The 137849-nt window shown below is 43.9% G+C and overlaps 1 protein-coding gene across 2 annotated transcripts; it reads right to left on the bottom strand.

Annotated features, from left to right (window-relative positions):
* Positions 1–20943: 20943 nt before the first annotated feature.
* Positions 20944–122862, bottom strand: FXN (frataxin). 2 transcript variants are annotated; one of them, XM_085632988.1, is made up of 5 exons: positions 122611–122853; positions 79798–79880; positions 53976–54096; positions 37613–37710; positions 20944–21332 (listed from the first exon to the last, which is right to left on the bottom strand). In XM_085632988.1, the coding sequence occupies exons 1-5, from the start codon at positions 122734–122736 to the stop codon at positions 21179–21181; spliced, it is 582 nt and encodes a 193-aa protein (XP_085489114.1). In that variant the 5' UTR covers positions 122737–122853; the 3' UTR covers positions 20944–21178. The 2 variants fall into 2 exon arrangements, with proteins under 2 accessions (XP_085489114.1, XP_085489113.1); XM_085632987.1 differs by lacking the exon at positions 20944–21332 and adding an exon at positions 23241–23457 and having other exon boundaries at positions 122611–122862.
* Between the last annotated feature and the right edge of the window lie 14987 nt (positions 122863–137849).

Raw genomic sequence — 137849 nt, 5'->3', positions numbered from 1 at the left:
CTGCCCTTCAGGATGGTGGACCTGCCCGCACTATCTCCCCTCAAGAAATTCAAGCGCGCTTCACTACGTTTTATACACAACTATATACGGCCGGATTGGTACCACCGTGCGAGGTTCTCGACCAATATTTCAATATTCTTCAACTCCTCTGGCTTGGCAATCCACATCAGGAATTCCTGGATGAGCCCTTCTCCAAGGAGGAGATTCTAGCGGCAATCAATAGTATGTCCGGTGACAAGGCCCTCGGCTCTGACGGCCTGCCTGCCTCCTTCTATAAGGCTTTCCCCCCGCTTTTGATCCGTCATTTAGCTGCCATGTATAACGAGTCCTTCGAAACATGTCAGTTCCCCCCATCGCTGCATGAGGCATTGTTGACTTTACTTCAACAAGTCACCCGAGCAGCGTGATTCCTACCGTCCCCTATCCCTCATCAACACAGACAATAAACTTTTCGCTAAGTTGCTTGTTTTCCATCTCCTTCCTCTAATGCCGCTCATTGCCCGCCCAGACCAGTCCAGTTTTATCCCCGGTCGCGCGACCTCCCACAACCTCCGGACCATTTTCTCCGTTCTTCATCAAATTAACCCGTCGCTTCCGGCAGTGGCAGCTCTGCTCGATGCCACCAAGGCCTTTGGCTCCTTGGAGTGGCCCTTCCTGTTTTATCTTCTTCCCCGCTTGGACTTCAGTCAGGTCTTTATACGCAAGGTGCTACTCCTGTACACTCTTCCTACCGCCCGTCTCCGCATCAACTAACAGATCTCTGAGCCCATTCCTATCGGGCGCAGCACTCGGCAGGGCTGCCCGCTGTCCCCTATGCTTTTCGCTGTCGCAATGGAAACTCTCGCAGCTAGTCTTCGTCAACATCATACCCAGAGAGGCATTGGTTTCGCGGCTCGTGCTCTGCTAGTCTCCATGTACGCGGACGACATCACTCTTTAAGTCCGTCATCCCCAGGAGAATCTCAGTCCACTGGTCCGTGAGGTGATATGTTTTGGTGGCTACTCCGGCATTCAGGTCAATTGGAATAAGTCTGTACTATTTCTCCTTACGGACGCCACGACCTTTGATCCCGATTATCCCTTTGTGTGGGCTTCGGAACCCACTAGATACTTGGGCATCTGACTGAGCAGGGACATGGATGAACTTTGGAAAGTTAACTTTGGCCGCGCAGTGGACTGGTTTGAGTCCAAGCTCCCTCTTTGGAACCGGCTGCCCCTCTCCTTAGCGGGTGCATAGCCATCGCCAAAATGGTGGTACTTCCGAAGTTCTTATATCTATTCATTAATATCCCCATCCTCCTCACCGCTCATTTTTTTCGTAAGGTTCGCTCTCTGCTAATCACCCTGATCTTGGCCGGACGGCAACCCAGGATTGCATAGAACATCCTTACTCTCCCGATGTTGCATGGCGGGCTTGGCGCCCCGGACTTCAAGCTCTATGCTCTCAGCGCTCAGGCCAGTTTCCTTCATTTCTGGCTCCACCCCACTTCATTCCAACCTCCCGTCGCCGTGGAGGCCGACCTCGCCGCCGCGTGGCCGCTCATGACTGCTTTATTCACCCCGACGAAACTCCTACGCTCTGAAATCGACACGGTCGAAACCTTGCGCTGGGCTTGGGACGGGCTTCGCAAAATTTCTGGCCCTGATATACTCTCCGCGAACATGATGCCAATCGCTCACCACCCTGCCTTTCCTCCTCTCCAGTCGCCTGGGATGGTTAAACACGCTGCTCGTCTGGGCCTCTCCACTGTATCGGACCTGTACCCAGGGGACACCTTCTTCTCGCTTACCACCGATTCTGGCCCCATGGACACCCTGTCATATTACCAACTCCGGGCTGTTTGCAGGAAGCTTCACTCCACCTTTCCTCAGCCCCCTCCTTCGATGGCCTCTCTAGATCTTCTCTATGCCTCCTCCTCTCCTAAGAAATTGGTTTCTAAAATCTATGCTTACACACTAGCAGCATCTCCCACCTCCACTGACCGGGTGCGCGTCGCATGGGGAGAAGACCTGGGAGTTGAGATTTCTCAAGCCGATTGGCTGTATTGTTGTACTCAGATCAAACGCCTCGCCCTAAACTATCGTTTGCGCCTTATACATTTCAAGTACATACACAGGCGGCATCGAACTCCTGCCCAACTTCATAAGTTAGGTCTTATAACAAGTGACAGATGCCTGCGCTGCTCTGCGCCCGTGGCTGATTTCTCTCATCTCGCTTGGCTATGCCCCCGGGTTTCGGCATACTGGCATGAGGTTTGCGCTATAATCTTGGAAATCACTTTGTCACCGCTTTAACCTAATCCCGTGCTCTGCCTCTCAGGCTTTGTTAAATTTTGCCCGGACGCCTCCTGTCGTTTGACTGCCATGCTGCTGGTCCTCGCGCGACGTAGGGTCTCTATGTGCTGGGGCCTAAGGTTGCCCTCTGGCTCGAGGACGCGTCCCGCTGCCAAACCCTCCTGTCTGAGTTCTGGGACCTTTTACCAGCCAAATCCCTCCCAATTGACATATGGGGCCCACTTGTTACCTACCTTTCAAGCCATGATTCCCAGCATCCTGCGACTTCTCCCGCCTCCCCGCCGGCACACCGCCCACGGCGGCTGCCGATGTAGGTCCATGAGCTGCTTCCCCTCTGCTCACGCTCCCCTCCACCCCCCCTGCCTCTCTCCTTTACTCATGGTGCCTCTCTGTCGTATGTTCTCACCTCTCTAGTGGTTATATGACAACTCTCCCTGATGTTGTCCCCAAGTGTCACAAGTTTGTGATTGCCCAAGCTCAAACTTAGTGATCATAGAATTTAATAAGTTACCATATTCATTATGAGGGAAATGTGAGTAACCAAGCCCAGCTTCATCGGTCATCCCACATACCCGTTTAGAAGAATGAGGGCATGTGTGACTGTTAAAATCTCTGAGCTATAGTAGTATAAAGCTGTTTGTAATCGTCTGGACAAGGGTCTCCAAGCCTCCTTCGAGTGCCAAGGCTACCCTCCCCCGGGTGTGGTTTACAGTCACTTCAAGGTGGAAATTATTGTCCATCTCAGAGATTCCTTACTTACATGACTGAATGGCCAGCTGGACCTTCAGGAGTCGATCTATACATATCATTCTTCCAGATCACAGAAAATTCCTTAAATTCCAATAGCAGGGACAAACCTATCATTTTTCCTCTCTCCCTTTCTGTTTCTCGTCAGCCCCATGTTTTACCAAACTGATGAAACCGGTCGTAGCTTTCCTCAGAGGTCAAGGTATCAGGTTGATAATATACCTAGATGAGATCATCCTAATGTGTCAATGTATTTGCTCTCTCAAATTCAAATTACGTGTTCTTTTCTTTCAGACCTAGGTTTTTTCTTATCAACACAGAAAGGTCTATGCTAATCCCACCAAAACAAATAGAATTGTTGGGTTTTCTAATAAATTCTTCTTCCGCCACTCTTCATCTTCCTTCTGCAAAAAATAAAAACCATAAAATCAGAAATTATGCAAACTGTTCGCAAGTCTACAATCTCTCTCAGAACTCTATCAAGAATAGTGAGGCTTCTTCCCTCTTCCCTTTACATGATATTTCCAGGCATTATCGTGCCCTTCAAAGACTAGAGATCCAACACTTATGCAGAGGCCTAGCATATTCGAATTCCGTGAGTAGCTGTGGAGTGCCAACTAGAATTTCAATGGTGGATCGACCATTTAGATGCCTGAAATGGCAGTACAATCTTTGCATCAGCCCCAGCTCTTATGTTAGAATCAGATGCAAGCCTGACAGGTTAGGGTGCTTGTTGTAGACAAATCTCGACTGGTAAGTACAATGTCCCTAGAGGAGTCCAGATTGCACATCAATTGTTTAGAGATGCTTACAGACTCCGATCAAAAGCCGTGCAAAAACCTTTGGTGGAACTAGCAAAAAGTCTCTGGAAATTTTGCATTCTCAACAAAATCTCTTTACATGCAGAATACTTAGCAAGAGCCTAAAATTCGGTGGCAGACTGACACTCTCCTTACCTTCGGGATTTAAGGGTCTGGAAACTTAATCCGTCAGTCCTCAAGTCTTTACTTCGCAGGTGGGGCCCATTCCACATAGACCTTTTCGCCTTTGGACACAATCATCAACTTTCTCTATTCATCAATTGGCACCCAGATCCATGAGCATTGGCTTCAGATGCCTTTTTAAAGGACTGGTCCAAGCTAGTGAATTACGCCTTTCCTCCGTTCATCATGATAAACAGAGTATTGGCTCATGTCAGATGCCAGAAAGCAACGCTTGTCCTAGTGGCTCCCTTTTGACAATCTCAAGTTTGGTTCACTTCTCTTCTAGAACTGAAAATAAATTTCGAAGTCCTACTTCCATCCTTTCCCGCCCTCCTTCTTGACTCTAGGCAATCCACACAATCACGTTCTATGCAATTCCCTGGCTCTGTCAGCATGGAAGATATCAGGTCATCCACACCTTTACCTTTGATTTTGCCAGAAGCTTCACAATATATTGGCAAATCATGGGCTCCAGGAAAAACCAAGGCTTATAAATCAGCCTAGGCCCTTTGGTCAAGCTGGTGTTTGGGAAAACACATTAATCCCCTTGCAGCATGTATGGTATCTATAGTGTTCATTGTCTCACAGCTGAAGTCAGCAATGGGAAACCATACTGTACCATAAAGCTCTACAGATCTGCCATTTCTATCAACCATCCATATGTCAACGGGAAACCAGTATGAGAACATCCGCTCGTGTGTCGTCTGTTAAAGGGAGTAACATTGTGTAATCCTCCTATTCTGAAATACAGTACATTATGGGATGTCAGTGTTGGTTTAAATTTTATTCTGTCATGGCCTGATAATGAGGCACTATCTCTGAAAATGTGATCTGCAAAACTTTCCATGCTATTGTGCTTTATTTCCTTTAAACGTCTCTAACATGCTAGAGCATTGGATATCACCTATAGGCAGTTTACTCCTACAGGTGTTCTCTTTACCATACACAAACATACGAAGATTAACTTAGCCTCTGTATTTTATCCATATTTTCCAGATCATCCCAAACTCTGAGTAGCACAATGTCTCAAAGTATATGAACATCATACGGTTGATCTCAGAACCATCTCTGATACTCATCTTCTCATTTACTTCAAGAAATCCCACAAACATGTTTCTTCTTCTACTCTCGCTCGCTGGGTTAAGTGGGTTATGTCCCTTGCAGGTATTGATACCTTCCTCTTTGGTGCCCACTCGGCCAGAGGAGCTGTGGCGTCCAAGGCATTTTGGGCTGGCTCCCGTCTGGAGGATATTCTGAGATCGACTGATAGGTCTAATGAGTCTGTTTTTTACACTTTCTATTGTAAAGCATAATACGAGCCTCCAGTCTTGCCATAAAATTGATTTTATTCCTAGAAATTTATGAAGGAAATTCCTAATTTTATTAAAGACACAGAGGCAAGTCAATTAGTATCCCACCTCAACATGCTATTAAAATGTTTTAATTTCCTACCCGAACAGCAACTACAACGCAAACTCCTTCTACCTAAGACTCCATCTTCCAGTCATGGATCTTCAAGACCTTCTTCTACAGCTCATCTTTTAGTAGTTTATTGTTTTATCTCAACTGCTGCTATTCGATTAAAGCAACATAAGAAAAGGAAAATGCTACTTACCAGTATACATCTGTTCTTGGCATGTAGAGCTGTAGATTCGTATACTTGTGCATAGATCGCCATCTGGTGTTGGGCTCGAATGTTTGCACTTTGTTTTTGTCTTGGAAGAAGTTCTTTGTAGCCATGAGATAGGGGCTCCTCCTTGGGATCATAGTGCACATGGGCATCGACTCCACCCTTAGATTGTTTTTCGCCATAGAGGGTGATAGTGGAGTTTGTGAGAAACAGAAAAGATGTCCATGTGTGATGTATCGAAGTAAGATAGTACTGGAACAGATAGAGGTATCCGGGGAGGCGGGTGGACGTATATGAATCTACAGCTCTACATGCCAAGAACAGATGCTTACTGGTAAGTAGCATTTTCCGTTCGAGGCATATGAGCTGTAGTTCGTATACATGTGCATAGACTATACAGCAGTTACCTCCTTAGCGGTGGCTACCTGTATCTATTGCAGTGGTTTAAAAAAGTGTTCTTAATACAGCCTGGCCCACGCTAGCTTGTTGTTTTGCTTGCACATCTACACAATAGTGTTTTGTGAAAGTGTGTGGTGTAGCCCAAGTTGCTGCTTTGCAGATGTCATCTAGGGGAATGTTTCCTAAGAATGCCATAGAAGCTCCCAGTTTGCGTGTAGAATGTGCTCTAGGGGGAATGGATAACGTACGCTTTGCTTTTTGATAGCATATCTGAATGCATTTAACAATCCACCTGGCAATTCCAGCTTTTAATATAGGATTGTCTTTATGTGGTGGTGAAAAAGATACAAAAAGTTGTTTAGTTTTCCTAAAAGTTTTTGTCCTTTCAATGTAGTAAAGGATAGCTCTTTTGACTTCAAGTGTATGAAGAGCCTGTTCTGCTACTGAGTCTGGTTGAGGGAAAAAGACTGGCAGCTCAACAGACTGGTTAAGGTGGAAAGCAGAAAGTACTTTTAGTAGCAATTTGGTGTTTGTCCTAAGAATCACTTTATTGTGATGTATTTGCAAAAATGGTTCTTGTATGGTTAATGCCCAGAGTTCACTAACTCTCCCGAGAAATGTGATCGCTATAAGAAAAGCTACTTTCCATGTGAGAAATTGTAATTCACATTGATGCAAAGGTTCAAATGGGGGACCCATGAGCCAGGTAAGGACAATGTTGAGGTTCCACTGAGAAGAAGGTGGAACTCTGGGAGGAATTATCCTTTTAACCCCTTCGCTGCTGCGGACATTCCGCTGCAGCGCTGGGGGGGGGCAGGGGGCAGCACGGCGGGCCTGTGCTCATGACGGAGCCGCTCCGTCATGAGCCACAGTTGAGCTGTGCTCATGACGGAACGGTTCCGTCATGACTCCGCCCATTTGCGTTGTCCCCCCGCACAGGCGGGGAAACAGCGCCGCGTAGGCGGAGCGGCCGCCAACGGGAGTGTCATGACGGAACCGTTCCGTCATGAGCACACGCCAACCGTGGCTCATGACGGAACGGTTCCGTCATGAGCAGGGAAGGGGTTAAGGCATTCCATGAATGCTTTGATGATAGGTACCCTAAAGAGTGACAAGTGTGTTTTGTTTTGAAGTTAAGTGGCTATGGCGGTAAGATGTAATCGTATAGATGTATTTGCTAGATTACAATTTTGTAGACAGATGCAAGAGATAACAAATAATGTTTTGGATTGAGGCCTCTAGCGGATTGATTATGTTATTATTGCAGTAAATAACAAACCTTTTCCATTTAGCTGCATAGCACGCTCTAGTGGTAGGACGTCTAGCTTCTTTAATGATATTCATGCAGTCTGGCGGGAGGTTGAGGTAACCAAACTCTAAGACTTCAGGAGCCAGATCGCTAGGTTCAATTGAGCTGGATCTGGATGCCTTATTTCTCCATGGTTCTATGTGAGAAGCTTTGGAGAAAGGTGTAACTTTTGATGTGGAACTACTGAGAGTTCCAGCTGGGTTGTGAACCATTGTTGTCGTGCCCATGTGGAAGCAACTAGGTTCATTGTGAGAGACTGTTGTTTGAGCTTGCGCACCAGTAAGGGAATGAGCGGGAGAGGCGGAAAAGCGTACGCAAATCTGCCTGACTAGTTTATCCATATCGCATTGCCTTTGGACAATGGGTGTGGATATCTGGAGGCGAAGCTTGGGCATTTTGCCTTTAACTGTGTGGCGAACAGGTCTATATCTGGTTGGCCCTACATATAAAAAAAACGGATGAATTACTTGCGGATATAGTTCCCATTCGTGGATCTGCTGTCTCTGACGACTGAGCAAATCCACAATCTGATTGTGTTGTCCTGGAAGATGTTCTGTAGGAGGTATATCTTGTGAGGAATGGCCCATCTCCATATGCTTTGCGCTAGGCGCGAAAGCTGCAGAGTGTGTCCTCCCCTGTTTTTATATTTAGTACATTGCTGTCATATTGTCCGTGCTTATGAGGACAGCTTTGCGTACGAGGTGTACTTGGAATGATTTTAGTGCAAGAAAAATCACCATTAATTCGAGATGATTGATCTGGAGCATTTTTTGCTGATGGGTCCAAATACCCTGAATGGTGTAGTTTAGGAGATGAGCTCCCCAGCCGGTGAGCGATGCGTCTGTTGTGAGCACTATCTGTGAAACCAGATCTAGGAACGGCCGCACTTTGAAAAGGTTTTGTGTGTTCCACCACTGCAGAGAGCGATGTGTGCGGCTGGCTACCAACACCAGATCTGTAAGCTGACCTTGAGCCTGGTTCCACTGGCGTGCTAGACACTCCTGTAAAGGAGGCATTTGGAGTCTTGCATAAGGTACGATTAAAATGCAAGAAGCCATCATTCCTATTAGTTGCATAAACACTCGAGCTGGTAGTGAGTGTTGCGGTTAAAACCTTGCTATGAGAGTTTCATGGTTGCCATCCTGACTGGATTGGGGTATGCAAGGGCTTTGGAAGTATCTATTGTGTAGCCTAAATACTGGTTGGTATGTGACGGTTGAAGATGTGACTTGGTGAGGTTTATTGTGAATCCTAAACGGTGGAGCAGTTGGATTGTTTGGTGTGTGTGGTGCACACAATCGCTGCATGACTTGGCTTTTATAAGTCAGTCGTCGAGGTAAGGAAAAACATGAATGTGTTGTCTTCGCAAGTGAGCTGCTACTACTGCGAGACATTTTGTGAAGACCCTGGGTGCTGTAGTTAACCCGAAGGGGAGCACTTTGAATTGATAGTGCTGACCGTCTACTACAAACCTTAGATATTTCCTGTGAGCAGGGTGAATAGGAATGTGAAAGTAGGCGTCTTTGAGATCTAAGGTGGCAAGGAAATCGCCTTGTTGGAGTAATGGGAGGACCTGTTGGAGAGTGACCATGTGAAAGTGGTCAGATTGTATGTACAGGTTTAACGGTCTGAGGTCAAATATTGGCCTGAGAGTACCGTCCTTTTTTGGGATGAGAAAATAAAGGGAGTAAACCCCTGTGCCTTGATGGTGTATGGGAACAGGTTATATTGCATGCTTTTGCAATAGAGAGAGAACCTCCTGTTTGAGAAGCGTGAGATGTTCCGTGGACATGGGACGCTGTCTGGGTGGTATGTGTGGAGGAGTAGAGGCGAGTTCCAGGCAGTAGCCATACTGGATAATTTGTCTCACCCACCTGCCTGTGGTGATGGAATTCCAGATAGGTAGGAACTGTGATAGTCTTCCCCCGACTAGGGTTGAATGTTCGGGGGGGTGGGGTGGTGGGAAGTCACTGTTTTGTGGTAGGGGAGGAGCGGGTGTTATTACCGTGGCCTCTTCCTTTGGAGTTATTGCCTCTGTACCCCCCTCTAAAATATCCTTTGCTAGAGGAAGTTTGAGTGGGATTTTTGTATGACGAAGAGTTGTCTGTACCAATGCTTTTGGAGGCGCCCCTATAAAAGGAGCGACAAAAGGAGCCTCTAGCTGTTGGTAACTGTAGGGCCCCCACAGATTTAGCTGTCTCGTGGCCTTCTTCATCTTTTCTAAAAAGGTGTCTACAGTAGGGCCGAATAGGTGTTCCTGATCAAAAGGCTAATTAAGAATTTGAGACTGCACCTCCTGTTTAAAACCACATATGTGTAGCCATGCGTGCCTGCGCAGTAAAAGACTTGTGTTAATGGCACGAGATGCTGTGTCCCCTGCGTCAAGAACACATTTAATGGAGGTGTTGGTAATGAGCTTTCCCTCCTCTAGATCATTAGCTTTTGCCTTATATTGCTCTGGAAGATGTTGCATTAATGCTTCCAGTTGATCGTAATGCCCCCTATCATACCTGGCTAGTAAAGCTTGGGCGTTAGCAATGCACCAGTAATTTGCGGCCTGTGACGCAACCCGTTAACCAGATGCATCCAGTAATTTAGATTCTTCATCTGGCAGAGGGCCATCACCTGTTGTCTGGGAGTTTGCCCGTTTACGGGCATTTGTAACCACTAGAGAATCTAGAGGGAGCTGCCCCTTGATATAAGCTGGATCATTTGGAGCTGCTTTATATTTTTTATCAACCCTGCGGTTGAGAACTCTAGCCCTGACAGGGTCTTTAAATATATCAGGGGAATGTTTAATCATACCCTTGAGCATAGGTAAAGTACTTGTTGCCCTTTGTGTCTGGGTGAAAGTCTCTAGCAAAAAATCTTCGTCAGAAGGGGGTGAGTGTAATTCTACCCCATGGTATTTGGCTGCTCTATCTATGAGTTGTGCAAAGCCTAGGTAGTCATCTGGAGGGGATGGCTTAGATGGGTATGAGTCTGGCTCAGGTATATCTGGGGCCTCAATCATAATACACCCAGGGGTCAGGTGGTGGAATACTGTGGATTTCATCCTTGTTGTCATCCCCTTGTGGGTCTCCCCCCCATCCCCATACCTCAAGGCATCTTCATCATCCTGTGGTGGAGGTGTAGAAGGAGGTAGTCGAGAGTGTGCTGGAAAAAGTGGCACAGTTGGAAGTGCTGGAGGGGTGAGGAGGGTCTATAAGGTGAAGTTGCCATGTCCTTTCTCTTTAAAGGTAGCTCAGGTACTTCTGAGGTGTCCAGTTTCCTCTTCCTAGATGGCAATGCTGTTACATGACCTGTAACAGGGTTACTGTGTAGAGTCTTTTGTTTCGGACCCGGTGAATCTGGGTGAAACGGTTCTTCGGAACCCTTGTCTTTCTTTGGCACCGAGGATTTCGTTTCCGAGTGGTGCTTTGACTTAGTCTGTGTAGCTTTAGGAGGGGTCTTGGTCTCCTTATGCTCAGTGGAGTTTACGACTCCGAAATTTTCTTCGGTTCCGAAGTTCTATGGGATTTCTTCGGGTCCGAGGGCTTGTTTTGGCGTGTTTCGGTGCCGAAAGGCTCGGCGTCGAAGCCGTCTTCGGTGCTGATGTGTCAGGGCGTGGCCCTGTGTCTATTTTGGACCTTTGTTTCAGTGCCTGGGATTGTTTGTCGGTACCGGTAAGCAGCTGGCTCGGTTCAGAGTTGCCGGAAGGCTTTATTTTGGGCTTTGGAGCAGGGCCCGAGTGTGTGGAATCGGAAGCTTTGTCCCAGTGTGAACCTGAGCCCGAAGGTGAAGGTGTTACCGGAGACTTATGTTGAGTTTTAGTTGGGGCAGGGGTGTCAAGGTCAGTACTAACGGTCCGTTGCCCTGGAGTAATCTCTTGGTCTTTGGCATCTGAGTGGTCTTCTTCGGAGACACTGATGTCCTCATCTCCTGGTTGCTGTTGTTGTGGAGCCTCGGGCCTACATCGAAGATGTCGTCCGGTGCCGAAGCCGTTGGTCGAGACATTGTGTGACATCGAGCCCGGCAATCACGTATGGTCTTTTTCGATCGGAAGGAAGCACATGCCTCTCAGTCTTTATCCTCGTGTTCTGGAGAGGCAAAGGTTACAGACCTCGTGGAGATCAGTGTGTGGGAATTTCGCACCATAACATTTTTTAAATGGAGTTCTTTCCATTGACTGCAGGGCCTGATGGCGCTGATGGGCCCAACGGCCGGCGTGAACGACTGGAATCTAAGTTGTGATGAATACTTTGGATGTCTGTCAAAAGGTAACGAGATCGAAACACTACCATTGAGCGGTGAGGGGTTGCGCGTCGAAGGTGTATCAAGTACGACACCGACCCGGTCCGCAGCAATTTACATCCAAACCCGATGGCGGAAAAAAACAGTCTGAGGGTGGAGTCGATGCCCATGTGCACTATGGTCCCAAGGAACAGTCACCTATCTCGTGACTACAAGAACTTCTTCCAAGACAAAAACGATGTGCAAACATCCGAGCCCAACACCAGATGGCGATCTATGCACAAGTATACGATCTACAGCTCATATGCCTCGAACGCATAATACTCGCCTCTGCGTCTTCAATAAAAATTAAGACTTTTCTTCATAAATTACTAGGAAAATCTACATTCATCAAAGGTCGGTGTCTAGTGCTCCATTTGGGTCAAGTATCACTGGAAATCATCCCTGAGTCCTCTAGAAAATTAAGGTCTTTTTACGGTGCAGCTGTTCTTCCTCCAACCCTAACCTGCTATAATTTGCTAAAAATACTTTTAAAATCCTTTAAAAGTCTAGTACACCATTACTGGTGGTTGTGTCAGGGTGCACTGGTCAAATTTTTGTTAGATCATCCTTTAAAGGACTGCCTATGAGAACGTCATTTTTTGTAGAGCCGGTTGTCAGCAATTACATTAGTGATTTTGATTTTATACCAGGTTACAGCATTACAAGAGCCTTGGCATTATTGCAAATTTCCGCAAATTTTAAATGCAGGGCCACATTGTTGTACATTGCACATTTAGTCCCATAATTCAAATAAGCCCTTCGTTCTGATGTTGGCAGAACAAAGCAGGAACAAAAGAATTACTGTAGTGTGTTGTATCTTTGGTCAAGGCCTTCTCACATGTTTCCCATGCGAAGAGCCTGGCACCTGCTTGCCAGTGTTTATCTGTAGTTTCCCTTTGATCACGAGATGTGTCCTCCGCTTACTGCTTTGAGTAGAAGGTTTGGGTTAAAATGTATAGAATTTAACTCCAATTGATCAGACGGTGGAACACAGGTCCACTGAAATGGCAAATTGCACTTAGAATATTGTTGATGCTTGCTTGCTATTTTGCATTAAATATGTGTTAGCTTTCTGTGATCTTTCCTGAGTAGCTGACTTCCAGTGTTTATGGTAAACACCAAACAGGAAGGGCTGCTATAGGAGCTGACATGGGGCTAACTGCAAAGTAGTTGTTTGTCTGTAACACGGATGTCTCCTGAAGAGAGGAAACAACCCGGACAGTTATGGATTCCAACACTTTAGCCTGGTAAGTCAGTGTTTCGTTGGAAGGGTCCATGTTATTTATATGGGAAAGTCAATGGGCTTCCCAAACAGTCATTGTTGACAGCAAGCATAGCGTACACTTTGGATCCCGGCTAGCTCTGGGTCCAAAATATCTGGGTGTTGATGGCATACCCCAGGAAACAGGAAATCGGGAAGGGAATGGAGGGAGTCATACCAAAGAAAAGGGGAACGAAGAGGCTCTGTTATTCTCTACAGAAACTACCTTTTCCATTCCTTTAGCTGTTTCGCTGCAGGTCCTCACCGTAAAGGAAGACTGTGAAAATATGCCTGCTACTGATGTACTAAAAGGTAGAACCTAATCTTCTAGGATTTTGCAGGAAAGAAGTTTTTTTTATATCTTCAATTGCAACCCACTCAATAATCAGTAAAGTTCTCTAGCTATCAGGCTCTATAGCCTAATTCCTCCTCATGGAAGCCATGAAATAGTGGATTGCTACACCTAGCCCCTGAACACTACTTCCTGAATAAGACAGCATGCTATAGGCATTCAGGGGTAAGGAGAATGGGAAAGAGAAAGCATGTGCAGGTGTTTACCACAGGAGACCTACGACTGAATAATTTGGGCTATCTTATTATGCTCTGGTGTGGTCTGAGCTGTTAGAATCTGTGAATGAGCATGTTAAATTAAATCACAGCTCTATTCCTGAGAACCCAGAGCACAAGACGAAGGTACACGCGGGTAGACAGCATTTACCCACTATTTTCACAGGGTGGATGCGGTCTACGCTACCAAGAAGTTGGGCCCCACAGAAATACGCTGAACTCCTCCAGGTGTAATTTTCAAACACCGAGACACATTCAGCAGCACCTGCACAAAGTCTGCTTTCATTCCGAGCAGCAACGTGCAGGCGAGGGGGCTTTGTTATTTTTAATTCCAGCTGAGCCCAATACAAAGGATGAAGATGAGGGATCATCAGGCCGTCTTATGAAACACTCAAAGAATAAATCTGAGACCAAATTAGAAAAATAATACTTCTTTTTGTGTATGTTTCAAAACCAAGAACTTTGTTCAAAGGTAAGTACTGTTTCTAATATCAATGCATACAGGTAAGTAAAGCTTTTAATGTTGTGTGCCTTTACGCACAATGCAATAATATGGAAAGAAAAGTCAGAGAGGCATAAAGGTAGGTACAATAGGTTTCAGGGGTTAACATTCTGGGTTCGAAGTTGCAGTGGGCCAAGGTCCAAAGTACTACCAGTTGTTCTTCAGGAACCACCCTGGTTCTACCTGGAGCAGGGTTCTGGGGAGGTTGGTAGCTGGCGCTTTGGAAAAGACATGCTGCACAGGGGAACTTGGGGACAAATCTGAGAGCTCCTAAACAGGGGTTTGGGTCGTAAGGGGTCTTGGAGCAAGGGGGCACAGCCGGTTCATCAGGACCTGGGATGGGTGGCTTGGGTGCAGAGTGCCTGAGCTGGATGCGGAAAGATGCTCCTCGAGGTCAGGGACAAACAGATGGCAGGGGCCAAATCAAGGCAGCTGGGCCAGTCACAAAGTGGGTCTCAGTAGTCTTGAACTCCCTGGACGGCTGCTTGTTCCTAGTACTGTGGGACTACAGAGTGGACTCTCACTGTTGGTGTTTGGTGTAAGGCGTCCGGTATCCTGGGGATTGGTGTTGAACAGCTCCGGTTGGTCCTGGTGTCTTCACACTCAGTGGGGAGACAGATCTGACCTTCCAGAAGACAGGTACCTTCTCCTGGTCATCTGCGGCATAGTTTGGACCGGGGAGCTGCAAGGCGGTGGACTGGACTCTGCTTGTCGGTGCCTGCGGACTGCAGGGGAGTAGCTCCTCTACTCCAAGGGAGAGTGTAGGTGATTTTTGAAGTGCTTCCAGGCTACCTATGGCTTTGGTAGTTCTTCAGCTCGCAGGATGAGTCACTCTGTCGCAACTGTCGAGAGAGTGCTGGGGACGGACAGGGTTTCGCGCTAAAAGTCCACAGTTCTGCTGCAGTTCTCACCAGGCAGTGACTCTTCTTCTTCTCTTGATCCTTCGAATCTGAGTTCTTGGGTTCAGGAGAGCCACCTAAATACTCAATTTAGGGGAGCTTAAGGGGAGTGAGAGGTAGTAGCCAAAGGGCTACCTACCTTTAGGGTGTCACCATCCTCTATATGACCACTTCCTCTGGGAAGTGGGCAAAGACCTGACCCTAGAATGCTAATTAGGTCCAAAACAAGATGGAGGATTATGAAAAGTGGGGTCCACATAAGCTGGCCCGCCCTAGGGAATGTGCTGGCTCAATGTGGGCACACCTAATCTTACTAATTTTCATGCCAAAAGTGGGAGCAGGATGGGAGGGGGCATTTCCACTATCTGGAGAGGCCTGGGTCGCATAACAAAGGTGGCAGGGCCTTTGAAGCTTCCCGTCCTGGAATGCATATCCTGCATGGAGGAGGTGTGAACACCTCCACCCAGAGCAGGTTTTGTTCCCGGCCTCCGAGAGCAAAGGCTCTCACCTCAGGAGGTCAGAAACCGGTCTATGGTGGCTGGCTGGTCGAGAACAGTCAGTCAATACACTAGTAGTCGGTAGTTTTTCAGGGGGCATCTCTAAGGTGCCCTCTGAGTGCATGGCTTAATAAATCCGTCACTGGCATCAGTGTGGGTTTATCAAGACGAGGCATTTGGTACCAAACACCTTCGGGTACAGTAAAGCTATCATCAATCAATCAGGGGTTTGTAAAGCGCGCTACTCACCCGTGAGGGTCTCAAGGCACGGGGGGGGGGGGGGGGGGAGAGACGGCTCCGGATCAGTCGAAGAGCCAGGTCTTGAGGTCCTTCCTGAACATGCGCAAGGTCGGGGAGCGCCTGATGTTCACCGGGAGCTAGTTCCAGGTCTTGGCTGCGATGTAGGAGAAGGCTCTTCCTCCGGTTTTGTTTCTGCGGATGTGGGGGACCTGTGCCAGGGCAAGGTCGGCGGAGCGGAGGTTTCTCTTGGGTGCATGGAAGGAGACTTTCTCCTTAGGTATTTGGGTCCGATGTTGTTGAGGGCTTTGTAGGCGTGGGTGAGGAGTTTGAAAGTGACTCTCTTCTCTACGGGGAGCCAGTGGAGGCCGCATAGGTGTTGTGTCATGTGTTCGCGCCGCGGAGTTTCGAGGACGAGTCTGGCTGCGGCGTTCAGGATGGTTTGGAGTCTGTGTAGAAGAGTTCTGTTGATTCCGGCGTAGAGGGCGTTGCCGTAGTCAATTCTGTTGGTTATGAGTGCGTGGGTAACGGTCCTTCTGCAGTCAGAGGGGATCCATTTGAAGGTCTTACGGAGGATGCGAAGGCAGTTGAAATTGGTGGAGGCGACGGCGTTGATCTGGCGGTTCATGGAGAGGGAGGAGTTGAGGATGATACTGAGGTTCCGGGCGTGGTTGGTGGGTGTGGGTGGGCTCCCGAGGGCGGACGGCCACCAGGTGCTGTCCCAGGAGGTGGAGCAGGGTCCGAGGATGAGGACCTTGGTCTTCTCTGAGTTGAGCTTCAGACAGCTGTCCTTCATTCAGGCTGCCACATTTTTAATTCCTTCCTGGAAGCAGAGTCTGGTGTCCTCGAGATTCTTCGTGAGGGAGAGGAAGAGCTGAGTGTCGTCGGCGTAGGATACAATGCTGAGCCCGTGCTGTCTGACAATGGTGGCGAGGGGGGCCATGTAGATGTTGAAGAGTGTAGGGCTGAGAGATGATCCCTGTGTTACTCCGCAGTTGACATCGGTGGGTTCGGAGAGGAAGGGGTGTGTCTGATCCTCTGGGTTCAGCCGGAGAGGAAGAATTGAATCCAGTCGAGGGCGGTTCCTTGTATCCCTGCGTCGTGGAGTCTGGCTGTGAGTGTGCGATGAGAGACGGTGTCGAAAGCCACGGAGAGGTCTAGCAGGATGAGGGCCGTCGTGTGTCTCTGGTCCAGTAGCATGGGGATTTCATCCGTGGCGGCTAGGAGGGCGGTCTCGGTGCTGTGGTTGCTGCGGAATCCCTACTGAGAGGAGTCTAGGATGGAGTTCTCTTCGACCAAGGCGGTCAGCTGGGTGTTTATAAGTCTGGGGAACTTGTAATCCAGAGTGTACAGCCCATGTACTCGTCATGGCTTCCCTGTGCACTTATAATATCTAAAGTTTTGCTTAGATGTCACAGGGACACATCCTCTCACACAGATATGCCCACACATGGGGTATAGTGCACCCAGCCTTAGAACTGTAAGAACTGCTGTAGGGGTGACTTACCTATACCATATGCAGTGTTTGGCTGGCATGGCACATGGGGGTGTGCCATGTCAACTCTTAGTTTTTCTCTGCACCAAGACATGCATGCTGTGAAAGCAGTTTGCATTAGCTTGGTGGGGGGCCCCTTAAGGTGGCACAATTCGTGCTGCTGCACTTAGGGACCCACTTTAGTTCCAAGGCCCTAGGTGCCAGAGGTACCACTTACTAGGGACTTAAAGGGATCCTAAAGGGGTGCCAATTGTGGAAAAATTGTACAGTTTAAGGAAAGAACATTGGTACTTGGAACCTGGTTAGCAGGAACCCAGTATACTTTCAGTCAAAGTCACACAAGATCCCAGGCAAAAAATGAGGGATTTATCCATGTCAAAAGATGCACTTTCCTAGACCACTATTTTGTTGTAAATCCAGGGTATTTTAGTGCTTTACATCACACGTACTCATTATACGTTGATAATAAATCATGTGTGTGTAACTCAATGTACACGATGTGTTACATAAGACAGTGAGGTTTAAAGGTGTAGAAGTCACATGCTTCATAGCTCACTGTGCTGTTTTAAAAAAAATACAATTTATGAACTGCAAGTAACAAAAGGATCTCAGTGTTAAAAGCATTAACCCACTTACCATCTTCATAAAATAAAATTCTGTCATCTGTGTCACATAATGTACTTTGTAGACGACATATTAACCCACTGTGCTACTTTAATTCAAAACTGGGACTAGACTAAAACACAGATCTCTCCAGCCTGTGCATTAACCTCCAGGGTTATTTTACCATTATTATTATTCCCTGAGATTTACTGGGCACACAAAGATCTATGCAGCATTAATGCCATAAGATATTTAAGAATGCAGACTTTGCAACCAATTAAGCAGAACCGATTTACTACCACATTTCTCCTTGTTGCAAATTTCTTTGTGGCAGCGTTTTGAAAAATAAATGTATAGTTGAGGCTCTGATTTTGCGTCTGGTTTGTGCCACTTTTTTAGCACAACTCTGACTCAGAATCTCATTTGTTAAATATTCTAATGCACTCAAATGTACTCATGATAGACCTGCTAAACATATGTGTGAGGTTTAAGATCTGAAGTCACTTCTTGTGATGTCACTTCCTGTGTGGTCATGGCTTGTGATGCCATTCCTGTGATGCCACGTTCAATGTCACACTCCGTGATGTCACGCTCCATATCACTTGCTTACTGCCTAACTTGGTTAGTATGCCCTGTGAGGACACACTTCTCTCACCAACTATTTCTCCTGTTCTGACCTTCCCTGATCTTCAGTGGTTCCTTGGCTTTAATGTTTTCCCTGTTAAATTGTACATTTTCTTCGGGGTGTCACGTGCACTGGCACCACTTTCTAAGTTGCCTATAGACGAAAACGAGTAGGAAAGGTGTATCTCCAAGTAGACTCTCATTAAATCTGTGTTGCTATCACCTGCTTTAATTATCTCAGTAGTAAGCTTGAAACATGGTTTAAAGAGCTGACTTCACTCAATTCTTTTAATCTAATTGGCCATGCTGTTACTCTCACAGAACAAGTATGGCGCCGACTAGACTTCTACTCACTTTTGTGTAATAAACACTGTAGTTTAAACACAGTTTTCTGAAGTTTTCAAAAGGGTTTATTGTAAATAATATATCCCATAGGATGTGTGAAGTCAAGTCAGGTTTGCTTAACATCTCTGGTTCTCAGAGACTTCACGGAGTATGCTGATAAATGAGCAAAGCCTCCAGCCCAAATCCTGCTGTCCAAAGGAATCTTGAACCTGTCAGTGATGTCCACCAGTGCCTTCTACTGCTTGGGCAGAAGGTGGCTGCTGGTTCTTCGATGAAGCAAACCCCAGTCATAGGACCAGCCTGACCCAGAACAGGAGCTCAATCCACCTTTATCAAAGATTATCAGTGTAGTGTGTGCCTTCGACGGTAGGTGGAGCTTTTAAGTTGCCCACCCCCCACTCCATCCAAATTCTCTCCACAGCCCTTGCAAGAGAACAAACTCTCATGGGTTGTCAGTGGAACTCAAAGTAGTTTTCTTGTGTGGCTACGCTGATTGTTCTGCCCAGATGACTGCAGCGAATCCGGATCTCCCCGTTTTTGTTGTGCGTGGCATCACATCTTGTGAGTTTGTGAAGGAAGCTAACTTTCATGAGTCGAATTACACTACCGACCATATCATTATGGGTGCTCCCAGCACCATCTCCACTGCCTCTATGCATGCAACCCGAGTTTCCCTGACGTTAATCTCCTGTCAAGCCCCTAACTCAGGGATTGGTTTAGTTAGGTTCAGCTGGTAGAACTCATGTAACAGGTGGGTGGAGTAAACATGCTCAGTGGACTCCCAAGTCCTGTCCTCTGGGTTGTATCCCTTCCAGTCCAAGAAATATTGGAGCAGACAATGGATTAAACGTGAGTCTAAGATTCTTCATACCTCATATTGACCGTCAATTTCAACCTGCAATGATACTGGAACCTGTTTGATTTGTGTTCCGGGATGTATAGGCTTTACTAGCGAGACATGAAAGGTTGGCTGAATATTTATTTTTACTATGAATGAAAAGCAAAAGGAGTTTATCTCCATGAGGCAGTCAATGGGAAAGGGTACTTCATTTGTGGGCTAGAGAATTCTATGACCTATGAGACGTGTTTGTTTGCTAGCCAGCTTTTGTCTCCAACCTTACACTCAGGTGCTTTGCACCCTTCCTTCTCAGCTTGACATTTACACTGTAATCTTGCTTTCTGGAGAGGATTCTAGGATTTCTCACATATCTTTAAGCAAAGACAGTCTTTTGCCTCCTGTAGGATATGGTGAATCTTGATTAGAGAGAGTAGGCAGAAAGCAATAGAAAGAGGAAAAGCAAATAGATCTGTGGTCAGCATTATTGTAGCTAAACTCCAACAGCCAGCGATGTCTAAATAAATCTTCTATACCCAAATGCGAAGGTTGTCTCGAGTGCGCTCTTGTGCATGGGCACAACGTTTTTCAAAGTTTCACGCGGCCGCCCAGCCGCGAAGAGCAGCACCACCCCGATGATTGAAAAAAGGGGGCCGTGAGGCTTCGAATTTGTGGAGTCTTCTGGAGCAGCGTGGGGGTTGATTTTGAGCTGCTAAAATTCAGAGGGGCCCATCCAGGGTTGTATGCTTTAAGATGCGCAGTAAATAGATTGTGGCCATAGACATTGTGACACACTGCAAGTCCCAGAATGCAGTTGGGACTGACCTTACAGCGGATTGGCCCATTGGAGGGCGTGTTAGGTCAAATGGATGCAGGTGTGTTGGACTGCAAGCTGCGGTGGTGTACCAGGAAGAAGGGAGCCATTCCTGAAACGCGTCATATTTTAATCACTGCAACTATGCTGTATTTACCCTCTTGATGGCAGCGGTTCTACCTGAATAAAGATGTGCCACCATCAGCGCTGTCTCGAGTGCGCTCTTGTGCATGGGCACAACGTTTAAAAAAAAAATATATATATATATATATATATATCTACCACGCACTTCCCATATGTAAAGACACATTGTTTTTTTAGAATGGCTCTGCCTTGACTGTATTTTTATTGAGGGTTATTATTATGTAATACTGTATCGGAGTCCAAAACATACTTCCATCTACATGGATCAAGTACTGAGTGCTCAAACTATCCAGTGACTGAAAGGAGAACCTGGTTATTCAATTAGACCACAATAGTACCAGCGGCTGGGGAACGCCATATTGCTATGTAACCACTCTCTGCACCAGGGTCCAAAGAGAAGAGCTCACAGGTAGTTCTTCTTTTAAGGCAACAATATCAATCCTACAATTTGCAGTATATAAATAAATAATGGTACATATGTGGTACAAGAAACAAATACTTTATTAACAGAAAACAGTATTCAGCCTTGTAACCACAAGCCAAAAATGAGATAACAGTCATAGTTCAGAACCAAATCTTCTTAACATTATGGTACCACCAGGCAAGCCAACTTAACAGCTTAGGAAGGACATCCGTTGGTCTGCATCACAGAGTTCCTAAAGAAGAGCAATGTCACATGTCAAGGGAATTAAAAAGGAATCTTCAATAAGGGGCTTCTTCAAGTCTTCTCTTTACCCGAATAAACCAAAGATGACAGGTCTATGTGGCGTTTCATAGCTTTTGATAGTTCTTCAGCTAACAAGTCATGGAGGGGAACCCCATCATGTGCATAGACCCAGCTCTTTCCAGTCCAGTCATAGCGCTTTGGTCCGCTAAAACAAAAATAGCACATGCAGAGTGTGAGCAACAAAACACGTCTCCTTATCACAGTCATATATTTCAGAGAACTTCAAGTTCTGGAGCTTGAAAACATTTGTTAAAGCTTCAAAAGTTGAAAAATAAGGACATCAGGTATCTGCAGGTCAACCTTTACTACCGGTAGCAAATAACTGAAAGACCATGCTACATGTGAGTTCTCAGTCCTATTATAATCATTAACAGGGACATACAAACTGAATAAGCACCCCAGGCAAGGAATGCTCAGCTAATCAGGGGGCACAGAAGGCAGTAATTACTTGAGTCATGAAAGTAAGAGGAGGTGGCTGAGGTGAAATAAAGGGAGTGGGAGGGGGGGAACAGCAGCCTGGGTAGGATGATAGTTGCAGCAAGTTAGTGCAAGGCAGAGGAAAAAAGATGAAAGGAGAGAACCAGAAGCATGCCCACAGGAAAGCTGGAGAGAGGGCAAGAAGCAATGATGTAGAGAAGGTCATGGATGAACTGCTGGATGTGGAAGTAGATAAGGGGTGTAAACACCTAGTGCGGCAGGGGGTGCAGTACAGGGATGAAGAGAGGTGCACAAAAGTGTGGGGGTGCTTAGGAATAGTGGTCCACAAACTGCTTTACTGCCGTCCTGCTGCAGGGCATTAATGGCTGCTGAGTGCCACTGACATCAGCATGTGCCCTTGCTTTCAGCTTGCATCTGTAATTTGGGGAAGGCAACTAATAGACTTCAGCAGCAGGCAATAATGCATAGAGAATTCATAGTCTCAGCAGCAGAGGCTCCTCCGCTATGAGAGGATCATCGCCCCCTCCCCTGCTGAGAGCCAGCTGAGGGAAATGGGAAACATAACATGATAAATTTGATTTATTATCAAATTTTTTTTCTTCCCATTTCCCTCTGTAGCGAGCCAAGTCTAGGCGGGGCAGGGCTTGGCCGTCATCACAGCCAGCAGAGGGGGAGTAGTGCACACTGTAAGTGCGCATGTTGGTTTGGCCGGCCTAAGACAGACGGCCAAACCGTCATGAGCACTTAGGTTCTCCAACCCAGCTGAGTTGCACAGCTGGGTTGCAGAAACAGCACAGACTCTGGGGCACTGTCTGAGCGGCCAACCAAGCCACTCAGACCTTCCTGCCGCTGCTCTCATGTTATTGAGAGCAACAACGGTATTGGGTGGGAGCCAGTGCTGGTGTCCCAGGGACTGCTGTGACACCATCAGGAGAGAAGAGGAGCACTGATGCGGCCAGCAGCGTCGGAACAGGTATTTTAAAAAAATATATATTTATTTCCCTAATCACCCGTCCTGCCCCAACCCTCCCACTTGAGTTTTGCGGCAGCCACCACTGATCCTCAGGCACTAAAATGACAAACTATAGCTTTAGTTTTCAGAATTAGTTACTTTGAAGCTTAGAGATGAATTGCATAGACACCAATGGTATGTCATAAGCACTACGAAGAGCAGGTGATGATAAACAGTATTATTTAACTACGTGTTGATAAACTAGGGGATGGAAGATGAAAGCACCAACAAATGTGAAAACTAAACACTGCCACTGAAGTGTTATCATACACTGCATTTGCCATAATGCATTGTGGCGAACTGAGTGCTGGGATGTAAGGCAGTGTGCTCCCTTCCTCCTTTTGCTTGAAATAGGTAAAAGCCATGCAAGCTCAAGTGCTATTCACAAAAGAAGCATTGTCAAAAGCATGGCTAAAGACATTGGCTTTGCCAATGTCTTTAGCCATGCTGCACAGCATCTATAATAGCATATGGGAGTGACAATATAGCCAACCAATGGTAAGCAATGGGTGGGCTATGAGCCCACTGTAAGGCAACAATATGTCTCACAGTGGACAGCGCATGCGCCGCATGTAGGCTTTGACCTTAAAAGGCAGTAGTAGGACCACTTTAAAATGCTTAAGTTTGATTTATAACGGTTTTTCCATAGGCACAAAGCCCCTCATTTGTGATGTATTGGAAAATGGCAAATCTGGCACAAAGGCTGTGAGCCCCCAGTTTGACATTCCAAGTTATGCCATAATTTTTCACTGACCTGCGATTTTCTCCCATGTAAATTTCAATACATAATACCAGGGGATATCTGCATGAAGAAAACAGGCTGGAAAGAAGAAAAACATTTTCTTTTTGTGTTAAAAGCAAAAACGCAAATGCATTCCTCATTCCAATGTGAAGAATTTAGAATCTGGAGGTAAAACGAAAAGTCTAGTAAGAGAATTTACTCGGGCAGTTTTACCTCCCATTATTACCAGAATGAGCCCATTGGGAATGAGCAACCAAGTAAGGCTGGCCTTCACCCACAAATAGCGACTTATGTCTGCTCCTGAGTTTAACTATCAGAAATATAAGAACACCAATATACAAAATTGATGCCCGTGACTACTATTCGCCATAAGCCTCCTCTTCAGCCACCTGTGCATCCAGGCAGATTTCCATCAAGCTGCTCCACAGGTCCTTGTGGTGGAGTTTTGCCGTCTCAGTCCCAGAGTTCAGGCTTAAGCGGCCATGTTTCGCGCTCAGCCTAGACGTTAGAGTTCTCATTACGATATTAAACCTACATTTTGTCTGTAACAACGCAATTTCAGCAATATTGCACACACAACGATATCATAAAATGATGTAAAACAAATGGAAGAGCTGGTCATTTCTTGCAATTTGCATGGCTTATTTTCCAGAGGCAGTCCAATTTTTTTTCTTGCCATTTCTCTGGGTTTCTAGCCAAAAAGATTAATAGTCTGTAGTCTGCCACACAGCCCAGAGCATCAACTAACACTGACAATTCAGCTCGATAGATTGTCCAATATGCTAAATTCCCAAAATCAAAACTGTTAGAAACTTAGTGGTGCTGATGGAAGGCAGTTTGATAGAGCGTGGCGAAGATGCATTGCTGGCATCACACACTCAATGCGCTCTGAGCACAGCGCCGTAGCTTGGTCAGTAAGATGGGGGGACTTAAGATTTCCCAACAATCACGCTGGAGTATCTTATAAAAATACACTAGATGAGAAGTAGGTGTGTGCGTTAGAAGTACTTAAAACACTATTTTTCAAACTAAGCAACATTTTTAAGACCTGGAAAACAGAGATAGGAGTGTATGTGTGCGTTTTTGTCTGTGTGCATGTGAAAATCCCAGGTAAAACACCTCACCATACCCGACTAAAAACACTTGTACCCAACTATTTACTACATAATACCCCAAACACCCCCCTGCTCACAGCTGTCTGAGTGCAACACAGCTCCTCTGCAGCCCTTAAACGTATGTGATTAGCACTAGACATTAAGTCAGCGTTTTAATGCAAACACACGAGTTCAGGGTATAATTAAGTTCCAGACAAGGGGCTAATGAGAGAGGCGAATGGAAAACAACAATACGAGCTTTAAAGGATAACGTGTGCTGTCAGCCCCACTGAACAATACATGATGGATCTACACTGAACCCTAACACTGTGACCCCGAACAACCCTTACCTATCCTAAAGCGAAACTCCAAGTAGTTGCATGTGAAGATTCACAGTCAGCAGGTTTAAATATATAACGTGAAATGATAGATGTTGATAATAAAATACTATTTTTTCCATGTGAATAGCGTTCACAAGACACTGTACCAAAAATGTACCAACAAAAGTTATTACTTTACATGAAATTCTTTTAGCAGCTAATTTAATGTATATTTTCAAGTTATAGAATAAAGTTGGAGCATTTGAATATTTCATCTTTTATACATCCATACCTAACTGGTGTGTCATAGCACTAATGAAGATGCCACCATTGGCCAATTCCATGACCTTAATGCTTCTTGCACAGAGATTTTTGTTATGGAAGTATTATATATTTTTTAATATTGTAGAAAATATGTGGTTTTAGTACGATACCATAATATCCATTTATCATAATTTTTTCAGTGACTATTTTGAGTGTACATTAACTCATTCCAAAATGTGTTTCCTGAAAAACACTTCAGTTGAATAAATATAATGTAACTGCAAAACACTGAAACCAGCAACAAGACACATTGTGATAAACAACATATCAGGTGTATTTGTGCACATTCACTCCTGAGAATGTCGTTTTGCACAAATGATAGAAAGTGGATTTTTGTTGTTACCCAAGACAATTGTCCTCATTTTATTTAACCCAAGAAAGGTGAAAGGACAACTGACCTGTGGGATTCAAACCTGAGACTATAGGTATTATTATGAGTCTGTCGGCCCACAGACCACCAGACTCACGGTGGCAGTATCCCGACTACCCTGTGATGCGGTCAGGTCGCCCTGGGACCACTGCAACCGCCATTCCCTGGCGGTTGCACGGGGGTCCTGAGACCGCAATATGCTTGGCAGGACCGCCGAGTTCCAAAGCCATTAATTGCAAGAAAAAATGGGATTGTTCTGAAATGGGACAAATTAGACACCTCAAAATTCACCCACAGTATTGTCACCAATATGACCCAGGAAATTCTGATTTGTTTAAACTCATTTTCATCATTTGAGGAAATCCCAGTAGTTTTTGAACAAATTTTAGTTGAAATTAATAAGAATCTCCTGCAGAACTGTAATCGTAAGGTCTGGGGAATAGCACGTTGGTTTAATGATGGTTGCACCAAGGCATTAAACCTTCGTTTTACCCTTAGAGCAAATCCAAGAGACGCGGCACTGGTAAAATCGCTGTGCCTCTCTTATAAAACAGAAAGAGCAAATAGATTAAAAGCCTTAAAAGAAGGAGCCTGGGATAAATTATTACAAGCGGCAACTCTAAAGAATAGCAGGGATTTCTGGCATATAATTAATGCCCCATTCTGCAAAGAGGATACAGAGATCTCCCTAGACCTGCATGCCACGGAGGGCGCCTGGCTGACCCATTTCACTGAGATATTTGGGACAGAAGGGTAGGGTCCTCCATTGCCACCTAGGTCTTTGGCGCGCCCACTGGGAGACAAACTATTCTTTTCTTTTGGTGAAATGAAAAAGGGACTGAACCAATGTAGCAAATCGAGGGCAGGTGGGCCTGACGAGGTACAATAGACTTCTTTTTAATTAATCAAGAGCTCTAGACCCTGTTACTTGCCAATGTTTTCAATGCTGTAACTCAAACGAATGTCCCCCCTTCTTGGAAAGAGTAATCGCAAAAAATTATAGACCAATATCGCTGCTAGATAGCACTGCAAAACTAATGGGCCGTCTTTTGTTAAATAGGTTAAAGGTATGGGCTCAGGAAAACAAAATATTTATTCCAAATTCAGTACGTCTTCAGAAAGTGCAAAGGGAATGTTGATCAGTGGCTTAATTTAAATTTACTGATTGCCAAATATACAGCAGCCAAGGAAGGCCATCTTTATATGGCCTTTATGGACCTATCAGCCGCTCTTGATTGTGTGGCACATACAAAATTATGGTCATTAATGGAAGGCATGGGCATAGATAAGCCAATAGTTAATTTCATCCGGGAGATGTATTCTTCCACCACTGCTTGTGTTCACTTTGGGAGGGATGGCGAATGTTCTAGACACTTTTAAATTACCCGTGGCGTTAGGCAAGGGTGCGTGCTCACGCCCTTCTTATTCTCACTGTACACTAATGGTGTGGAAGCTGCCTTGGCTGGGTCTACTAGCGACGTCCTCACCATTAATCTCGCGCCAGTGCCGCTACTTCTCTATGCAGATAACGCAGTTCTGTTGGCCTGGACTGGCAACGCTCTGCTGACGCTCATAGAGACCTATACGAGATTTATGAAGAATTTAGACCTCAATGTGAATGAATCCAAGTTGTTTGTGCTCGTGGCAGGAGTAAGACCCAAAACATTACCCAGATGGAATATAGAAGGGAGAAAACTGGAGGTGGTGGATACATTCTGTTATTTGGAGGTATTCGATTCGAAAAACACATCAAAATATGGTGGCCAATAGAGGGCTCATGATGTAAAGAAGTATGGGGGCCAATTTTAGCCTTATAAAAAATCTGGGGTCCAAACCCTTGGAGGCAATAAAAAGATATATGAAGCCAACACAACATCTGTGGCAACATATGGGGAAGCTCTATGGGGAATCACCATTATATCTATTTTACAGCAAACAGAGAACACATTTTGGAAATGTTTGATAGGTGTCCCCCAATCCTGCTCTTCCTATAATTGTCACATCAAATTGGACGCCCCTTTTACTACGGATCAGATCCGTCCCGCACCCCTTCTCTTGTGGCATTGAGTGTGGAGAAGAGAACCACTGAAGCTAACACAAAAAATCTGGAATGGTTGCTTAAAGCTCGATGGATCATATAAAATAAAGTGGCTGCAGTTTGTTAAGAACAGCTTGCTACCATTGGTATGCACAAACGATTTGATGACCCGACCTCATGTACCACCATCTCTAGGTCTGAACTGCAAAAACTACTGCTAGGAAAACAGAGGGAAGAGAGATGGAAGTCCAATTGTTCCAAATCTAGGGTCAACCAATATTACCTTGCACCAACAATAAACACATTTGATTTAATTATTTATCCTTTGTGACGAATATCCAACACAGAGTTCTGTTATTGGGGTTCCGAATTAACTACATTCCTCTCATGCTGGGTTACCCTTCTAACACCTACTCTATGGAGGCCCTCTCTGTTTGCCTGTGCCGCACTTCATCGGTACAATGTGACCTTCATCTTCTATTTTTTTGTAGATTATTCAGTGAGGAGGTGAAAAGGTACATTTGCTCAATCTTGCGCAGGTTCAGGTTTACGCAATATTGCCCAGCCCTGTATTTCCTAAAACATTTATCCGATCCCTTTACTTGCCATTGCCTGGCCTCGTTCTTTCGATGTGCTATAAAGAGGTGAAAACAGTACACGTAATGCAAGTCATTGTAATCAGGTTTTAATTTTCCCTATTGCTTCACTTTTTTTAATTATACCACTGTTCTTATGATTTTTTACCACAACTTTTTTAATGTATAGTATGATTTTTATTGTGTATAGAATACCTTTTAATGCTGTTTTTATGTACTAGCAAAATATAGTGATTATGACTGACTGAGTGACCTTCATTACAAAAAAACGTCATATTTTTCCAGAAAAACGCAGCAGTTGAATAAATATAATGGAACTGCAAAACACTGAAACGAGGAACATGACACATTGTGATAAACAACATATCTAGTGTATTTGTGCACATTCTCTCCTGAGAATGCCTCTTGGCACAGATGATAGATAGTGGATATTTGTTGTTACCCAAGACAATTGTGCTCATTTTATTTGACCCCAGAAGGGTGAAAAGACAACTGACCGGTGGGATTCAAACCTGCGACTATAGGTATTATTATGAGTCTAGCGGCCCACGGACCGTCAGACTCACGGTGGCGGTCTCCCAACCACCCTATTACTACTAGGGAGGTCGAGTCGCCCTGAGACTACTGCACCCGCTGTTCCCTGGCGGTTGCACGGCAGTCCTGAAGTCGCAATATGCTTGGCAGGACCGCTGCGGTCCCGCCAAGCATATTATGAGTTTCCTCACTGCCACACCGCTCATGGCAGTGCGACCTCCATGAATAGTGTGGCGGTGAGGAAACAAAGGGGGCCCTATGGGGCCCCTGGTGCCTCACGCCATGTGGATGCACACATGATGGCTCAGCTTGCGCCCCCCATGTGTGCATGTACACCAGTACCTGCATGGCATGGATTGCAGCAGTCCATGCCGTGCAGGTACTGATTTTGACGTTCCCTTAGAGGTGCATATTTCATAGGCACTGCCATGGGAATGCCAAAAAAGCCCACCAGACAGGAGAAAACTCCTGATCTGGCGGGCAGTCCCAACACAGGTTTGGCGGTGCGGGAGCTGGGCAGTCACCCTCCCGCACCACCAAACTCATAATAAAGCCCTGTGTGTTTATATAAAGAACCTTGGAGTGGATGCATTAGTTCACTGAGCCACCAGACCCAGATATTCTATATCAATTGTTTCTTGTTAAGGGGTCTTTACTATTTACAGATGTCTTGGGAATGGCTGGAATTTAACTAAGGTTTATGTAACCTAGAGTGATTACCAAATGGGCAATGGATTTCAAGAGGAAAGGATGACCTAATAAAAAGCTAAACCACCCAGATAATACCCCTGGAAGCATGGGGCTCTGAAAAGTACCTGATCAGCAGATTGAAAGGCCCAATAGCGATGGGTGTTAGTAAAAAACAGATGGTCGAATTCTGTGATTGCTTAGGTGTATCACATGCATCAATTTAGAAATCACTCCTACAGCCAATACTAACTAATGGAAAGATTTAAGTAAGACGTAGTTGAGTTTTATTTGTGAGCATCAAAATTTGACTTAACAGATGAAGCTTGGGCGACACAGAGTTGGCCCAGAAGATATCCTGAAAGACCAGATAAAGCGAGTTGTCATGGTCCAAAATTCAGCATATAAAGGCAGTCACAGCTTCAACTGCACCAGAGTTAAACTAGGTGTATTTTTTGTAGCAGTCGCAGCTCAAAATAGTAGGCTGTGGACATTGCAGTGATTTGGCGTCCCAATGAAAGAATGCCATCCAACATAATTATGAGGCTCCTGATGACACGCCTTGGGTCAGGCTGAGCTTCTAGATTATATAGGCAGACCGGAGGACACCAGAGAGCCTCTCTGCTGTTTATAATCATAACTTCTCTCTGCTCTGGGTTATGTTTTAATCAACAGCAGCACAATCACTCGTGATCCTCTCTCATGCACTTTAAAAAGTGGTTTCGTCACCATAGTCAGATAACCATCAATTAGGAATATGATATGGGTGTTGTCAACATACATATAGCAGTGGAAGACCAACGAGTGGAATAGGGAAGCTAGAGGCTGGACACAGGCCATAAAATAACTTAGCCACGGAGAAGACCCTGGTGGAACCCCATATTTCAACAACTTAGGTTTAGAATGAAAAGGAGGAAATGACATTTTCTATTGACAATCTGAAAGAAAAGAATTAAACAAGTTAAATACTGTCCTAAGCATTCCAGTTGCCTTTAGATGTTTTAACGGGATGGCTTGACTGACAATGTTAAATGCTGTTTTTACTGCCTGCAATGGCAACCAACCAGATATCAACAATAACTGCAAACAGCTCTGAAAGTCTTCCGAAAGGTACCATCAAGCCACCTTATCCAGAATATTGGACTGTTAAAGATTATTTAGCAGATACTAATGTACATAACCCTCCAGAACTTTATATTCTAACAACAGTAAGGAGATGGGTCTAATGTTGGCACGGTCCAGTGGGTGGGTCCAAACAGGGTTTCTTTAATAAGGGTCAGATAGTGGTACATTTAAAGACTGAAGTTAAGTGAGCCAATGGTATGTTTGACCCCATGAATTTGTTGGCAGCATGTGAAACTGCAGAGCTGAGAAAAAAGACATGGTTTCGTAAACACTCCATGGGCAAATCATTAGATTTATGAGGAAGTGCCTGGAAATTTTGTATGTAGAGGTATCTGTATAGATGAACAAGCGCGGAACAAGGATGATGGTTCAGAGGTTCGCCTAAGGTGGTTAGATTCTTGGCCAGATAGGAATGGGCATAGGGGTGATGTGATCAAACCTTTCCAGGCAATTGATGAAGTAAGCCACTGTATGTATAATCCCTTTTATAGGTTGTTGCACAGAGCATTTCCTACACAGAGATGTGATAGGACCAGGGCTTGCACTGTTGTTCCTAAATTGTCTTTCAAAAGAAAGGATTCATGTACTTCTGAAGGGAGATCTGGTAACATGCTTCCTTATTTTATTTTTAGCAATGTGTTCCTTGATTGGTGTAAAGAGTGCATTTAATTGATTTGGCAATATTTGCGAGCTTGTGGATAAAACCATAGAGAATAATGTTTATGAGCCAGGCTTGAATCTGATGTTTGTCAGCGGCATTAGTGAATGCAAGGAATTCAGTCTAAGACAGTTACTTAGAATCTGACAGATGCAGGACACCCCCAATAATTGGTAGATGTAGATGCATCCACTCTAGAGTGGACAGATAATCCCCCATGTTTTGGAGCATGTCCGGCATCCCCCACACTCTAAATAATCACCTTAGTCTGCTTCAACTTTAGGTAGGTACTTCTTTAGCACCAGACCGGTTTTGATTAGCTGAATGTCATTGCGAGAGGAGATTTTGAGGTAGAGTCAGTGTTGTACACGTTTTGATGTCATTGGGGAGTATGGTTTTGTAGGGTTCTTTGTAAAGACTGAAGATAGAGCACTACGTACTCCACATAAGACAGTGAGTTTCTGGAACCTTGTAGTTCCTATCTTTACTTGTTGATGGAGTTAGGATGTAAACCTTTGCAGAAATATGAAGCTCATGTGTGTTTTCGGGGTATGAATCCAACCTTGGTTAACTGGGTCGAAGGCTGCTGCGAGGCTGATTTGGAGCAGGAGGCATGGATTGTTTATATTGCTGAAGAGGGTGTCATTAACTACTTGAAGAGTAGATATATATGTGCCGCAGCATGGTATGAAGCTTGATTAGTCGACGTGTAGTAGGTTGCGGGTGCTAATCTGTTCCTATAATAGGGCAGAGAGAGAAATGCAAACATAAGATATTATGCACTCAACATGTTCAATTGGAATCTCACATCTGTACTTAAGGTGTGTAAGGGGTGGGAGGATGTAGCCGAACGACTAGAGCGGGCGACCACGATGCTGGGGAACCAGATTAGAGTCTCGGCAGGGACGCTCAACATCCTGTGATTCTGGGCAAATCAATGAATCTCCACTTGCCTAACAAAATGAATGTGTCCATCTGTAATGCAACTGGTGCTCACGTAAAGTGTTCTGATACCTTCGGGTAGAGTTTGCGCTATATAAAACAAAAACAAAAACTAAAAAGGTTGGATTGTGTTCTAGTGGAAAGGCACTTTTGGGTTGTTTGTAACTTTACCTCAATGACCAATCTGCACCATTAAGTTCAATTTTTGCAAATTTAACACAAAATGTTCATGGGAAAGCAGTTTTAAAAAGGGCCTCCAAAAGTATACTTTTTAAAATAAAATTCTACATAGAGATGTATCCTGAAAAATTGCTTAATCAAGGTGGCTACACAAACATTCACCAAACTGGACAAGGACATTGTCGCGAACACAGTGAAAAGTCTTCTTGAGACCTTGTGTATTCACATCATGTGTACACCTGCAGATTCTTTTATCTCTTTCAGTCAGAAAGTATGAAGTTATAGTCAAGCACAAAATTGTTAACATCATGTCTGCCACACAACTAGGCTGACATATTTCTAGTGATAGGAGCAAATTATCTACATGTAAATTGAGATGACACGTTTATCGTCATACTTATTGTGTCTTGGAACTTTCGTATCTCCAAACTCATAAACGGGAGATAAAATTGGCGAACAGATACTATAAAACCTATGGTATCAGAACATTAATTGGAGAGACTTTGCAAAGGAACTATCAAGCCAGAGACCACAGTGTGTTGCTGCGACAGTCAGCCTCAGTCGGGGGCTGCTCCGGGAGTAGTGGCCTTCAGCCGGCACTGCTTATCATTCCCAGGCAAGGGCAGTGATAAATAGCTAAATAGCTATTTTTGTGCCATTAAAAACTATACTGAGTGATTCATCTTAAGAAACTCGATTTATATGCTCAATATTTTCCACTGTTGCCAAGTTAGAGCATAGCGCTTATAAGTAGAGATGGAGGTGAGGATGCTAGGAACTTGCTAACCATATTCAGAAAGTTCATACTGTTTTCACTGGTCATGTCACAAATTAATGCATTCATTTTCTCATTCTGTGTGGTTGCAGTTCATATATTATGCACTCGCTATTGTATTTTAGAAATACATTTTGTAAGTTTTATCGTATGTTTCTTGCGCTATTTTGAGGGTGTTATTTATTTGCAAAAGAGGTTTAGAGTTCCACAATATCCATTAAATCATCTGGTAGGACTAATTGTGAACAAAAACACCACATACAAAGTACTGCTCAGTGGGATGTGCAAGAGGCGAAATCCAAATGGATTTCTAATTCTTGTTACACTGAACTAAGTCTTTGCACTAGAGAGGTGAAAATCCGACCCTGGTTGATCTGGGGGTGGGGGGGAAATCCCAAATCATGACAACATGAAGCACAGCTTTATTGGTTAACTTTAATTGCTTGGAGGAATTTTCAACCGTCCATTTTGAGAAATCTGCACACAAAAAAGATGTTTAAAATGTATGGCTACCTGGTTCCCTAGCAACTTTGGACCAGTTTAATTTGCACCTAACAATTCAAAAAGATATATCATCCACTTGAGGTCGAGTCTAAGTTTTATAAAGACTGCTCAAGGAATGCAAATTATATTGTGAGGAGGCAAATTCTACTCTTCCTCTACAAAATTCGACAGGAGAGTTTTGGGAAGCGACAACATTGTGTTTGAAGGACAAAGACCAAAGTGGCACTACAAGTGCCGGTCACTTAAGTAGTGTCTGTACAACAGTGTGTGCTTAGTGGGAAGAGGACCGAGGATACTGGGCATCTGGTGTGGTCATGGGATATGCCCTGCTCCCTGTCCTGACAGAGCTGCATCAACAGCAGGCAATCGGGGCAAGAGTGCTTGGGACAGGCCAAGTCTGATGGCTATAACCCTCGTGAAGTGCCTCCTGGGCACAAATGTGGGCAATTCCAAGCAGCAGTCCGGGCAGAGGTAGAGGACACGGCTGAAGGTCACTTACGCTAGAAACAGTCTGCGTTCATACTAGGGCTACGGTATTAGTCAAAAACTGTAGCCAAAGGCCATGATTGAAAGCTGGGCATAGCCTCAGGCCACGTACTCACTTTTGGATAATATTGAAATGAAAAACATGTAAAACAAAAATTTAGAAAAGCCTGAAGAAGACAACTAGTACCATTTCATTTTATAAATTAAACTACTGGAGGGAGCTAAGTGAAAAAACCCGAAGAAGGCAACTAGCAGTTTTTCTTTTTCTATTGCCACTACTAGGGGGTGGAGGGGTGGAAAAGGATGTACTGTGTGTAAATCAGTTTTGTGATAGGCTCTTTAGACCATGCAGAGATAAATGATTTTGATGTATCCTTTTTTTTGCAGGGGCGGGGGCAGCATGTGCCTTTTGAGGCAGGATTGCCATAACCTCTCCAGGATGACCGGAAGGGCATTCATGTAGTACTATTTTGTATTGTATGGTTATTCTTGCTGGCCTCTGTGCTGTGTAAAATGTCCATGACGTTGCATAGAAGCTTCTGACGGTAGTCAAACGGACTATAAAATATATTCTGAAAATTCTAGATGTGTACTATATAAGGTAGCTATTTGGTTTGAAATAATGTGGTGTTAAAAATTGTGCAGGGCAGAACGAATGAAAGAACGCATTTTAAAAAAAAGTAAATACAAGCAATAGTCTATGTTATCGTGAGGCAGAATCCCACGTGAATTACTTTGGAGAGACAAAAAGTTAAGTTAAATGTGAAGCAATGGATGTGTAAAGTCACAAAGAAGGAGTCACATATATGGTCATCATACATAGATCCGCCTCAAACTTGAAGAAAGGTGAGTGGAATTAAACAATGTGGCAAAGTCCCTATAACAGGTCTGCCGCAGTTTACACCTAAAAATCTTAGCCTAAATGGCGCAACATTTATTTGTAAATCAGCTAACGAATGTTGTAGGCAGTGTTAAAAGGTTAACCAATAAATTGCCTCCTACCATAAAAGCTCACTTATCGCCTTTTTCGGCAGTACTGTTAACCTGAAAATCGCCTTGGTGGGAAAAAAGGCACCTAAAGGAATGCCCTACAGTACTTAGAGGAATGCCTATTGCCGTCTCCTTGTATGATTTCAAAAAGAGGACGCCACAAAAGTATTGCAGTGCACGTGACAGTAAGAGCATTGGCTAAGGTTGCTGCATATGCAGTTTCAGGAGCATAATTTGCTGCCAGTTTTGAGACTCGGATGCAATACATTATTTTAACGTGAATTGCAAAGGCTGCACGAGTTCCTTCACTTACTGACGGCAAAAAAAGGGATAAAGTGGGAGAAGATATGATTTAAGAGCACCAGCAAATCGAATTCACGAATTTATAGGTTATTCTTAAATTGGTTTAATATAACTTACAATGTTGTGGTTGTCACCCAAGACACTAAACAAAAACAATGTTGTAGTATAAGAGACTGAATCGATTGGAAATGTAAAGTTGTGTAGAAATATCTATAGGAGTCGGTACAGTAATAGTGAGGGGAGCCTTGGTTCCTGTGCTCCATAGATAAGGATGGGTATTTGAATTCTGGTCTGTGTGCCAGCTGTTTATATTGATTTAATTTCTCAATCTAAACGCCTGTTTCAGCCTGGGTAATGTTCTGGGAAAGGAGTCCATGGTGCAGGTACGTGTTAGCCAAACTATAGGGAAAATGTGTCTTTCATTGTAATTCGCCACTGGTTGTTTTAATTTACAGAAAGTAAAGCTGTGACCCAACAGGTAAAGGATATAGAAAGGAATTTATTAGGACAATGCACAGAAGAATTCATATAATGGAGCATCCTTATGTGAAATGGAGCAGTATGTACAATTTAGCATACATTTTACAATTTAGCATACATTTTGCCTTAGAGTACAGAACTATACCGGGAACAACAAACCTAATAAACAGGAGGCGAAGGTTAATGTAAGACAAGACCAAGACTACAGGGGCCCATAGGTTGATTGAAAGGGAGCCGATCAGGAAGAGGGAGGTGAATGGAGTAGGGGAGAGTCTTCAGCTCCAGTGGCGTCTCCTCCGCTAAGGTGGAGGAGCGTCGTCTCACTGCTTCAGCTGCAAGCTGAATTCTAAAATTAAAATGTATCATTTTATTTTTTTGTATTCATCTTGAGGCTGAAGCCAGGCAGGCGGGGCTGGGCACCCCACTTCACAGGGGGAGGAGCGGTGGCAGCACCTGAAGTGCGCATGATGCTTTGGCCGGCTGTCTCTTGTGCCAAAGCGTCATGCGCACTCTGCATGTTCTCCACCCAGGCTGTAATACAGGGTGGAGAACATGCACAGACTGCCAACCCCTGTCTGAATACAAAACCATGGCGCTCAGACCAATCACAACGCTGCTAAGGCAGGGGGTTCTGGGAGGATGTGTGCTTCCTGAACAGAGGAGGATGGAGAAAGAAGAGGCGGCGGTCAAGAGGTAAGTGCAATTTATACCACCTCTGGTACTGTTCAGCTCTCTCCTGAACTCAAAGAGGGAGGGGCACTGGGGGGTAAGGGAAGAGTTTATTCCACAAAGACGGTGCCAAGAATGAGATAGCTTGCGTTTGCATATTTTTCCTTGTTGTGGGGATATAATTTATTAGTTGGTTTGAGGCGTCGGCTGACTAGTCGGTTTTTAGGCATGCAGTGCTGTGCAGGTGATGCATAAGTAACTAAATGTGATTCTCAAGAGGGAGTCAGAGGATATCCCTCAGGGTTGGGGGTAATGAGATTGTATTTGCATTGCTCTGTAAATAGTCATGCAGCACTGTGGAAAGTGAGTTTGAGGGCATCAATGGGAGGACAAGGGCTTGCACAGTGGAGCAGCAGTATGAGAGTAGGAAAAGTTCAATCTTAGCAATAGGTTGAACTCGTACCATAGTTTTATTAGTATGTGTTTCTTGAACGTGAGGCTGAAGTCAATTTGAAACTCTAGAAATGTGGCACTTGTGGCAAGAAGGGATCAAAATGCACAGAATTGCATGGCATGGGTTCAGTTCTCAATATTGGGCTGAGAAGGAAGCATTAATGAGGACTAACTCGGTTTTAGTGGGGTTCGGTTTCAGGTACATTGATTGCTCCATAGTGTACTGAAGTGGTTATTAGCCAATTTCTAAAGTATATGATGTTAGTTGTATAGGAAACCCTAACATAAAAGTGAGTAAGGCCAGCCAATAAGTGGCATATACAGATTGAATGGCATATCTAGGACTATGGAGCCGTACCAGCGCCTATGTTACAGGGAGACGAAGGGATTATGAGCAATCCATTTATTGTATTCCAATGTATGTGATAAGATAGAGGAGAAACAGTAGGAGAAAGTTTTACAATTGCCGGTGCAGGTGAAAACAGTCTGATGAAGAACTTGGTGATCGATAGTGTCAAAGTCCGCAGGTAGGTTGGCAAAGACATATCGGTGGGAGTTCCTTTGAATGCAAACTTGAGAGCATGGTCTACTACCTTCAGGGTAGCTGTTTTGGCGCTATAGCATGGGAGGAAACTGGAAATGGTTAGGCTATTAGAGACACTTAATTACTACAACAAGTAACAGCACACAACAGATGTATTTTACCTGGTTGGAGAAGATAGCCAAATTTGTTTGTTAGGTGTCTGTTTGTTGATGACGTAGGTTCCGATATCTCCACCTAGTTTTACAGTCAACACACCACTCTGTTGGGGGTAAGTATCAAATAATTATTTTCTCTGGAAAACTAAAAATAGTATATCATTTTAAAGAGACATTTTACCTACACTCTTCACAAGAAAAAATGATCTGCAATTCCACCAATTTTGTACATGGCCTGATACCAAATCATTTAGCAATGGATGGACACAATTAATACAAAATATGGTTATGAAGCCACACCCTTCATTTTAGTGTGTAGGAAAATGTAACTCTAAAAGCAGTATTACCACGATTCTCGTAAAAGTATGCCATTCATTACTTTTCAGCTTACAATAACAATGGTGCCTGCTTTCAGGCTACATTTCTTACCCTGGATCATTCACCTTCACACACAATTCTACAATATTGGAATACAAAGTGATCATATTTCAGTCTGACTGTACAGTTACAATGCAAAAAATATTTACATGTTTGTGGTTTATTCTCCTTTGGATCCTGCAGTCAACTGTGGAAATTGATTCCCATCATCTCGTTTGACTTAAATTTAAGAAGGGGAAGATTTGGAGTACACTTGAGAAAAAGTGCACACTGAAAGCTGGGGATACCTCATAACTACACCATGCAGCCTGTTCCACAATTCATGTAGTTGGGATAGATAATAGGTTTGACCCTGGACAACCAATCAGAAGCTTTCTTAGTGAGCTATATTACTGTTCTGAAGCTGCCCAGGGAGGTCTCTCTGGTGTGGTGGTATGCCTGGGTCTTGCATTTTTGGGTTCAGGCTCATATCTCACACTTTTATTTCATTTTTTACCTTTATATACAGTGGTGGTTTTATTTTCAGCTGTATCAGAAAGGGGCTGCTCTGAGAGGCAGCACTGCGTCTGCTTCTCTCCTCGTCCTGCTAACTAAGAAAAAATTGCTCTCTCGTTGAAGTTAGGACATGGTACTTTCCATTAAAGCAAAATGTCTAGATTTGTTCATAGGCTTTAAATAGGTGGGCTAGCATGCATTAATTTATGGGTAAGGGTTGAATATGCCTCTTTATCCCGCTTGCCATCACCCGGGATGTTGTTACAACGTGGTAGTTACAACGACCGTGTTGTAACAACGCATACAATTACCCCGCAAGTCGTCACACCGACTTGTGGAGGGAGGCACTGTATGTTGGAACAGTATAATTTATTATTCCAACTCCAGTCTGTGCGGACAGTAGGGAAGGTGTTGGATTTTAAATCCAACACCTTCTCCACCCTCCGCAAGTCGTTGTTACGACTTGCGGGGTAATGGTATGTGTTGTTACAACACGGTCGTTGTAACAACCGCGTTGTAACAACATGCGGGGTGACATTTTCGTAGTCAGGGCTGTTTACCGTCAGGATTAAGGTCTTAAATTTAATCCTCATCAATAGCTTTGGCAAAAACTATTTTGAAAGGGCGGGTGATATATGTTCCCATTTAGATATTTGCATATATAAGACAGAAAGATGACCGGCTATCCTGCAAAAATAAAAATGTTAACCTTACCATTAGAAACAAAGGGCCTGATTATGATGTCGGCGTCGGACTGCTGACAGCCTGTCGGTGGCGGTCTGACCACTGACAGCCCTTCGGTTCGACCTCTGCATTATGATACTGGCAGTTGGACCCACAGCTGTCTGGCGCATCCTGATGGTGCGCCAGTCAGAGGAGCATCCCAGAATGGCGGTGGTCCAGAGGAAGGCACCGCCGTCAGGATTATGATATTCCTTTCAGACAGCCTTTTCATGGTAGGAACCCCGCTATGGAAAGGTCGTCAGTCCCCCACTTACCTCCGTGCACTGAGTTGTCCAGTCTTGTCCCTTGACAAGAAAGTGATACAGTGGGCCTGTAGTCTGTGTTGCTTTTAACGCCAAATAGGGCAATGTACTAATAGATCATTCAAGTGACCAGAGTAAAGTGTGGTAGGGTAGGTCTCCACTGAGATAGTATTGTTGACCAGATGTTTGCAAAATAAAGTATTCTATAGATACTTGTTCTGGAAAACAAGACACAGTTTTCCTTTTTTTTTTTTTTTTAAAAGGTGTGGTGTTCGGAACATTACTTTATACCACCTGAAACAAATGGCCAAATTGACTGGATGAATAGATTGGCTAAAGAGTCATTAAATTGGTTGCAGATGAGAGTTGCCTTGGAGGCGAGCACTCCAATCTATAAAGGTTGCATAAAGAATTGCATGCCATTCTGTCATAGGCTGGGCACCAGTGGAGCCTCTCAAAATTGAAGATTAATGCTGCCTTATCGGCACAAATTAAGTCCTGATCAAATTGCCATAAGCTTTTAAAGAAGTCAAGTAACTGATCCTGCCTCTTCTGAGACAGGTTCGAATTGGTTCCTATATGATATTCTTTTTGCATCTTTTAATGGAATTTAGAACTTTACAATAAAGTAAACACAGTGAATATTATCAACAATGCACCATTCTTGGCTCCTTCCCAGACAAAAGTCCAGCAAACACCAAAAGCGCAATACAAATCATCTAAGTAAGGCGAAAGAAATCCTTCTTCTACTTGTGATTAATATGTGATAAAGGAACATACAGAAAATTGTGCAGCAACCATGCAAACTTGACTGAAACACATTAGCACTTTGGCTTTGTACTCTCATCGCAGTAAAATATTTTTACATTTTGGAGACAATTGGAAGCAACTTGGAAGCAACACATGCCACTGATGCTGTACCCATCATTGATTTGTTAGTGTGGCATGCCAATCCCCATTATCCTGTGACGCTAGGGAGCTACATGGTCCATCTGCCTTCTTGTGCGGAGCATAATCTGGAGCACAGAATTAACAGAATTTATTTTGTTGATTATAGCTAGATCCTAGAAACTTGAAATGATGTGATAGCTTTTTCGGTGGCCTTCACATTTGTGTTGAGGCTGTAAAGGCTGATACCGCTCTCAAGATACTTCAAATGGAACACGCTAAATTTTAAAAGCAATTGTATATTAGAAAAGTTTACAAGATCAATTTAGTCAATGCTGCTTAAGCTATGCATTAGCATTGGTTGATAATGATTGAGCAAGAATACATAAAAAGATATTATTCCATACATGATCTGATAAATTACCAAACGTCTGTATGTTTCTTGTTAATTGTAAAATAATTCTACAACTTGCAAGCAAAACAATGCCTAATTTTACAAGTTAAATATTCTGATAAAGGCTTCACATCAGGAAAAGCAGATTCTACTTTCCTGATCTGCAAATGAAAGTACAAAATCAGCTTTGAGTAAACCATCATGTTGGTTGTTAAGTTTGCAAGCATTTCCACACATGCAAGGAATTAATAATGTATACGGAATAGGTACCGAGTTGATACCATAGATGGTAAACATCACTAACCAGAGACACCTTCTCTACTGCAGTAGGACTCACAATGTATACTCAAATAATACATGGACATCAGTTACACATATTTTCAAACCAAAACCCAGACACAAATATGTGTGTAAAAATCTGGGGTATAGAATGTATATCAAACTGTATCTCTGAGGAGTTATTATGAATAATGTTTATAAGACAGCCTTCAAAATATTTTCTAAATTTCCACAACAGAACACCTGTTAATAAGGGGGTATTAAAAGTATCAGGTTTCATTACAGATAAAACAGACAGAAACAAATTATCAGTTCCAAAATAACCAGTGAAATAATATTCTGAGAAATATCACTGAAAACACACAGACACACACTCCACTTAGATGACCAATTAAGGAATCTAAATCAATCAATGTTAGAAAGTTGAAATCAACTTCAATGATATTTAAGTCTGGCATGTGGCTTAGCTGCCAACCTAGATCTTCCAAGGAAGTGGCGTCGTCAGTGATAGGGCCCCAGAAAGACGCCATGGTCATTAATAAAGAACTAATCTGCGTAGGAACTATTACCCAGCGAACCTATGCAACAGTGACGGGGCTACCTGATTTTACCCAGATGACCTTAATAACCAGTATCGACATCCTACAGTGGGTTGCAGCTCAGGAAGAGAAACATTTATGAGTAAATCAAGGACATTTTAATTTGTTTTCAGTTCTGCTTACTAACTGAGTTTCTTAGAGTAAGATAAATACATGACTCTTTGATTTAAGCCTCTCCAAGACCGTTTTACATTTAGCAATTGAACGTGTGACCAATGTAGTCTAATGATGAGGACACAGTTTGCATGTTTGGTGATAATAATAAAATGAACTGATTTATGACAAGAAAATTATACATCCATTTTTTCCTCTCCTTTTGTGAGCCTGAAAACCACCACCCTAATTCACCACCCAGCTAATCTGAGCCCCAACCCTTTATGGTTTGGTAACCATCCCCACAGCTTGTATATGCCAAACCGATTTTGCAACCTTAGGGTGCCCTGAAAATGCACCTGGGGTTACAACCTGATGAGCACTGCCAGCAATGATAGCTGGACTTTATAAAGACAAAAAAAAAGACAAAGGCGGCAGCATCATTAACAATCTCAGAATCCTTACAGCTTCAATGAGTTAGTATCATATTCTGGCTGACAGGTGTGAAATGACAGGTGTGAAATGGTATTTGGACAAATATTGAATCAAAAATATTGTGTTACATAAATATTGTGATACAAAAATATTATTGTTTCAAATATTGTTGCAAAAATTATGGAAATTGCTTATACCATTGGCAATAATATAATTTTTTAGTGGTAAATAGTGTTTTCTATATTTTATTTATATGTTGTTTTTATTTATAGAAATGTTTTTAATTTTTGAATAATATGTATTTATAAGAATGTTTTTCTAATTGAAATTGTATATATTTATATGTAGAAATATATATTTTAGGAGTGGGATGATTATAGGGGACAAAGGTGGGAAGTATTTAAAAAATAAAGAATGTATTAGTACACATTTTTTGTTGTTTATATTTAGTTTTTTATTTAAAAAGATTTAGGAGTGGTATTTTGGATTTATTGGTGATAAGGGCGGGGAGATTCTTGAATATTATTTAATACAATTTTATTTAAAATATTCAGTTTTAAAGTTTTGGTATATATTTAGAATATTGTAAAGTACATTTTATGTATTTTAATTAAAGTTTCAAAATGCAATTTTGAATTTACAAGTTAAATTTTTTTAATTAAATATTGTATTTTATATTTGCTTATATTATAAAGAATTTTAGAAAAATGAGGAAATACAGATACATTTAAAAATGTTTACAAAGATTTTCTAGTGTTGGAAAAAAGTAAAACATTAGAAATATATTTTTTTCAAATGTATTGGAAAAATAGTACATTTTATAGATAAAATATACTATGTTTTAAACATTTTTAATAGTTGAAAATATTTAAACAATATTTCACATAATTTTTTACTTTGGCTATAAAACATTTTCCTTTTAATTTCTATTAATATTTTAAAATATTTTATAAAAATAATCTGTAAAAATATTAAAGTGTGGTAAAAAAAGGAACAAATATTGTAGGATATTTTGTCTAAAATATAATAATTTTTTAGATACACTTTATTGTAGTTAAGGATGTTTTTTTTAAATTTGGACTAACTATGGGCCTCAAACGATGTAGGTCGTACGAGCATCTGGCCGCCATCACAGCAGGATTGAGACTACCCAAGTAGTCGGTGGTCCCAGCCACCATATTTTGATAAGACCACCATGTAGGCGGTCAGAAATTGCATTCTTCTACTGTGGCTTGTGCTTCAGCCCGGAAAAGGGCCACAGCACAAGCCACAGTAGAAAAAGACATGCTTTCTAACATCGATGCAATGTGTGCCAGGCACCACATGGAATTAAAATGGAAAGGCTGTGGGAAATGTACATCCTAATCCCTCCATTGTAGGGATTAGTGTCTGACCGCAGCCCTGACAGGCTTCTTGAGCCTGTAGGAGGCGGCGGTATGTCCACCAGACCGCTGCGGTCTGACCATCACCATCATAATGTGGCAGTCCGACCGAAGGCCTGGATGTTGGTGGGACCACCACCGACGGCCTGTCGGTGGTGGTCCCACCAACATCAAAATGAGGCCTTATGTGTTTTTGAAAATATTTACACATGTTTCTTAAATGTTTTGAAATTGTGATGGCAATACTAAATATACATTTTGTAGTGAGTAATGGTTTGTAATTTAGTTTGTAGTAGTTTGGGTTTTGTAATTGTTATCATTTTAGTGTGTAACACCTTTCTGAGTTCGCGATTTACAAGACAGAGGCCTAGACTCTCAATTCCACACCCATCAAGGTGTAGGGTTTAATCTAAGAACGTGGTGCTCAGAACAGGGGAAGACAGCCTCCTGGGTCCCCATACGTAGATACAATCCACACACTCATATACAAAAAAGATCAGCACCCACAATGTGCCAATATTCTCAAAAATAGTCTGTTCTGTTCCAACAACAATTAGCAAAGTACAGCACTGGTTCTAAATCTGATTCAATTAACAAAGGTTATTTTCGGATATCTCATATTCATTAAAGTTGCTTCAGACACGTTTTGTGTTCAAAATTATTTATTTGTGGTATACAAAAATAATTCACATCAGCGTAACCAACGCGTTTTCATGAGACTTCTTCAGGGCTTTGTCCTTCTAGAGATGCATTTCTCAAAACATCCACTTATGTAGATTTGTACAGAAAAAACCTTAATTAATATGATAGAGGTCTTAATTTTACGACGCGAGAGTTCAGTACCAAAGAGTTTGAGAATTTCTTATATAGACCATGTCGACATTCAAGCCTCACCGCGTCTCCGTCCTTTGTGTATGTCCTCCCTTAGGACCTACACAACGGGCGGAGATGCGGCTAGTCGGTCGGTCTGGTTTCCAATGGGGTGTCTGTCTGCCTTCCTAATCGGGCCCGTAGTGTTTTGTACGGGAGGGTGTTTTATGTATTTCTTACAGGTTTGCGATTCCTAGGTGTTTCTAAGGAAAGTTGGACATTCCTTTGTTTTTCCTTAGGAAATATGTATTGGCTTTTTATAAAACAATTTTTTAATATGAATTTCCTTGTTTTTCACGTTTCCTAGAGTGGTTCTTTTTAAAAAAAAAAAAAAAATTATGGATCTAACAGACTTTGGATTGCTTTAAGGATTACCTTTCCTTTTTCTTAATTTTTGCATTTGTTTGGAGCTTTTTATTACTGTTCTAAGGACTTTAGGTGGATTACTAATTTTTCCTATGGGAATTTGGACAGAGATCTGCAGCTACAAAATTGTAAGTTTAATTAATGTATTTTCTGAGGGTGTGAAATGCTTAAAATAATGTTATGCTGATATTTAATGTGTTGCATTTTTTAAAATATGTGCTGTACTTTTTACTATTAGGTCTACTTAGTTTGTTAGTTAGTTGATAATACAGGATGTCTGGGAAGCAGCAAAGTATAGTCTGAGGTTCTGCCTGGATACCATGGATTGTGTTGTCACAGGCTATGGGCACCAGTGTAAACAGATGCCATACTTGAATGCGTCCTACAATTGTTTCCGAAGGTGTCCAAGCATCTCTTGTGGACATGGCTTTTGATGAGGTACAATTGTTTGAAAAGAATGAAGATTCTACTTTGGTGCATTTCAAGGAAAGTCGAGCTTTGGCTCATTCATGGGGGTTACTTTTCCAAGATTGCCAAGTCCACCAAGACTAGTGAATGTTGTGAGGATATTTGAGGTACCTTGACTATTTTCAGAGGCAGTCTGTTCAACCTGTTTAGCCCCTTCTTGGATCCCAGGGTTTTAGGGGTGGAGGTCAATGACTGCAATACCAATTCTTCTGCTCCTCCTTCTCCTCTGGCACTGCAGTCGGCAAATCCTTAAGTGTCCCCTCCATCAGCCTAGTGGTTCCAATATGTAGCTGAATTCAGCATTGTCTACCACATTGGTAGTCTATCATCTGAGACCAATCGGTCCTTCAGATTGTTCTGCAGGGTTATGCTCTCCCTTTTTGGGTATTCCGCCTCATATTGCTCAGTTTTTTGTCTGGATCTCTGCAGATCATGCTGATATTTTGTCAAGAGAGTTGGTGATTAAATTGCCAGGGGAGAGATCAGAATCTTAGCCGAGGCGAATAAGGGCCTTGGCTGCTATTCCAGGTAATAAGGAGGAAGTAGCCTGAGACTGATTTTGGACATCAAAAGGAGGAGAATTGCAAAACAGTGACACTGAATCAAGTTCTGTTGGTCTTGAATCCGGGGACGGGATGGGCTGCCTATAACTTAAAGACACATACTTTCATCTGCCCATCTTGCAGTCCAACAGAAAGTACCTCTGCTTTGTGGTGAGGTTGGACCACTTCCAGTTCATCGTCCTACACTTCCGCCTGACATCGGCCCCTCAGGTCTTTACAAAGGTCATGTCGGTGGTGGTGACACAATTAGTTTGTTAGGATCTATGTATTCCTTTACCTTGATTGTTAGCTTTTGACTGCAGGCGTGTCTCAGCTAATCTCAGACCACCTTTAAACAATGGTGGTGTGACTGTCAGCTGTAGGAATTTACATTGACAAGCCCAAGTCCCATCTTCGTTCTTCTCAAGGGCTTCCCTTTATTGGGGCCACTGTGAATACTGCTGCCATAAAGGTGTTCTCACCACAGCACAAAGTCTGGGGCATTGAGACTATGCACCTTCAGGTTTCAGATAAGATCTACTGTCCCAGCCTTGATAGTTATGAAACGATTGGTCTCTTAGCATCTTGCATCCTCCTGGTGCCTCATTCTCGCTGGCACATGTGGCTCCTCAATAGATCCTTCATCTGCAGTTGGATGCCCGTATAATGCTTATAATGTGTGGATGTCAACTCTACCCTCCTATTTTGGAGATATTGATGGTGACTGATGAGTGCACTCTAGGTGGGAGAGGTCACCTGGATGACGTGGACACGAGAGGCTTAAGGTCTCCCACTCCTCGACGCCACACTGTACAGATTCAAGCCCAACCACAGCACAGAAACAACCCTCATCGCGTTCACAAACGACATCCACAAGATCCTGACAGAGGAGACAGCACCTGTCCTTCTCCTAGCACTCCCCACAGCATTCAACATGGTTTCCCACCTTATCCTCATCCAAAGCGATTGGAATCCAAGTACCCTCTCTCGGCTGTATTTACTCCTTCCTGACTGGCAGGACATAGACAGTCAGCCTGGCCCCTATCCTTTGACCACCTACAACCTCATCTGTGGAGTACCACAAGAATCTTCACTGAGCTCAACCCTCTTCAATGCGAACATAATCCCTCCAGCTAGCATCCCTCTTGGTTAAGACTCCCAACACCCAGACCGAGTTCACGGACTGTATGACCGAAGTTGCGGACTGTATGAAGACCAACTTTCTCAAACTCAACACCGACAATAGAGAAGTTGTGATCTTCAGGAAAAACACCTCACCGTGGCACTCCAACTGGTGGCTAGCTGAAGTGGGACCCACGCCCAGCACCCATGCCAAGACCGCCATTAACAGCAAAGTTGACATGACAGCACAAGTCAATGTTGTTAAAGCCTCCTGTTTCCACACCCTCAAGATGCTGAGAAGAATCTTCAAATGGCTCCTAAAGAGCACCCACAAAACTGTCAAACACGCCCTCAACACAAGCAAGCTGGGCTACAGCAACAGCCTCTACACCAGGATCAGCAAACAACTCACGAGACAACTGCAAACCATTCAGAACTCAGAAGCCAGAATCACTCACAAAATCCCAAGCAGTAGACATCACACTGCACCTCAATGAGCGCCACTGGCTCCTGATACACAAGCGTGCACAGTTCAAACTCCTCACTTCAAAGCACTAGACAAACCTTTCCCAGCCTACCTCATCGCCTGTCACAAACTATCCAGACACCTCTTCTCAGCTGAACTTCGTCTTGGACACTTCCCACACATACGAAGAGCCAGAACCTGTGGTCGGGCCTGCTATTACATTTCTCTTAAAGCATGGAATTACCTGCCACTGAACATCGGAATCTCCTCCTCACTTCTTGAGTTGCACAAGAAGCTGAAGACCCTACTCTTTGAATAGCCACTCTGGTCCCTTTAGGCAAGGATAGGCTCCCACATGCTCAGCGCCAAGATACTCTACGTGATAGTACGCTAAAAAAATACACACAACATAACAAAATTTAACTTGATATAGTGTGCAGGGAGAATAGGAGTATGGTAGGAGCTCTTCTGAAATTGCTGCCATACGGTCACCCAAACTAGGTCCTCGTGACAAGGAAAGGAGGGTGGTAGTTTTAAAGGTCAGTACTTTCACTACGGAACAGTAGGGTATAAAGAAAGCACCAAAACTAAACTTATCTGGCTGTTAAATCAACCTGTAATGTTTGGCAAGAAAAGCCACTTCATGAAATGCTACCACAGAAGTTTTCTAGAGAAAAAAACCACAAACGTACGTGAAGTGGTGGATGAGATTGTGTTGCACCTGGGGCATGGTATGCCTGACCACCAGTCTTCCTGTGTTATAAATTAAGTAGAACTTGAAAAGTTATTTGACTCTCATCTCAGAGGGGGTTTGTGCCCGGAATTGTGCAGAAAAGTGTAAGTTGAGTGAAATGCACATTAGGCCTGGTGAATACGGCATGGTGGATCAAGATGAAGGGTCATTTCACAGCCATAGTCGAATTTGCAGAGAGACTGATGCCGGCTAAGGTGTCCATTTCATGTGTGGCTGACTGCATCCTTGATTGACAACGTCAACCTATTTAGGAATCATGAGTCGGAAAAAGCTTAAGTTCTATGGCACAGTAAGCATGGAAACCACATCTGGGCATAAGTGTCGTACTTAGGGCATAAAAAAAGGTGATGGATGTAAAAAATTTTTTTTTTTTTTGAAAAACCTTTATTTTAATATCAGTGACACAGCTATTCAGCCGACAACCCGGAGGTACGGCAGCTTTAGAGACACAACACATGCTTGCGTCCACATTTTACTGACAGGAGAGTCAAAGGTTCTGTTTTAAATAAACATAAATCAAACCCTAAACACAAACAAGGCGATAAGTACTGTAAGCACCAAAAGAGGTTCCCATCAGGGGGGACGAGCCCCATTTCGTCCAACAGACACAGGTCTATAGTAAGGGAAAGGAGGGAAAGGCAGAGACTCAAGAAGACAAACACATACCAGCAAGGAATTCAAAGCCGGAAAGAAAGCTAAGGGGAAAGCTGCTCCTCAGGCGGGTCCGGGTCTGGGGGCAGGCATATGTCCCCTCTGTACTGGTTCCATGGCCCCCATACAGAGTGCCATTTCCGAGGGCGCCCTCGAGCACAATACACTGTCTTCTCCCTAAACATGCTCCAATCCATGTTTTCCATCCACGCTGTCAATGTAGGAGGCCTATTAGAGCCCCACAGCCGAGCAATGTCGCGCTTGGCTACCATGTTCCCTAGGGTCACCCACTGAGTCTGTGCCGCGTTGTGGTCAGTAGGACTCCAGACATTCATTCAGGAGACAACATCGCGCCTCAGGCTGCATGACAATTCCCGTCACCTCCCCCATCACCTCGTGGACTCGCCTCCAAAACTCCATAATCGCACCGCATTCCCAAATAATATGTAGGAAGGTACCCACCATACCACAGCCTCTCTTACATAAGCCCTCCTCAGAGAAACCCATGTGGACCAACCTGGGCCCCGTCACATAGACCCTATGGAGTATTTTAAGCTGCACCAGCCGCAGGCGCGCGGGGATAGCGACCTCTTTGGGAGAAGAAACTGCATACTGCCAATCCTCATCATCTAGTTCAAGGCCATCCCTGGTCCATTGATCGCGCAACCCTAGAAGAAGATCCGCCCGAACATTAATAAGTTTCTTATAAATGAGCGAAATCGTGCTCTCTGGCATATGGCCATCCAGGATCCGGTCCTCCAACGGAGAGGACTCGGGCACCTTCTCCCCTTCTACAAGGACTGACCGCAGGGCGTGGCGCACTTGAGCATATCGGAAGAACTCCGTGCTCCCCAGCTCGTATTCCTTCTGCAACTCCTCGAATGACTTTATCCTACCCTTAACCAAAAGGTCTCCAACCCTGGATATGCCGATCAGGTCCCATTTCTCAAACCCTTTAGTATGCCAAAGCTTCCCCAGAATATCGGAGTCAAACAGAGGGGTGGCAAGGGTAAGCTTACCCTTCCAGCCCAGTGAGTCCGTCGCCACCTTCCATACATGAACGGCCACTCTGGTGGGCCCCGTAAGGGTGAAGTCCGACGACTTCGAGTACAACGCTCTGTGGTAATTACCCCCACGGAGCAACCATCGGTCCATGGCGAAGCCGGGGCTCAGCACCGGACCATATACACCATGGTTAATCGCGCTCAACTGGGTGGCCCAGTAATAACGTCGAATGTCTGGAAGCGCGATACCACCGTCATACCACGGAAGCGTCAACTTAGCGATCGCTATACGCGGACGCCCGTCCCACAAGAGCGCGCGCTGGTGGCTTTCGACCTCACGGAAGTAGCTGGCCGGGACCAAGTCAAGGGTATTCTGCAGAGCATAGAAGAAACGGGGAAGAGACATCATTTTAAACAGTGTGGCACGGCCAAGGAGGGAAAGCGGCAACCGCCGCCAGCCCGCCACATCCCGCCGCAGACGCGCCAAGGGAGGGAGCAAGTTCTTCTCGTAGCGTAGAATGGGGTCGGTGGAAATATAGATCCCCAAATACAAAAAGCCCTGCTGGGCTATCTGGATCGAGCAGTTGCGCGGGACAGGCGGGACATCCCCACACAGGACATACAAGTATGACTTCCCCCAATTAATGACTAGGCCAGAGTTTCTACCGAAAGAGGTCAAGACGTCACAAACCACTATCAGAGATTTCTTGGGCGAGGCAAGGTATAGCAGAATATCGTCGGCGTAGAGTGAAATACGGTCTTCGTGGTCAGGCGACCAACGAATCCCACGTATGTTCGGGTGCCATCGTATCCACGCCGCCAACGGCTCAAGAGCAAGGTCGAACAACAACGGCGACAGGGGACAACCCTGCCGGGTGCCTCTCCCGAGCTCGAACGGTGCCGACGCCCGCCCGTTCACCACGACGCTTGCAAGAGGCCCCTCATAGAGCAACCTCACCCATCCCACAAATCCAGGCCCGGAGCCGAACTTGGCTAGCACAGCCCACAAATATGCCCACTCCACCGTGTCAAAGGCCATCGTGGCATCGAGGGACGCCACAATAGCCGGCTCTCGCATCGTGCCCGTCCTAGCAATCACTCCATGGAGGCGTCTAAGATTCAGTGCAGTGTTACGGTGCGGGATGAAGCCCGACTGATCCGGGTGGATCAAGTCGCCAAGCACCCGGACCAGGCGGTTAGCGAGGATCTTAGCAAGGATTTTCGGCTCGGCGTTGAGAAGTGATATCGGCAGATAGGAGCCACACTTATCCCGGGGCTTTCCGTCTTTATGTATTACCACAATCGTCGCCAGCCGTTGATCGAGCGGAAGAAACCCATTCCCCCGCGCCTCCACGAACATGGCGCGCAGGTGAGGAGCCAACTTATCCGGACAAAGCTTGTACAGCTCTATCGGCAAACCATTTGGGCCCGAAGCCTTACCGGAGCGCAACGCACGGATAGCACACGCCACTTCGTCTACAGTGATATCGCCATCGAGGTCATCCCTATCAATGGCAGAAAGGCAGGGCAGAGCGATGTCACGCAGAAGATCACACGAGTCCTCTGTCGGCCTATCCGAGCCCGAGGTGTATACCATACGAAAATAGTCCGAGAAACACCGAACTATACCGTCGGGATCAGTGACAACCTCACCCCCATCCGTCAACAACTCCGGCATCACTCGATTAACACGCTCCTTTTTATCCAGCCATGCCAGCAATTTCCCGGCCTTATCACCAACGTCATACAATCGACCCTGCTGCTCCCTATTGAGGGTCTTGGCGGCGTTCGTCACCAGATCCCTATATTCCAATTGCTTCAGGCTCAAATTATGCAATGTGGACGTTGCAACATCCCCTTCCAAGGCCACTTCTAAAGCCGCTATCTCGTCCTCTACTTGTATCACCTCGGCGTCTCTCCGCCGCTTGGCGGCCACTACCAAGGACAGAGCCTCCCCTCTCAGTACAGTCTTAGAAGCTTCCCACAAGGACACCGCAGATTCAACTGAGCCCTGATTATCTTGAAAATAATGGTCAACTGTCTTCAGCAACGCGCTGCGCAGCTTGGGGTCACGAAAGTACCAGGATGGATGGAATGTTTGAACTAATCTCAGCCACTGGCAATTGCTCAGGCCACACTCTAGTCCATCGTTTTTCACCCACCATGACACTCTAGATAAAGGTCCAACTTGTGCAAATCAGTACAAAGCCTGCTTCTAATAGGAACAATCAGTCCCGAACTGCAAAGCAAGGCCTCCTCCAGAAGGGACCACAAGCAACCTTAGACTGGTTTTGAGCAATTGTCAGTGATTAATATAGTACTGTTATCTGTATGAGGTTGAAATAGTGTCCACATAGAGTCTATCTGAGCTCCTTGCAGTTGCGTAACAGTAGCCCCTGCAGCCCATGCGGTGCAGGGGGCCCCTGATCTCCAGGGGGCCTCTTCCAGCACAGTGCATGGGCGCCTGGCCTGAAAGCTCTGGGGGTGGGGGGCCTTACATGTATCCAGGGGCCCCCTCAAGTTTCGTTACGACACTGGCTCCTTGCATAGGAATTTCCCAGTATCAAATTAATGTTAGAAGCCCCTTTTACTGGGCTGAAGTGTAGGCCATTAACATGGGTTCTTGGTAAGGGTTTAACTTTGAAGTCTTTAGAATTATAGTGCTCAATGGCTTTGAGATCGGAAAAGTTTTTACTGTAGTCCGGAGATTGCTGAACTTGGTTTTCTTTCTTTTTAGCAGCTGTTCTTTGCATTTTTAAAAATAAATATACATTCAATGCAATCTTTCAATGAGTGGATTACATTTCTTTGATGCTTTGAACTCATTTATCGGTACAAAAGGGGGTGGTGATGGACGGAGCATCAGAACCAATCAAACACTCACACCCAGTCAACAGATCTGGGTTTGATCCATCACCGTTCTTTAGCCCACTCTGCCACCCCAGTTCAGACATGGCCATATGCAAATCAGTCTGACCCTGTGCCTCATGGGAACAGTCCAGCCCGAACTGCCAAGCCATGCCTTCCCTGGACCGGAAACAAGCTTCCTAGGACCGGTTTCTGGCATTTCAGCCGTCATCAGCCAGGCTTGCTTGAATCCAGTGGCAAAGTGAGCAAGGGACTCACGTCTGAGCATACCCTGCCAACTTATGGCAAACAAAGCGGTACAAAATAGGGTGGTGATGGACGGAGCATTAGGACCAATCAAACACTCACACCCAGTCAACAGATCTGGGTTTGATCCATCACCGTTCTTTAGCCCACTCTGCCACCCATGAGGCACAGGGTCAGACTGATTTGCATATGGCCATGTCTGAACTGGGGTGGCAGAGTGGGCTAAAGAATGGTGATGGATCAAACCCAGATCTGTTGACTGGGTGTGAGTGTTTGATTGGTTCCGATGCTCCGTATCAAAAATGTGTCAGAGAAGGTGAGGGCAGCACATGTCATTCGACGATTCATGAGCACAGCAAAGCACTGCGGGGAGGATCCTACTTCCGTAATAGTGCTGAGACTGTAGGCAGATCAAATGCACTAATACACAGGGGCGGAAGAGCCGTCCTAGCCATCAGCGCAGACTTGTAGGTTTGGGCGTAACAGGGATTCAGCAATGAGCTATGATGCCTTAAAGCCTCGGCTTAATGGATTTTACAGGTCGCATTTTCGGCAAAATCCCAGGCTGGCGCACCACGAGGCTGCTATGCTCAGGTGCAACGGCTATTGGGAATTCCCACCATTCTCGTTCACGACTCCCCAGAGTGAACAATATTGTTTATTTTCTATTGATAATTCTAAATAGCTCACACACTGAAATGTCGAGCTGCACACAAAGATTGTAGTACTTTTATCTTGGTGGTTAGATCTGGGATAGCTATGGCAGAACATCAATACAATAGCAATATGAAGTATGGGCTTGATAACTTTCACAAGGGATAACCACAGTATTTTTTAATTTCTAATAAACTGCTCATATTAACAAAAAATACTTCAGTCTCCGGTGTAGGTTTGCCTACTAATTATGTTACCAGAGCAGTCAGAACGCGGGATGCCTAACACATTATGTCAGCCGAGTTATATATGTAGATTTCTAACTAAGGAAGCACACTATGTATAAAGTCACCATAGCAGCATTGGTAGGCTTGTCTTATAATGATAGTCATGTAAGGAAAATGTTGGCAGTGCTTTGTAAAAACATACCCCAAATGTCACATCATAATCCTCTGGTGTAAATGGCTGATCAGCAAGGTCATCAAAGAACTCGGCCAAGGAATCCAGTGTTTCTTCTGCCAAATTTTCATAAGTTGTTTCGTCTAGAGAGCTGTAATACAAAGTCAAAGATAAACACACAATCAATTCACATATAATTTGAAAAGCTATATTTGTCAATGTCCGTTTGGCACATCAGCCATGCAACATTTCAGGTAGAGTTGCTTTGTATCAATCCCTGAAGCATAAAGGTTAAGTACATACCAACAGTTACATCTAAAGTGATTGCAGTACAAGTACCTTCCCCATTCTGACAACAGATTGAACACTGGTTCCCTATACATATATAGTAATCACAGCGACAACTACTGGGTTGTGAAAAAGTCCTCGTGGACTCGTGGATGAGAAAGTGGCCAGCAGTGGGTAGGGAAAATGCTCCAGTCACCGGCTAGTGCACAGGAAAATACTGGCAAATCATCGCCACCTCCTCAGAACATCCCTGGATCTGGGAAGACTACAACTGAAGAAGAAGGCAATGCTGGAAGAAAGAAGCCTCCTGACACCTGCTGGAAGAAGAGGACTTGTGTACCCAAAGACTAAAGGGCTCCAGACACTTGCGGGTACCCAGGGTCTAAGACTGCTATCCAAGGATCAAGTGGTTTGCCTCTATTTTGCATGCTCCAGGGACACAAAAAGCAGAAGGGCTCTGGACTTCAAGAGACATGGCTGGAAAAAGAACTGGTGCATAGAAGCCTGCCTTGCAGAGTGAAGGGGTGAAATATTGAATGGAAAGAACATCCACAGCAGATGGAGAAAAGTGGGACTTAGCTATGTTTTCCACATCCAGAGGACCGGGACGGGAAGGTGATGAGGCTTGTTCAGGATGATCACACCCAAAGCAGACAGGAAAATCAGGGTCATCCCACTTAGATCTTATGTTGCATTGAAAATAGTTTCAGAGGGAGCAGTAAAGGCATGGGCCTTGTGGAGCCCGACTGAGCTACAGCTTCCAGCTCAAGGATTCTGAGAAACAAAACAGTCACTAAGTTCGAAGGTAACACCTTGGATTGGGTTGAGGTGGCAAATCTATCCAACCCTCGATGTGATATCAGCTGCTATGAAATCCGGCTGAGTCCCGCTCTGAGCTGTTGTTGACAAACCCAACAGCTTCAGCTAGAACCCAACAATGACATCGCTCATTCTTCGACCTTCCGCAGTTGAAGGATTTGGACTTTCATTTCTTAGATTAAATCAGAAGGTTTTTTCAATGGCAGTTTACTTTTTTAGAAGCTTTACTTTTTATAGTTGCTGTTTGGCTTAAAAATTAATTCTACAGTTCCCTTTTTTAAATTGTGTTTTTGGAGTCTTTTTGCTCATTAACCTTTGCTTTATTTTTCTAAATTGGTTGGGAATGTCAATGTATTGTTTTTTTTACTTTAAAATTGTTGGTACTTCTTGAACTTATCAAGCCTGTTGCTTGTGCCATACCTACCAAGGGTCGAATACATATTCTCTAAGAAATGTGTTTTGGCCGAGCCAGACTGTGTTTATTAAGTTGGGAGGGATCACCCTCTTCCAGATGAATACCCCAATTTCTGACCTGTTCCATCATGCCATTGATGCTCAAAATATACCAGGAATTAGCACCATAGTACCAATTTGAGTATTATACCAGTGGTGGGCACTATAAATGGATGACCGTGACTTAGGCAAAAGCTGGTATTATACCTGGGGTGAGTCTCATCAAGCTGTGGATGCCCACAATATGCAAATCAGTATGCCAGGGTGATCAATATCATAGAACAGAAGCTCACAGCATGCCAGGAATTACCACCAGGATGCCAGGGACAACATTAAATCAGGGGTAGGCACCATCATGCAATGACTGACAAAATATGCAAATAAATAAACCATCATTATTTCAGGGCCGGGGGTAAAAAGGATGGGCATCATCATGTTATAGAAGTTAACTAACCTACAGTTGAGCACCCACATTGGGTTAAGAAACTGTGCAAGTGAAAGCTCGTCCAGCACTAAACTAGGATGAGGACAGTATTCAAGACAGCTTTTACACTGACTGCTTAGCTGCTCATATACATCGTTATAGGTATACCTAGGGTGCTCAGCATCCTTCCAGCAGTTAAGCGGGAGACCTTCTTTAGTGGATGCTAAGGTCACCGGGTCATCTGAATAACAAACTTTAATTGATAAACCATTCATTATAAAACCCTGTACCTGATATTCCTAAAGCAGTTTTGGCAAGTCATTGATATAAAGGTAGAACAACATTTGGTGAATGTAGCACCCTGGTTTACCACAGCTGGAGATGTCACCTCACAGGTGATATTATTATCTTATATGGTTTATCCCAATCTCCACGTGCATTTTTGTGGTCAATACATATTTTTGGATCAGTCTTTAACAAGGAGATATGATCTATGATAGGTGGTTGGGTAGCAGACTTTCCTCGCAACTATGTAAAATGTTACTTAGAATTCTTTCGTTCATAAGTGTGTAGGACGTGTCCAATATGTTACTGTTCGCACAGAGACCACTGAAGTCGCAGATCCTTCTTTAGAGACAGCAGTGATGAACCCTTCAAGCCATGCCTAGGAAGTGCCCAGACTATCTGGGTTATTTAGGAGAGTTTATTGAATTTGGAAGGAACTGTACTTGAGCATCATGTTTTGTATTTTATCTAAAGAAACATTTTCTTTTCGTTTTTGACTACTCCCTTTTAGTCCATCTCTTTAAACTCGTTTATTTTCATTAAGTTTAAAATCAATGCCTGCGAGATCTCCCATAGATAAATTCAATATGCATCAACATTAGAACAGTGTAACTATGAATCTGAGGGAAAAGCTAACTAGGGTTAACACGTCAGACATAGGAGGAAGGGAGACAACACATTTTTTTCTTATGGGACATAACCCTCAAAGTATCTTTCCAGTGTTCCCTCTCTGAATCTTTTCACAGTGTCTAAGAAAAAACAAGTTGGGACAGATTTGAGTGAGTGTCAAGTGAGTGCGTATAAAAATCTAATGACAGTATTTCATTTATTGTTACCTCATCCCTAGTGACTGGGGTTGCAGAAATAAGGATGCCAAAGAGGCTCCAGAGACTTCCTTCCAAGGCAATCATAGTTCATACGCACGAGAATGTGGAGGAAAGAAAGGCCTGCTACCACCAAGTAACTGTATTTTGGAAATATTAACAATATGGCGGGGTACCCCCTCGTTGCTGTTACCTATCAGTTTGCAGAAGCGATAGAGTGCCTAGATTTTTAAAATGCAGGTTCGAGTCCGGGGCTGTGGGCTTAACAAGTAGTGGACTCAGACAGTGGGAAAGTAACCAATAGTCAGTAACAGTGTCCTGGTTACATGGAAATGGCACATCCTTTCAAGTGTGCTCCATGCCACATATGTGTCGCTGACGGCAAGTGAGTCAGCAGCACTTCATAAAGTATTCACATATGTTTTGCAAAGGGGAATTAAAAACATGGCTACCATATTGGATGACATAATTCATAATGCAGTTATTTCAACAATTATCGGTTTAGTCTGAAAGTGTTCTTAGTATTTTTTATTTTTTAACCTTTAGGATGGTGTCAGTATGAGTTACTGTGACGTCAACCGTGAGCCCACAATGCCCCTATGTGCTCTTCCATTTTAGATTCTTCTTTTCCATTGTTGGGTTCTGACATGTGCGGGAAAAGCTCCCAGGAATTTTAGGAAAATAATATTGAGAGGCTGGCTGCAAGGTCATAAAATTCATAGGACGGCTGCTGACGTAATCTTTACGTTTTCATTCATATATTCATTTGAGTGTACATGAATAATTTATGAACACGTTGCATTTGATTTTATTTGCACATGTACACAGTAGAGCATTTGCTTTATTATAGTTTGATTTCTCAGCAATAATTTACATGTATGTTTACATGATTTTTAAGGCCTTTTTAGATTTAAGTGAAGGTGAAGCAAGATTAATATGCTAATTCTTGAGAAAGGGACTTGGACAGTTGGGCTTCTGGACAGCATAGAGGAAGTTACTATTTTTCACAAGAATCTCAAAGACCATCTGGTGGTGACTAACTGAAGAATACAAACAGGTTGAAATGCTGAATGGACACGTAAACCCTCCTGGTAGACTTTATGATGTAGAAATACAGTTTGAAGGGGAAATGTTGAGCAAAATTAATGTATTATTCTGGTCAAGCTTGTCAGATGCCTAACACATCATCCACAAAGAAGGGGATTGGCCTCCATTATTTATAAGGAGATGAGGAGGTAATAGGAAGCATTTTCCTCCTTAGTGTCTGAAACACTCAGAGAAAAATATGCAAGTGAGCGTGCTTTAAAATAAGCCCCGGCAAAATACACACAAATGATGGACGGAATGTGGAACAAATCACACAGTTACCCCAGTAGATAGATCTGGGTTAAAGCCATCGTTTTTTTGCTCACCATGCCACCCCAGTTTAGAGCCAGCCAAATGCAAATCAGTCTTGACCCTACTCCTCATGGGAATAGTCCAGCCCGAACTGCCAAACCAGGTCTTCCCTGGACCGGAAACAAGCATCCTGGGACCAGTTTCGGGGCATCACCCCTCATCAGCCAGGCTAGCTTGAATCCAGTGGCACAGTGAGTCCGGGACACATATCTGGGCATACCTGGCGCAATTAAGGGGAGAAAGCAAAAGACACACAAATGATGGATGGAATGAAGAACAAATCAAACATTCACCATCAGTCAAGAGATCTGGTTTAAATCCATTGTTCATGTGCTCACCATGCCACCCCAGTTTTGACCCAGCCATATGCAAATCAGTCTTGACCCTGCTCCTCATGGGAACAGTCCAGCCCGAACTGTCAAGCCAGGTTCTCCCTGGACAAGGAACAAGCGTCCTGGGACTGGGTGCTTGCCCCAGCAATATACAGAAATCCTGCGTGTGGGACAAATAATCCGTTCCACATGCGCTTCCCTTCCGAAGTGAGCCCCAAGCTCAGGCTCAATAGCTACTAAAGCCAGAAGTCAAGTATGATATAAAATATATTTTAGACCAATTACAGTTTTCACCACATAAAAGTGCCTTGTGTTTACCATGAACAATCCTCTTTTTCCACTGCTCATGCTACATAATTCAAATGGAATAGTTTTAGATTATAGAAATTTAAAGGCACACACATGGACACATGATGTGCAAAACGCTCACAGCACTGGACTGGTGACAAATCTAGTTAGGAAAAAAAATACAAATCAACTTTAGATATCCAAAACAGGTTTTGTAGTCAAAATGTAGTACCTGAACTGCATTATCTAACCACTTTCTCGATTGGTGGATTTAAGTAGGACTATATAAGATTGCCCTAGGTGTATAAGAATAGCTGTGGACTCTTTGCTGTAAGAATAATGGTGATCCTGCAAGATGATTTAGAGGTATTATCATACATTGATATTTACATCACCTATTATTATTTAATTGAACGTAAAACAATTTAGACAGAATAGTGATAGTTCTAGCCCAGCAAAGATACAAAATAATCTTTACACAATTTAAAATTGCTTATTTTAATGTGATTGTCTTTGGATATGCGCTATCCTGTGAGGGTAAAGGCTTAGCACCTGACTTCTTACAGAAGCGTGCTACTTTACAACATCCAAGCACACGGAGTGAGGTTTTTGAACTTTGCGAGAGCTTACTTGCTACATTATGCTGAGCAAATTATTCCCCATGTGAATTAATTACATCCACGTTTTCTGAAATGAATTGGAAAAAACCCATACAACTATCTAATGTGTACTGGAAGTAGACATGCTAGAGATGAAGTACTGAGAGACACAGGACAATAAGACAAAGCTAGTAAATAGGGTTGTTCCTTAGCACTTAAGGCTATACATATGTAGTTTGCAATGAGGGACAGACAACTACTATAGCATATCGCTCCCTTTTATACTCAACTGCTGAGGAATTATTTACTCCTACTGAGAAGATTCTCACTACAATACAGATGGCCATTTTGAAGGAGTGCCTTCTAGCATGGGGACAGCAAATTGTCATAGTTTCGCATGTAGTTCCTCTTGAAGCAGCTACTGAAGCTAGAAGCCCTAATGTGCAAGCTCTACACTTTCATTAGTTGCACTGGGCATCGATGCACATTCCAAATGATGTGAAGTTTCAGTACAATCTGGCATTCCACGCCTAATAATTTCTTCATTACATACAGAACATCCACAAACTCCAGACATCTTACCCATACATGAGTAAAAAAGCATGTTCTATATGACGGCTCTGCAAAGCCTGCAGTTGGCACTAAACAGGAATCTTCCCCACTGTGTGCTGCAATGCAGGGAATGTTTGAAGATGGCGATTCAAGATTCTGTGTACACACATCTAAGTTTTAGGTGATTCCACTGCACAGATATAAGAAACACATGCCCTATTACTTGCTCTCCAGAAAGCTGATCCATTAGTTCCCACATTTTTTATGTCAAATGCGGCATTCTGCATACAGGGTTACAATGTTGGCTTGTCAGGTTGACACCTAAATGGATTCAGAAATTCAAAAGGTAAATTGCTAAAAGCAAAACAGCTTTGGGGAAAGGTAGGTATTCTATAGGATAAGCTTCTAATGGTCCATATGCAGCATAACATGGCCCATAAAAGTGAAGGAATTCAAGTTATAGGTAACTGTGCAGCATTCTTGGCTGCCAACGCAGGGATTCGGGAGAAAGCCTTGGACTGGACCACCTCCTTCCTCTCTGGCAGAACTCAGAGAGTCTGCCTCCCCCCGTTCCGGTCCAATGCCTCCGAGATCATCTGCGGCGTCCCTCAAGGATCTTCCCTTAGCCCGACGCTGTTCAACGTCTACATGTCACCACTAGCACGCATCGCCCGACAGCACGACCTCAACATAATCTCCTATGCCGACGACACTCAGCTGATCCTCTCCCTCACCAAGGACCCTCTCACCCCCAAATCCAACCTCCACCAGGGAATGAAGGCCGTCGCAGACTGGATGGAGGACAGCCGCCTTAAACTGAACACAGACAAGACAGAGATCCTCATCCTCGGGTCCAACCCCTCAGCATGGGACGACTCATGGTGGCCCACGTCTCTGGGGACCCCCCCGGCCCCCACTGACCACGCACGCAACCTGGGAGTCATCCTCGACTCGAAACTCACCATGACCAAACAAGTCAACGCAGTCTCCTCCACCTGCTTCAACACCCTCCGCATGCTCCGCAAGATCTACATATGGATCCCGACAAACACAAGGAAAACAGTCACCCAGGCCCTAGTCAGCAGCAGACTCGACTACGGAAACGCCCTCTACGCAGGAGCCTCGTCCAAGCTCATCAACAGACTGCAGATAATCCAGAACGCCTCTGCACACCTGATCCTCGACGTCCCGCGCCGCGACCACATCACCCCCCACCGGAGGAACCTGCACTGGCTCCCCGTCGACAGGAGAATCTCCTTCAAGCTCCTGATCCACGCACACAAGGCACTCCACATGACCGGACCAGCCTATCACAACAATCGGCTCTCCTTCTACGTACCCAACAGGAAACTCCGCTCTGCTGACAATGCCCTGGCCACGGTCCCGCGCATCCGTAGAACAACTTCCGGAGGCAGATCCTTCTCCCATCGCGCCGCCAGGACCTGGAACACCCTCCCCCTCTACCTACGACAAACCGAAGACCTGCTGACCTTCAGGAGTCATCTCAAGACCTGGCTCTTCGACCAATAGCAGCAGCACCCCCCTCCCCCCCCCCCCCACCGCCTTGAAACCCTCACAGGTATGTAGTGCGCTTTACAAATTAATTGATTGATTGATTGTAAACCTTTAATGTAGCTCCAGTAACTGGGATCGGGGGTAGGCACATACTCAATGACTGATTTGATTTGGGCATCTCATGAAGGGATAGGTTTGGCACATGCTGGCATCAGTACCAATGTGTCAATGCTACAGCAACGATACTGCTTGTTCCATTTACCACTGAATGTGACAAAGCATGTACGGCAAAGTACTGCTTATCAATAAATAAAGCATTCAACTGCAGTAAGACCAGTACCTACTCCCCTCATAATATACGGCAAACAGCTCAGCGTCGTGTTCATTGACCACACTGGTCCTCTACTGATAGTTCATGGATATATGTATATATCTCAGTTGGGTAAAGCTTGGTTCCAGTGGCACAGTGAGTAAGGGACCCACATTTGAGCATACCATTGCCACTTAAGGTGTTGCATCAAACACATAAAAGGTGATGGTAAGAATGCTTGCAATTTCTCTAACTACTGGCACTCACTTGGGGCAGCATCCCAACCCATCATGCTTTTGCCCTCCATGCCACCTCATTATAGTTCACGGGTATGCCCAGATGTGAGTTACTTGCACACTGTGCCACTGGAACGAAACTACACCCAACTGCTGAGCGCCAATTAGGACGAAACTAGTTTTGGATTGCTTGTGTTCCGGTTCAGGGAGGACCTGGCCTGGCAATTCAGGCTGACCTGTTCCGATTAGAGTAGGGTCAAGACTGATTTGCATATGGCTGGATCCCAACTGAGGTGGCATGGTGGGCAAAAGAACAATGCATTGGAATGCTACCACCAGCAATTGCCAGTGGTTAGACTTGTTGCAAGTATACCTCCCATCATCGTTTGTGTGTTTGATCCATTAACAAGTAGACCAAACTCTAGATATAGTACACATTCTCCTAGATCTATAGCCACTTGCTGTTCTAAAGAAACATTTGCCAATATTCAGTGAGGATATGGATTATAGTTATTTTCTTCTGGGGCTGTATCCAGTAAAAGAAAAGGAAAAAAAAGATTTGTAGTTACTTTGATCTGTGCTGCCATTATAGAAGATCAGACATACTCTGTAACAAATGCTGCAGAAAGAAATAATTCAACTTATAGGGAAATCATTCAAACCACTTTCAAAGTTATTGACAATGGCTTTCAACCTCTTTCTAAACACATATGTACAACTTCTACTATCACATTTTCTGCTTTGCATCTTTTGCAGAAAGATTTAAATTCTTTACAACAAAGGCAAGCTCAAATGCGGGCACTGACACAATTAAGCTTGGCACGACAAACTGTTAAAGCCCATAGAGTGCCTCTGCAGCTCATAATCAAGTATGCCTTCTTTCTCCCTTACAATCTTACTGCAAGGCAGATAATGATCTCCAAAAAGGAGGATCATACAATCTTCCCTCAATTGAACAGACAGAGAGTATTCCTTTTTCTGTTGCTTAAGATTCACATATTATGTGGCTCTTACATGGAATCATTGTTTGGCCTATCACTGCCTTTCATTTCTAGAACTGCCAGACCCATACATCAATTGGATGATATGAAAGTAAACCTAACACATTTCTACAACATGCCTGGTAATTCCCTTTTGACTATCACTATCTAACAAAAGACACATCTGTTTCATTAGCACATCCTCGTGCACTAATCCTCTGGGACACTCGCTCCCTTGTGGTTCTTTCGTAATTAACAGCACTTGTGATCCTTTGAATCTCAACATTCCTTGTAAACTCCTCGCATCACCTGCTTCTTTAATTCCTGCTTCTCTAATTCCTGCTTCTCATACACTTTTAAGAAATGGTTCCTATATAATTCCAACAAATTATTTTTGTCGTGGGTTAGCCCAAGGTTTCATCTATGTGCTAACTATTCACAAAATACTAAAATGACGTGATATTACCCTTTATCCTCTCGCTATAAAGATTTTAAAAAGTATTTCATGAACGAAAGTAGATATGATAAATAGGCACCGTGTTACATTAAACAAGTTCATTTGCAGTTTTCACTCACCTTTAAGCTGTGCAGTTATAATGTTTGCCCTCCACTCAGTATCCGAGATTCCCATTCTGTTTCCCTCTAGGAAAAGTTTGGAGGAAGGCATGGAGGACAGCAGAGCTACCCCAAAACAATCTGGCTTTGAAGTTAGGTAAAGTCCAATGTGCGAAATAAGGAGTGTGGTCCAAGTAGACCTTGGAACCCCTTTAATACACCCTGCTGCCCCAATAAAAAAACAGGTTTTTGGGCCTGACTGTGGAAGAACCAGATTTGGGGGCAGGAGGAGCCACTGGGGAGGGGGTAGTGTAGACGGAATCCAAAGTGCAGAAGGGGGTAGTCTGGGCGCTACAAAAGGGTGGGACATGGTGCAGGAAATGCTGGTGCAACTAACCCAGGAAATTAAAGGGCGCTTCTCAACCTCTGAGGCAAACCAAAAGGAGATTCAGGTAACTTTCTCCAGCTTGAAGGAAAAGATAGAAGGTCTACCCAGGGCACACAAGAGCTGGAATGCGGATTGCAAGATTTACATTTAAAAGTTCAAGGGAACACTCAGTAGGTTGTGCGTTTGAAGTAGCGAGAAAAGGCACTAACTGAAAAATTGGAAAATTACGTCAGAAGAAATAACATCAGAATCTAAGGAGTGGTAGAAGGATTGGACGAGTCAGATATTAAAACCTTCATGATAGGTCTATTTATAACGCTCCTTCCCGCAGGAGGCCTCAATGGCCAACTTGGAAGTAGAAATTCAACTAGTACATAGAGACCCTTTTAAGATACATCCCGGGCGTTAAAAACCACAAAAGATTCTGGTGCATTTTTTAATCTTACTCTTTGAAAGAATAAATTCTGGGGTTAGCCCTGAAGGAGAAAGAGCTGCAAGTGCAGGGGACCACCAAGAGGATTAGGCCAGATATCTCTAAAGAAACAGCACACAGGCAGGGGGAACCGGGAAACAGAAAATGTGGTGATATTACCCTTGATCCTCAACTGTAAAGAGTTTTGAGAGTATTTCATGAACGAAAGAGATATGATAAATAGGCACTGTGTTACATTAAACAAGTTCATTTGCAGTTTTAACTTTATGCTGTGTGGTTATAATGTTTGCCCTCCACTCAGCATCTGAGATCCAACAACATTTGCAGACCCGATTTCCAATATATTTTATAGATCTATTGCACATTGTGTTTCATGTTTCAAACACAACTGGCATCACTCATGTTTCCACAATAATTAGACTTTGTTTGCTGACTGGCTTTAAAACTATTGTTGGATAGGACTTCATTTTTTTGTTGCTTGTTTTCAAATCAGTTTGGTGGAATTTCAACTACACGCCTCATTGTGGGGCATGTCATTTTAACTGTTTTCTTGCTGAAGAAGTGGGTAGTGTCAGTATGACTTACTGTGATGTCAGCCATAAGCCGACAATGCCCCCTATGTGAATTCATTTTAAAGTTTTGTTTTCCGTTGCTTGGTTCAGAAGTGTGTGAGGAAAGAACAAGGAAAATAACTTGGAGAGGTTGACTGCGAGTGCAAGAAATCCGAAGGACCACTGCTGAAGGTTGATCATTACTGGAACCAGGAGACAGGCATTTGCCTGATGGTCTTCAACTGGGGAGAATGTGCACAGGGAAGGGTGTTTGTTGTCTCTGAGGTTCATCAGCAGCATTTTGCATCCAGATATAGTGCATTGGAATTGAGGTTGAAAGGTCTGACATGCAAGTTACAAAGTGAACCCTCATATAATCTCTCTGTTTACTCCCTATTCAAGCTCTTCATCTCCTGTGTGCCTTTTCTCTATCTGTTCCCTCATTTCCCCAACCTAACCAGTCATCTCTGCCTCGCTCCCCCTACATGCTTTCTCTCAGTTTCCTCTACCTTGTCTTTAATATTCCCCCTCTACTTTTTTTTCTCTTTTCAACCTTCTCTCTGTCACCTTCAGCATATTTCTGTATCTGTTTTTGCTCTTTTCTCAGCCCCTATCGTGTAGTTCCTAAGAATCCCCAGGACCTGCGCGTTTTGGATGACCTAAACTGAGGGCTTGGTGTCTAAACTGATTCTGGACATCCCCACAGGATACGCCAGCCGTTAGCCCAGCTATCTCTAGAGTGCCACTACCACCCCCTTGTATCTTACAGTGGTGTAGGTAGTTTCTGGCAACCCCTGAACACGACAACCCTGATTCCTCATGGATCGTGGAAAACAGTGCAGTAATTTTCGCTCAGTCACTCGTGCTTACTTGTTCTCAGAAAATACACAGGATGGTGATTAGGACGTTTTAATAAGTATTTATTGGTCCAGTGCTAGTCTTGTGTAAAACAATCAGGAGACAGAAGCATACGAAAGAAATCGCAGGTACCAATATGGTAAACAGTAGATACATTTCTACCATAGTGCTAAGAAGATGAACACATACTGTTAAGGTAAGACAGTAGCACTTGCATACGCCTATATTGCGCGCCCTACGTATTTTGCCTAATTGTACCTAGCCTAATATGTAGGTGTAGCATGTATATGTGCAAATATGTATGTAGCCAAGAATCCCCTAGGGAAGAACCAACCCCCTCACCTGATGGTAGAGAACTAAGGACCCCGTCTCTGCTCCGAGGATGACACTGTGCAAGGGATGTCAGACCGCTGCGTGTCGAAGATTCCGCATGCAGGACCCCGTATCAGCGTACAAGGAATTCTCCTCTAATTTGCAGGGGGAAATAAAGGTCTAATATACTAGAGTGGTCACTCCAGGGTTTCTTCTAAAATCGATAGGTTTTTAAAACAATCATAAATGTTTAGAAAACGATAGTAAATATTTTCCTAAAACAATGCGATCATGCACAGTGGGCCTGTTGGCCAAGGATGAAAAAAGTGGTGACCCTTAGACAGAATAATTATGCAGTGCCTGAGGATATGTTTATGTACTCTAGTCACAACAGGTATGCAGTTCCTCGAGGAGGATAAAGTGATCATGCTGCCTGTCCGAATCAAGGTCAAGACAGGATTAGATATTCCAGGGAACAACTGCTTAATATAGGTGAAAAGGAGGCATGGGGGAAACACCAAGATGCTCTTGTTCATGATAAAAACATTTTAAACTGTGGCTTGATCAACAGCAGGTCTCTGATGAAGCATTATCAAGAGATATCTAATATGTTAGAGGACATGGACTTGGATGCCCTTTTCCTAACAGAGACATGGACTAACGTTGACTCCCATCTACAAATGGGCTTTGCTTGCCCAGATGGCTATAAAATGTTCCATAAACCAAGGGCTGCGGGGAGAAGAGGAAGGGGGGGTTGGGGTGATTTTTAAAGAAAAATGGGACTTTGCACCACTAGGGGTAGATGATGTTGCGGGGATCGAACTATTGGGTTTTTCATTGCAAGAGGCCAAAAGTAGGCTATTAACTGGGATGGTCTGTTATAGACCTCCAGGTTTAGATACCTAATATTAAGCATTACTTGACACTATTACCAACCTGACCCTAACACATTCAAGAATGATTTTATTGGGTGATTTTAACTTATGGGACAACGGGAACCTAGGCAACCATTTGAGAGATCTAAGGCAAACATGTGAGAATATCAGTCTGTACCAATTGGTGCAACAGCCAACCCTTTAAGGAGGGCATGTTTTAGATCTCCTGTTCGCCAATCATACCGAGACAGAGGTGGTTGCCTATTTTGCCTCAAAGCTGGACTGATCATTTTCTAATCCATTTTAGGATTATGTTGCCTGGTCCAGTGAACAACAATAATAATCAGTCAGTAACTTACCGAAAGGGTAGAGAGTGGACCAAGGTAATAAGAAACAGAACAGACCTGACATTTAATCAGAACCTCTTAACCCCTAATGACTCAGTGGAAAATAATTTTCAAGCATATTGCAGTTACATAACTGGAACACTGGACTTGCTAGCCCCAGTAAAAAGAATTAAGAATAGGAGGAAAAGTTCAGCCCCTTGGTATAGTGAGGAGCTGAAATTAATGCGGGCTACATGCAAGAAGGCCGAGAGGAAATGGAGAAGGTTTTATTTAGAGCTGGATAAGAAAGAATTAAAGTTGGCACAGGCCCGGTACAAGGAGTCTATCTCCAGGTCAAAAGCAGATTTCTACGCCAAGTCTATTCTGCAAGCGCCTAACAGTACAAAATCACTTTTTAATATCTTTAGGGACCAGTCCAGTCTTTCCTGTACGAGCAATAAGGTGGTCGCATCACAAAAACTTTGCGATGAGATTGCTACCCATTTCAATGAGAAGATCTCCAAAATTGTTGGAGGTCTTGATTCAAGTAATATAAGCGGTCAGGCTGATTCACCTCAGTCGCTAGGAGGAGATTCTCGGGTAGAAAGTTCGCTGGAGCACTTTCAACCTCTTACGGAGGACTTTTTTAATAGCGTGGCCCAAAGTGTTTCTTCGGGATCGCCCCTAGACCCTCTTCCACACAGGATCTGGAAGGAGTTTAGGCAAGAAATCTTCCCCTGGCTGAGGCAGATATGCTGTCAGTCTTTGAAAGAAGGAGTGGTTCCAGAGGCATGGAAGCAAGCAGTGGTGACCCCCCTGCTCAAGAAATCCTCTCTGGACCCTACAGTTCCAGCTAATTTTAGACCCATCTCCCTCCTGCCATATCCGGTTAAAATTCTGGAAAAAGCAGTTAGCAAAACTTTATCTTGCTATCTTGAGGTTAACCATCTGCTGGATAGGGACCAGTTTGGCTTTCGTCCAGGCCACGGTACTGAAACAGCTCTGGCAACCGTATTGGACAACCTACAAATGCGTGCCGACAATGGAAATCCTTCTTTGTTAGTACTACTGGATATGTCGGCCGCATTCGACACGGTGAGCCATACGGTACTGGTGGAAAGGCAGGAAAAGATAGGAGTGAAAGGGCAGGCTTTGAAGTGGCTGAAGTCTTATCTATCAGGGAGACAACAGGTCATGACTATGACATCGTTCACCTCTAGCAAGTCCCCGGTGCGCTACGGGGTGCCGCAGGGCTCTGCGATCAGCCCTATCTTGTTTAATATCTACCTGCTTCCCTTGATTCCTGTTATTAAGTCATTTGGAATTGATGTGATCAACTACGCTTATGACACCCAATTGGTGTTTTCCCTGGAAGGGAAACAAGCGATGTCTTTGGTTGCGTTTCAGGAATGCATGCGTCAGACCGCCAGCTGGCTCAGGAAGAACTCCCTGCAATTCAATGGGGGAAAAAAAGAGGTGATATACTGCTCTACCACTAGAATGCCTCAGCATCTTCCTTTGGAGTTTAGACTTACCCCCGAGAACGAACCTCTGGCACCAGTTAAAACGGTGCGCACTCTGGGGGTCTTGGTAGATGATAACCTCCAGATGGAGTTGTGAAACCTTAAAATCTGAATCTCTCATTTTCTTAATTTAGCTGTGCTTCATTCATAATCACCTTTGATCTGTTTTCAGCCTGATTCTGTCCCTGATGGTACCTGCATAAACATTAGGTCACAAAGCTAAAGTTGAGACATTGTAGGCTGCGTAAACATGCAGAGTCAGCTTGCTCGAAGGTTTTCAAGCAATAGTTAATCCTTAAGTAAAGTCTACTCAGAATAGCACATTTTGTTGTTCCGCCTTAAAACGTAGAAATTGCACAAAACACCGAGGCTGTCAGATTCTTGCCTTAGCTCATTTGTGTGTTCTTTCCAAAGTTCTATTTACCTCTGGGCGTTCCTGGTTTGTGATCTTCCCTATAAAAACCAATGTAGCCATTGTTCAAGTGTGCTCCTTTCCTTGAGTAACTCCATGGTGCTCGTTGAATGGAGACCCATTCTGAATGCCTAATAAATTACCTATGGTTTGTACTTCGCTCCACTGTTGATTCCTCCTTACTTGATAAGAACCCGTGGCAAAGTGGTGATCTCTGCACCAGGTTATTAATTAATCGGCTCCACAGAGTCTCCCACTACTGCCTAGTGATACGAGACCCCTTTGTAGTAAGGAGTATAATTCTGAGTAGACTGGATTACTGCAACTCCCTGTTTCTGGGAGCACCACAATACATCTTGCAGGGGTTGCAGAGTCCAGTCTATAGCAGCAAACTTGGCGCTAAATAGAGAGCGCAGGTCCTCTACGGTGATGGCCTTGAGGGATCTTCACTGGTTGCCGATTAAGGAAAGGGTCTGCTTTAAATCTCTTTGTATTGTGTTTAGAGCAGTACATGGACTGGGCCCTGTACCGATGCAGGAGAAATTTACTTGGTATACGCCCAAGAGGCAGCTCCGCACCTCCAGCGCAAATCTGATACTGACTACCAGATTTAAGAGGTCCAGGTCTGGAGGCAGAGCTTTTGGTGTTGCGGCCGCACGCCTGTGGAATGAGCTGCCTCAGAACATCAGACAGGCTGAGTCTTTGACATGTTTTAGGAAGAGTCTGAAAACCTGGCTGTTCCCAAAGGCTGAACATATTGCTTCCCATTGATAAACTGGTCGTTGTCCATGGGGGTTCCATTTTTAAGTCTCAGTGGCAGGATACCAGTAGGGTGACAGTTCGCGCTTTATACATTTTTAATACAATACAATACAAAAGGTGGTGGAGGAGAATCCTCCTAGTTGGAACTAGAGTCCTCATACACCCAGCAAGCTAGGTGTCATGCTTCATCATTTGGACCTGCTCCTCGTCGGGTCGGCGCTGCAATACCAAACGGGCACCTGTAAAGGGGCTTTTTAGCGGAGATCTTTTGTTCCTTGCCGTATGGTGCTGTGGGTGTGAGAGGTCTAGGTGGTGTAGATGCGCTGAAAGTAAGTGATATTAAAAAAGGTTGGATAGTGCAAATAAGGCTTTTATTCAGGCTGGCTATCCACCTTCTTAAAAGCAAATAGAGTGGCCGCTCTCTGACTTTATGGTCCAGTGGAGCTAGGCTCTACTCTCATGGTCGACATGTTTCATGCACAGTGGTCTGGTGTGATCCGTGGCATTTCTTCAGGACCTAATGGGTGCACTATCTACACAAAGTGGTTGGTAAAATTCCGATATAGCAATATGTCATAACATAATTAAGAAAGCTGCAAGAGGATGATAGTTTCTCACTTGGGACATCTAAACACAGAAAACACCAGTACATTTCTATTTTACTAAGCAAAAATCAGCAAGGGAAAGAGGCGTTCCTAAAACAAGTCAGACCAGAACAGAACCACCAAAAGGCTTGAGAAAATATAAGTCCTCAGTGGAAGATGCTCAGTACATAAAATCCCACAGAGGCATACTTCTTGATACCTGCTGCATCCAGGAAAAGGGAACAGCCAATCATGGCCCACCACATGAAACCTTAACAAACAATTACAGGTGGTAAGAAAAATAACTTAAATGGCAGTTGCCACTCATTGCAGTTCGAATGCCTTATTGAATAGATATGCACAGTAACAGTGGGAAGAAGTGGGGGAGTTGTTGGCATCTTCCAGAAGAGCTGAAAGAGAGAGGGAAATCTACTTTTGAAGAAGGAAAGAACATTGCTAATAGGTGTTTGAAATCAGTAATAGACGTGCATATTTGCGCATTTCCAGTAATAAATCAGAAATGCAGATTAATATTAATTGTATGCCTTTTACTGAGGATAATTTGTTCAGAACACAAGTAGAAAACTCATTAGAACAGATTAAAAAAAACTAATGACAAAGCAAAAGCAAAGGGGCTCTAAAAATTAGATGATCCTTCAAAAGAGGATGTCCTGCAGATTTAAGAGAAAAACAGAAGGCAACCCTGTATGTCTTTTGAAAGGCAACACAAGGCAGTTACTTACAAGACGGAGGATTTTGGCACCAATCAACCCATCAAACGCAAACCTTTTCGAAGCAGAAGCAAAAGTAGAGGCCAATACCCAACATGCTCCATGTCTACCAGCAAATATTTTCAATCCTGCCCCTCACAACATCCAAACTGTGGTAATACACTTTAAAACAATGGTGGTCTATAACACCAGACATATAGGTACTGAATCTAATCCGGTGCATCAATATACAGAGTTCATGAGGAAACCACCAAGAGTCAAGACACAGCAAAAACAGATCCTCAAGACGTACAAGAACTACTCTTGAAGCAGGCAATTGAAAAGTGCCATTACAGGAACTGGACACAGGAGTATCCTTGGTATACCTCTTATTTCCAAGTAAGACTTAACTCCAAGACTTACACTGGACCTGTGCTCTGTACACAGGTTTATGAAGATGCAATGTTTTGAAAGAACTACTTTTTGGCAGGTCACTTCCTTACTGGACTATAATGACAGCAATCAACCTCAAGGATGCATAGTTTCAAATACCAATGCATCTAGCACATTTCAAATATCTAAGGTTTGTAATGAATAGAGCCCATTATCAATTCGAAATTCTACCCTTTGCAACAATTGTGGGAGGGAGTCCATTTTCAAAATAAATTAAAAAAACAGAGGAGATAATACATGTCATTGGTCACAAAAAATAAGCACCTGGCAACAAGTTTCAAAACAAATAAATCACAGTACGAAATGATTATGGCATCACAGTGTACACCAAGAAGAGGCATCATCGTGAGGGAGTCAGTGTGGCATCCAAGGGGCATAGACTGTAGTGCTTAATCCACTCTCCCTAAACCTTGAAGAATTTACGTGGGCATCCCCTACTATTGTATGTGACCTTTTCAGCAGCCATATAAAGATCCATCCCTGATTTCCACTCTGCCATGGTAGGGACCTCCGGTACAACCCAGTGGCGCGCCACATCCCGTTTAGCCACTACCAGCCCCAAGTTACAGAAAAGAAGCTACATTCTAGGAACATCCACATCTCCTGGGACCCCCAGCAGAACGTAGTTAAGTTCAAGAGGGATGTCTATGCCCAGCACCCGACTAAGCTCTTCACCACCCATTACCAGTATGCCTGAATAGCTGAGCAACTCCAAATCATGTGTATAAAAGTACCTCTGCCACCTCCACCTCGCAGGCAGCCCGGAGAAGCCGTCCTCCCAATGTGATGTAGGCGGTCCCAATCATAATATACCTGTTGCAATATCGGGATCAGGCGCAGCCGTGACTTTATAGCCACTTCTCTTGGGTGCATAAGGGCTGCCTCCTAGTCGACATCCTTCAATTTGCTGACATCTACCTCCCATCTGGCCCTCAACTATGTCAGTGTGTCCAGCATATTATTGTTTAGCATCTTATAGGTGAGATACAGCCCTCTGTGCGAGCTCGTTAAGCAGCAACCTTCCCTCCAATGGGGCAAACTCCGGCAGATCTAGGTCCCCCTATTTCTTCACTTGCCAAGCGTGCTGCAGTTGCGCGTGCTTAAGATATTAATTCTGGTGCATGGACTATTCCCTCTGTAGGGACGAAGAGGGCATCAAGGCACCCTCTTCCAATTGATTTCCTATTTAGGAGATTCCCAGTAAGTCTCATGCCACAAAGCCCCGGAGCTTGCCCAGTTCGCGCATCTATGCGCCCTCCCAAATCGGCGTTGCCCGCGTAATCTTTCCTCCCCAGCCGATACGTCTAGTTGCCTTGTGACAGGCATCCACAGTCACCTGTGACGCCTGTAGCAATTGCCGAACCCCCTTCCCACCATAGAGGTAGTAAAGACAGGACAGGTTGGCAAACTACTCTCACACCAGCCTATGGGTAGAGTGAGCCTGCGGTACAAACAGCCAGTCGTTTATGGACACCATATCGGCTGCCCAATAATAGGCCTGCATGTCTGGGAGGACAATTCCACCATTGTAGGGGTTACGCTGGAGAGTCAACAGCGCTATCCTGGGGTGCCCACCACACCACAGCAAGGCCCGCAAGCCACCATCTAATTTAGCAAATATTGCCTCCGGGATCGGGTAGCAGGTATTCTGTATGGTGCATAAGAGTTTAGGGAGACTCTTTTAATCGAACGCTTAAGGCAGCTTTACAATATCTTACCTCAAAGGCAGCCTTTCTACTAGTGATTACATCTTTAAGAAGGGTTAATGAGTTACAAGCACTAACAGCTCACAAAGACAAATTAGTAGGGAGAAAATGATCCAACTTTCATTCCAAAGATAGTATCACTTTTTCATGCCAATACAATTAGCGTCATTCTTTCAGAATCCAACTAACAGCAGAAAGGGCCCTACAAACAGAAGAGCTATTATCCATTACATTTAGGAGACGTAACCATTAGAAAATGTAAACAATTCTTCATGACACACCCCACCATACATTAGGAGCAGCAGTCACCAAAGGTACTGTGACAAGGTGACCTGTACAAACAATTCATTTATGCTACCACTTACAAAACAAACAAGCATTGGCATAGCCAATAGGTCTCGTGTTTAGGTCCTTATAAGTGTTTAGCCAGAGCTATTGACTCTGCCAATGTTTTTAAGATTTATTGTAGAGTAGTGTGGCTGCTGTGCAGAATGTTAAAACGTTGCAATAAAAAAGTGTTATAAGTATTTTTGTTACTGTAGAAATAACACAGAAGACATTATGTACAACAAAATGACCCTATTAAAAAAAGAATGAACATTAAAAATGTCATTTTTTTTTTCTCTTTCCAATGCTGGCAACGTCTTTCTGCCTTTTCTAATGCTTGTTATAACTTATTTTTATTATGTGGGAGCAGGGGAAATATAAACATTGGGAGGGTGGAGGTTGGTAAATAGTACCTGAATTACAACACGAGCAGCGGATGGACACTAGGGGAGAATCAACAGATGCCAGATTCCGAGGGCAGGCTGAGGTGGTGCGGATTGATGCTGAAGTAGTGGTGTGCTGGTGCAGAGGTGATGCTGAATGATACTGAGGTGGTGCCGAGTGGTGCTGAGATGGTGGTGTGTTGGTGCGGAGGTGATGCCAAGTGATACTGTGGTGGTGCTCAGGTGGTGCTTTGCTGGTGCTCAGGTAGTGTTGAGTGGAACCCAGTGATGCTGAGTTGGTGCTGCGCTAGTGCAAAGTTAATGCACTGGTGCAGAGGTGATGCTGCAGACATGGCGTTGCGCTAATGCTGTGGTGGGGCTGCGCTGGTGCTGATTTGGTGGTGCACTGATGAGGAGGTGGTGCTGTATCGATGCTGAGATGGTGCTGTGCTTATATTGGGAGGGACTGGGCCAGCACAGACTATGATGGAGGTAGGATAGCATCGTAGGATGAATAAATTACTAAACCTGTAGCCATGGGAAATCAGTTTTAGGTTATGTGCACCTCACTTCAAAAATATATGAAATTCCATGAAATTCCATAATCTAAAATAAAAGATGACCAAATCCCACACTTTGTTAATGCACTTTCAACCCAGCAATTCAGATGCTTGTTACTTTCGCTTGGTTCTAATTAGATGTGTGGCCTCTTTTAAGATGCTTCACAGAAAGAATCCTTTCTCACCAACCCTGCCCCCCCAGTGCCCTTTCTTGTGTGTTAAAATTAAAGACAGAAAACAAATTTTACTCTGCCTTCGAAATTACTAAACAAAAAACTCTGATGTATAGCATTCCGGGCTAAATTGGCTAGTACAAAGTTAGCACAGAGTGTGTTATTACATCCGAAGGCATTTTGATCCAGTCAAAAGGCAAACTGTTCATGGGGATATTCAGAGCCTATATAAACATCCCTGCGCTAAAACCACGGGAAGAAAATGGCTAGAATTCTTTACAAAAAAAATGAAGCAGTTTCTTGAGTCAAAAACATGAGAAAGACACAAAAATAGCTTTTCCTGTAACCGTCTTCAAGTAGCAGCGAAAACCAACGTAGAGGAGAAATAAGCAGATAACCACACCGCGTAAAGCTGAAAGATACAAGGGATGCAGATGCAGGTGTGACTCCGTGGAGGATCATTTTCACCTACACTAATATACATGTATGCAGTCGATGACACTGAGCGTTATGACACTGCCTGCTCACACCTTATGCAGTGTGGGGGGCTGCACCTCTTAAAGACCCATTCACTCTATGGCTGGGGCTCTGTGCGGGTGGCAGGGTACCTGGAGACGCTGTACTGTTCTACAGTGGAAGTCACTGCAAAGAAGGTGAGTCAACACTGCGTGAACACTCAGCCCCTAAGCGCATGTTATCTAATGATAGAATGACGTCAGAGCGGAGCGGAGTAGTGATAGCAATGGAAACAAGCGCTGTACAGGACTGCCTATCTCCTTCTGGGAAAGCAAACTCCAGGAACGATAGTTAACACACATGCTAACTTACTCTTTTGCGAGAACCCGTGCTCGTTTTCACAAATAATTCGAATTTAGCTGCAATTTAATTATAATGATTCTCCGATTGGCTTGAAACTAAAAGTTCACATGGGACCGGTATTTCCTTCTGTTAATGAGTAAACAGTGCCGGCGAGAATGTAGTATTCGGTTCCAGAAATATTTGTATACCATTTAAGCAGAAATATTGTGCACTATTTAAGCATAATGACACTAAAAAGTGGTCCACACCGCCCATTTAAAGTGCCGTTTTTAATAGGCAGATCTAATAACTTTTGTGTGCAACCTTCAGGGACAGCCCTTTTGGAGAGGAGGGTGGGGGCTGTTAAGTGACGTGTGTTAATGGACACCACAAGCAACAACCCTGAAAGGAACACACTATTTAAACATAAATATTTTTACACTATTTAAGCAACCAAAAACTAAAACTTATACCACACGCCCATTCGTAAAGCCGTACTTAATAGACCGATCACATAACATGTATGATCAAGCGTCGGGAAAAGCCATTTTGGAGAGAGGGTGGGGGCTGCACAGTGACGTGTGTTCATGGACACCACAAGGAACAATCCCGAAAGGAACACATGTCATTTTGATTGCCTGGGTCCTGACCTTCTGTAAGACACTAAATTGGAAAGTTAAAAAAGGTGGTGGGGCGGCTGACAACACCTGAATCAAAAGCTGGGGCAGCAACATGAGGAGTGCCGTGGCTGGGATCCCGGTTAAGTGCGGTGGGGATCGGCCAATGGGGTGTCCGTGACTCTCCCCACCAGAGTTACTGTATACAACCCCCCCAACCCCCCAAAAAAAACGAGACAATGGCCACCGAAGTAAAAGCAAAACGGGACAATAAAACTACAATGATAAAAAACAAGACGGGGGCACCAAGGGAAGTGGGACAGAAATAGAAAACGGGAGGGGAGCACCAGGGGGAGTGGGAGGGCATGCAGGGAAACGTGAGGGGGTGGGAGGGACAACTGCAGCTGAATAACAGGATAGCTGAGGCATAATAATTAAATAGTCTGCCAAAACAACATAAAAGGGCAGTGGTGCAACGCCTACAAGTAATCGGACCAGTAGCCATGGGTGTTAACAACACACCAAGAGGTGGGACAAATGTAAGCCATGCACCATACAAAACGAAGGATTTCCAAACGGCACATAAAAGAACCAATGAAAACTGGTGGGCCTGGCCAAAATACACAGAGAGAACACTGTATGCATCGCAGAGCAGCGCATGCGCGTGGACTCTAGGCTCGACCTAAAAACTAGATATTAAACCAAGGGCATATACTTACACAAAAGAAAGGTATTATACTGCCGTTTCTTGGCAGTTCTTCATTAAAAGACATTTGCAATGTTGCAACATGGTCTTCAAAACATACTTTTAATAAATACTGCTGTGTAGATACCCAAGCACAAAAGGAGACTACAGTAAGTCAGACTAGTTAAAAGTAAGTATTTAGCACTACTCCCTCTTCAAACCCTCCCTATGGGAAGAATGCTATTACATTTCATATGAACAGCATGCAAATCTAAACATGATTTCACGCTCAATCTAGTTACCTGTAAATATGGTTTTGCAGCTTGAAACTTTTTTAAACTCACATGTGATCCTCTCACCTTCCCGGCGAAGGAGGGCAGTAAATGTGTAAAAATGAATCTAAAATGGAAGTCACACACAGGATCATTGTCGGCTTACGTTTGATGTCACACTGACTCCAACGAGGTTGACAGCCAAAAATAAAATAAAAAATACAAAAAACACTTCCAGACACAACCATTAAGTGGCATCTTACTTGTGACTGAATAAACCTACATAATCTACACTACTGGCTACTGGATTGATCACTTACAAGGACCCTACTTTGTTTACAAAATACTTTAGCAGAGGCAGTTTTATGAATAGGTCAAAAGCAGTGCTTAAATTCCTGAAAAAATAAGTGCCAGGGCTCTTCTTGGAAGACCACTGCAGCCTGCACCACCCATACCCTACCAACTCCGCCAATGGCAGCAACATAACACCTAATCATCGCACTCCTACAAGCATGACAATTCAAATTTATTCAGGCCACACAAAGCAATAATAATGGCATAAGAGGCTGTTAATATTCACTTTCAATGTATATTGACATAATAAACACGGTTGTTGTGCTCATCTCTAAATTAAAAAGGCATCACCACCATGTGTCACTAGAGTCGGAGCTGACAATCAAGTGCTGGCACTAATCAAGCACTGGCCGAAAGCCAGAGTGAAAAGCGTCCACAATAAAGTTGGTAACAGTTTACAATTTTCTTTTAGAGTGCTCACTATAAATACGTTCACTCATTCTTGGCGATCCTAAAGACGCCCTACCAAATTGTCCTAAATGACTCGGAAGAGGAAAGGGAAGCGGATGAGCTGGCAGCTATCCTACAAATGGGTGGAGTCTAAAAAGATCAATTTCAGCACCAGAGATGCTAAAGCAAGAAATATGAATGTTCTTGTCTGAGGGAGCAATTCTCAAAGCAGTTTATACACTAACCTATACTTATAAAGCATTTTATACATACGCAATTTACAAGTATTGTGTAATACTTTCTGTGAGAAATCTGGATGTTCCAGGGCAAGGATACCGTGGCATTAAGTTGAACACCTACGATCCTGTGTCTTTGACGATTTGCATACGTTTGCAAGGCACAATCCTAACCTGGGTAGGGTAGGGGGTCCAGGGTAAAAATAGGGTAATGTCTCAACAAGGAAAGTATTGTCCTGTAAAATAAATGTTCCAAAGTACTGATTGACTTTTGCAAAGTATTTATGTATGTGCAAATGTACATACCAGTACAAGCAAAAATGCCTTTGTATGGGAGGAACTTAGAATCTGTAATCAAATTCCAGAACCTTTCCTGGAATGCTGTGACTGTCCAGCTTTGCACAAGTACTTCTGGAATAATCTGTGAATTCCGAAATAGTCAGAAATGTGATTTTTACACAGAGGTAAGTTTGCCGGAGTTACTATACAACTTTTAAAAAATATATAATTGGACCTTAAACACCAATGCAAAATTGGTCCTTGTGTATGGAGCAGAAACTTCAGTGACCAAAAAGGTCCAGAACTTTATCAACACCTGTGCAAAGAAAATCCTCCAAATCCGCTGGCCAAACAACATCAGCAACAACGACCTAATGCAGCAGACTTTTCAACTCCCCGAACATGAAGAAATCATGAAGACACTGGGGCTGGTTAGGTCAAACCCTCCACAAGCCTGCATCAAACACCATCAGGGAAAGCCTGACCTGGAACCCTCAAGGGAAAGAGGAAGGCCGAGAAACACCTGACGCCAAGACCTTGAGGCTGTCTGCAAGGAGATGGGTTACACCTGGAGTCAGACTGAAAGAAAAGGCCAGGACAGAGATGGCTGAAGAGTCCTGGTTGATGGCCTATATCTCAGGAATGATAGTAGGCAAATGTAAGTAAATGTTATGGTGATAATTGGCACAAATATTTTCATACATAACAGGAACTAAAATTTTGATTATGTGTTAGTGACGTTGCACTGATGTGCAGAAACCCAGTCCTCAGTAGGAAGGGGAATTTATTTTAAAAAGTATTTCTGACCACTCAAATTCGCAAATTCTGTAGTAACACCATTAATTCAGAAGACCGCTCGCTTCTAAAGAAATTCCCAGCGTTGCTGTACTATGAAAGTTTACAATGCATGTCTTATTCCTTATTCCTTTTCTACAATATGAGCATGTGATTCTTACTAGAGAAAGAAGAAAGGTGAAAATCAAATACACAGAAAACATAGATCTACAGATGTCAAAGGGCTCATTACCTTGAGATACTTGAGGTTCCTGCTTTCCTCGAGCTTCTTACAAGACTATGCCCATGTGCCGCATTCTGATGGCGCTCCAAGTTCTGAATGTTAGAATCCCAATAAAAAACAACTCAGAATCATTTTTATCGCAATACATACTCTATGAAAGACAAGACTTCAGTATCACAAGCTTTGGAGTAAGCCGTAGACCCTATTACCAAACACATACACCCAGAAATCTGCAGTTGAGTAATTACTGTTGCAATGTAAAGCAGACCTGGGGGCTTTGGTCACTGTAAACAAACTGACAGACAGGCAATATGCAGAGAAGCACAAACAAAGGAGCGTACAGCGAGTATGGTCTTTGCTAATTTGCACAGTTTGGCCTCAGTTATGAATGCCCTGGGATAATACTTCTTATTTCCCCACCCAGAATCAATTGTTACCATGGGTCCCCTTAATTCGGCGGTGAAGAAATAATGGGTATTGTGAGTGTGTGGGAATCATTGTTTTCATCAGGCCTGGGCGTAGTTCGCGGAGTTTTGCTACACGGAACTCCGCAAAGTTACAAAATAACTCAGCGAAGTTCCGCGAGTGGCGGAGTGCAGTGCGAACTGCAGTTTGTGCTGGTATTCCTGCCACTTGGGTAGAAATTCTACCCGAGCGGCAGCCTGCACTCGTGAACTTACCGTTCGCGATCACAAACGTATCCTTTGCGATCACGAGCTGGGAAAAAACTCTGCTTCACATCGCGAAGCGGAGTTTTCTGCACTCCGCGAGCTCCGCAGAGTGTGGAGGTCAGAAAACTCCGCGAATGGAGCAAAGTTCACCGCCCAGGCCTAGTTTTCATGCAGATTCCTGCTGTTTATCTGCGACTGTTTTGATTAGGAAGCGTTAGGTGGCCAGACGAATGGTCTGATATACACAATGTTTCCAGAGGAAGTGAAACTAAAAGATAAGGGCCTGCTATATAAGTGGACAATATAGTGCTATAATATTGGACAACATACGTAAACTGCACACTGACTTTTGACAACCTGCGACGCTGCTGATGTACTAATTGGTTGCATCTCAAAATGTTCATTCAAAGGTAGTCACAAAACCTCTTGCCTCATTAATATGAAGCAGTTCATATTTTGCGACCCTCTACGAAAGGCTTCAAACAAAGGGATGTAGGCTTTTGGAGGACAGTAGTCCTCCATCCCTGCATGTGCATTTCTACCATGCAAAAAAATTTAAAAAGCCACCCATGTTACTTGAATGGCTAGCTGGTGCTTTTAAAATAAAATGTTAATATAAAGGGAAGTCAATGGGGGAAGAACGCAATTGTCACCTAACCTACAACCTACACTCCCTGATGCCAAGTGACACACTTCCCTAGGGGAAACTCTCCCACATGGACAGTATCCCTTTTTCAAATCAGTTACCAATTCAACTCGAGTGCCCGTAACTTATCAATGGATTGTGACCGCAGTGGAGGTAACAAAACACTGACACAGCCCACTGCGACCCACAATTAGGATGCCCCTCTCACCCCCCCTCTTTTTTGGAAATGTATGAGTTAGTATGATTTTTCTGACCTGTAAATGCCATTTTACAAATCACAGGCTTTGTTACCGCAAAGTACCTTTAGACATCAAATCCATAATCTCAATGTAGATTTTTAGTCACAGGCTGAGTGAAACAGGGAATTCTGAAGCACTTTTGGAACTTCATGAAATCTGACTAGAGTCTCAAGTGCTCATGGTGGTTGATCCAAAGTGCAGAGTTTTTACATGGAGAAATCACGGCTGAAAACCTTTGTCTGAATAATCCAGCAGCAGTGCTTAATTTGAGCTGGTGGTTTCCGGTGCTCGGCACCAGCGCTTAAGTGTCAACACCGGCGCTTGTGACAGTCTGTCACAAGTTGGCGCTGTCTAACTAATTTAGAGATGACCATAACAACAGTTAATTATTAATGCAATATACATTAAAAATTACTATGACCTGCTGCCTAAGCCATTCTTATGGCTTTGGGGGCCTGAAATAACCCAAATTGTCACACTTATAGGAGTGTGATGGTTAGCAGTTGTTTAGTTACTATCATTGTCAGCATAGCTGGGGAATTTTGTAGTGCAGGCTGTAGTGGCCTCCCGACGAGAGCCCTGGCACTTTTGTTTTTTTTTTACAAATTACGCACTGTCCAACTGTCCAGCAGACAGGAGATTTAGACAGGCTGGCTGACTTGATTAAAGGCGTCTGGCAGGGTGAAAGGACTGGAGGAGTTGGGAGGCATCTAGAGCACGGCCATGTGAACAAGGCACAGTGTTAAAATGCGTCTGCTCCTTGACAAGGAGTCAATGTATGTGGTGTGATCTGATCGTGGTGTGATCTGATCGTGGGACTGTAGATCCAATGTTTATTCAATTTCAAACTGTGTACATAAGGCACTGCACTCATCTTAGATAGGAGGTGGCGACCGTCCAGACCAGGGCAATTCTGAGGAGCATGTGCTCCAAAGGAAGGTACTACAGCAGTAGAGATTGGATGATGAGCTCCAAAGAAAGGTTCTACAGCAGTAGGGATTGGAGCATGTGCTACAAAGAAAAGTTCTACAGCAGTACTGATTGGAGCATGTGCTATAAAGAAAAGTTCGACAGCAGTACTGATTGGAGCATGTGCTGCAAAAAAAGGTTCTACAGCAGTAGGGATTGGAACATGTGCTCCCAAGAAAGGTTCAACAGCAGTAGGGATTGGATGATGTGCTCCAAAGAAAGGTTCTACAGTAGTAGGGATTGGAGCATGTGCTACAAAGAAAGGTTCTACAGTAGTAGGGATTGGAGCATGTGCTGCAAAGAAAGGTTCTACAGCAGTAGGGATTGGATGATGTGCTCCAAAGAAAGGTTCAACAGTAGTAGGGATTGGAGCATGTGCTACAAAGAAATATTCTACAGCAGTAGGGATTGGAACATGTACTCCAAAGAAAGGTTCAACAGCAGTAGGGATTGGATGATGTGCTCCAAAGAAAGGTTCTACAGTAGTAGGGATTGGAGCATGTGCTACAAAGAAAGGTTCTACAGCAGTAGGGATTGGAGCTTGTGCTCCAAAGAAAGGTTCTACAGCAGTAGGGATTGGAGCTTGTGCTCCAAAGAAAGGTTCTACAGCAGCAGGGATTGGATGATGTGCTCCAAAGAAAGGTTCTACAGCAGCAGGGATTGGATTATGTGCGCCAAAGAAAGGTTCTACAGCAGTAGGGATTGGAGCATGTGCTACAAAGAAAGGTTCTACAGCAGTAGAGATTGCGGCTTGTGCTCCAAAGAAAGGTTCTACAGCAGTAGGGATTGGAGAATGTGCCACAAAGAAAGGTTCTACATCAGTAGGGATTGGAGCATGTGCTACAAAGAAAGGTTCGACAGCAGTAGGGATTGGGGCAGGAACAAGTTATACAAAGTTTCTTGATTTCTCTCTTTGCAAACCAGAGTGCCTTCATTGCTCTGCATGGAAGTCAAGCAACCTGATTTAATTCTGTTCAATAATCTGTGAATTTCAGATATATTGCTGTATATTGCTCTGACCTTATAGCAGCAGAAACATCTTTCAGGCAAAAGACTGGCCGCACATAGAGATCATTCTATCCAAACCTATGAAGGAGAGAGACTATTTACTACTGGAACTGGCAGAAGCCCAGGCAGAGTCTATTTACTGCTGCTTTCGAACACAGCCATCTGTGTTTTGGCAGGGAGGCAATTTCCCTGTAAGTGAATATGCTTTATTCCCATTGCAGTGTTTAAATCACATACTTAAAATGTGTATTATTTTGAAAACAGCAGTTTCCGTTATATGTGGTATCAGCACAGAATATATTTCACTTTCCACTGTCTTTCTAAGAGCATAGCGTTTGATTTTAAAGAGGTAACTCCTGAACAAACTTAAAGTATCTAGCTTGTTTGCATGGTGGTTAATGCCCAACAAATGTATGAGCTCTGAATTCATAAAAATGAGAGGCCAGAAGTACAGAGCGGTAATGTGATTTGTCTTGACACACAATGTGGTAAGAAGAGGGCACAAACACCAGTCAGAAACCTGCTGGCCTATGGGGAAAATAGAAGATTTAACAATGTGCAAATGCAGTTATTTCGAGAGGGAATGCTACCTCTATCCCTGTTTCTATCCCTGTTAGGCATCCAATGCAGACATTCCTGATTCTGTGAAACGTAGGTTGTGTGTGTTGCCCTGAAGTGGGTATCGAGGTCATGTCTGATCGCATCCCACTGTGAAACTGCACCTTAAGCAACCACGGCAAAGGCGGCATCACTGTTCTATAGCTGTTCTGGTCCTAAGTGCCTCTCTTTCTTTAGCTATGGAGTGTACTATGGAAGACACACATATCACCCCAAAGAAAGCTGTAAAACACTCATTCAACATAGACAGCCCCACCTTATTTGCTTGTTCAATACAATTAAAGGCTGCTTCTGTCTCGATCCTCTGAAAACGAATTCAAATATTTTGGACAGGTACATAAGTAGATATAACCACCTGAAAATACTCTAATCTTAATACTGGATAAATCACTTAAGTGAAAAGGACCACATTCTCTTTTTGAAACATACAGGGCCACTCACAAAGAAAGCGCTGATAGATGATTTCTGTGTGAGTTCATATCTTCTCTGTGTGTCTCAGCTAGGAATGCTATAATTACACTGAGCACCTACCTGGCTGTATATCTAAAGACTCTATCTGCAGGCACTATACTGTATGGTTCAAAAAGAGAAAATGTGCTCCTCGCAACTTCTGTGACGCGACTCTGCGGATTTCCAATTTGTAGTGGTATTATGAGGTTCAATCACCTTGCGATCCAAACTCAAATGTTACTTGTAAAGTTGTACCAAACTTTATGTCCTGATGAAATCTCATGTTGAAATGTTCTGTATTATGGGTGAAACACGTCAACTTATTCGGTAGGCATGGCATTAACTATATTTGCTCTAATTGTGTTGCATATACAAATGAAAGTCGTACTTGTTACCTACTATGCCTTCTTTATTCTTTTCTTAAAATGCCCAAAGCAATAGGATTTCAGCATGTATTCTTATATACATTTCGGTGGGTGAATGCAACATTATGAACACTTCATGAACTGGTGTCATATTATTCCAAAAACCTGATGTATGGGATTTATTCTAGTGTGCTGCAATATAAGACACCAGCATTAAGAATTTCTCAAAGTCAAGGAAAATAACAATTCTCTAGAAGTCATTCCTAGCTTTTTGCTTTAGGGGTTATTGTATCAACCAGTTTTACTTGTATAAAAGGGATTTGACTGCCGGATCTTGTTCTTAGATTATTACTTCCAATAGGTTGTACGACGTTACCATGTATGCCTTTAAGCATGCTTGGCTTTACTAGGCATGTGATACAACGCGTTGACCTTCACAATTGTTGCATTGAATTGGAGGTCTTTACCATTCATTTTTAGGTTGAGCATTCGAGACCTCTTGTATATACTTTAGTATATACTTATTATATACTTATATGTGTATGTACTTTGTGGGCTCTGGAGATCAGCCCTAGGACTTGTCTGTTTCCGCTTAGGGACTTTTTGTCTGTTAAACTGCCTCTATTTAACTGTTGTAATAGAAAACGACCAGAAGAGGTCAGTAAAATACCAGAATTGCTTTCTCCTGAGGGACTTTTTTTTAATTTTTCTGGCAAATGCCTCTATTTAACTTTCTTGATAGAAAACGACCAGCAGAGGTCAGTAAAATACCAGAATCACTTTAGCATTCTCTAGATTCCAGTCCATAGAAATTGTCTTCCATGAACACCCGTAGACCATAATATTTTTTTCAAATCTTGTATTTTCAGTGATATGACCACTGAAAGTGTTGATTTTATATTAAAAACAGAGCTAGCTTTGGACTTTACCATTTCCCGCTGTAAGGCAATATTTCTCTCCATGTGTTCCCATACCTGGCGTGTCATGCAGTTTGTTGCTTACTTTCTCTCCATCTTAAAGAACAGTAGATGTTTCAGCACCCAGGCTAATGTGCTGCATAACTAAATACATATAAGGTCCCAAACTTGAGACCGATTGCATTGTAAATGCTTGTTTGTGGTATTATCTATCTACACACATATAAAATATTTTTTTAGGGGGGGGGTCCATGCAAACTATATATATATTCTTTTTTTTTTAAAGATAATGCTGCTTAAAGGACATCAAGAGAGTCTGGGCTTGATAGTGGAACGTCACCACCCAAATATTCCAAACGAACAGTCACGCACTCCTGGTACACAGAACAAGGTTTTTTAGTGCAGCAGTTCATCCGTCTAGAAGCATAGCATGTTTCGACCCTCAACCGGGTCTTAATCATATGCAAATCACTTGTGGCCAGTTGCTCTTCTGTTTAAATACACAGCAAATATTAGACACTAAATAGGGACTCCAGGTGGAATACGGTAAGGATTTAAGGATATAATAAGGTTATTTCAAATTATAGAAAACAGCATAAATATTTTTTGAATGCAGGTTTATATAAACTTTATATACACACATAGTTAATAAGTTAGTGAGTTGTGTGCGAAGAGACAGTTTCCCCTTCCTTTTCAACTAAAGAACCACTGAGTCCATAATGCATTCCAACAGAGTAAATTAATGTACCGGTCCCACCGTGGAAAACCTGTAATATTTTACTTGGCATAAGCTGCAGACATTTTGGCTGTGGTGTCCATTTAAGTTTCCTTCGTAATTCTTTCGTCTTTTCACTCTGCTTGTGCTATCAATTTTAGTTAACTTTCTGACTCAGCTAAAATCAATGTACGTGCAGAGAGTTTGTAGCTGCCAGTACACCTGTTAATTGTCAATCAATTACTGCTGCCATAAGCACTCCTGCTCCCCCTCCCACTTTCCTGACCAAGTGGTTATTCATCTACCCTGGTTTGCTGAAAACTATTTCCAAAACTTGCTCTCCCTATTTCTGTTCACATGCTTACTGAGCAGAAAACCTATATACAAGACCTGTGTTCTGTGACTTCAGTGTACTACCTCCTTCAGTACTTGAGAGTGCTGTGTGGACGTGGTCCCACTCATGAGTGATTAATAAACTTGTTATTTATTCCTACTCAGTGCTGATCTCTACTTTGTTGGTTTTTGAACCCGTGGACCCTGCACCAGTGTACCCCTAAAAAGGTATATTTCCACAGTTGGCGCCCATCGTGGGACCCCATTGGAGACGCGGCCGTCTGAAGGAGTGGTCTTGATGGAGGATTTGAAATGTGCTGAGGAAGCGCAAGACGTGACTTTTCCGGTTTTCCCGATTTGACCCTCCAGGTGGTGGCCGGTCTCAGCTGGGGTTTTATTTGGCGCACTTTTGTAGTGACCATTAGGTCAACTAGAGATCAGCAGGTGGGAGTTGGAGAATTCTGTCTGGAAAGGTCGCTAAAGCGGCACTCTTGATTTGTTAAGCCTGGGCTTTTTGTTTGAATTTGTGATTCACTTTTTGCAAAAAATGAAGGCAGGTAATGTGGAGATTTTACTCCTTTTGAAGTATTTGAAGTGATAATATTTTACACATTTTTGGGAAACATGCCTGTTCTCAGCACACTCCGTAGGTGGTGTTGCTGCTCTGGTGGTGCTAAATTAAGCTTGAAAAAAAGTCTTCCATAATGTACAGTACAATGTGGAACAAATACACAAAGAAAGATTCTGATCAACAATGGCCTGTGAATGGGTCATTTGATTTTAAAAAGGTTCAATATGTAGAGTAGTGTTTATTTGAAAGAAAAAATAGACAAGATATGTTTGATTGTGTGCATATGTGGGAGAAAGAAGTACGAGAGAGAGTGAAGAGAGCAGAAGTTATAGCAGAAAAAGAACAACGAAAAACCATATATCAAAAAAGCACTGGAATTAAAAAAATTAAGTAAAATAGAAAAAGAAGATAGGGAACGTCGATTAGAGGTAAATGGCCAGTACCCTATTAGGCGCCCTATTTATCCCATACTTAATAAACCTCATGATGACTGCATCCTAATAAATCAACCCCCACATAAATTCCCCACTCCAAGTGCCCCTGAGGATGAGGTTTTTGGTAAGGAACATTTGTCTTCAGAAGAAAAAGATAAAGATACGCAAATTGGGCGGCAGGCTCGCTCTACGAAAGATACCTTGCGGGATATTGCTAGAGAGGAAGCACGTCGTACTACTACAGCAATGGCCCTCACAGTTACAGTTCAGACTTGGGAAGACGCCAAACTGTTTTATTTTTGTAGAAAAATTAACTTGGGAGGTAATATATGGTTGGCGGCATATGTCTAATGCAACAGAACCAGATGATAGAAGCACTGATTATAAACAGTTAGGAGATGGGACTTTCCTTTTTTTGAACCTACCTGATATGATTAGACGGGTGGTCAAATTACGAGATGACATTGCGTTTGCGAAAGGAGCAAGAATTAGCTAGGAAAAATAAAGTTGCCGTAGCAGTTCAATTTCGGGCAAAGAAAGTAGATGCTTTGGTGGATGCAAATAAACCTAGTAGTAGTGAGAATGCTATGAAACCTATGTGTGAAGCTGCACCCCTGTATGTTCCTCCGAAGGGTACGGGAACCAATAATGATAAAACTTCGAATGATGCAAAGGGATATTTTATATATAATTGGGTTTACACTCCTTGGAGTAGAGCTGATGTCATGGCTCTTAAAGCTGCTTTGTCCGACCCCCGGAAAAAAATCCTGCCGCCTTCTATGAGGAGGTGGAAGGAGGCATTAGCTCCTGCACTATTACCTTGCCAGATGTTGATATGTTCTTTGGGCTTATTTTGCCTCTTGATATGTGGAGAACAATATGTAAAATAGATGATAATGTAGCATAAGGTGGTACCTGGGAACATTTAGAACAAATAGATGTGGAAAGGGAGCCTGCGCAGAAACCTCAGAAGGAGATAGTAGATCTTCCTAAAGCTATTGTGACTAAGTTAAAGACTCTCATACCCCCTAAGAAAATAGATTGGACCACGTTAGGGTCCTGTAAACAGAAAAAGGATGAGTTAGTTTCTGACTTCTTTTCAAGGTTTGAGGAAACATTCCATGATTTTAGTGGTCAGTCATTGGCCGATGATACGGGTAGGCATTTGTTGATAAATTCTTGGACCACGTCTTCCCCAGTTTCCCTTTTGACTATGGCCCAATATTATGAGCAGCAGGAACAGGAAGCAAAAGGCAGGGAGGATAAGAAGGTTAAAGAATTAAAGACAAAAGTTATGTTGGCTCAAGTATATGGTCCACCATTTAGGGGAGGTGGAAGAGGCGGACGTGTAATATATACACCTGGAGCACCCCCTCTCCCTTGAGCAAATCTGTCCCCTGATCAGTGTGCTTATTGTAAAGAGACTGGGCATTGGCATTCCGAGTGCCCTCTTTTGCGAGGTCAGCAGTACCAGCGGGGAAGGGGAAGTATGAGTGGACGCCCAGGGAATTCAGGAAACAGGGGAGGTACAGGAGCTCGCCCCAGATTTGAAGCAGTTGAACAAGGACCAAATTACTCTTATACTTTTGATAGACCAAATCAATATCAAATGTCTGATTATTCTGCTGATGCTCTTGCAGATTCCGATTATGCATAGGGATGCCTAGGATGGGGTAAGGGACCGGTTGAGGTGCCAGTAGATCAAATGGGTCCTTATGTTGATGCAAGTGACTTGGGATCTACTGATCGGTTTCTGGTTGACACAGGGGCTACCCATAGTGCTCTGTCTAAAAAATTGGTTCCTACGGCTCTCCTGTCCAGCACAATGATAACATCGATAGGATTCGATGGGACACCTACACCTATCCCACTTTCACAGCAACTTGATTTCGGACTTGACAAATTCACTGCAGCGTGTCCATTTTTACTTTCCCCTAACACGCCGGACAACAATGTGGGTTTCGATATGCTTAAATATTTTTGTGCCACAATACGTTGTTCTCCATAAGGAGTGTGTGTTATTTTAAATAACAACTAACCAATGGTTGAGAGATTCTGTCTCATCAATGAGGATGCCGCTCTGGCGTCCTTACCTAGTGTGAAGAAGGAACGCTGTTATTGTTATCATTTCTTGCCTTCCATCATCACACAGTCTCGCGAAAGAAATTGCAATATTGTAGACAGCAGGTTACCTATTTAGGTCACCTCCTGTCTAAGGGGGGATGTGCACTCATACCAAACCGCATTCAGACTATTCTAGACACTCCTGTACCCCACACTCAGAAGGATGTTCGTGCACTGATTGGCCTCACCTTTTTTTGTAGGCAGTTTTTCACACATTAATAAACCTTTGTTGGTCCTGTTTTGCCCCTCCCATGGACTGCTGAGTGCCAGAACGCCTTCCAACAGTTACGCCAAGCCCTTTGTTCTGCACCAGTATTAGGTACCCCAGACATGTTGATGAGTGACTGTTTGTTCCAGTTAACTGACAGCTTGTCTTCTATTTATCAGCAGGTGCGGGAAGCTCTTCCTTCGTGAGCCCTGCTATGCTGACAGATCATCGCAACATTTTGGTCACCGAGAGAGGACGAGCTGCGTCACCTGAAGGACCTGAGGAAGTCTTCCCGGATCACACGATCCCTGGTACATCAAGATGTCTGCTTCGATCCAGGAAGAAAGACATTTCAGCGCAGAAAGAGACTGTTTGAGCTACAGTCCTGGGTGGTTAAAGGCGGACTACAAAGGGGGGGTAGCCTATTAGTGACTACTCGTCTCAACGTTAGGGAAGAAACCAACGCCTGCCCAGGATCTTAGGGCATCATCTATTTTGTTGTTTGCCGATGAAAATGAGCTCGCCTAAGAAGGAGATCGCTGCAACAATGTGCAACGGCTGTACAATCTGCATCCTTGGTTTGACTTTGACTGCTGCCATCATCGCTACTGTAATGTGGGTAGTGGAGGAAGTAATGCCTTGAGCCTCCTTACCTAACATTACTGTTACATCACTTGCTGCAAAAGAGCACCATCATTTTGATTTGCTGCAACATGAACAGGGATACCAGCAAAATCGGAGAAACAATTCATTTCTTCAAATGTTGCATCAGACACACCAGCTAAGCAATGCTAATAACTGTTGGGTTTGTGGCAAGATTCCTCCTCATCAGAACATAAAAGGAATCCTGTTTTCACCGCTGCCATTCTCTCACAATGGCTCGTGCCCAGCTTGGTTCAAACTTCCATATGCCTCTAATGAACAAAGTCTGTTACCCCGATGAGGAAGGGAACCCACAAGCCAAAGGAACTGTATGGGAAATGGAGGAGTATCGCAGAGGAAATTCCTCCACACATTATGTTTTCCCCAACACTCGAACGGCCAAGGGTAACGGGCCTTTTGTCATCGCTGTTACTAGAGCCCGAGCAAATCTTTGTGGGAGCAGTTTTCGTAGTATCCTAGTGGGAAAAAGTGACTGTACCACAGTATTGAACATTACTGGAACGAATAGCAGTTTTCTATCCTCGCACAACACTTATTTCATTTGTGGGAGTAAAGGCTACTATCATCTACCAATCGGATGGTCCGGAACATGCTACGTGTCCTTCTTGCTTCCTCCCGTGTTCCTAGCACCTGCATCTTATCATTAAGATCAAAAACTCTTTAATGACATTTCCTTGAACCGATTCAAAAGAACTATAAATAATGATGAAGTGGATCAAACTGACACTGCATTACAGCAATATGTTGTCTTTAATTTGGGACTCTTTTTCTTTGTTGGTGCCGCTTTGAATAGCTGGAAAATCAGGCGCTTACAAGGTCCAAAATGTAAATGCCAGTTTAGCAATAGACCGAGAAGTCAGCGATATGATGCTGATCGATATACATGATATTTATCGTTCCCCTTTTGAAGCATAAGAAAATGTCTTAGCTTATGCCAAAAGGGCCGTCTGTGGAAAACGTGTAATATTTTACTTGGCATAAGCTGAAGCCATTTTGGCTGTGGTACCCATTTAAGTTTCCTTCGTAAATCTTTCATATTTTCACTCTGCTTGTGCTATCTATTTTAGTTAACTTCCTGTCTCAGCTAAAAGCAATGTACGTGCTGAGAGTTTGTAGCTGCCAGTACACCTGTTAACTGTCAATCATTTACTGCTGCCATAAGCACTCCTGCTCCCCCTCCCACTTTGCTGACCAAGTGTTTATTCATCTGCCCTTGTTTGCTGAAAACTATTTCCAAAACTTGTTCTCCCCATTTCTGTTCACATGCTTACGGAGCAGAAAACCTGTATAAAAGACCTGTGTTCTGTGACTTCAGTGTACTACCTCCTCCAGCACTTGAGAGTGCTGTGTGGACGTGGTCCCACTCATGAGTGATTCATAAACTTGTTATTTATTCCTACTCCAGTGCTGATCTCTACTTTGTTGGTTTTTGAACCCGTGGACAAAAGGGTGACCCTGCACCAGTGTACCCCTAAAAAGGTATATTTCCACACCACAGTGTCAGTTCTTTCAGCATGTGTGTTGTAAAATCCAGGGCAATACCACTAAACTGCATGCTGTTTGAAAACAGGTTTCTCTTCAGGATGGCTGTTACCTTTCCAAAACTCTATTTCAGTCTCGCTGTGCGAAGATAAAAAAAAAAAAAAAATATATATATATATATATATATATATATATATATTAATAATAATAATAATAATAAATATATATATATATAAATATAAATAAAACACAGTGGTATTCTTTGCCACTGAGTAGATAGAGTTAGGTCAGGGTTTTCATAGAAAGAGCTTTTTTTTAATTTGCTAATGACTTTGGCGCCATTTGACAAAACCTTCCAAAAAATACATTTATCCACCTCGGCAACTTCCTGGAAATTTTCGGTGCAATCCAAAAAGCGGGGGCTATGCAACGTCCCATAGGGATTTTGGGAAGCGATATTGGAAAAACAGTTGAAAAGAATGACATCAAATTTGACAGAAAGTTAGAGCTTCACTCAGAAAGTGTGCCTTTTGTGATTTAGTGTAAATCTATTCAAAATATTGTGATACCTGCAAGGCTTGTCCTACAGGACTGCTGAGATTGGCCAAGAAAGCTTTTACTCATGTTGGACCTTTCAGTCCAGCAGGGCTTGTACATGTCCAGAGGGACAGAACGATCTGATTCACTGGCCACAATATGTATAGACAGTGGCGTAACGAAAGCTTAAGGGGCCCCCTGAAATGTACACAGAGGGGCCCCTGCTCCGGATTTAATCCGCAGCGTTCAGGCCTGAGTACTATGCTGAGGGGGCCCCCTGCAGCTCGGGTCCTGTGTATAGAAATGTTGTTGGTGTGTCTTGGAAAAAAAAGGATAGGAAGGGTAGGGGTATCCGGACTCACCTGACACTTGTGGAAAGCATGCTGCGGGTCCTGCGGTTCTCTTGGTGTGTGCAAAACGGTAGAGTGGAAAAAAGTAACAACAAAAAAAAATCTAGGTATGGGTGCCTGGGAGGAGTTATGCAACTATGGGGTGTTGGCCAGCAACCAACTCTCCCCTCCCCCGCTGTGCCCAGCTAAAGATAGTGCATGGCTGGAGGTTGGCTGCCCACAGGTGGTGGGTGCAGGGCCTGGCTGCAGTAGGCTGTGCTAGGTGGGGGTTATCTGCCTATAGTGGGTTGACCACCTTCAGTATGGTGCGTAGCCCAGAGGCAGTTCGGAATTCCTTTGTTTATCTGTAGGCTTTGACACTATTCATCAATTGAAACAGTAACCTTCCTAGACCTCTGCAGAAGCAGCCATGGGCTTCACTACCAGCATGTAAATTGAAATTAGCAGCAGAGTGGCAGAAGTCACAGAAATGTGCCAAAACTGTCAGCACTACCAACTGATGTCTAAAACCTACCTATTTTGATTCTTTCATAAACCAATATCGAATGCAGATTTATTTTTGTCATCATATAACACACATATCTGCTGCAAATTTGCACAATAATACAAGAACTGCATCATGGCTTACAAAGATATACAATACCATGCAGGATGCCCTGATAAAAGGAAGCCTTCCATGTTACTTTAAGATGAATGATGAGAGAACCAAAAACACAGAAGGCCTCTCTGAATGCGAACAACTTTGACCACCGACATAGCGACAAATTATTTGTTAAACCAACGGTTAAACCAACGTTTAAATGTAACATGTACATAAACTGACATTTCCAGACTTTTATTGTTCTCAATTTTACTTACATAACCTAAGAAAAAGCTGTCAGAAAAAACTCATCAAACCTATCAAGACATGATTAATACTGCTGCAAGGCAGTTGTGAACCATTGACTATTTTTCACACTGCTTTCCTTCTTGTGCGTGTTCTTGTGTCTTATGACTATAGTGCTGCTTCTCTAAAAGATTATTTTTCTATATTGCGCACTACTAACTAAATCGCAGCCAAACAAAAGAAACAAGGTGCTTTCATCACATCATATAACCAATTTAGTAAGCAGAGATTCAGATGCAGGTTCTGATGATGAATCCACAACTGAGCCAATGCACAATTTCTTCTCCGACTGTCCTCACATTCATTCAGCTTGTGCAGTCAACAGGATGAACAAATAGTTCTTTGTAGGCAGCATAGCAGTGACCGGTTGTAGACAACAGTCTTCCATGTTCAAGATTCTACAGGGTACTATTCCTCCTACCAAAATATTTATGTTTGTAAAGTTGTTTTCAAAGATAGAACCTATCGGCCTACTGAGACTCCAAAGAAGATGAAGCCTGGTGTGCGACTGGTGATCCCATTGACTTCTATCAGGCTCATTTGACATGGTTGGAGGGTGGAAATGATTCCAAAGCGAGTGGCTTTCTCCAAATGAAGAGTTAAGAGATATTATAGGCCTCTTTAGTTTTGGCAGATTCATATCTCTAATCTGGTCACGCAAACGTTCCTTTAGATCTTGTAAATATTTTTGCTCGTGCACATGAACAATGATTTGGCGTTCTTGTTAGATATACCAAGCTTTCTAAAGGGAGTCTGGAGATCCCTCTTTACAGCTCTATAAAACATACCTTAAGTCACCAAAATAGGTGGTGAATGTGGTGACATCTACATAGAGCACAGTCTGCCCTCACTATGGCAGCATAGGGCTCTTGGCAACCTGCAAATGCTCGTTTGTGGAAATATACCTTTTTAGGGGTACACTGGTGCAGGGTCACCCTTTTGTCCACGGGTTCAAAAACCAACATAGCAGAGATCAGTACTGGAGTAGGAATACATAACAAGTTTATTAATCACTCATGAGTGGGACCACGTCCACACAGCACTCTCAAGTGCTGGAGGAGGTAGTTTACAAGCAAGTGCTGGAGGAGGTAGTATACAGGGTTTCTGCTCAGTAAGCATGTGAACAGAAATAGGGAGAACACGTTTTGGAAATAGTTTTCAGTAAACAAGGGCAGATGAATAACCACTTGGTCAGCAAAGTGGGAGGGGGAGCAGGAGTGCTTATGGCAGCAGTAATTTATTGACAGTTAACAGGTGTACTGGCAGCTACAAACTTTCAGCACGTACATTGCTTTTATCTGAGTGAGGAAGTTAACTAAAATAGATAGCACAAGCAGAGTGAAAAGATGAAAGAATTATGAAGGAAACTTAAATGGACACCACAGCCAAAATGGCTGCAGCTTATGCCATGTAAAATATTACATGTTTCCCACACATTGTGTTTCTCTAAGATCTCTATCATAAAGCCCTGTTATCTTCTTAATATATACACTTTGGTATGATTTTATGGTCAGGGAAGCACGATTACTAATGTTGGTCTCGGTCCTGGAGATGTCACCCAGATATATTGTTCCCTAGTCACCTCCGCCACGTCAGTAAACCAAGTGTCGGGAATATGGAGCGGGAAGTTCTGTTAAAGATTGCATGAATCGCTGTTAGCATAAGCTAAAAGCCATTTTGTTCCTGGCAGCCATTTTAGTTAGCCATGTGCTTTCTCCCTCTTCCAGAGCCTTGCACATGCTCAGAAAGGCCTAGCTGGTAGAATGCACCTGCTCCTAGTATAGAACTGTCAGGCTATTCTTACTGATGTAAGCAGTTTAGTCTCCCCTCCAACTTTGTTGAGCAAGCAAATTTTGTATACCCATATTAGTAAATAAGCATGCTTGTATGTACCAGGACCTCCCCTTGGTTTTATGGTGACTATGTAACCTATGCATATATAAGGCCCCTATTCTCTGTGCTCCTTAGAATGCCTCCTACAGTGGCCTGAGGGTACTGTGTGATGCAATCTCCCTCATGTGAGGTTAATAAATATGTTTTCTTGATATTACAGCTTCCGTGCCAATCTCTTCTTTGTTGGTTCAAAGGACCAGGTATCAGTGAACCCCTTAGAAGGTTTTTATTTCTTCAAATGGCGCCCAAACAGGAACCTCATCGGAGAAGCGGCTATCCAAGGGAGTGGTCTTGACAGGAGACGGGAATCTTCTGAGGAGGACAGGACAGGAATCTATTGAGGAGGTACCCTGCGCACGGAGATTCTCTGTCTCTGCAGCCCAGTGTATTTCTGGTCTTTCTGATCTGATCCTCCAAATGTTTGCCGCTCCCGGCTGAGAACCTTTTTGGCGTAAGTATTCTAAAAACGACCGTTAGGTCATTCAGAACTTGCCAGTGAGATGTTGGAGATTTGTGCTTGGTAAGGTCGTCAACATGTGATTTGTTTTGTTTGGCCAAAGACTTTGGAATTTGGAAATATATGTAAATTGCAATTTATGTAGGCAGGTAATGAGGAGACTTTTCTCTAACTTCTGAATAATTTGTAACGGCACATATTGTGTTAAGTACCACTGCAGTATAATATTGTATATGCTACAATATTTTTGGCATGCCTGTTTCAAGCGCACATCAAAGAATGTGCTGCTTTCTTGGAGGTACCAATGTGAATCTTGAATGTAATCAGCTGGCTCCCCTAGAGGGGATACCTAAATAGGTTTAGGTATAAAAACGTATTTCTTCCTTGGTGACTAAGTACCCCATGGAACTAAATATGGACATAAAAAAGGATCCTGGTCTATGCACTTAGTAACATTCATAAGTGGTGATATGCAGAGCGCTTTCTGAGTGTTCTGCCAGCCAAAACTGGCAAATTTGGTGTATTTTGGCTTCTTGAACATGGAACAGTCTTTGGGCTGTTTTTTTGGGACTACTTTTGAGAGCTTTTCTTGTAAATATGACTTACAATTAGTATTTACAAATGGTTTGGTTTAAGTACAGTCTGTGGGCTGTCTTTTGTTTCTGTCCTAAGTGTTGATTTGTGGGTTGACTGTGTGTTTGAATGTCTATGTGGTTTGTGGTTTGACATTGGTGGTACATACGTGAGTGAGTAGCGATTGCGCTCTTTGTGTAAGAATGGCTAGCCTTAAGCGCGCTGTATTGTGTGTTCTGAGTGTATGACCCCCTTCTGAAAATGTCTGAAATGAGATCAATGTGTTTTTGTCATTCTGTTATGCAAATGTTATTGAAAGAATTACATTTTAAAATTCAAGAAATGAATTATGTAACATATGCTAAATAGCACATTGAAAGTAGAATAGTAAAGTCTGGATGTGCAAATTGCCACAATGCTAAAGATAAATTAGAATTCACAATCAATAGGAATAAAATAGGCCTCATAGAAAGGAAGAAAAAACGAAATTGTGTGCTTTAAACACCTAGGACTCAATATAAAATGTTACAGCATTTTCCTTAGATACATTGTATTAGATATTAAAAAGCATTGACTATTTTTCACACTGCTTTCCTTCTTGTGCGTGTTCTTGTGTCTTATGACTATAGTGCTGCTTCTCTAAAAGATTATTTTTCTATATTGCGCACTACTAACTAAATCGCAGCCAAACAAAAGAAACAAGGTGCTTTCATCACATCATATAACCAATTTAGTAAGCAGAGATTCAGATGCAGGTTCTGATGATGAATCCACAACTGAGCCAATGCACAATTTCTTCTCCGACTGTCCTCACATTCATTCAGCTTGTGCAGTCAACAGGATGAACAAATAGTTCTTTGTAGGCAGCATAGCAGTGACCGGTTGTAGACAACAGTCTTCCATGTTCAAGATTCTACAGGGTACTATTCCTCCTACCAAAATATTTATGTTTGTAAAGTTGTTTTCAAAGATAGAACCTATCGGCCTACTGAGACTCCAAAGAAGATGAAGCCTGGTGTGCGACTGGTGATCCCATTGACTTCTATCAGGCTCATTTGACATGGTTGGAGGGTGGAAATGATTCCAAAGCGAGTGGCTTTCTCCAAATGAAGAGTTAAGAGATATTATAGGCCTCTTTAGTTTTGGCAGATTCATATCTCTAATCTGGTCACGCAAACGTTCCTTTAGATCTTGTAAATATTTTTGCTCGTGCACATGAACAATGATTTGGCGTTCTTGTTAGATATACCAAGCTTTCTAAAGGGAGTCTGGAGATCCCTCTTTACAGCTCTATAAAACATACCTTAAGTCACCAAAATAGGTGGTGAATGTGGTGACATCTACATAGAGCACAGTCTGCCCTCACTATGGCAGCATAGGGCTCTTGGCAACCTGCAAATGCTCGTTTGTGGAAATATACCTTTTTAGGGGTACACTGGTGCAGGGTCACCCTTTTGTCCACGGGTTCAAAAACCAACATAGCAGAGATCAGTACTGGAGTAGGAATACATAACAAGTTTATTAATCACTCATGAGTGGGACCACGTCCACACAGCACTCTCAAGTGCTGGAGGAGGTAGTTTACAAGCAAGTGCTGGAGGAGGTAGTATACAGGGTTTCTGCTCAGTAAGCATGTGAACAGAAATAGGGAGAACACGTTTTGGAAATAGTTTTCAGTAAACAAGGGCAGATGAATAACCACTTGGTCAGCAAAGTGGGAGGGGGAGCAGGAGTGCTTATGGCAGCAGTAATTTATTGACAGTTAACAGGTGTACTGGCAGCTACAAACTTTCAGCACGTACATTGCTTTTATCTGAGTGAGGAAGTTAACTAAAATAGATAGCACAAGCAGAGTGAAAAGATGAAAGAATTATGAAGGAAACTTAAATGGACACCACAGCCAAAATGGCTGCAGCTTATGCCATGTAAAATATTACATGTTTCCCACACATTGTGTTTCTCTAAGATCTCTATCATAAAGCCCTGTTATCTTCTTAATATATACACTTTGGTATGATTTTATGGTCAGGGAAGCACGATTACTAATGTTGGTCTCGGTCCTGGAGATGTCACCCAGATATATTGTTCCCTAGTCACCTCCGCCACGTCAGTAAACCAAGTGTCGGGAATATGGAGCGGGAAGTTCTGTTAAAGATTGCATGAATCGCTGTTAGCATAAGCTAAAAGCCATTTTGTTCCTGGCAGCCATTTTAGTTAGCCATGTGCTTTCTCCCTCTTCCAGAGCCTTGCACATGCTCAGAAAGGCCTAGCTGGTAGAATGCACCTGCTCCTAGTATAGAACTGTCAGGCTATTCTTACTGATGTAAGCAGTTTAGTCTCCCCTCCAACTTTGTTGAGCAAGCAAATTTTGTATACCCATATTAGTAAATAAGCATGCTTGTATGTACCAGGACCTCCCCTTGGTTTTATGGTGACTATGTAACCTATGCATATATAAGGCCCCTATTCTCTGTGCTCCTTAGAATGCCTCCTACAGTGGCCTGAGGGTACTGTGTGATGCAATCTCCCTCATGTGAGGTTAATAAATATGTTTTCTTGATATTACAGCTTCCGTGCCAATCTCTTCTTTGTTGGTTCAAAGGACCAGGTATCAGTGAACCCCTTAGAAGGTTTTTATTTCTTCAAATGGCGCCCAAACAGGAACCTCATCGGAGAAGCGGCTATCCAAGGGAGTGGTCTTGACAGGAGACGGGAATCTTCTGAGGAGGACAGGACAGGAATCTATTGAGGAGGTACCCTGCGCACGGAGATTCTCTGTCTCTGCAGCCCAGTGTATTTCTGGTCTTTCTGATCTGATCCTCCAAATGTTTGCCGCTCCCGGCTGAGAACCTTTTTGGCGTAAGTATTCTAAAAACAACCGTTAGGTCATTCAGAACTTGCCAGTGAGATGTTGGAGATTTGTGCTTGGTAAGGTCGTCAACATGTGATTTGTTTTGTTTGGCCAAAGACTTTGGAATTTGGAAATATATGTAAATTGCAATTTATATAGGCAGGTAATGAGGAGACTTTTCTCTAACTTCTGAATAATTTGTAACGGCACATATTGTGTTAAGTACCACTGCAGTATAATATTGTATATGCTACAATATTTTTGGCATGCCTGTTTCAAGCGCACATCAAAGAATGTGCTGCTTTCTTGGAGGTACCAATGTGAATCTTGAATGTAATCAGCTGGCTCCCCTAGAGGGGATACCTAAATAGGTTTAGGTATAAAAACGTATTTCTTCCTTGGTGACTAAGTACCCCATGGAACTAAATATGGACATAAAAAAGGATCCTGGTCTATGCACTTAGTAACATTCATAAGTGGTGATATGCAGAGCGCTTTCTGAGTGTTCTGCCAGCCAAAACTGGCAAATTTGGTGTATTTTGGCTTCTTGAACATGGAACAGTCTTTGGGCTGTTTTTTTGGGACTACTTTTGAGAGCTTTTCTTGTAAATATGACTTACAATTAGTATTTACAAATGGTTTGGTTTAAGTACAGTCTGTGGGCTGTCTTTTGTTTCTGTCCTAAGTGTTGATTTGTGGGTTGACTGTGTGTTTGAATGTCTATGTGGTTTGTGGTTTGACATTGGTGGTACTTGCGTGAGTGAGTAGCGATTGCGCTCTTTGTGTAAGAATGGCTAGCCTTAAGCGCGCTGTATTGTGTGTTCTGAGTGTATGACCCCCTTCTGAAAATGTCTGAAATGAGATCAATGTGTTTTTGTCATTCTGTTATGCAAATGTTATTGAAAGAATTACATTTTAAAATTCAAGAAATGAATTATGTAACATATGCTAAATAGCACATTGAAAGTAGAATAGTAAAGTCTGGATGTGCAAATTGCCACAATGCTAAAGATAAATTAGAATTCACAATCAATAGGAATAAAATAGGCCTCATAGAAAGGAAGAAAAAACGAAATTGTGTGCTTTAAACACCTAGGACTCAATATAAAATGTTACAGCATTTTCCTTAGATACATTGTATTAGATATTAAAAAGCATTCACGCCATCTGAGTGATGAAATAAACACGACATTAAAAGACGATAGGTTTTGTGCTGGCTTGAAATGCCTCCGTTTTAAATAGACTCAACCATGCTCAAATTTTCTGCACCACAAAAAGGGCTTTCAAACAGCTGTGTTTAAACTCTCTCACTGAGAAGAAGCTGTCTGTCACAACCAACAGAGATTAAACTTTTTCAGGACATTACAATGTAGCAAAAGGGTTTTTACCTGAGAAAGGCGTCGAAATTGATGCCTGCCGGTCAGAGCACAGATGAGCAAATAGCACATGGCTATTCCTGCTCACAAGCCACAAGGAGAATGCTGGGTCAACTAGATTTTAAGTCAGTGCAACCATGGTTTAAAGGCGTGCATGAAAGACTGATGATTTTTAAAAGTTAAGAACAGACAGTTTCATTATTTTAGATAACAGATTAGAAGGGATTTCCTTTCTTAAAGCCTTTTTACATAAGCATATCTGTGGTTCTGATGTTAAATAATAACTGTCCTTTAAAAAGTGGCGCAGACTTTTCATATATCAAGTAAGGCTTCTGTGCTTAGGATAAATGAATGTGTTTAAATATGATAGGAAAGGAATGAGGCTTGCTTTTCATAATTGGAACCATAAAAAGGGTTAGTGATCATTATTTTTAAAAAAAGAAGGGAATTTTGATTATGTGAAAAAAAAAGTTTATTAAAAATCAGTCCACTAAATTTGTTTTTTAATCTCTATAATGCCTAATAATCATACTGTGAACTCCTAGCATCAAAGTTGAATTTAAGCAGCGCTTTACCGCAATGGGGGGAACTAAAATGGAAAATGTCACTTTACCCAGGCATACAAAACTCATTTTTATAAGGGTGTAACTTATACATTTCTGATCCCCCATTCCTGGGATATCTAGGGGACACTCTGGGGATGACTAATATGCAAAAACATTGTACGTTATTCATTTTTAAGTGCCGCTAACACCAAAGTCGAATTTGGGCAAATTGTGCTGCTTAAAAGCAGTTCTGCCACTCAGGGCAGTTTTCAAACTGATCTCAGGCTTCAGTAATGCACACATGCAAGTATAGAATGAACAGCTGACCTCTATACTGCTAGAAAAGCACACACACACACTGCTTACAATTGAAAATATGTATAAAAAACCAGCAGAAGTTATTATCCTACCTCTAAATTACTGGCAAACAACAACGGAATAGGACTGCTTTTCAGCTGTGAGTCTCAATAAGTTGCTTTGAATTGGAAAAGCTGCATGGAAAGCCTTGCACAAAATAGGACAGCTGGTAAGGGTTAAAGGTCGAGTTCTGCATTTATCAGCCTAGCAGGGCTAAAGGCAAGGTTTGCTTTGACATTTTGACCTCTGAAAATTTTTGAAAGACGAGATGACAGCACAGGGAGAGAAAGAGAAGCTTTGCTTACTATTTTTGGCAAAAACAAGTTTTTTGTGCAGTCATATGAACAGAAGGAAATATAGTGGTATATATGGGCCCTGATTAGAGCATACCTCTGCCATGTATATACAAATATTGGTTTTAGTTTAAAGATTACTGTGCAAGGATTGAGATAAGGAGGCAATGGGATTTAGTTTGCATTCATGCGCCCTCATGTTACACTAGTACAATTGCTAAAGGAATTGGTAGTTGGTTATTAATGTGTTCTAGCTAGCTCAATGTGCTATTTACCTCCTACAAGTTTGTTTGTGTCCAGCTGCCACAAATAGGGGTTGATAGTGTCGACAGAAGTGAAACCTGTTTCAGGTTTCCTACTGTCGAAATGGGGGAAGGAGGTTAGCTCCTCTACAAATTAAGGGTAGACAAATTTATGTTTTCTCTCTCTTTTTCTCACTCTCTTTTGAGCTTGTCTAAGCTGTCTGGGAAACAGCCTTGAGACATTTAATTGGCTATTCAGTAATACTGTTTTAAAATTGTTAGAATTAATAAAATCAATAAACAAATACGTCATGTTACTGCCCATCCTGTCTGATGAAATTATGAAAGGATGAGTAGTCTAGATTTCTGTTCCCTTATTTGACCTTTAAGGAGAAACTATATGTTATTTTCATGCTACATACAGTTTTGCAAGGGCATTGCTAGTCTTTTATTAGTTAGTCTGTGTAATTGAGCTGACAGCCCTTATTAGAGCTGGTGAATAGGATTTTTTCCTTTGAAAATGATGTTGCATAGTCCACATCGTGAAAAGTAGAATGCATAAGGTTTATAATGACAGGGAAGACGCCCATGTGATCCTCAGCAAACATTTTTGAAGGGAAATATTGTTTTATAGGAGTTTGTTTGTTACAACATGTTCTGCTGGAGAAATTTATGTACCCACTACGTTGAGTTTTTTAGTTCTTTATGTAAAAAGAATCCCTGTTAAATTAGCAGTTTTCGATTTTCCCGCTGCGCCTATAATATGAGAGCATGGTCCTATGCGTACAATATAGGTGTCTTTATGAAAGAAAAATCATTTTAGAAGTGTCTGCAGTTCTGTACAAGTAATGTAAAGTTTATGAGTAAAAGTGTAGAACATTTCCTTTTTTCTTGAGGTTCTTCAGATGAATAATATAGGAATACACAAATGTAAGGTTTTGGAGTATGTCTGTATTGTTTTTCTCTTTTTTTTTAGAATTTAGTAAATGAACATAGACTTCCTTAGCTGCTTCAAATAGTGTAATAGGTTCAGTTTTATTTTTACTCTCAGATAGATGAAGTGGTTCTTGGGTGCCTTGCTAATATATGGGGCTCCCCACGACTAGGAAGTATTCTGAGACTATCCTCTCTGATGATAGATTATTTGTATGCCTTGTCTAAAGACCTTTTGTTCTGTCCACCAATAGATATTTGCTGCCTTACAACCATTACCAGAGGGGCCCGGACATCAGATCCAGCCTGAGGAGTCAGCACCAGTCCAGCTTAAAGCCAAGGTGAAGGGAACCAGCACAGGCATTGCTGGCAACTAGGACCTCAGTGAAGGTAGAAGGCCGGAAGCACTGGGATGTGAAGTGTGTACCCCTGCCACTGTCTTGGGAGAAAGATGGGGTCACAAATCAGAAAGGAGAAGTCGTGGATCCAGTTTTTGATGCCCAGCTGAGAGTCACAGACCGACCATAACGGCAAGGAGGCTTTTGCTTGAGGGGACCCCCTTTGAAACAAGGGTTGCTTCAGGTACTTCAGCATCACGCCCCTGAATGCTGGCTGTAAAGTCTGCATCTTTATTTGTTGATCAAGAGATACCTGGGCACACTGGATACAATATGTGGCCCCAACGAAAGAGCAGTGTGCCAGAGGAGCAATTCAGGAGTTAGGGAAGGACTTGAGTTCAGGGTACAGGTGCTGTGCCTTTGGTGCCTGTTAGATTAAAGTGAAGAAAACTGGTGCACTGCCTGAGACTCTGGACAGGATCGTTGAAAGACTCTTTCTTCTCAAACTGGGCTGTGATTCCTGAGTTGCGAGTTGTGCAGCTCCACCGTGGGAACAACAGGAACCTGCCTGTGAGGCTCAAACGGACACAGGGAGAAGACTCCCCTCTGGCTGATTGTACAGCGGCTTCAATTTCCCAAGGACTTCTTTTTGTTAGTAATGTACCCCTTTAGTCGTCCCATTTTTGAGGAGGAGCAGCCCTTTGCGGCTTCTCGTCCTAATTCCTATGGCCCTTTGTGGTCCTCCTGGTCCCCTGGAGCCAGGATTGTTTTTGTAATAATATGTCTGACTGCTTTAATATTTGCATTAGGATTAATGTTTATTCTGCAAAAGAAAAGTTCATCTGAGCAGTTGACAAATGCCCTTTCCTTGACTATAATGATTGATACTCTAGCCCTCATAAAAGGAACACTGGAAAAGTCTATTGAAAATGTTTTTACATAGAATTGGACTAGAGGGTTCTAGGATTTGCTTTCTGCTTAGGGTTGAAAAAAATTGATGGTTCTGTTTGTAATAATAGTCATTACTCTCTCCTGCTATCTGTATGTTAATTATGACCCAATGCTCTGTTCCCTTTGTGCTTCTGTCTATACCTTAAATATGCCCGCTTAACAATATTTAGAATGAGAAATGCCCACCTAGCAATGGATTAGGATATTGATGAATTTATGAGAATAAATGTGCAAAATATTTTCTATGTTCCATCTAGATCATAGGAATGTCTTTAGCTCATGCTAAAAGGACTGGCTGTTAAAGATTGCAGGAATTGCTGTTAGCATGAGCTAAACGCCATTTTGTTCCTGGCAGCCATTTTAGTTAGCCATGTGCTTTCTCCCTCTTCCAGACCCTTGCACATGCTCAGAAAGGCCTAGCTGGTAGAATGCACCTGCTCCTAGTCTAGAACTTTCAGGCTATTCTTACTGATGTAAGCAGTTTAGTCTTCCCTCCCACTCTGTTGAGCAAGCACATTTTGTATAACCATATTAGTTAATAAGCATGTTTGTATGTGCCAGGACCTCCGCTTGGTTTTATGCTGACTATGTAACCTATGCATATATAAGGCCCCTGTTCTCTGTGCTCCTTAGAATGCCTCCTACAGTGGCCTGAGGGTACTGTGTGACGCAATCTCCCTCATGAGAAGTTAAAAAATCTGTTTTCTTGATATTACAGCTTCCGTGCCAATCTCTTCTTTGTTGGTTTAAAGGACCAGGTGTATCAGTGAACCCCTTAAAAGGTTTTTATTTCTTCAGTTCTACAGGGTATAAAGGAAGTGGGGGGGTGTATTATCATTTTGATCAATGCAACTCAACTCAGGATGTTAGGAGGGAGAGTGGACCAGGCACAGCTAGACTAGTCCCTAGTCCGCCGGAAGAAGGGTAAGGTTAAGATTATGTGTGAGTTCCAAAGCTGTAGCTATGTGAACCCCCAGGTACTTGAACCTAAGACGGCAGACATGTAAATTAGACTGCCATTTGATCACAGCATTGTATCCTTTAGAGGAATTAGGAGCGATTTTCCCCTGTTCACCAGGAGTCCTGCGGTATCTTCGAAGAGTTGCAGAATTTCAAGCACACGTGGGCCCGATGCGGCGGATTCAGCGAGAAACAGGAGAACATAATCTGCACAAAATGTGATGCTGTCCACCAGTGTCCCACTCTATCTCCAACCCCGCATCGGAGCGGATTACATGAGCCTGGGGTTCTATAGCTAGTGCAAAGAGGAGTGGGGAAAGGGGGCAACCTTGTCTAGTTGCGTGCCGGATCGGGAATTCATGAGAAAGCATACCATTGACGAGGACTTGGACCGAGTTTAGGAGAGCAACCAGATTCTGGAAGCAGAGACCAAAGCCCATATATTGCAGCTCGGAATAATTCCAATCCACAGTACCAAAGGCCTTCTCAAAGTCCAGAAGTAGTACGGTCCTGCTCCCTCCACGTCACTGACATGAGCCAGGGCCATGTGGATCCAGCAGATACAGTGTCTGGTGCTATGTTTAGGCATAAATCCACATTGATCTGGGTAAATCAAGGAGTGAAGGACTAGTTGCAGCCTAGTCACCAAGATTTTAGCGTAGATTTTAACATCTGTATTAATCAGGAAAATAGGGCGATAGGAGGCACAACTTGTCGCTAGGTGATCTGATTTAGGGATGACTATAATGGTGACAAGATCGAGCTCTGGAAGATAGTACCCCTGCTTCGCTTACCTTCTTATAGGGTCGAAGAAGATGCGGGGAGAAAACGTCTCGAAGCTTGGATTAGTATTCGTAAGGGAAGCCGTCAGGGCCCAGAGTCTTGCCAGGTTTCAATTCTCAAATGGCTGCCAGGACCTCGTATTTAGTGATGGGACAATCTAGAGCCATCCGTTGGATTGGAGATAGATGGGAAGGGTAACAGTGGGCAATAGTGTCTGGGCCAGTTCAAGAGCAGGTCTTTGTTGACAAGCATAGAGTTCGTCGTAATAGTTTGCGTAGACATTCGCAATTGCCTCTGGGGTAATAATTAAGACACTGAAGTGAACTACTTTTACCACCCTACTCGTACATATGTTGAGTTGAGGCCCACCAACATTAGCGGGCTTCATGGAAGGCTTGATGATGCAGAGAAGTTCTGTCAATCTCTAATTGTTGAGCAAGTGATTCAGTTGTGTTTGTAGCTGGCATAGTCTCCAGTCGGAGTATGCTGACTCAAGCTCCGTGACACGCCAGTGTTTGTCACTATGCGCTTAAGAAGCACTATGGCTATACCCCAGATTGTGGCTTTGCTTGCTGCCCACATTGTGTCAGCCCTCTGGACCGTCCCCTCATTGGTCTCAAAATAGGAATGCAATTCCTCGGATAGGTGGTCCAGGAGGTTGTCATCTGTGAGGAACAAGGCGTTCATCCACCACATGGGTCTTCCACGCCACACCAGCACTCCAAGGCAACGCAATAGGGAGGAATGGCCAAAGAATCCGCAAGGAAAACATAGTAACAGCCAAAGTGGAGGTCTCATCCGCATCCAGGAGAAATATGTGGTCAATTCGAGAAATAATTTTCCTGGATGCGGAAGTGTGAGTGCATGCTCTCTCCTGTGGGTGCCACACCCACTAAATGTCACACAATTCCAAGGAATCCACTTAGTATCCAAGAATCCTGGATAGAACTCTATGATCTTGCGGGGGGGGGCAGATATGTCTATGTCCGGGTGTGGGGTGGCATTAAAATCCCCCCAAGGAGTAGCACCCTGTATGGTAACATAGCGACCACCTCAGTGAGGTCTCGGAAGGGTTGTCCATGTAAATGGGGAGGCGCATACACGCTCAAAAGGTTGTAGGCCTTCCCTTCTAATGTCTTGATCGCTCCCACATATTGGCACGAGGCTCATGTATGGTTAGTGCAACCACCAAGGGGAAGTGTTTTTTAAGGAGGATTGCTACCCCTCGAGAACCCCCTTCTAGAGCCTGAATGATAGGCACGGTCATAACTAAACCTACGAAGGAAGGAGCAGAGGGTACCTAGGAGAGGAGTCTCTTGCAGCAGCACAACACCCAGCTGGTAACACCGAAGAAACCTGAGGACCGCAGTGTGTTTGATGCAGTCCAGTAGGCGATTGACATTTCATGAGATAAGACTAAACTCAACCATGGGGATGGTACAGAGGATCAAGAGATGGGGGGCAAGTCCACCGTAAGTGTCGCGGTGAATGGCGTAAGGCACATACGGGAGCAATCGTAATGAAAGTAAGTAAAACATACAGAACATAAACACATCAAACATCCCCCAACAACAACCCCCACCCACACTTCTAACAATGAAGCATCCTTTGCCCAATATCCCTCAATAAGATGGGTAACACACATAACAGAGTATTTGAGGTGGACCTCCTCCTATGTAGGGTCGGTAGCCAGAAGTCAGAACAAGATCTGATTCCAGGGCCTGTAAATACAAATAAAGGGTGCTACAAAGTTACAGTGGGCCGCCAACGGAGTCTCCTCCATCAGAGGCATCTGCCCCGTTGGGCTACAGGGCCTCGTTGGGCTTCAGGGAAACAAGGGGTATCTCACTTGCAACCTGAGAGTGACTGGGGCCAGTATCTAAGGACTCAGGAGAGCATTGGCGCCAGCCCGGTCTTCCCTTTGGATTTAGGGCGCGGACAGTTTTGGGAGCTGATGACAGCGGAGCGCAGCGAGTCCTGACTTGTTTGGGTAGAGCAGCCCGAGGGCTCGTAGAGTCGAAGGGTCCGTTTTGCGGTTGCACTCTCCCAGGTTGTCTCCCGAGTATCAAGGAACTGGGGGCAGGACCTGTGAATGACCTGCAGTCGCGCCGGGAAGACCAGCATATACTGAAGTGACATTGTCCTAAGTTTCGGCTTGATGACACCAAAGGACTTGATTTGTTTCTGCATCAAGTTTGTATAGTCCGGGAAGATCATAATGTGAGACAATTGAAAATAATGCTTGCCTTTGATATGTGCTTGTTGGAGAATGGCGTCTCGGTCGCGAAAGTTCATTATTTTGACAATGACAGACCACCCTCCCCGCCACATCATGGAGGTCTTGACAGAGCAGTGCAACGTCAATGCCAACCGCACAAATATTTGATCCGGGGGCTTCCCATGAGGCCTGGATGGTTCGTAGTGTTTGGGTTGCATCTGCGACAGAGGGCAGTGGGTTTTGCTCGCCAGCCAGTAGCAGCTTATTGGATTCCGAAGGGCATGTTGGGAATTTTTTGATTTTTGACTGGGCTCCATTCTTCCCCACTGTGTCGTGTGGAGGGGACCCCGAGTCACTCACTTACACTGCTACAGGGAAAGAAAGATTGGCAAATTGTAGCAGAGCCAGGCTTCAGGGTCCTCAGAGGTATGTATGCTTGACCATCCAGATGTTGGCATCAAGGATCTAGGGGAGGTACGGGAGTACCTGCTCTCTGCCTGCTTGCCCAGAGTGTTAACAGGGGCAGCACGAGAGCCAAGGTGACGGTCAGTGGCTAGGGAGTCTGGGGTTCTTGTTTCAGAATGAGAAGTGGGAGACGACTGGGGTCTTGTTCCCTCCCCCATTCGAAACCAATTCAGAGGTCGCCACATACCCTGCCATCCCGCCATCCACCAGACTAGAAGGGGGTAGTAGATTGTGTGGCCCCGGTCTGCTAACTTCTAGGCTCTCATAGAGGTAGCATGAGCAGCTGGGGGAGAGCCTGCCAGGTGGACTGGGTTTCCAATGGGCGAGCACCCGCCCGTATGAACATTGGAGGTCACAGTATCTTCTCAACGGGTGGCAGGAGGCCTGGAGCAAAGGTCCAGCACAAGCGGGGCAATTTACTGCTTGAGCCTGTGAGTATGAATGATCCGCGGACGTTCCGCGAGGCGACAACGCCGGAAGGAAGACCCTGCCGCCTCCAGGGGCTGAGTCTCAGGGGCCTTCCCAGCCACACTCGGCACCACCGAGCCTCTGCGGCAGCCCTGCAGGTAGGATCCACCGGAAGGAGTGGGGCAGGGAGGGAGTCCAGGTTGCAGCCCAGAAGCGATCCGTGGGTCGCAGTTAGCTACCGCCTATCATCGGCCCCAGGCCAGGGCCCTGTTGAGTGGAGAGTAGATGCACTCAAGGGGGAAACCTCCGGGCTAGGCGGCGCTTTATACGTCTTTACTTCTTTGCCCCCATGGGCTATCCTCCTTCCCCCCAGCCACACCCACATCAGGCAGGAGATCCGTTACATGCTTTCTTTTGGTGCCCGCAGGCCTGCGCTATCTGTAAATCGCGATTGGAACCACATCAATTTTCATTGTCTCAAGGGCCACAATAAGGCGAAACCCAGACCTCCCTTGGGGGTCAAAATTTGAAGTGAGTGCATGGCAGGGTTGGAGAAGTGCGCCGAGGACCCAGCTCTCTATTTGAAGGGATAGCAGAGGAGGTTCAAGGAGCATCTTTAAGATGTGTCCCCCATCTGTGCTGCTTTGGCCACGCCCCCTAGCACTTGACTCTTAGGGTAGTGAGGTGGAGGAGTCCAAGGTTGACTCAGGGGGGTACTGAGTGCTACAAACTCAGAACTCAGGAGCGCACCAAATGACATCAATAAATTACTGTCAAGTCAGTTATGTTGCCTTTGAAAAAGGAAATATGCTTTAATACCCACAGCTAAATAATATGAACAAAATTACAAATTTTAACATAATGACAGGTGGAAAGCAATTGGAACACACCACAATAAGACCTTGTACACTGTATGGAGGGCAAAAGATGTACTCTCGAAAAAAGTCACAGTGGGCAACACCTCCTAAGCCCAGACTACCTCCAACAGTTCAAAGGATGATTGAACCATCTGTGTGCTAGCAGACTCTAATTCCTAAGAAGCACTGGCAAAGCCAATAGGTCTGGCTTTAAAGGAAAGTTGTATGGTAATGTGAAGCATTACAAGTAAATAGCATGGCAACAGGCATGTATGCGTGTGGAAGCAACGAACTGCAGAATAAGGTTGGTGAAGGGTAAAAGGTCAAGTGAGAGTTGCACTGTCAAGCCGACCTAAAAATCCATGTAGGTTAATAACTGCCCTTCTCCCATCTGCGCTGCTGCCAGAGAAAAACAACATAAATTATCTAGTTATCTAAGACAATTTAATAGCATGTGTGTGTCCTTGAAAGTTCATCCTCAGGTAGCTGGATAAATAAACAAAATAATACCAGCTGCATGGAGGAAAAGCACTATTTTTGTTGAAGCACACAACTTTTGCCCAATCAAAACATGTACTCCTGGCTCCAAAATGTGGGTGGAGCCAAAGTCCATCTCGAGAGTTGCTCACATAATTGTCTGCCGACAGCTATGTTGTCAAGCCGGACCATAAAAACACAATGCCACAATATGAGCCTTTAGAAACTATAGAAATGGATGCAATTATTGAAAGTCAGGCCAACGTGCTTTGTGAAGGGTGTTGATAATGTTAAGATGGGGCCCATGGCCTTTAACAATAGGCAAAACAACTTATAGCATAAGCCTATTGACAAACACGCACATGACAACATGTGGGATCAAAAAGCCAGATGTGTTGGGTTGAACGTAGCTCCATTACTAAAATGGACATTTCAACAATTCTTGTTTACAGCATGTTGTCAAGCAACTAATCAGGGTGATAAGGTCACCCTGGAAATACTATAAACTACACCCTGCTTCTCCCAGGTCACTTACTATTCTCCACGGGAGACTTAGGATGCTGCTTTTCTCCCTTCGCAGGGGGAAAATATGGGACTTCACTTTGACTCTATGTGGTCCAACTTAAGCTGCCTGTCATCTACATAGCAAATGTCAGTGACAGAGTTGTTTGATAGAGAGCAGAGGGTTTCCATGTATAAACTGAAAAGGGTGGATGGATGTATAAAGCCTTGCAGTCTGCCTTTTTGGAGAGGTGTGGAGTTAGAGCAGGACTTGGTATTTTTATGGATTAGCATTGGTTGTCAAGGTATGAAGAAAACCAGCTGAGTACCAACTCCTTGAATCCCATTCTCTCATCAGCATCTCTAGAAGCATGGGATGGGTCACCATTCTGAACACTGTGGTGATCCAGGAGGGTGAGAGGACAGGAATCTTTTTTGTCCAGGATAAGTAATGCATCTTCATCTATGTTGTTTATTTATGAATTTTAAGATTATGGATTTATGTTTATTTATGACTTTTATTTATGTTATTTATTTATGGATGACTTTTCAAAACTTCAAATGTAAACCCATGCACTTCCACTTATCACCCACCTAACTGCACTGTCATTGTGCAATAGTGGCAGAATAACCTCGAACATCTGGGACTATCACTTTCCCATAGCTGGACGTCGTACTGGATAAGAATCTCAAGCTTCAAGCCCATATTAACTCATTTCAAACAGGAGCACAATTCCAAATTAGCGTTCTACATGGAAATAAAGTGGCCCATCCTGTTGAAGATCATAAACATGTTATCCCAGTCCCTAGTGTCCTCATAATTGGACTATTGCAACACACTAACTGGAAAGCGAAAGCCAAATCTTGCTCCCCTCATGGCAACTCCACACGCTGCAGCTGGATTAGCCTCAGGAACCAGGAAGTACTACTGTATGTCACCAATCCTGACCACCCTAAACTGGCTTTCGGTCGAAGCTAGGACTCTTAAATTCACTTGCTCCTTCCTGAAATCTCTCCAACCAGAAGCTCTGAAATATCTATCCACGAAACTCGTTATCCCAGGTAGTCAGCAAGAAATATGTTAGCACAGATATCATACTGTTAAGAAACTCTGCAGAAAAAAATCACCCTCAAACAATCCTTCACTGGGAATGCACTCTAGCTGTGGAATTCCATTCTACCCCCTGTCAGAACACACCATTCAAGAGTGAAATGAAATGGCAGCTATTTCAGCAACACGTCCTGACCTAATCCTACGCCTTGTAAAAACAAACTTCCAGGTAAGATACTCTGAGGGTCTACTCACTTAAGGTTTCCTATCAAAGAGTGGTGTTACAAAGCTAGTGGTGTTACTGAATTCTGCAGAGGATAAGGAGACCACATCGCTCACCAAGTGATTGAATGTGGGCTTCGCTATGTAACCATGACAATCCTGACCTCTCCTTAGTCCCCGGCTATACAGTCAGGCAAAGGCACCAGTTAAAAGCTGTTAGAAACTTCTATGGCAAACTTTTTAGACATAACGAAGGATAGCGAACAAATGATGCAGAACTCAAAAGAACACAACAATGTGGTGCGAGTGAGGGAATGCAGTAATGAATAATGATTTACGTTACTCTGACCCGTGATGGGTGGCACTTGGCAAGGTTCTCTCTCCTCTTCTTCCTTGCCCCTTCCCTTTCACCCACTTCGACTCCATCTACTTTCACTCCGATAATGTTATATCCTCATAATGTGTATGCATGTTACCCAGCCTAGCTTTCTCCCAGCTGCTCAGCCAGAGTGAGAGATGGTATCGGAATGTTGGTGTGACTGTGATGAATGGAATGCCTGGGTGCCTGTGTGGATGAGTGGTGACAGTTGGAGATGGGCTCAGCAGCAGGGAGGCTGCTCCTGGTGGGGCTGGAGTGAAGGCTGTCAACTGGAATGGAGACTGATGTACCTGCAACATGGAACTAATAATGAAAACTACAAAACTCTACCTGGCTTCCTGTGTCAACCTGTCATAGGGTACAACAGACTCTCTCTCTCTTCCACTCCATTTCCACTTTCACTTCCATCCCCACTTTCAATATTCTGTCCTCCTCTCTGCTCCCACTTCTTCCTCCTTACTTTGGTCTTCATTATTTATTAGTTCTTGTCATTCTTAAATTTTGACCCTCGGGCCTGTTTCTTCTATAACCTGCATGCTACTGTTATTATTAAAAGCGCTCCCTTGCTTCAAGGTAACCAGCACCATTTAAACTGTTTTATTAATAAATAAATAACTATTTATTTTATTTTTAATGGAGTTGCATTTTAAGAGGAGAAATGTAGCAGTGGAGAGAGTGTTTTCAAGAGGAAATCCTGAGAGGCTGGCACCAGATGTCTATGTGCCGAGTGGGTTGATCTAAAAGAGCTCTTGAGCAGACACTGTTGGTACACAGACGCTGCTTGGAGTCTTGAACCTGTACAATACTCGTAGCCACTAGCACTCACAGGCTCTTGCATCTCCTTTCAGAGAGGTAAATCTAACTGGGAACCCAAAAATTAGGGGGAAGGAGGATGAAAGAGTGAAAGAGTGATTTGGGAAGGGAGTGGACAAAGAAGGAGCATATCATTGACAGCGTTGTCAACAGATTGTGTTATAGAGTTAAGGTACCTGTTGCTGAGACAGCCTGTGCGTGATTCGGGCATGGGGCGCCAGGCTAAGCTCTTGCACAACAATTAGAGTCAGGGGAGCACATTTTGGCACATGCTATTCACGGGTGCTACGCACACCGTGATGGGCCAAGCTGCGCTGGGCTGGTGAGTGGAGTTGGTCATGGGCCCTTTTGGGGGGTGTGGATGGCCCAGGTTGGCTCTTGTTTTGTCCCGTTGACTTTCACCCACACGATGTGAAGCTGCTTAGTAGTAATGGTCTCATTTGATGTCGAACTTGCTGTTCAATTTAAAGCAAGACATTTATTTCAGTTTTAAAACTTCAATGCGACACAGTCCCACCATTTCAGAATGAAAGCAATTTTCATTATGCAAAACAAGGAAGCCACAATTGTGGCTTATTTATCTTATGCAAATAACAGGCATTGAAAGCCAATTGAAATGGTGTGTTATAGGTGTAGTGTTGCTTTTGTAGAACATGATTTGAACACCATTAAGGTGGTGCAAGGGCTGTTCACAATGGCCTATGAGTTCTCTCCTTAAGATGGTTTCCCCAAAACGCGTTGAGTATGATGCAGCTCCAAATGTATTTATTCAAACAAAGAAAGTTGGATATTAGGAATTTGGAGTATGTGAGAAGACTTTAATGATTTACTCGCCAATATTGATCCTTTCAGATAATGATTTCCACTGGCGTGGAGTGGACATGCATCGTTGAGGATGGTTCCTATGAGACAGAGGAGTACACAAGGTGGATGTCTTTTAATCATGATGCAAGCGAGCCATGCAGTGGAGCCATAATTAGGGCTTGGAAATCTTGTGCAACTTACAGGCATTGACAAAGCCAATAGTACTGGCGGGTAGGTGTAAGATTAATTTTGTAGGGTATAACCACAGCGAAGCCATAAGTTGGAGCTTATGAACCTAGGCAACTAACAACCATTGACAAAGCCAATAGTCCTGAATTGCTGTAGGTGTCAGGTTATGTGTTGAGTAAACATATGGATACAGAGGAAGAACCATGTGGCAGTCTAGGCCAAGCAAACAATTATGCAGGCTAAAATGCTTTGTTCCAATGCCGAAGAGAGGGCCTCAAGTGTTCGGGCCAGACTCACCAGGCCTCCTGGTGACACGACAAAGTACCTTTGAACGTGTGGATGGCACGTGTGAATAGGGTGCTTGCTAAATATTCCTGAAGGTCCACTTTGTGCCAGTCCAATGGGGACGATTTGGACAAGGGAGGAACAAGAGTGGTTATTCAAATACTTTGTTCAGTTAGTAGGGATGAGTTGTCTTATTCAGATATGCCCCCGGACAAGTATCTTTCGACTTGTAATTTGTGCAGGTCCAGCTTGACTAAGTAGGATGAGGGAGAGTTCCCAACAGCTGTTATGTAGCAGTGACAGTACGGATAGCTCATGCAGCACGGGATGCTTGGCCTGCTCGCGGGGGCGGGGGGGTTTCTTCCCTGGCTTAGCCTTGCAGGTGTCCCTACATTTGGTTTCACTGACTAGGGTGAGGCACTGACAGGGGCAGCATTTTTCAGGAAGGATTTAAGATACTGCAGTTTAAACAGCATCAGTAAGCAAACAATCGCACGTCCCCACAACACACATAAGTACATTCTCGGTAATGGCATTACTGGCCTCTCTCACTAATGCACCAAGCAAGTTAAAAATGAAACAGTAACAACACAAGCCTCGTTCACAAAGGTTACTCATAAAAGTAGCACATAGGCCCAAATGACAGCATGTCATGGTATACCGACGACCAGTCTTCATGCAAACGTTTTGTTGCAACCTGGGACTCGTGGCGGCACTTATCAGGGTACCTATGCCCCAAACCTCGGCATGCAAGGCATGCACCCTTCACTGTATGAACAATGATGGGCAAAGCCAATAGGTTAAGTATGTTGCACAACAATATTAATGGAATAAAAAACAATTACTTTCAAACAGGCCTGGGCGCAAACAACTGTAATGCAATTTAGTCGCAGCTTCAGCCAGCTGATCTCATCCGAGTTTCAGTGGCTGAGGGGTTGTCACCTCCATACAAAATGTTCCCAGTGCAGGAGCAGGGGGAAGCGGATTTTGGTGCAGGCTAGCATACCTCATTTTGTCTCTGCGGGTTTGATGTGTCTTTCTGGTCATTAGGATGAAGTAGAGCCATTCTCACTTTGCATACTGCCTTTGTCTTGTGTTCAACTACCGCCCTCAGAGACATCTAGAGCTACAGCCATGGTGAAATGTTGAGCTTATTAAGGTTTGCATGACCACGGCAGGCTGTTGTATCTTTTCAGAGGGATGAGATATAAGTTAAGTACCTAATTCCTTACAACCAAGCACTTTAAGGTGGGCGGCGAAAAATTTAAAGTTGCAAACATTAGATTTCCCCATTAAGGTCAGCAAAGGCTCACATTGCTAGCAGTTAAACAGCCTGGGAAGACTGGGGGCAGAATACAGATTAATCAGTATCATTCAGATTCCCTGTAAGAACGGAGGGACACATGGCAAATACATGACAACACCCTGGCTTCAAGTCATATATTTCTAAGCTCATCTATAGTTGTGCCGTCACACCGCATAGTGGGATAGTCACCAACCTAGAACGGACAGTTGGGTCTGCCTTTTCATGATATGACACACACTGCATGTTAACTGGAGCCTCTAAGGCAGGGTACAAGTTGCACAGTCATAAAAGTTCAGGACACACCACAGTTAAGCTTCAGTTAAGCTAGAAATTACTCACCTGCAGCTATGCTGATTTTGGTAGTCTTCATCTAACAAGTGTGCTGTGGTTCCAAAAGTTGGGGGAAACGCTGGTTTAGAGCACAAAAGGCTACAAGATAGTAAAAGATTAGCTCCATTTATTCGAGGCAGGGCACTGTACATATGGTTCTCCTTCTGTCCCACCCTTTTGATGACTTCTGGTATGCTTCAACAGAAGTTTGGAATTGGACGACTTATGCCAGGGTGGGGCATCAGCATGGCGACACTGCACCAAAATCAAAGTCAAACGGTGAGGGGTCTGCATCCGATATGGTCATCGAATAAGTAGAATACGGGGGTGCAGGGCTCTCCCCCCTCACCATAGTGCATTAGAGGGTATGGCGGTGGACCTGCAATGCTATAGGCATTCACATGTGCCCACATATGGGCAGATGGGTACAGTGGCAGGAAACAGCAATAGAGTGGATTTTCAATAAAGCTTCCTTTTGTCCATAAAAGATGTGCACCCTGTAGGTGGGAGGACGGGTAACGGGATCCTGCAGCGAAGCAAGCCTGGCAGTCTCCGTAAGTGGTCACTCCAAAATGGGTGCTGTGACTGCAATAGGTGCTCAAAGAATTTACCTTCCACGGTAGCTAGGCAGGTTATGGAAGCTATCATCTAACTAGTGTACTGCTGTCCCAAAAATTTGGGGGAACAAGGGGTTAAGACATAGTAGTTCCTTCTTCAGTTGAACAACGATTAAGGGAGCTAGGCGAGCTTTCCCTAGCACCAGGGATCAAGAGGTGTTACAAAGCTTGTGTTGCTATTTTCTGCATGGTTGTTGGGGCCTGGGAGGAAGGGACAACATCCTTGGAACACAAGGTCCAAACCTTTATAGTGTGAGCTAAGGACCAGAGCAAGAGTCATTCCTGGGTTTCAGGCTACCTGGCTGCAGTGAGTCATTATGCTAAGTTGAAGGGCCAGCCAGATCCCACAAAGTTATTCTTCGTCAGGGCAGTGCTAAAGGGTTGGGCAAGAGGAGATCATCGGATCCCTGACTCCAGGTCCCCCATCGAATTCAGAACCTTACAGGACATGATCGATGTAGTACACAGGGCCACCCTTTCTCCTTTCAAAGCCGCCCTCTTCTCAGCAGCTTTCAGCCTGGCGTTTTTTGGGGCTCCGAAAATAAGTGAATTAGTGGCCAGGGCTAAGAAGGATAGGTCTGGGAATGCAATAGGGGGACAGGATATCTTGCTCACAGGTAAATCTCTGAGAATCCTAGTTAAGAGAGCCAAAAAAGACCAGGTGGGGCTGGGGAAGGTGATCTGGTTACATCCACCGGGAGATAAGAGGTACTGCCCTGTGAGCCTGGTCTCTGCTTATTTAGCCCTTCGCCCCCGGGGGGAAGCTACTTATTTATCCAGGCTGACCGTACGCCTCTTACTAAGTTTCAGGTGGAACAACTCATGAAGTCATGCTTAGTGCTGGTAACACGGGAGGTGGCAAGCGTTTTTGCAGCCATTCCTTTAGGATAGGGGCAGCTACTTCAGCATTCAAAGTTGGCATGTCACTGGACATCATCAGGCAGGTGGGGCGGTGGGAGTCTCAGCGTTTCAAGCGTTACATCCTCCCGTTAGTCCCCGGGGGCACAGTGCGCTTTTAAGCACCATGAGCTGATATGTGTGCAGTGTGATTTCTGAACAAATCACGTTCAATCTTGCAAAGTATTTGATTGCAATTGTGTGCAGTGTTTTCAACAGAAGGTGTTTGCAACTCAGCATTTCTTTATTTTGCCAGGATCAAAGGTGTGGGTGATCGGTCATTCTTGCATCGCTAGAGTGGCGCACTGGGCCGAAAGCAGGAATTGGAAGCATGGGTTTTCCTCACTGAGATAGTCTGGTTGGGGTTTCCAGGCATGCGTTGACACAGCTTGCTGAAGAAGCTGCGGCACAGACTAGTGGGAGGCGGATCGCCCCCTAACATTTTGCTCGTCCACCTGGGAGGCAATGACTTGACTTTCATGGGTAGAAAGGTTCTGCTACAAACATGAAATCCACAATGAGTAAGTTAAGCAACCAATTAGGCGCATGTGAAATATTGTGGTCCGAGGTCACACCACAGTTAGTTTGGCATGGGGCCAGGTATGGAGAGGCTGTTGAAATTTCTCGTAGGAGGATAAACAGCGCCATACACAAATTCACGGAACAGAGAGGTTTTGGCTTTATCAGACACGGACTCTTGCATGCCAAGACCACAGGAGGTTTTGATGTGGATGGGGTCCATTTGTCTAGAGTGGGCATGGACCTGTTCGACCTGGGTGATGCCCTAGAATCAGCAGGGTGCAAGTAAGAATGCATGTCTTGGTGGGGGGCACTGGGTGTGACGGGTGCCACACCCAGAGCTATGGCAGAGTTACAGGGCGATCCAGAGGCTGAAGGGTACTGTTAATCACCAACTTATGGTCCAAAGACTCGGGGAGGTGGGGGTGGCAGGAATCGCCTTGAAATGGTTGCAGTCCTTTCTTGAAGACAGATCTTTCGCTGTCTATAAGGAGGATGCTTCTTCAGAGCAAATCCCTCTATGTGGAGTCCCCCAAGGATCCTCTTTAAGTCCTACCATGTTTAACATCTACATGAGATCTCTTCCAGATGTGGTGCTTCATTGGGGGATCCACATTGTCACCTATGCCAACGATACTCAGTTGGTGGTTTCCCTTAGTCAGCAAGATAAATCTGTGCCTGGTCTAACATCATGCCTTGAGAAGGTCTCTGAGTGGATGGACATGTCATCCCTAAAATTGAATGGAGCAAAAACAGAACTTATGGTTGTAGGCCACTCAGCCCCTATGAACATAGACTCTTTGTGGCCTAGCTGCCTAGGCCCCCCTCCAGCATCTAAGAAATCAAGAGTTTGGGAGTCTGGTTGGACTGCAAATTGAATTTTAAAATACAAGCTCGCAAAGTTACAGCTAATTGCTATGGACTCCTTGGGATGTTAAGGAAGATCCTCCCCCTCCTTCCTTTGGATGCTAGACGTATATAAGTCCAGGCACTTATATGGTCTCGGCTGGACTATGCAAATGCAGTCTTTTTGGGTGCTCCACAAGGAACTACTATGATACTACAGATTGTCCAGAACTGCGCAGCCCGTCTGCTTATGAATATACCCAAACGATGCTCAGCCAGACCTGCCCTTAGCCTGCTGCATTGGCTCCCTATCCAGGACAGAACCAGGTTTAAGCTATGTGCCTTGTTCATAAATCTATTTCCAGGAAGGGCCCTCCGCTGTTCCAGTCAATGGTGCAATTATATCACCCTAATAGGACTCCGAGATCCAATAACAAACGACTACTCGCAGTTCCTAGGATCAAGCGGTCACGAACTAGAGGTCGGCGGTTTTCATACTTCGCTGCCAAGCTTTGGAACCAGCTCCCAGACTATCTACGTCTGGAACCTAGCTACCTTAAATTTAGGAAGCAGCTTAAAACTTTTCTCTTTCCGTGATTCAGTTCTTTGTTTTCAAGATGTCACAATAAGTGCTGGGATGCCCTTGGGTAGCCATGCGCTATATAAGTGTGTATTCAATTCAATTCATTGGTACATAGGGGTACTTTCTTCAGGAGCACAAGGAGGGTGCAAATGCCAAACAACCCCAGGAAGTCCTTACAGCAGGACCCTAGAGGAACAACGGCACCCCGTTAGTCCTTCGGTGGTTGTAAATCTGAGAAACCGGGGGCTTGCTTGGATACGCTCCGCCCCCTCAAGGGGCGTGAGTAAATGAGCGGACTGGTGGTCCACAGGATGTAAGGGGTAATCCCCTAAAATGGTTAGCACCGATTGGTTAGGCAATGGTGCAATTAGGCTTTTCAGGTGGGCAGGGCAGCTAAGAGGTGTCACTGCTGCCTGCCCTTGGCATATTTTGTATGCAAAATAAGCCTACAGCAATGTTTTCTCCAACAACCAGTGTGTCTTGTGTGTTCTTTATTATGGTATTGCTCTGTTTGCGGGTGGGCTGTGTTGCCGATATTGGCACTATGAGGCTGGCCGTGGCCGACGCAGGGGACCACATAGGACGGCCACCTTAGTGCCACATCAGGGCACAAACCCCGACATGTCTAGTGTTTGGACCCCTGGATCCGGCGCTACCTGCGTAATTTCCGGCACGCCAGTGGGTGTGGGGCCAGGTAGATCTATCTCCCCGAACCATCTGGCAATCCTTTTTGCGCCGAGACATCACGCCGTCTCCCTCCCTACGGCTTACCAGGCATGTTGGCTGGAAAGGTGGCTAGGGTAGGAAGGCTGTTAACTTGTTATTTTGTGTTGCAGGTGGGGTTATAGGGGGATCCAGAGGCAGAATGGTACATAGGGGTACCCTCTTCAGGAGCACAAGAAGGGTGCAAATGCCAAACAACCCCAGAAAGTCCTTACGCGAGGACACTGGAGGAACGACGGCGCCCTGTTAGTCCTTCGGGCGGTTGTAAACCTGAGCAGCCGGGGGCTTGCCTGGATACACGCTGCCCCCTCAAGGGGCGTGAGTAAATGGGTGGACTGGTGGTCCACAGGATGTAACGGGTAATCCCCCAAATTGGTTAGCACCGATTAGTTAGGCCACAGTGCAATTTGTCTCTTCAGGTGGGCAGGGCAGCTTAGGGATGTCACTGCCCTGCCCTTGGATCGCCGCACCGATTAGTTAGGCCACAGTGCAATTTGTCTCTTCAGGTGGGCAGGGCAGCTTAGGGGTGTCACTGCTGCCTGCCCTTGGATCGCCCTTAAGTTGACCCACCATGTTGGCATATTTCTTATGCAAAATAAACCTGCAGCAATGTTTTCTCCAACAACCAATGTGTCTTGTGAGTTCTTTATTATGGTATTGCTGTGTTTGCGGTTGGGGTGTGTTGCCGATATTGGCACTATGTGTGTTCCATTACAAAAACCGGGACTACGAGTCCTAGAATTCAAAGATAAAAAAACAGGACAGGAGCACCTAGGGAACTTTGTAGCTATAAGTTTGAATCGGTTTAGAATAAATGGTATGGTGCTTTCTCTGTTTTAACTTGCAGGTTACAAAGTTGTACCCTGGTAACAATTGTTCGCCGAGACTTCATGTGCTTTTCTGTGATCTCCACCGGGGACAAAGGGCGTGTGACATCAATTTCAGTCGGTTGATAGGTGTTAATAAGGGTTTTTCAAATAATACGTCTTTTTGGTTACAGAAATGTTGGAAAGTACGCCAATATATGGACTGTAACCCCTTAAACTTCAAATAAATACGTACATTTGTTTGGCTGGGCTCTCGTCTTATTATTCCTGGCATTTAAAACGACTAGCTGCCATAATTAGTTTTGGGTTTGTAGATCATTCTATCCATTACAATTCGGGGATTTTCTTTCAAAATAAATAACCTCTGCCACTTCTACAAAAGCCTTGTGGAGATTTCTAATATTTGTTATATTAAAAGACATTCTCGTATCACAGTCAACTGTTTAGAATAGAACGAATCTCTGTGACTGTTATAGAAAACTATCACATTCATAATACAATAAAGTAATTTTACAAACGAAATGTCGCGACGTTACCAGTTCAACTGCATACTGCTACTTTAACTTTTACTAAAATATCAAGTCACACTCCACTACAAGATGGCCGAGACATCTACGTATCAAAGCGCCTTCCCAATTCACGTCTCTTCCGGGTTCCCGTCATGCACGGTGATTGGGAAGTGAACATAATGTACTGTCTCGCTGAACCCGGCTCTGCAGCGGCAGCACTAGTATTATGGCAATCAAAGGCACAGTAGAGCTTCTCACCGTGTACCCGCGTGCGGTGCTCCCTGTCGTCTTCTCCCCTAATGTGTTTCTGTAGGCTGCAGCTAGCCGGTGTGTACGGGCATTCCTAGTCGCGCTACGCAGTAAGACCAGGGCTGTCCTCTGCATGGCTGTATTAGGCAGGTCTCTGCCCCAGGCCAAGCAGCAGTTGCTTCTGCCCCTCCCTCTGACGGTTCTGAGATGCGCGAGTCTTTGGTGACCTCTACCGGGCACGAGGGAAATTAATCGTGGGCTACGCAAACAGAACTTGTATTGATGTTGCTTTGACAAACGTCTTTCTTAATTGATTAAAATACTGACGGCAAATTGTCCTGATTGGAAAATGTGTGCATATTTTAAATTAATTAAATTAAAGGAGGACTGACCATCTTTTTTTGTCAATACAACTGATAAGTCAATAAAATATGAACTACGTGTGAGATAAACCATGCATACATGCAAACATCCGATTCAGGAGCGAAAGTACTTTTTAAATTTTTTTGCTGCCCCTCCCTCCAAAGATTTCCTCCGCATCAGTGCAAATCAGGGAAAATAAATGTACCCGATTTTATTTCAAAATCTCCAGATTTCCTGTTTCACATTCAAGTTTGTTTTCCGTGTTTGTTTTTTACTATGTTTGTCTCAGTTTTTGTTCTGCATTTACAAGAACAGTTAGTTGGCATTGCTGTGAATTATAAATAAATATGTTAAAACATTTTTTTTCAATTTCATTGGCCCTAATTACTAGTGGACCAATAAATTCAGATATATATGACAACTACTGATAACCCTCTGTTTACTTTTATACCTGCAGGTGCAACTTTGCGTTCCATGTCTCAATCAACATACAAGTCATCAGTGTTGTATACAACTACTAACAATTCTGTTATTTTCTTACAAAACTCTTTTTATTCCTTTATCGAAAACCTGATTTACACTACATATTCATAACATTTCTCAGGAGTTCATTATTATTAAGATTTCCGTACATCATCATAGTTGCAGCGTTTTTCCTACAATTTGTTCCACACTAACTTTGTATAAATAACTCATCAAAGTCATAACAATAATATTTAAAACAAGTTCCACAAACAAAGCATCATAAGGAAATAGAATTAGCAATAATATAACCTAAATATCACATTGAACATCTTGGACATAGAAAGTGTTACAGAAAGTGTTGCCACAGTGTTTTGGTGGGCTCGCTGGTTAACCCTACCTTTTTTCAGGACATATGTGTCATAATATTTTAAATTTTAAAGAATTGTTACGAAAAACAAACACTTATCATTGTAGTATAATGTGATCTACCCTAGTTTCTTAGTTTTTACAAAACCTCTATGAAATATCACCTTGCCCATATTTTTTTTACCCATTTCCATTATTCCAGTTATACTTTTTATCTAGTGGGGGTCAATGTAACACACCCATTACCACTATAGTCTTATATGCCATTGTTATAAGTGACCTTAATCTGTATTATTTTCAACAAGGGCTGTAAGCTTAAACACAAAAGGTAGCATTATATAGGTTGACACAGCCCCTCCAATATACTCTCCACATTAATATTGATGTAAGTATCTTTGTTGTGTGTTAATATAACTCCTAGGTGTTTCAAGTCAGTAACCTACACTGTAGTTCAAATTTGGGAGGTCACACTCACCCACCCACACCAGTGCAGTGCCACGAAACACCCAGAACTTTCACCGGTTAATAAAGAGCCCTGACAGGGTTCTGCATTTATCCAAGTAGTCCAACACACATGGAACCTACAGTTCAGTGTCTCTCTAGCATTCGTAAATTGAAACTGTATATATCCTGTCCTCCATTCTTATCTTGCACCGACTCATTCAATAAGGTGAAGAACAGCAACCCAGGTGTCTGCCACACTCAATTGTACAGTTCTCTGAAACCTCCTTTCCAGTTTTTGCATGGGATTTGGGGATTGAATATGACCGCTTAATCCAGTTTACAATATTAGCGCCATCATTTTAGTTCTCAAGGTCCTGAACCATGAAGGCTCGCCACTGTATCAAAGGCTTTCTCTTAATCTATGGAAACCACAGCATAATTGCCAATGCTTTTCTCTAAGTAACACAAACACCAAGACACCCTTGAATATGCACCCTACAAGGGCTCCAGTCAAAGTGTTCATCTTTACAATTAGTCATTAACAATAGGTAGAATGATTTAAAATCTTTCAAGTCTCTCCCAGGTTTGGGAGCCATAACATGCAATGAATATCACATTATGTTAGTGAGCTGTCTCCTATCTTTCAATTCATTGCAGTCTTAGATTAGTTTATCCATAAGTAATCTAGAATATTCACTATATTACTCCGCATGTAGTATATTACATTGTTTTTATAACTGCTCAAAGTACTACCAAAGCCTTGCATTACTGCACATTAACATGCATGTTAAGTGTACTGCCTTCTTGTACTTCAGTGTTGTACATTTGGCCTGCCTGCTTGAGTAAGCATATCCTATTTTGATACTGGCATCAAGAAGCAAGAAACTGTAAGTTTAGTGAAGTTTGCTTTCTGCCAGACCCCACTGTACCTATGTACCCAGGTCTCCTTACATTCTTCACACAACAAGAGCTAGGTATCTGCCCATTAGCAGCTATCTAGAGTTTCACACTGTAGCACATGTCCTATCCTCCACTTGCTTTATGACAGAAAATACTTAAAAGAAATTCAAAATTTAAGTGCATTTAGCATTGTATGGTAAAATGGTTCAGATAGGGAAGCTGGTCTGTTGAAACTGGGGATTCTCACTTTTTTTTTTTCTTAAATTTCTTTATTAGGTGTTCCTCCAGCACAGCAAACAATGTATATCAAGCAACAGCAATCGTTTCCGCCTCTGACGTTTTTGTGATAATACAAATCAGGAATTAGACCACCAGTCTTATCAGCGGAGGAGTCCTCCCGGTCACTTTTTGATATTGTTCTTATTCAGTGTTATAAACATCATCAAAACTTAACTGCAACTTATCTCCCCCTTCCCCAACTAACTCTCCCTGAACCGCTTGCCGTCGCTTCCCATCCCTTCCCTCCCCTCTCCCCCCCCCCATCCTGCCAAGTCTGGGTAACTCGAGGTCCATGTGTCGTATCGCCTATACTGGGTCCCCTTGCATCTGTTCCCTAGAATCTGGGGCCGTCCCCCCGCAGAACGCGGCGGCTCTGAACCTGCCTGTGTGGATTGTGCGGTGTGTGTGGCTATCTCGTGAATCATAACTTCCCACGCCAGCAGCACTTCTGGTAGTTTGTTATCTCTCCTGGTGTTATGCATATGCACTTCTGCTAGTGCCCACTCCCTTAAATCAGTCCTCCACTTCGTCACTAGTGACTCCTGCTGGGTTAGCCAATGGATCGCGATACGCCTTTTAGCGATCACGAGGCCCAGAACCAGGAACCGCCTACTCGTCTTGCGCTTAGGATCTCGTGGAATCAGGCCCAATAGGCAAGCATGCAGGTCCAGGTCAAGTACCCAACCCGTTATCCTGGTCAGGTCCTCTAGGACCATTCGCCAATATGTCTGGATCGTAAGGCATGACCACACCATGTGCGGGAAATCCGCCGGAGCACCACGACACCTGGGGCAATGTGGGTCTCTGGCATTATCAATGGCCTGGAGCCGTTTGGGTGAGAGATAAGTCATATGTATTATATTATATTGAATTTGTTTAAAGCGATTGCATACTGACACCTTCCGGACCCCTTCGTGTATCTTTTCCCAGTCTAGAGTCGTAATCTCCTGCGGACACATCCGCTGCCAAGAATCCTCTATTTTTAGGGGCCTATGTTTCTTATCCTCTCGTAATGCCCTATAGAGGTGAGTGACAAATTTTCGCCCCCCAGCCATGGCGAGCATAGTGACCAGGGTGTGAGTGTGCTCTGGGGCTTCCGGGAATGAGGGCCACAGGTGCCGCGCCGTTGCCGCTATCTTAGCATACTGCAGAAACTGCCCAGATCCCAGCTCAAAGTTACTCACCGCCTCCTGATTAGTAACAAATTTATTATCCGGGTAAAGGTCAGGCAACATCAGTAGTCCTGGTACCTAAACCTCACACCAGTGGTGGCAAGAGAGAAATGAGGTTTTGTGTAGACTACATGGGTCTCAATGCAGTCACTAGGACTGATGCCCATCCCATCCCCAGGGCAGATGAGCTGATAGATACTTTGGCCTCAGCCAAGTTTCTAAGCACATTTGACCTGACAGCTGGCTACTGGCAGATCAGACTAGCTGATGATGCAAAGCCAAAGACAGCATTTTCTACCCCTAGTGGGCACTATCAATCTGTGGTAATGCCCTTTGGTTTGAAGAATGCACCTATCACTTTCCAAAGGTTGGTGAATAAAGTCCTTACAGGCCTGGAAGACTTTAGTGCAGCATATCTAGATGATATTGCTATCTTTAGGTAGGATCACCTGGTCCACCTGAGGAATGTTTTGGAGGCCCTGCAAAGGGCAGGCCTCGCTATCAAGGCTACTAAGTGCCAGATAGGGCAGAGTCAGGTTGTGTACCTGGGCCACCTTGTAGGTGGAGGCCAGGTTCAACCATTGCAGAGCAAAATCCAGACCATAATGGAATGGGTTACTCCAACTACCCAGACTCAGGTGAGAGCCTTCTTAGGCCTAACTGGGTACTATAGGAGATTTGTCAAAGGGAATGGATCAATAGTGACACCCCTGAATGACTTAACTTCTACAAAAATGCCCCAAAAGGTTCAGTGGACAGCTAGCTATCAAAAGGCATTAGATGACCTGAAGCAGGCCATGTGCGCTGCTCCCATTCTGCAGAGTCCTGACTACTCTAAGAAGTTCCTTGTCCAAACAGATGCATCTGAATTGGGGGTAGGGGCTGTACTGTCACAACTGAATGATGAAAGTCAGGATCAGCCAGTAGCTTTCATAAGCAGAAGGCTGACCCCTAGAGAGAAACGTTGGTCAGCCATTGAGAGGGAGGCCTTTGCTGTGGTTTGGGCTCTGAAGAAGTTGAGGCCATACTTGTTTGGTACTCACTTCCTTGTTCAGACAGACCATAAGCCCCTCTTATGGCTAAAACAAATGAAGGGTGAAAACCCCAAACTGCTTAGGTGGTCCATTTCCCTACAGGGGATGGACTTTACAGTGGAACATAGACCTGGGAGTAACCGTGCCAATGCAGATGGACTCTCTAGGTATTTCCACTTAGAACACGAAGACTCAACTGGTCAAGGTTAGTTTAATGTCCCTGCGTATGGGGGGGGGGGTGGGAGGGGTTGTGTAGGAGAGTAGGATCTGCTTCACATGGGTACCCCCACTTTTTGCTGGTGTTTCACTGTTTTTCGACCTTAGTCTGGCTGTGGCCCTGCTAATCAGGACCACAGCCTAGCTGCTTCCTCTCTAAAATGGTTTGCATGTACATTAGGTACATTTCTAATTGGATTCTGGAGTGCCTTATAAGCCCCTAGTATATGGTATACTGTGTACCTAGGGCATAGGTACCTCAGAGGCCTACCAAGGGCTGAAGTATGTATTATGCCACCCCTGGGAAGCACTCCAAAATGGCACCACAGGTCTGCTACTGCAGCCTGGGTAAGTGCGTGCTTGCACTCCTTTCAGTGGTATAGGCTACCTATATCACTACCATTACACACACATATAAAACCTATAAGTCACTCGTATGGCAGGCCTTAACAATCCTGAAGGCAGAGTGCTTGGTTTTTATGTGAGAGGGTGTCCCTGCATGAGCAGAGTCCCTCTGCAGCGTTCGGAGTATCTCCTCTGATGCTGTTTGTGGTGCAGCCTGACCATATACTCTTAAGTGCATTATAACCTCGCGGTAAATGCTAACTTTGGGATGGCTGCACAGAAACATGTTGTGTTTGGTGTCAAACGCTTTGGAATACTACCCCCCCCCCCGCCAGTTCAGGCGGCGGGGGTAGCATTCCACTCTTCTAGAGGGAGAGACATGTTCACACTGGTCTAACCCAGTAGGACTTTCCTGAGCCCTGGCATCACAAAATGGATGCCTCTGCCACAGACACGGGTCTGGCCTCCTGCTGCTGACCGAAACTCTGACAGGGAAGGCCTGGACAATAGGTTTCCTGTCGAAGGGAGGTGTAATCACCTCCGCAGACAGGCAGATGTGTATTGGGACTGGGCGGGAGCACTCGCTGGTGCTCTGGCGCGAAACTGGACAAAGGAAATGGGTGTAACCACCCCTCTTTCCAAACCCTCCCATAGGTGGGTCCCTAGAGTATGTCCAACCCCCAAACTTAGTATAAGTATGGGAACCCAGTCCTTGCGACTTTAGATTACCCTGGGCGAACCTCTGCAACATATATCCTGGACCTTCGATGTTCTATCCTGACTATAAGACTGAAGAAATCTCCCTTGGGGTCAAGGAGTGACTCCCCTGCTTGGCAGGCACCAAAGAAGCAACTGACCGGTCCGCATCGCTGAAGCTCCCGCCGGACGACGAAGTCTTTGCATCACCAGAGGTGAATTTCCAGACTTCCCCGAGGCTACCCTGGGTCCACAGCAAAGCTGAGGCCCGTGGCTATCGTGGGTGACGTGGAACCGTGACCCCTGGACACCGTGAACTTTTGCAGCAACACTATCTTCTGGGACTTCCTCGAAGTTGTGCTTTGGGTCCGAGTAGCCCCAGCCTTGAGCACCTCCTGCACCGAAGATTGCTGGCCTCCACTCCACGAGTGACCCGTGGGCCAGTTTCAAGTATGTCCGCTCGAGGCTCCTTCGCGATCGCTAGCCCGTTGGCTAGTAGGTCCCCATGAAGGCAACTCCTCTTCTACTGTGGAAATATGGATTTTTCTGGTCAGTTATGTCCCCTATCTTGGACCCCAACGGTTCTATGTGCATGTCACAAGTACATGTATGTTCCCTCCAGTTCCAGTTATGAAGACGCAAATACATGTGCGTCCACCGTCAACATGTCCTCTGTCAGATCCGCCATGAATAGGCCGGATATTCCATTCCTAAGTATGAAAAGCCACCGGCTTTGTATGGTTCACTTATGCCATTTTACAGTCCAGGCAAGTAGGCCCTGATTCTGTCATCAAACTCCTCTTGCCTTCTGCCACTGAAAACTCGAGTCTGAGCCTGCATCTGTGACCATGAACTTTGTCTCATTCTCTGCGCGGCTCACGAAGCCTGACATCAGCCTATTCTCTGCCAAGAACTGTATTTCACCTTCGAATTATCTGCTTCACTCCTTAGCCGATGCATTCCTGTCTAGCAATTTAAGTAAACATTCTTCCAGCTACTGAGCAAAGGCTCGGCTTCTCTGTTTTTATGCAAGTAATTCATAGCCCTGTTACCATGGAATATTCCTACCCCCTCGCATTCAGTGTAGACACTTAGACGCTTGTACACGCACGCACAGTCAGTATAGAATAGATTCTGTCCGAGAGTCCTTCTTTTATGGATAACATAGTTCTTTAAACATAGGATGTTAGATATGATTTGGGATTAGGTTGACTTGACCCCCCAGACTTTTTGTCTCCACATGTAGAGCTAAATGTCAAGTCCCCTTCACCCCCTAGTTGCACGTCAATTACACGTCATGCTGCTGCGCGCGCATCTATGCCAAGTATTATCTTATAGATCCACCTATATGTGACATCATAACCAATTATGTTCCTTTTTACTCCTTATTACACCCATTTTCGGTTACGCATATGAATCGTCATTTTCCTTATCAATTGTTACGCCTACTGCATTTGCTTCATTGTAATGTATGTTCTATAAAAATCATTTCTTGTCAATAAAGTATGTACTTCACTTCCTGAACCCCCGTGGTGATGGAACTTGGAGCAACCGATTATAATCGACCATTGGAATAAAGCCCATTCCGAACCTCTAATACCACGGATTCTGCCTCTTATTTTACTGAGCTATTTTATTATGTTTCTGTATCAAATTAAGTCCCGGTAAAGAATTTTATTTACCACATGAATGGCGCCCGAACAGGGACACTTTCTCATCTCACGCGCCGGCGGTGAGTTGCAGGCCCGGTCTCCTGCCACAGCTGGACGGACAATAACGCGTACCAGCAGGATTTCCTGTATCTCCCTCCGGTCAAGCGGGGGCGACTGAGGCTGCGATCAACACCCAGACGAGGCGGTGAGAAGTGCGAAGTATCCTGACCAGAGCCTAGCTGAGAGAGCAAGATCCGAGGTATACAGAGGCCCACCAGTTCGAAGTCGAGTCCAGTTTCCGACGAGTCGAGTCGAGTCCAGTCCGGTTCAAGTTCAGTTGCCGAGGCCTTCCGTTTCCGAAGCTACCCGGTGAGTACCATTACTGGGGAGGCATTTCCGACGTGCACATAGGTTGTGCCGGTCAAGACGGGTTTGGGTACACAAATCCGGTCTGCACTGTTTTAGCAGTGTATATGTACTGTTTAGCAGTATATCAAGTATTCCGAAGTATCTAGTTATTGTCAAGAATTATGCTTGGTGATTAGTTATGCAGACGTTGCATCATTGTTGTTTATTTTAAAGGTTAAAAAAAATGTTTAATGTTTAATGTGTTAAACGTCCTGCATATTGTGGTATGAATGGTTGTTCATTATTGTGCTTTTGTATTAAGTGTGTTCAAGATTAAGTATCGGATCAGTTGTCAATATGCCACTCTTTTCGAAATTAAGACAGATCACTACTAGAAAAGGGGTACTCGAAGAAGCCGTCCCTATTCCTCCTAGGGACACTCCAGGGCACTTCATGTATCACAAACATGGCTTAGACGCTATATTATTCCTTGATTTATGGGTAGACTACACCAAGGAATTACCAGAAAGTCAGAGGTGGCCCGCAGCGGGGACCTGGGATGCAGAGTGCATCATGAAAGTCGAGGAAGAGTTATGGAAAAGGAAAGTCAGACAGTCACAGAAAGACGCCGTTGAGTTATGGCGTAAAGAATCTCATAGACGCACAGAAAAAGCACTCCGACAGGAAGAAAAGAATAAAGAGAGTTCAAATAAAGTTCGAGAAAATCTATTAATTGAGGAAGGTATCCGAGTGAAATCAGAACAAGTAGATAGACAAAGAAATGCCCTTATGAATGGTATGTATCCCCTTCTAGCCGAAGGATTACCTAAGGCTACTCCAGAGATACCGAAAGACTTGCCACCCCCATTATTCCCAATAAAGGTACATCCTAAGGGGCATCCTAGAACCGCAGAAGATGTTTTTCTTTCCTCATATTTAGATGACGCAGCTCCCGAGTATGCTAATTCCGCCCCACATAGACCGCATACTAGGGAGGTCCAACGCCAAGATCCAGTACCCGTATCCCTACAGCAACAGATCGAGTCACAAGTTCCGGCAAGCACACCTGTTTCTGCATCTGTTCCTACAGCTACTTCTATAGCCGTGTCCACACCTATAGTTGCTGTGTCACGTTCAACGAATCCTTTCACACCCGACACCCCAGATGGGGCTACGGGAGGTGCTACCAATATTTTTTCTACGCCACCCAGAATAAATAAACTTACTTTTCAAGAGTCAGCACATTCACGTACACCCAAACTCATAAATGCCCGTACGCTTAAGGAACTTCTTGTAGATTGTAGATATGACCCTGTGCCCGGTAAAGAGGATGAAATGACCCTGGCATCATTACGTATCAGACGAGCCGCAGTGTATTTAGGGAAGTTACCAGGAATGACTGCGCATCTAGATAAAATATATCATTTTGTCCAAACAGGGCGAGATCCAGAATGTATTAACAGAGCTATGGAATACCAGAAAGTGGAGATACAGGGGGAACTGTTACGTTTCCTCATAAATTGTGTGATCAGAAATCAAGACCGACCGGGGGTAGACCCGGAAGCAATGCAAATTCTTACCAGATGGAGCCAGAATATATCAGAAGGTAGACATGATAAGAAAAATTGTATAATAGCCATGCGCCGAAAGATCCGTAAAGAAATAGAACGCCTACACGAAGAAAGATTAGCGGTAGACGAGTTCGAACAAAGCGAGGAGGAAGGGTCAGGACTGCCCGCGGGACAGTCGGACACCATAGCCTATGTAGGTAGAGGAAGATCTTGTAATAATAATAGATGTCTTACTGACTCGATACGTCCGATATGTCCAGATAATAACAGGAATTTCCAAATACCTATAATTAATATAAGGTCTAACGAGCATTCGTTCCAAACCGCCGACAAACTACTCCGAGAACGAAGGGGTTATCATTTTCTCGATTCTATGGATGAACAAGATTTAGCCAGGGCAGCTGTCCATTGGATGGACAGTCCCGGAAAATATAGTGATGATACAGTAGCACGCACATTTTTGAATCTCACCCCAGATGAACAGAGGTTAGCTGGGATTTATATGATTCAACAACTCATTATACTATATCGGAGTCAGCATTCGGACCCTGGTCCCTTACCTGACATATTGACTGAATTGCTTATGAATAAATGGAGAGGTTTAGGTACTAAATTAATTAAAGAAATTCTAGAATCAAGAAAGCAGTATATTCTTTTTGTATGTTCAGAACGTGTCTCATTACCCGTCAAGGAAAGAACCACGTATTACATGGATAGACAGAATCCCTTACGAGAAGTGCACCCAATAAAAGGCGAGGACAACGAGTTTAAGCGCGTATTTGTATATACGCCCATATCGAAAATAGAATTGTTACAAATGAAGAAAGTGGTACCCAGTCATGACAAAGATCCAGCGGGTTTTCACCGAGAAATTAAAGACATGTTACTCATGGGAGAGTATACCTATCCCGACATTATGACAATATTAAAGGTATTGATGCCTGCTGGTATTTATGAGAAACTCAAGGAAAAAGAGTGGGAGGTAGGAGACCAAAAGATAGAATGGTCAGTGTTAGAAGCGGAAGAAAAGGCCCGAACTGCAGGAGCAGGACTTGGGGATAAAACTAAAGCGCTACCAGGTTTACTAGTACAGGTACTGCCACGTTTATTAACTACGAAAAAGGAAGATTGGGGTACAATTTCAGCCTGTAAGCAGAAGCAAGATGAAGACACTAGTGATTACTATGCCCGATTTGAAAAATGTTTTGGTATAAATAGTGGCCTAAAAGCAAGTAGCGAATCATACCCGCATCTGTTTGTAACAAAATTAGTAGAAAATGCCCTGCCCCAAGTAAAGAATAGAGTATTAAAATTCGAGAGTACCTGGCAAGGTAACACTCCATCACAAATGTTACAAATGTTACAGTACCATCACAATAGAATTAGAGAGGAACAAGAACATGAACACAGACGCATGAAAGACACGAAAATGAAAATGCTAGTTTCCCAGACAGTTCCAGCTGAAGGACATAAAAAGGGTATGACACATTCCGATTCAGCAGGACCTGTAAAAGGGACATGCAATTATTGTAAAAAGCCAGGTCATTACGTACACGATTGTCCAGTTTTAAAACATAATATCGCCATAGGTAAAACACAAGAAAGACCACGGCCACTCAGACAAGATCAGAATGAACAAGGAGCTCCGCAGCATGCACAGGCCATGCCAGCCGCACAACAGCCAATACAGTTTGTGCCAGCTGCACCACCGTTGCCTGTTGCTGCCACACAGACAACAACACGACAAATGTATCAGACCGCACAGTATGAATATCCTGAGTATCAGCGTTACGCATGAAAAAGCCTAGAGAGGGAAGTTGACTTACCCCTTATTGAAATCCCAGTAGATCAAGAAGGACCTTATGTACATAGTGAATTATTAGGCCAAGATAGAAAATTTTTACTTGATACAGGGGCAAGTCGAACAACTATAAAACGTAGTGAAGTTCCAGGGGCACCCCTCTCAGGCTCTCAGAATATTTCCCTTGGTTTTTCAGGAAAACCTATTGTTAATGAAGTGTCACAGCCTCTTCCACTTACGATAGGACCTTTGACCCGAACTACAGATTTATTGCTTACTAAATCATGTCCAGAAAACTTGTTAGGAATAAAAACACTGAAAGCTCTAGGAGCCATAATATGTTGTTCTCCGGAAGGAGTAAGGTTGTTTTTACGTGATTTTAAAGGGCACTATGTGTCTAGAGACATGGATCCCCGACTGCAGACTTTACCTACACATCTATGGGCACAAGGCCCTACTGATGTTGGATGCATGAATATTACACCATATCGAGTCACATTAAAGGCAGGAGTGGTGCTACCACGAATGCGACAATACAAGTTACCACCAGATGCTGTAGTGGCTTTACTACAAATCATTGACGAGCTCATTGCCCAAGGAGTAGTTGTGGAAACAGACTCCAATGTATGTAATTCACTGATAATTCCGATTCTTAAACGAACAGATCCTAAGGCCCCGCCAGTCTATCGATTGGTTATTGATCTGCGCGAATTAAACAAATGCATTGTGCCACAATTTCCTGTGGTCCCAGATATCTCGTCATTACTGACAGCTATTGATTCCGAAGCGACATTCTTTACTGTAATCGATCTCAAGAATGCCTTTTTCAGCGTCCCAATAGATCCGGAAAGCCAATACTTGTTCGGATTTAGTTTAAATGGGCGTAGCTTTAAATTCTCACGCGCACCTCAAGGATTTACAGAAAGTCCCAGCATCTATAGCCAAGCACTGAAACGGGAACTAGATAGTATCCACATGCCAGTTAACACTGCTCTGCTCCAATACGTCGATGATCTGCTGATCACCGCGAGAAGCGAACCGGAATGTGAAAAAGCATCACTGACAGTTTTACAATTTCTAGCCGAAAAGGGGCACAAGGTGTCCCCTTCTAAGCTGCAATTCTGTGTCCAGCGAGTTATTTATCTTGGACACTCGCTGTCCAAGGAGGGAAGGCAGCTTACACCCGACCGCATTCAGTTAATAGCTAACATGCCAATACCCAAGACACAAAAGGAGGTGCGGGCTTTCATAGGCCTCACTTCATATTGCAGGCAGTGGATCCCTCAGTATGCATTTCTAGCAAAACCACTCATTCAGTTAACAACACAGGAGGCAGCCACATCGACTGTTCTCCCTTGGACTCAAGAACATACACAAGCTTTTGAAAGCCTAAAGAAAGCTTTATGTCAAGCACCTGTTTTAGCAACGCCATGTTACAGAAAACAGTTTACACTCTTTGTTACAGAACGCGAAGGTACTGCCTTGTCAGTACTCACACAGGAACAAGCAGGAGCACACAAACCATGTGCTTATTTTTCTAGTACATTAGATCCCGTAGCCCAGGCTTTGCCTGCATGCCTAAAATCAGTAGCAGCGACAGCTTTAGCAATAAGACAGAGCGACGCCATAGTGTTAGGACATCCATTGACAGTTCAAGTACCACACGCAGTAGAGGTTCTTGTAAATAGAACGCAAACACAACACTTGACTATAGCGCGACTTACAGGGTACGAACTTACATTGTTTCAGCCACATATAGAAATCAGACGCTGTAACACATTGAATCCTGCCACACTGTTGCCAGTAACCGGAACAGACCCACTAGCTCATGACTGTATTGAAGTTATTACTATAACGACAAAACCCAGACAAGACTTAACCGATGTCCCATTGTCAGATCCAGACCTGACATTGTATGTAGATGGTTCATGCATGAGAACAAATACAGGAGAGTTAGTGGCTGCTTACGCAGTCACAACAGATACTGAAGTCATTGAAACTAATCGTATAAATACTTTGTCAGCTCAAGCCGCAGAGCTTATCGCTCTGACACAAGCCTGTATTCAAGCCACGAATAAAAAAGTCAACATATACACTGATTCACGTTATGCATTCGGAGTTGTACATGACTTCGGCGTGCTGTGGCGAGAGAGAGGTTATTTAACTTCCCACGGTGCCCACATTCAGCACGGACCCCTTATTCATGCCTTATTAGATGCAATACATCTACCCACTGCAATATCAATTATGAAATGTAAGGCTCATACGAAGGTTACTGATATCATTTCCCAAGGCAATGATCTAGCCGACAGAACAGCTAAACAGACTGCTCAAACTCAAACCCCCGACATGACAAAGACAATAGTCCCGATGCCGACACATTGTATGACAGTTAAAGATCCTACTCTTGACGTAATTGACATACAGACACATGCTACACCAGACGAAATAAAGAAATGGACTGAATTAGGAGGGATCCAAACGGACCAAGGATGGATGATGAAGGAAAAGTCTGTATGGTTCCTTCCTGATTCAATGGTCCAAGTTATAATTAACACTATACATAGTCCAGCACATCTCGGAGAAAAAGCTATGCTAGACAGCATTCAACACATTTGGTTCAATAAACATTTGCGAGCCGCAGCCAAACAAAAGGTCCGTACCTGTATGATCTGTTGCCAGTTTAACCCAGGAAAAAGCGTTCCCGTAGAACAGGGTGGATTTCATCCTCCTAATCACCCTTTTGAAGTACTCCAGATGGACTATATCCAGATGGAACGATGTCGAGGATTCAAATATGTTCTCGTAGTTGTCTGCGCTCTGTCCCGTTGGACAGAGGCATACCCGGTTTCAGATTACACTGCCCCGACTACTGCCAAACAGTTGGTTCGAGAATTCTTCCCACGATACGGTTTACCACGTGTTGTTCACTCAGATAACGGCCAGCCGTTCTCATCCGAATTAATGAAACATGTTTCACTTCTGTTAGGTTATCAGTGGAAATTCCACTGTGTCCGACACCCCGAGGCAGCAGGTCTCGTAGAAAGACATAACCAGATACTGAAAATCAGATTGTCCAAAATATGCAGAGAGAAAGGTGTCGACTGGGTAGTAGCGTTACCCGTTGCACTCTTTTACATGAGAATGGTAGCACACTCTCGAACAGGGCTATCCCCGTATGAGGTGATCTTCGGCAGACCACCAAATATGTGGGGGACGCCTATACCACGCAAAATAACTGATATTGACTGTAATATGCTGACAGATTACTTGGCTTCCTTGATGTCTGCACTACAATCTTGTCGTTCACAGGTAGCTGCAGCCTTTCCCGACAACACAGAGGTGAAACCCCATGACGTAGTTCCGGGGGACCTCGTACTTGTGAGGAATTTCGACCGAAAGACTCAGCTGGAGCCCAGGTGGAAGTCACCCAAGTTGGTCCTGCTGACCACAAGAACAGCCGTGAAGATTGAAGGCAGAAAAGGCTGGATTCATTCAAGTCATATCAAGAAATTTCATGGACTACCAGCCGATGTGAATACCCCACCTCGTGTGACTTCACCCATTGACTCAAAACTTCCTTTTGTTGAACAGAG

Source organism: Triturus cristatus, chromosome 2_1, assembly GCF_964204655.1.
Source record: "Triturus cristatus chromosome 2_1, aTriCri1.1, whole genome shotgun sequence".
NCBI classification, from domain to species: domain Eukaryota; kingdom Metazoa; phylum Chordata; class Amphibia; order Caudata; family Salamandridae; genus Triturus; species Triturus cristatus.
This window is presented reverse-complemented; position numbering and strand designations above follow the sequence as displayed.

Excerpts from the sequence above, each read along its gene's own strand:
- FXN (XM_085632987.1), bottom strand. The coding sequence starts at position 122,736 with ATGCAGAGGACAGCCCTGGTCTTACTGCGTAGCGCGACTAGGAATGCC. Across the intron at positions 54,097-79,797 it reads GGAACCTCAAGTATCTCAAG|CTCTCTAGACGAAACAACTT; the intron begins GTAATGAGCCCT and ends TTTGTATTACAG. Across the intron at positions 23,458-37,612 it reads TGGCTATCTTCTCCAACCAG|CCTGTTTTCTTCATGCAGAT; the intron begins GTAAAATACATC and ends TCTTCTTTCCAG.